Below are 144,179 nucleotides of genomic sequence, written 5' to 3'. Positions count from 1 at the left end.
ATATATATATATATATATGTATATATATAAACAGCCTAATACATATTTGGTTCCATTCTGCTATTATGTGATTGCTAATATGTGAAGGGTTTGAACCATTTACTGTCTGTATACTCATCCAGAGTGATAAAGGCAATTCTTTAAAAAAATAAAATGTTCTATGTCATGATACTCACAAAATGATTCTCTTTTCCATTAAAAAGAGAATCTTTCAAAGGTTTAATGGTTCTTTTGAAAAATAGATGTTCCTGTACTAAATAAATCAACTTTTTATGTGGGTGCTGTTTTTGTTTAAGCCAGTGAGCAGTATTTTCGCTTTAAATTTAAACAGTATTAAGCTTGTGCAACACTGTTCATCAATAATCTTGTGGGTATTTCCCTAATCAGCCAATAAGCTTACAGTATATCACACTGACCAGTGGAACACTTTTTTTTTTAATTCAAAATCAAAATATGCAGCTAAACCATAACTTTTTTTCATGTAAAACAATATTTGTAACTTGTTGAATAGTGTCCTTTAATATTCATGACAAAAAAATTCTTGGGTTCAATGTCTCTGTAAATAAAATTACAAACGTTATTCTTTATTGATGAAAGTGTAATAAATAAAACTAATTTATTGTAAAATAAAATGTAACACTGGAAAATCACAAATCAGCCTTGTACAGTCTAACAGTAAGTACCAAACAAGATCGCCTTTATGTAAATTACAATACTTCTTCATCAACAAGCAGCCAAAGTTGAAACATACATTTCTTCTAGGGCTGCTATAAAGCTGCTTTAAGAGAGGACCCGTGTGAAAAATACATATGTCAGGGTTCTTATAAAGAAACATTTTGAAAGTATTTTTTTAAAAAAGGTCACTGAACAATGTATTTTTCAAAAGGACCCTCCGCTAAAGCCGCAATATGGCAGTCATAATTTCTGCCTATGTGAAACAACATTCTGCTGTTGTGGCCAATTAATGACATATTTTAAGAGTTAAATTACAGCAAAAGCAGACAAAATAATGACATCACACTTCAAAGTTTTTTAATTATTTATAATGAAACATTTTCTGAGGAACAAAAGTTTTAGTTGAATGTGCTTTTAACTTTGGAGAGTTTAACATATTACCACTAGAGTCAAGATTTTTCTTTCATGTTTCTGTTTTAAGAGAATTAAAAAAAATCCTATGTTTTTATATTATGATGGTGTGCGCAGTGTATTTATATGCACACTTTCTGAGGCACCAGCTAATACTGATCATGTGCAAGAGTGCACATCGTATACATATATGAGTCTGTGATTTGCTGGTTGCTGGTCCGTGATACAGGGGGCCAGGAAATTAAAGAGATTTTTAATTTATCAAAAATAAATCTACTGCTCATATGAAACTCAGATTAGAGGCCTGTGGATCAAAACTTCAGAAGTGTTTTGTTTTGGCGACCCTCACAGGGGTTGCCCTCATGGAATTATTGTAAAAAAAGGGTCTATTTCTAAGAGTAGCTAGATGCCTCCAATATAAAGTAAAAGACTTCGCTGAAAAGGGAAATTTCGCTCCATAGAGCGAAGTTAGTAGTGAGCAGAGGACGCACTTTATAAATCAAATCCTGCAGCCAATATGAATCAAATTACGTTGCTTTCTGCGCATAGCATCTTACAATCGCCTATATTTTCCTATGCATGTGTTTTACTATTAGGGTATTAAGGATTTTGTAGATTTGGTCACAACTTCTCCACCTTTTAGTTTGCGAGAAAAAACTGTGAGACCTGTAGAGAGAAAATGTTTAGAGTATTTTGCTGGGATTTGAGAGGTATACACGCCCATGGACCGCAAATTTTCAGTCCATTTTTTCCAAAAAGAACAATTACACTTTGTATTTTGTATTTATTAGTACAAATTTCAATGTACACTCAATGTACTTAAATTACGATTTACGCTGTGCACATTTAATATGATTTATTCCTGTGTAATTTACATACAAATTTTACGTTTTTGATAAAATATGATTTTTGTTGAACAATTTTTTACGATTTTTTTGTAAACAATGATTTTTTTTCCTGTGTATTTTATGTGTGAATGTTTTAATTATTCGTTTTGTATGATTCACTGCGCACTTTTGTAATGTCAGCATCTCCTCCCCATACGAAAATTCAGTATACGCCCCTTAGTGAGACAAACTGTTTTCAGGGTAGAAATTGGCTTTAGATAATTCAACCAGAGAAATAGTACTAGCGATCATTCTTTAAAGGGATAGTTAAGTCCAAATTAAAATTTCATGATTCAGATAGGGCATGTCATTTTAAATGACTTTCTAATTTACTTTTAACATCAAATTTGCTTTGTTCTCTTTGTATTGTTAGTTGAAAGCTAAACCTAGGTAGTCTCATATGCTAATTTCTAAGTCCTTGAAGGACGCCTCTCATCTGAATGCATTTGACAGTTTTTCACTGCTATAGGGCATTAGTTCATGTGTTTCATATGAATAAATAACATTAAGCTCACGCATGTGGAGTTATTTATGAGTCAGAACTAATTGCCTGAAATGCAAATCTGTCAAAAGAACTGAGATAAGGGGGCAGTCTGCAGAAGCTTAGATACAAGGTAACTACAGAGGTAAAAAGTGTTTAAATATAACAGTGTTGGTTGTGCAAAATTTAGGAATGGGTAATAAAGGGATTATCTGTCTTTATAAACAATAACATTTTTGGTGTTTTCTATCCCTTTAATAATCTCCCTGTCCCAGAGACATTTGGATCATCGGCCCTAAGTGTTATTCCACTTCTACTGTATTCAATGACCCTTAAAGGGACACTGAACCCAAATTTTTTCTTTTATGATTCAGATAGAGCAGGCAATTTTTAGCAACTTTCTAATTTACTCCTATAATCAATCTTTCTTCGTTCTCGTGCTATCTTTATTTGAAAAAGAAAGTCCAGAACCTTGGACAGCACTTTATTATTGGTGGATGAATTTATCAACCAATCAGCAAGAACAACCCAGGTGGTTCACCAAAATGGGCCGGCATTTAAACTTACATTCTTGCTTTTCAAATAAAGATACCAAGAGAATTAAGAACATTTGCTAATAGGAGTAAATTAGAAAGTTGCTTAAAATTGCATGCAATTGCATTGAAAGGAAACCCACATTTTAATTTAAAACAACGTTCTAATGTGCTTCTATGATCTAATGTGCTTCATTATCTTGGTATCTTTTGTTGAAGAAGCAGCAATGCACTACTGGGAGCTAGCTAATCATATTGGGTGAACCAATGACATGAGGCATATGTACAGCCACCAATTAACAGCTCCTGAGCCTACCTAGGTATCCTTTTCATCAAAGGATGCCAAGAAAACAAAACAAATTAGATAATTGAAGTAAATTGGAAAGTTGTTTCAAATCTCTATCTGAATAATGAAAGGAAAAAATGGGTTTCATGCCCCTTTAAATGGTATGTGTTCATTGTTTGTTTTGAATCATTTTGAAAGAGCTTGAACTAAGTATCTAAGTTTTATATTAAAACATTTATTTGTAAATACATTTTGTAACAGCCAGACAAATATGCAGCTGCTATTAAACAATGTGTAATTCTGTCATTCTTCAGTCTATTGCACTCATTTTATTTATTGTGAATGATATTTAAATATTTCAATTAAGTTGTGTTTTGTAACTGTCTCTCTTTAATGTTTTTTATAAACAACGTTGTGCTTTGTAACTGTCTCTCTTTAATGTTTTTATAAATAAAGTTGTGTTTTGTAACTGTCTCTCTTTAATGTTTTTTTTTATAAATAAAGTTGTGTTTTGTAACTCTCTCTCTTTAATGTTTGTTATAAATAAAGTTGTGTTTTGTAACTGTCTCTCTTTAATGTTTTTATAAATAAAGTTGAGAAAGTTGAACAGTGTTTTATTTGCTGTTATACACACACAGAGCATCCTTAAAGGGACATGAAGCCCAACATTTTTCTTCCATGATTCAGATAAAAAATAGAATTTTAAAAAAGTTTCTAATTTATTTCTATTATCAAATTTGATTTGTTATTCTTTGTTGACGAGATATCTAGATAGGTAACGTGCACATGTCTGGACAGGAAATAGTGCTGCCATCTAGTGATCTTGCTAATAACAATGTTGCAAAACTGCTGCCAATAGTGCTGCAGACACATGCACACTCCTGAACTTACCTTATTTTCAACAAAGGATAACAAGAAAACAAAGACAATTTGATAACAGAAGGATATTGAAAAGTTGTTTAAATTTGTATGTTCTATCCAAATTATGGAAGAAAACATTTGGGTTTTATGTCCCTTTAAAGGGACATTCTGAAACAAGAAAAATAAAAAAGAAAAACATAATTTATGTAAGAACTTACCTGATAAATTCATTTCTTTCATATTAGCAAGAGTCCATGAGCTAGTGACGTATGGGATATACATTCCTACCAGGAGGGGCAAAGTTTCCCAAACCTCAAAATGCCTATAAATACACCCCTCACCACACCCACAAATCAGTTTAACGAATAGCCAAGAAGTGGGGTGATAAGAAAAAAGTGCGAAAGCATAAAAAATAAGGAATTGGAATAATTGTGCTTTATACAAAAAAATCATAATCACCACAAAAAAGGGTGGGCCTAATGGACTCTTGCTAATATGAAAGAAATGAATTTATCAGGTAAGTTCTTACATAAATTATGTTTTCTTTCATGTAATTAGCAAGAGTCCATGAGCTAGTGACGTATGGGATAATGACTACCCAAGATGTGGATCTTTCCACGCAAGAGTCACTAGAGAGGGAGGGATAAAAAAAAAAGACAGCCAATTCCTGCTGAAAATAATCCACACCCAAAATAAAGTTTAAATGAAAACATAAGCAGAAGATTCAAACTGAAACAGCTGCCTGAAGTACTTTTCTACCAAAAACTGCTTCAGAAGAAGAAAACACATCAAAATGGTAGAATTTAGTAAAAGTATGCAAAGAAGACCAAGTTGCTGCTTTGCAAATCTGATCAACCGAAGCTTCATTCCTAAACGCCCAGGAAGTAGAAACTGACCTAGTAGAATGAGCTGTAATCCTCTGAGGCGGAGTTTTACCCGACTCAACATAGGCATGATGAATTAAAGATTTCAACCAAGATGCCAAAGAAATGGCAGAAGCTTTCTGGCCTTTTCTAGAACCGGAAAAGATGACAAATAGACTAGAAGTCTTTCGGAAAGTCTTAGTAGCTTCAACATAATATTTCAAAGCTCTAACAACATCCAAAGAATGCAATGATTTCTCCTTAGAATTCTTAGGATTAGGGCATAATGAAGGAACTACAATTTCTCTACTAATGTTGTTGGAATTCACAACCTTAGGTAAAAATTCAAAAGAAGTTCGCAACACTGCCTTATCCTGATGAAAAATCAGAAAAGGAGACTCACAAGAAAGAGCAGACAATTCAGAGACTCTTCTGGCAGAAGAGATGGCCAAAAGGAACAAAACTTTCCAAGAAAGTAATTTAATGTCCAATGAATGCATAGGTTCAAACGGAGGAGCTTGAAGAGCCCCCAGAACCAAATTCAAACTCCAAGGAGGAGAAATTGACTTAATGACAGGTTTTATACGAACCAAGGCTTGTACAAAACAATGATTATCAGGAAGATTAGCAATCTTTCTGTGAAAAAGAACAGAAAGAGCAGAGATTTGACCTTTCAAGGAACTTGCGGACAAACCTTTATCTAAACCATCCTGAAGAAACTGTAAAATTCTCGGAATTCTAAAAGAATGCCAGGAAAAATGATGAGAAAGACACCAAGAAATATAAGTCTTTCAGACTCTATAATATATCTCTCTAGATACAGATTTACGAGCCTGTAACATAGTATTAATCACAGAGTCAGAGAAACCTCTTTGACCAAGAATCAAGCGTTCAATCTCCATACCTTTAAATTTAAGGATTTGAGATCCTGATGGAAAAAAGGACCTTGCGACAGAAGGTCTGGTCTTAACGGAAGAGTCCACGGTTGGCAAGAGGCCATCCGGACAAGATCCGCATACCAAAACCTGTGAGGCCATGCTGGAGCTACCAGCAGAACAAACGAGCATTCCTTCAGAATCTTGGAGATTACTCTTGGAAGAAGAACTAGAGGCGGAAAGATATAGGCAGGATGATACTTCCAAAGAAGTGATAATGCATTCACTGCCTCCACCTGAGGATCCCGGGATCTGGACAGATACCTGGGAAGTTTCTTGTTTAGATGAGAAGCCATCAGATCTATTTCTGGAAGTTCCCACATTTGAACAATCTGAAGAAATACCTCTGGGTGAAGAGACCATTCGCCCGGATGCAAAGTTTGGCGACTGAGATAATCCGTTTCCCAATTGTCTATTCCTGGAATATAAACCGCAGAGATTAGACAGGAGCTGGATTCTGCCCAAACCAGAATTCGAGATACTTCTTTCATAGCCAGAGGACTGTGAGTCCCTCCTTGATGATTGATGTATGCCACAGTTGTGACATTGTCTGTCTGAAAACAAATGAACGATTCTCTCTTCAGAAGAGGCCAAGACTGAAGAGCTCTGAAAATTGCACGGAGTTCCAAAATATTGATCGGTAATCTCACCTCCTGAGATTCCCAAACCCCTTGTGCTGTCAGAGACCCCCACACAGCTCCCCAACCTGTAAGACTTGCATCTGTTGAAATTACAGTCCAGGTCGGAAGAACAAAAGAAGCCCCCTGAACTAAACAATGGTGATCTGTCCACCACGTCAGAGAGTGTCGTACAATCGGTTTTAAAGATATTAATTGAGATATCTTTGTGTAATCCCTGCACCATTGGTTCAGCATACAGAGCTGAAGAGGTTGCATGTGAAAACGAGCAAAGGGGATCGCGTCCGATGCAGCAGTCATAAGACCTAGAATTTCCATGCATAAGGCTACCAAAGGGAATGATTGTGACTGAAGGTTTCGACAAGCTGAAATCAATTTTAGACGTCTCTTGTCTGTCAAAGACAGAGTCATGGACACTGAATCTATCTGGAAACCCAAAAAGGTTACCCTTGTCTGAGGAATCAATGAACTTTTTAGTGAATTGATCCTCCAACCATGATTTTGAAGAAACAACAAAAGTCGATTCGTATGAGATTCTGCTAAATGTGAAGACTGAGCAAGTACCAAGATATCGTCCAAATAAGGAAATACCACAATACCCTGTTCTCTGATTACAGATAGAAGGGCACCGAGAACTTTTGTAAAAATTCTTGGAGCTGTTGCTAGGCCAAACGGCAGAGCCACAAACGGGTAATGCTTGTCTAGGAAAGAGAATCTCAGAAACTGATAGTGCGCTGGATGAATCGGAATATGCAGATATGCATCCTGTAAATCTATTGTAGACATATAATGCCCTTGTTGAACAAAAGGCAGGATAGTCCTTACAGTTACCATTTTGAATGTTGGTATCCTTACATAACGATTCAATATTTTTAGATCCAGAACTGGTCTGAAGGAATTCTCCTTCTTTGGTACAATGAAGAGATTCGAATAAAACCCCAGCCCTGTTCCAGAACTGGAACTGGCATAATTACTCCAGCCAACTCTAGATCTGAAACACATTTCAGAAATGCTTGAGCTTTCGCTGGGTTTACTGGGACACGGGAAAGAAAAAATCTCTTTGCAGGAGGTCTTATCTTGAAACCAATTCTGTACCCTTCTGAAATAATGTTCTGAATCCAAAGATTGTGAACAGAATTGATCCAAATTTCTTTGAAAAAACGTAATCTGCCCCCTACCAGCTGAGCTGGAATGAGGGCCGCACCTTCATGTGGACTTAGAAGCTGGCTTTGCTTTTCTAGAAGGCTTGGATTTATTCCAGACTGGAGATGGTTTCCAAACTGAAACTGCTCCTGAGGATGAAGGATCAGGCTTTTGTTCTTTGTTGAAACGAAAGGAACGAAAACGATTATTAGCCCTGTTTTTACCCTTAGATTTTTTATCCTGTGGTAAAAAAGTTCCTTTCCCACCAGTAACAGTTGAGATAATAGAATCCAACTGAGAACCAAATAATTTATTACCCTGGAAAGAAAGGGAAAGTAGAGTCGATTTAGAAGACATATCAGCATTCCAAGTTTTAAGCCATAAAGCTCTTCTTGCTAAAATAGCTAGAGACATAAACCTGACATCAACTCTGATAATATCAAAAATGGCATCACAGATAAAATTATTAGCATGTTGAAGAAGAATAATAATGTTATGAGAATCATGATCTGTTACTTGTTGCGCTAAAGTTTCCAACCAAAAAGTTGAAGCTGCAGCAACATCCGCCAAAGATATAGCAGGTCTAAGAAGATTACCTGAACACAAATAAGCTTTTCTTAGAAAGGATTCAATTTTTCTATCTAAAGGATCCTTAAAGGAAGTACCATCTGCCGTAGGAATAGTAGTACGTTTAGCAAGGGTAGAGATAGCCCCATCAACTTTAGGGATTTTGTCCCAAAACTCTAATCTGTCAGACGGCACAGGATATAATTGCTTAAAACGTTTAGAAGGAGTAAATGAATTACCCAATTTATTCCATTCCCTGGAAATTACTTCAGAAATAGCACCAGGAACAGGAAAAACTTCTGGAATAACTACAGGAGATTTAAAGACCTTATCTAAACGTTTAGATTTAGTATCAAGAGGACCAGAATCCTCAATTTCTAATGCAATTAGGACTTCTTTAAGTAAAGAACGAATAAATTCCATTTTAAATAAATATGAAGATTTATCAGCATCAACCTCTGAAACAGAATGCTCTGAACCAGAAGAATCATTAGAATCAGAATGATGATGTTCATTTAAAAATTCATCTGGATAAACAGAAGTTTTAAAAGACTTTTTATGTTTACTAGAAGGAGGAATAACAGACATAGCCTTCTTAATAGATTCAGAAACAAAATCTCTTATGTTATCAGGAACACTCTGAACATTAGATGTTGATGGAACTGCAACAGGTAATGGTATTTTACTAAAGGAAATATTTTCTGCATTAACAAGTTTGTCATGACATTTAATACAAACAACAGCTGGAGGAACAGCTACCAAAAGTTTACAGCAGATACACTTAGCTTTGGTAGTTCCAGCACCAGGCAGCGATTTTCCTGAAGTATCTTCTGGCTCAGATGCAACATGAGACATCTTGCAATATGTAAGAGAAAAAACAACATATAAAGCAAAATTGATCAAATTCCTTAAATGACAGTTTCAGGAATGGGAAAAAATGCCAAAGAACAAGCTTCTAGCAACCAGAAGCAATGAAAAATGAGACTTAAGTAATGTGGAGACAAAAGCGACGCCCATATTTTTTTAGCGCCAAATAAGACGCCCATATTATTTGGCGCCTAAATGCTTTTGGCGCCAAAAATGACGCCACATCCGGAACGCCGACATTTTTGGCGCAAAAGAACGTCAAAAATGACGCAACTTCCAGCGACACGTATGACGCCGGAAACAGAAAAGATTTTTTGCGCCAAAAAAGTCTGCGCCAAGAATGACGCAATAAAATGAAGCATTTTCAGCCCCCGCGAGCCTAACAGCCCACAGGGAAAAAGTCAAATTTTAAGGTAAGAAAAAATGATTGATTCAAATGCATCATCCCAAATATGAAACTGACTGTCTGAAAATAAGGAATGTTGAACATCCTGAGTCAAGGCAAATAAATGTTTGAATACATATATTTAGAACTTTATAAAAAAAGCGCCCAACCATAGCTTAGAGTGTCACAGAAAATAAGACTTACTTACCCCAGGACACTCGTCTACATGTTGTAGAAAGCCAAACCAGTACTGAAACGAAAATCAGCAGAGGTAATGGTATATATATAAGAGTATATCGTCGATCTGAAAAGGGAGGTAAGAGATGAATCTCTACGACCGATAACAGAGAACCTATGAAATAGACCCCGTAGAAGGAGATCATTGCATTCAAATAGGCAATACTCTCCTCACATCCCTCTGACATTCACTGCACGCTGAGAGGAAAACCAGGCTCCAACCTGTTGCGGAGCGCATATCAACATAGAATCTAGCACAAACTTACTTCACCACCTCCATAGGAGGCAAAGTTTGTAAAACTGATTTGTGGGTGTGGTGAGGGGTGTATTTATAGGCATTTTGAGGTTTGGGAAACTTTGCCCCTCCTGGTAGGAATGTATATCCCATACGTCACTAGCTCATGGACTCTTGCTAATTACATGAAAGAAAAGTATGTGAACCCTTTGGAATGATTTGGATTTCTGCACAAATTGGTCATAAAATGTGATCTGATCATCATCTAAGTCACAACAACAGACAATCACAGTCTGCTTAAACTAATAACACACAAAGAATGAAATGTTGCCATGTTTTTATTGAACACTCTATGTAAACATTCACAGTGCAGGTGGAAAAAGTATGTGAACCCCTATACTAATGACATCTCCAAGAGCTAATTGGAGTGAGATGTCAGCCAACTGGAGTCCAATCAATGAGATGAGATTGGAGGTGTTGGTTACAGCTGCCCTGCCCTATAAAAAACACACACACCAGTTCTGGGTTTGCTTTTCACAAGAAGCATAGCCTGATGTGAATGATGCCTCGCACAAAAGAGCTCTCAGAAGACCTACGATTAAGAATTGTTGACTTGCATAAAGCTGGAAAGGGTTATAAAAGTATCTCCAAAAGCCTTGCTGTTCATCAGTCCACGGTAAGACAAATTGTCTATAAATGGAGAAAGTTCAGCACTGCTGCTACTCTCCATAGAAGTGGCCATCCTGTAAAGAAGACTGCAAGAGCACAGCACAGACTGCTCAATGAGGTGAAGAAGAATCCTAGAGTGTCAGCTAAAGACTTACAAAAGTCACTGGCAAATGCTAACATCCCTGTTAGCGAATCTACAATACGTAAAACACTAAACAAGAATGGATTTCATGGGAGGATACCACAGAGGAAGCCACTGCTGTCCAAACAAAACATTGCTGCACATTTACAGTTTGCACAAGAGCACCTGGATGTTCCACAGCAGTACTGGCAAAATATTCTGTGGACAGATGAAACCAAAGTTGAGTTGTTTGGAAGAAACACACAACACTATGTGTGGTGAAAAAAAGACACAGCACACCAACATCAAAACCTCATCCCAACTGTAAAGTATGGTGGTGGGGGCATCATGGTTTTGGGCTGCTTTGCTGCATCAGGGCCTGGACGGATTGCTATCATCGAAGGAAAAATTAATTCCCAAGTTTATCAAGACATTTTGCAGGAGAACTTAAGGCCATCTGTCTACCAGCTGAAGCTCAACAGAAGATGGGTGTTGCAACAGGACAATGACCCAAAGCATAGAAGTAAATCAACAACAGAATGGCTTAAACAGAAGAAAATACGCCTTCTGAAGTGGTCCAGTCAGAGTCCTGACCTCAACCCGATTGAGATGCTGTGGCATGACCTCAAGAAAGCGATTCACACCAGACATCCCAAGAATATTGCTGAACTGAAACAGTCCTGTAAAGAGGAATGATCAAGAATTACGCCTGGCCGTTGTGCACGTCTGATCTGCAACTACAGGAAACGTTTGGTTGAAGTTATTGCTGCCAAAGGAGGTTCAACCAGATATTAAATCCAAGGGTTCACATACTTTTTCCACCTGCACTGTGAATGTTTACATGGCGTGTTCAATAAAAAAAATGGCAACATTTCATTATTTGTGTGTTATTAGTTTAAGCAGACTGTGATTGTCTAGTGTTGTGACTTAGATGATGATCAGATCACATTTTATGACCAATTTGTGCAGAAATCCATATCATTCCAAAGGGTTCACATACTTTTTCTTGCAACTGTATATGCACTAATTTATTAGACCATGTTATTTTTGCATTACACTTTTATAGATAAATTGGAGCATGCAATTTGCTTTGTTCTCTTGCTATCCTTTGTTAAAAAGCATACCTAGGTAAGCTCAGGAGTAGCAATGCACTAGTTGTTGATTGGTGGCTACACCAGATGTGTACAGTTAGTTCTCGTTAGTGCATTACATAGTTATGTGCAAGCCAAAGTGCCTTTAAACCAGCTGTTGATGTTTGTTCTCTCCAAAGTATTGCAGCAAAAGGTCATTTTCAGTTCCTTCAAATAAAGCCAAAAATTATTATTTGTGCAGCTGATTCAACGTTATACCTCAGTCTCTGGCACAAAGGGGCAAATTGCCATTTACACATAGATTTTAGTATGTGAAACACATTTACAACACCTAAAACACAGATATGCAATAAAATCACATGAATAATTAAGAATTATACTGACTAAAATATTACATATAAAAGGTACCTGTAAATAAAATATACATCAAACACTGAAATATTCTAAAGTGATCATTCATATTTCTCACATGAATTAAAGCGCATGAGTCTAATACAGGTGAAAATTAATCAGTTTAGTATATAATTCCAAATATATTTGCATGTCTATTGCCCCTAAATCAATCACAGGTGAGGGCTTCAAGCAAAAAAAACAATCTTTTGCACCCATGTTTCTCAACTACGGCCCTCAAGTACCCCCAACAGGCCAGGTTTTCATTATAGCAGAACCAGTGCCCAGGTGAATTAATCAGCTGATCAGTAACCATGGTTACTAACATTCTTTTACCCATCAGCTGATTATTTCACCTGTGCACTGGTTCAACTATAATAAAAACCTGGCCTGTTGGAGGTACTTGAGGACCAAGGTTCAGAAACAATGTTTTACACCAGTTTGTGGCAGTTGCTAAGCCACACAATCTGAGACACTAAGGGGCCTATTTATCAAGCTCCGAACAGAGCTTGATGCCCCGTGTTTCTGGCGAGCCTTCAGGCTCCGCAATATTGGATCATGTCCGATCGCATCAAGGTAAATAGGCCCCTCTTTCTCCTCTAAAAATTGTTGAACACCTTAAATTTGTGTGCAGTTATAAAACATAATAATGCAGTTTGCAAACTGGGTGAAAAACTGAAGCCAATGTCATTTTACAGCAGCCGAATAGATTAACACTTTGCATGTCCAAGCTGACACCAACAATGGAAACTATGGTGTTTATTTATCACACGGTGAATGACCCTGTCGGCAGCAGGCTCTCTAATTTGAACCTGCAACTAATATTAATGCAGCAGCAGTTTAAACCTCTGCTTCCAAATACACTCTCCGCCAACCTAGAGTTGGTGGATGAAATTCACCCTGTACTCATTCAACTGGAGCAATTGACAAGCCCTGGTCTTTTGCAACTGGTTGCACAAGAGCAAGAGGGCAGCATTGCACAAGCATTCACTCATCCAATGACACATTTTGGGGACAAATGTGTCCCAAAAATTTGCAGTGAAATGCAAACAGGTTCAATTATCTGTCTGATAATTGATAAATCTAGCCCTGTGTATTGCACACTGTTACATGGTGCGGTTTTTCAGAGGTAGCTGGAGAGAGGAGTGGTCAATCTTTCCGTCAGCGTAGTCTTCTTGGATCCTGAAAAGGATCAGTTTCCAGCAGAAGATGATAAGCCAACCAATAAAAGAAATTTCACTGTAACAATTTCTGATTGGTCAGTAGCAAAAAACAGAATTAATGAATGAGTATGTGCTAACCAATCACAGGAGTGTCTACCTTCTATGAATATGTCCTGGCCGTAGATTCATGTTAATCCCAGGACATAAAACAGCCGCAGGACTTGCTCATCTTGTTGTTTTATTAAATCTGCAGCTATTATCTTCCCTGGTAACATTATATAATGGAGAATACAAAATTCCCTTTCCCATTATGAAGGTATAAGAGAAAATGTCCATTTTATATCAGTATTTAGTATTTAGAAGTGGGGCATCTGTGACAAACATCTACTTAGTTTCTGATCAGGAGCTGTAAGCATTCCAGAGCAGAACACAGTTAGCGATAGCTGCCTACGTGCCACCACTGATCCTGAATGGCTCTCCAGACTTATTATGCTTGCAATCTTGACTCTACTGGGGTTGACAATACAGTTTTTGTTTTTTTTACCAGAGTGGGAGCTACTGGTTTACCTAATGGACTATAGTGGATGTTACTGGTTTATATAATGGACTATAGTGGAGGTTACTGGTATCCAGTTTTTTTTTTTTTTACCAGAGTGGGAGCTACTGGTTTACCTAATGGACTATAGTAGATGTTACTGGTTTATATAATGGACTATAGTGGAGGTTACTGGTTTATGTAATGGACTAGAATGAAAGTTATTGATTTACCTAATGGACTAGAGTAATGGATGCTGGATTATATAATGGGCTAGAGTAAAAACTGCTGTTTTATCTAATGGACTAGAGTGAAGGTTACTGGTTTACTTAATAGACTAGAGTGAAGGCTATTGATTTATTTAATAGACTAGAGTAAAGGTTTTTGGTTTACCTAATAGATTTGAGTAAAGACTTCTGGTTTACAAAATACACTTGAGTAAAGGCTGCTGGTTTACAAAATAGACTAGAGTGAAGGTTACTGGTTTACCTAACAGACTAGAGTGAAGGCTACTGGTTTACCTAATAGATTAGAGTGAAGGCACTTGTTTATTAAATAGATTAGAGTGAATGTTATTGGTTTACCTAATGGACTAGAGTGAAGGCTAGTGGCTTTCATAATGGAATAGAGTGAAGTCTATTAGTTTATTTAACGAACTAGAGTGAAGGTTACTGATTTAACTAATAGATTTGAGTAAAGACTACTGTTTACGAAATATGCTTGAGTAAAGGCTACTGGTTTACAAAATAGACTACAGTGAAGGTTACTGGTTTACCTAATGGACTAGAGTGAAGGCTACTGGTTTACGTAATGCATTAGAGTGAAGGCTACTGGTTTACAAAATAGATTATAGTGAAGGTTACAAGATTGCCAAATGGATTACAGTGAAGGCTACTGGTTTACCTAATAGATTAGAGTGAAGGCACTGGATTATAAAATAGATTAGAGTGATGGTTATTGGTTTACCTAATGGACTAGAGTGAAGGCTAGTGGCTTTCCTAATGGAATAGAGTGAAGGCTATTCGTTTATTTAATGGACTAGAGTGAAGGTTACTGGTTTACCTAATAGATTTGAGTAACAACTACTGTTTACAAAATAGGCTTGAGTAAAAGCTACTGGTTTACAAAATAGACTAGAGTGAAGGTTACTGGTTTATCTAATGGACTAGAGCAAATGCTACTGGTTTATCTAATGGATTATAGTGAACCTTACAATCTTTCCTAATGGATTAGAGTGAAGGCTACTTGTTTACCTAATAGATTAGAGTAAAGGCACAGGTTTATGAAATAGATTAGAGGGAAGGTTATTGGTTTACCTAATGTACTAGAGTGAAGGCTAGTGGCTTTCCAAATGGAATAGAGTGAAGTCTATTAGTTTATTTAATGGACTAGAGTGAAGGTTACTGGTTTACCTAATAGATTTGAGTAAAGACTACTGTTTACAAAATAGGCTTGAGTAAGGGCTACTGGTTTACAAAATAGACTAGAGGTAAGGTTACTGGTTTACCTAATGGACTAGAGCAAAGGCTTCTGGTTTACCTAATGGACTAGAGCGAAGGCTACTGGTTTACCTAATGGATTAGAGTGAAGGCTACTGGTTTACCTAATAGATTAGAGTGAAGGCACTGGTTTATAAAATAGATTAGAGTAAATGTTATTGGTTTACCTAATAGACTAGAGTAAAAGCTAGTAGCTTTCCTAATGGAATAGAGTGAAGGCTATTAGTTTATTTAATTGACTAGAGTGAAGGTTACTGGTTTACCTAATAGATTTGAGTAAAGACTACTGTTTACAAAATAGGCTTGAGTAAAGGCTACTGGTTTACAAGATAGACTAGAGTGAAGGTTACTGGTTTACCTAATGAACTAGAGCGAAAACTTCTGGTTTATCTAATGGACTAGAGCAAAGGCTTCTGGTTTACTTAATAGATTAGAACCTTTCTCCCGAAAGAGACCTCAGCCGAGGAAAGTATCAAATTTGAAACATTTGGAAAAAGTATGCAGAGAGGACCAAGTTGCAGCCTTGCAAATCTTTTCCACAGAAGCTTCTTTTTTGAAAGCCAAAGAAGAGGAGATAGCCCTACTGGAATGAGCTATAATTCTCTCAGGAGGCTGTTGTCCAGCAGTCTCATAAGCAAAACAAATTATACTTCTCAACCAGAGGGAAAGAGAAGTAGCAGTAGCCTTTTGACCCTTACGCTTTCCTGAGAAACAAACAAACAGGGCAGAAGACTGGCGAAAATCCTTAGTCACCTGTAGGAAGAATTTTAGAACATGCACAACATCCAAGTTGTGCAACAGAGACGTTCTTAATGAGAAGGATTGGGACAGAAAGAAGGAACAAGAATTTCCTGATTAATATTTCTATTTGAAACCACTTTAGGAAGAAACCCCAATTTAGTACGAAGAACCGCCCTATCATGAAAGATAAGGTAAGGCGAATCACACTGCAAAGCCGAGAGTTTCAAAACTCTCCGAGCAGAAGAGATAGCAATAAGAAACCAAGGCCTAGATTTGGAGTTCGGCGGTAAAAGGGCTGCTAACGCTCCGCGGGCTTTTTTCTGGCTGCACCATAAATTTAACTCTGGTATCGAGAGTTTAATCAAATGCTGCGTTAGGCTCCAAAAAAGGAGCGTAGAGCATTTTTACCGCAAATGCAACTCTCGATACCAGAGTTGCTTACGGACGCGGCCGGCCTCAAAAACGTGCTCGTGCAAAAAAGCAGCGTTCAGCTCCTAACGCAGCACCATTGTTTCCTATGGGGAAACACTTCCTACGTCTGCACCTAACACTCTAACATGTACCCCGAGTCTAAACACCCCTAACTTTACACTTATTAACCCCTAATCTGCCGCCCCCGCTATCGCTGACCCCTGCATATTTTTTTAAACCCCTAATCTGCCGCTCCGTAAACCGCCGCAACCTACGTTATCCCTATGTACCCCTAATCTGCTGCCCTAACATCGCCGACCCCTATATTATATTTATTAACCCCTAATCTGCCCCCCTCAACGTCGCCGACACCTGCCTACACTTATTAACCCCTAATCTGCCGAGCGGACCTGAGCGCTACTATAATAAAGTTATTAACCCCTAATCCGCCTCACTAACCCTATCATAAATAGTATTAACCCCTAATCTGCCCTCCCTAACATCGCCGACACCTACCTTCAATTATTAACCCCTAATCTGCCGACCGGAGCTCACCGCTATTCTAATAAATGTATTAACCCCTAAAGCTAAGTCTAACCCTAACACTAACACCCCCCTAAGTTAAATATAATTTTTATCTAACGAAATAAATTAACTCTTATTAAATAAATGATTCCTATTTAAAGCTAAATACTTACCTGTAAAATACATCTTAATATAGCTACAATATAAATTATAATTATATTATAGCTATTATAGGATTAATATTTATTTTACAGGTAACTTTGTAATTATTTTAACCAGGTACAATAGCTATTAAATAGTTAAGAACTATTTAATAGTTACCTAGTTAAAATAATAACAAAATTACCTGTAAAATAAGTCCTAACCTAAGATATAATTAAACCTAACACTACCCTATCAATAAAATAATTAAATAAACTACCTACAATTACCTACAATTAACCTAACACTACACTATCAATAAATTAATTAAACACAATTCCTACAAATAAATACAATTAAATAAACTAGCTAAAGTACAAAAAATAAAAAAGATCTAAGTTACAGAAAAAAAAAAAATATTTACAAACATAATAAAAATATTACAACAATTTTAAACTAATTACACCTACTCTAAGCCCCCTAATAAAATAACAAAGCCCCCCAAAATAAAAAATTCCCTACCCTATTCTAAATTAAAAAAGTTACAAGCTCTTTTACCTTACCAGCCCTGAACAGGGCCCTTTGCGGGGCATGCCCCAAGAATTTCAGCTCTTTTGCCTGTAAAAGAATAAATACAATACCCCCCCCCAACATTACAACCCACCACCCACATACCCCTAATCTAACCCAAACCCCCTTAAATAAACCTAACACTAAGCCCCTGAAGATCTTCCTACCTTGTCTTCACCATACCAGGTTCACCGATCCGTCCTGAAGAGCTCCTCCGATGTCCTGATCCAAGCCCAAGCGGGGGCTGAAGAGGTCCATGATCCGGTCAAAGTCTTCATCCAAGCGGGGCAGAAGAGGATCTTCCATCCGATTGAAGTCATCATCCAGGCGGCATCTTCGATCTTCTTCCATCCGGAGCGAAGCGGCAGGATCCTGAAGACATCCAGCGCGGAACATCCATCCGGACCGACGACTGAACGACGAATGACTGTTCCTTTAAGGGACGTCATCCAAGATGGCGTCCCTCGAATTCCGATTGGCTGATAGGATTCTATCAGCCAATCGGAATTAAGGTAGGAATTTTCTGATTGGCTGATGGAATCAGCCAATCAGAATCAAGTTCAATCCGATTGGCTGATCCAATCAGCCAATCAGATTGAGCTCGCATTCTATTGGCTGATCGGAACAGCCAATAGAATGCGAGCTCAATCTGATTGGCTGATTGGATCAGCCAATCGGATTGAACTTGATTCTGATTGGCTGATTCCATCAGCCAATCAGAAAATTCCTACCTTAATTCCGATTGGCTGATAGAATCCTATCAGCCAATCGGAATTCGAGGGACGCCATCTTGGATGACGTCCCTTAAAGGAACAGTCATTCGTCGTTCAGTCGTCGGTCCGGATGGATGTTCCGCGCTGGATGTCTTCAGGATCCTGCCGCTTCGCTCCGGATGGAAGAAGATCGAAGATGCCGCCTGGATGATGACTTCAATCGGATGGAAGATCCTCTTCTGCCCCGCTTGGATGAAGACTTTGACCGGATCATGGACCTCTTCAGCCCCCGCACGGGCTTGGATCAGGACATCGGAGGAGCTCTTCAGGACGGATCGGTGAACCTGGTATGGTGAAGACAAGGTAGGAAGATCTTCAGGGGCTTAGTGTTAGGTTTATTTAAGGGGGGTTTGGGTTAGATTAGGGGTATGTGGGTGGTGGGTTGTAATGTTGGGGGGGGGGTATTGTATTTATTCTTTTACAGGCAAAAGAGCTGAAATTCTTGGGGCATGCCCCGCAAAGGGCCCTGTTCAGGGCTGGTAAGGTAAAAGAGCTTGTAACTTTTTTAATTTAGAATAGGGTAGGGAATTTTTTATTTTGGGGGGCTTTGTTATTTTATTAGGGGGCTTAGAGTAGGTGTAATTAGTTTAAAATTGTTGTAATATTTTTATTATGTTTGTAAATATTTTTTTTTTTCTGTAACTTAGATCTTTTTTATTTTTTGTACTTTAGCTAGTTTATTTAATTGTATTTATTTGTAGGAATTGTGTTTAATTAATTTATTGATAGTGTAGTGTTAGGTTAATTGTAGGTAATTGTAGGTAGTTTATTTAATTATTTTATTGATAGGGTAGTGTTAGGTTTAATTATATCTTAGGTTAGGACTTATTTTACAGGTAATTTTGTTATTATTTTAACTAGGTAACTATTACATAGTTCTTAACTATTTAATAGCTATTGTACCTGGTTAAAATAATTACAAAGTTACCTGTAAAATAAATATTAATCCTAAAATAGCTATAATATAATTATAATTTATATTGTAGCTATATTAGGATTTATTTTACAGGTAAGTATTTAGCTTTAAATAGGAATCATTTATTTAATAAGAGTTAATTTATTTCGTTAGATAAAAATTATATTTAACTTAGGGGGGTGTTAGTGTTAGGGTTAGACTTAGATTTAGGGGTTAATACATTTATTAGAATAGCGGTGAGCTCCGGTCGGCAGATTAGGGGTTAATAATTGAAGGTAGGTGTCGGCGATGTTAGGGAGGGCAGATTAGGGGTTAATACTATTTATGATAGGGTTAGTGAGGCGGGTTAGGGGTTCATAACTTTATTATAGTAGCGCTCAGGTCCGCTCGGCAGATTAGGGGTTAATAAGTGTAGGCAGGTGGAGGCGACGTTGAGGGGGGCAGATTAGGGGTTAATAAATATAATATAGGGGTCGGCGATGTTAGGGGTAGCAGATTAGGGGTACATAGGGATAACGTAGGTGGCGGCGATTTGCGGTCGGAAGATTAGGGGTTAATTATTTTAAGTAGCTTGCGGCGACGTTGTGGAGGGCAAGTTAGGGGTTAAGAAATATAATATAGGGGTCGGCGGGGTTAGGGGCAGCAGATTAGGGGTACATAAGTATAACGTAGGTGGCGGTCGGCAGATTAGGGGTTAAAAATTTAAATCGAGTGGCGGCGATGTGGGGGGACCTCGGTTTAGGGGTACATAGGTAGTTTATGGGTGTTAGTGTACTTTAGGGTACAGTAGTTAAGAGCTTTATAAACCGGCGTTAGCCAGAAAGCTCTTAACTCCTGCTATTTTCAGGCGGCTGGAATTTTGTCGTTAGAGCTCTAACGCTCACTTCAGAAACGACTCTAAATACCGGCGTTAGAAAGATCCCATTGAAAAGATAGGCTACGCAAATGGCGTAGGGGGATCTGCGGTATGGAAAAGTCGCGGCTGAAAAGTGAGCGTTAGACCCTTTAATCACTGACTCCAAATACCAGCGGGCGGCCAAAACCAGCGTTAGGAGCCTCTAACGCTGGTTTTGACGGCTACCGCCGAACTCCAAATCTAGGCCCAAACCTTCCAAGATAGCAACTTAATATCTATGGAATGCATTGGCTCAAACGGAGCCTACTGCAAAACTTTAAGAACAATATTAAGGCTCCAAGGAGGAGCAACAGGTTTAAACACAGGCCTGTTTCTGACCAGGGCCTGACAAAAAGATTGAACATCTGGCACATCCGCCTGACGCTTGTGTAACAAAATAGATCATGCAGAAATCTGACCTTTCAGAGAACTGACTGAAAACCCTTTCTCCAGACCTTCCTGGAGAAAAGACTAAATTCTAGGAACCCTGACCCTACTCCAAGAGTAGCCCTTAGATTCACACCAATAAAGGTATTTACGCCATACCTTATGGCAAATGTTTTGAGTAACAGGCTTGCGAGCCTGGATCATGGTCTCAATGACCGACTCAGAAAAGAACTCAGAACTGAGCGTTCAATCTCAAGCAGTCAGGATGGAGGAATGGACCCTGAGTTAAAAGGTCCTTCCTAAGAGGCAACCTCCAAGGTGCCCCGAGATGACATCTTCACTAGGTTGGCATATCAGATCCTGCAAGGCCATGCAGGAGCTATTAGAATTACTGATGTATCCTGTTTGATATGAGTAATAACTTGTGGAAAGAGCGCAAATGGAGGAAACAGGTAGGCTAGACCGAAATCCCAAGGAACCGCCAGACCTTGAACCTTAACTTGGAAGCTTGGCGTTCTGCCAAAATGCCATCAGAACACCTCTGGGTGGAGACCCCACTCCCCAGGATGAAATATCTGTCTGCTCAGGAAATCCGCTTCCCAGTTGTCCACTCCAGGAATGTGGATGGCAGATAGACAACAATTGTGATAGACAACAATTGTGAGCTTCCGCCCACTGAATAATCCATGCCACTTCCTTCATGGCTAAGGAACTCTGAGTTCCTCCCTGGTGGTTGATGTAAACCACTGAGGTGATGTTGTCCAAATGAAACCTGATAAACCAGGCTAAGGACAATTGAGGCCAAGTCATCAGAGCATTGTAAATCACTCTCAATTCCAAGATGTTTACGGGGAGAGCAGACTCCTCCCGAGTCCATAGTCCCTGCACCTTTAACAAGTTCCAGACTGCTCCCCAGCCTAGCAGGCTGGCGTCCGTGGTCACAATCACCCAGGAAGGTCCCTGGAAGCATGTGCCCTGAGACAGATGGTCCTGAGAAAGCCACCACGGGAGAGAGTCTCTTGTCGACTGGTCTAGATCTATCCTCTGAGACAGATCTGAATGGTATCATGCATAATTGCAGAGCTCTCAAATGGAATCGAGCAAAGGGAATGATGTCTATGGAAGCGACCATCAAACCAATTACCTCCATACATTGAGCCACTGATGGACGAAAAGTAGACTGTAGAGAGAGGCAAGAAGAGAGAAATCTGGATTTTCTGACCTCCGTCAGAACATTTTTCATAGATAGGGAATCTATTATGGTCCCTAAGAAAACCACCCTTGTAGCTGGAACAAGGGAACTCTTTTCCATATTCACTTTCCAACCGTGACAACATAGAAAAGACAACAAGATCTCTGTATGAGTTTTTGCTTGTTGAAAAGATGGCGCCTGAACCAATATGTCATCCAGGTAGGGCACCACTGCAATTCCCTGAGACCTGATCACTGCCAAGAGAGCCCCTAGAACCTTTGAGAAAATTCTGGGAGCTGTGGCATCTCAGGAATTTGTGCTGATCCCTGTGGATGGGAACATGAAGATGCACGTCCTTCAGGTCTATCGTCATCATGAACTGACCCTCTTGGACCAAAGAAAGAATGGAATAAATCATTTCCATTTTAAAGCATGGTACCCTGAGAAACTTGTAGAGGCACTTTAGGTCTATAATGGGTGGAAAATGGGGCAGCACAAACAGATTTGAATAGAATCCTAGACCCTGTTCCCTTACTGGAACTGGAACAATCACTCCCAGGGAGGAAAGGTCCTGAACGCAGTTCAACAATGCCTCTCTTTTTACCTGGTCTGCAATCTTGAGAGGTGGAATCTGCCCCTGGGAGGGAACGTTTTTGAATTCTATTTTGTAACCCTGAGATACTATGTCCACAACCCAAGGATCTGGGACATCTCATCTCCATGCTTGACAAAACAGGGAAAGAACCGCCACCCCCACTTGATCTGATCCCGGACTGGGGGGCCAGCCCTTCATGCTGACTTAGACTCAGCTGAGGGTTTCTTTGATTGCTTCCCTTTATTCCAAGACTGATTGGGCTTCCAAGAAGACTTGGACTGCTCCTGCTTGGAAGAGGGAGAGGAAGATTATTGACCTTTGAAGTTACGAAAGGAATGAAAATTACTTTGACATCCTTTGAATCTATTCTTCTTGTCTTGCGGTAGAAAAGACCCTTTTCCACCCGTAATATCAGAAATTATTTCTGCCAGACCAGGTCCGAACAAGGTCTTACCCTTGTAAGGAAGCACCAGAAGCTTGGAATTAGAGGTAACATCAACTGACCAAGATTTTAGCCACAATGCCCTGCAGGCTAGGACAGTGAAGCCAGAAATCCTGGCTCCCAATATCTTAGGAAATAAATTAAAATGAAATGCAGTAAATGACAGATGTATGTAAAATTCTCTTGCCTGGCTCTTCCTTTTATAAATGTGCAGAGCTCTAATATAAACACCTCATATATGAAATTATTTTAAGAACATTCTGCCTTCAAAAACTCCAGGTAGTTTGAATATCGCCTGATCCTCTCTTTTAACTCATAAAGGTCAAATTGTTCTGCCTTTTATAAATATGCGATAATTTCAAATAGCTGGACTTTTGTGGTTATAAATATTATAAGCTAGATTACAACTGGATCGCTAATTTACGCTCCCGCTCGAACATTAACTGCGCTAGAAGTAAGATTTTTGCGGGGGTTGGGTTACACTCGTATTATGAGTTAAGCTTGCGCATTAACCAGACAAGCACAAAAAGCCGAACATAGAATGCACATTCACGTGTTCCCCCAAAGAAGTCAATGGGGAAAAAACTAACCCAAATATTTCACATTCCAATGTTCTGCACAAAGCAGAATACGTTCTATTTATTCATAAATACATATTTCTACATATATCTGATGTTTTTTTAGTACAATATATATATTTACCTATATATAGATAATTATATATAGGTATGGATATATACAGATCTATATAGGAATATCTATTTACAAATACATAAAACATATTCTGCTATGTGCAGAACTTTGTAATGACAAATATTACAGTAAATACATAGTTAAAACCTTTTTTAAACATGAATATTGTAAAAAAAATAATAATTAAGTTTTATTCTACTTAACTGCAAAGGGCTCCAATGCACTTATATATGTCTTATGTGTGTACATATGTATTTATGTGTTTATATGTGTATATATGTCTATTTATGTATAGATATGTATTTATGTGTTTATATGTGTATATATGTCTGTAAATACATATACACACATATAAATACATATGTACAAATATAAATACATATGTACACATATAAATACATATATACACATATAAATACATATGTACAAATATAAATACATATATACACATATAAATACATATATACACATATAAATACATATATACACATATAAATACATATGTACAAATATAAATACATATATACACATATAAATACATATGTACACATATAAATACATATGTACACATATAAATACATATATGCACATATAAATACATATATACACATATAAATACATATGTACACATATAAATACATATGTACACATATAAATACATATAAAAACATATTTATACATGTATATGTACAGTATGTGTATGTTAAAGCCCTTTGCCTGCCTTTTTTTCTAACACCCAAGATCTCATATCTTTGAGCCATTATAACTTTTGTGTGCAATATTTTTTTTAAATAATTGTTTTTAGATGGTGCTATTATGAATGTAACTATACTTTGTAATGTATTTTCAATGTGTTTTGTTCAACTTTTTGGTTTTGCAAAACAGTTAACCAGAGCTCTGAGGATGCAGTAATCTAGCGTAAATCGTGATTGCACTCAAGCCATAGGGGCCAAATTATCAAGCTCCGAATGGAGCTTGATGCCCCTGTTTCCGTGCGAGCCTACAGGCTCGCCCGAAACAGCAGTTGTGAAGCAGCGGTCTTAAGACCGCTGCTCTATAACAGTCCGTCTGCTCTGAGGCTGCGGACATTAATCCGCCACATTCAATATGATCGGGCTGATTTAAAAAAAAAAACTGCTAGCGCCAATTGGCCGCAAATCTGCAGGGGGTGTCATTGCACAAGCAGTTCACCAGAACTGCTAGTGAAATGATAAATGCCGACATCATATGCTGTCGGCATTCACCCATATCTGTCATACATGAAACACTGAGCGGATCATGTCAGACAGACCGATGATAAATATGCCTCATAGAGTTTACTTTGAACTCGTAATACGAGCTGTAAGCCTGACGAGCGCAACCCCCTGCAATAAATCTGGCCCTATATATTTATTTTGCCGATTCTATCCCAATTATACAAAATTATATGCTGCCTATCAATTCCAGGCAGAGAAATTAATTGATTATGATTGCTTGTGCCTCCTGCAAAATACAATATTGTTAGTTAATTATGATGCTTATTTATGGCAATCCTGCCTCTTTAAATAATAAAGAGCTTATAGTATTATTGTTAAACACAACTCAATAAACATGCTGCCGCTCCTTACCTTATATGTTTCTCAGAATCTATTCGCTGCAAAACATCAGCCTCAGTAATCCATAGGAATAAGGAAAGTATGGCAGAGCTCCTGAACAGATTGTATTTGCCACAATGTCAAACAGAAGGGCCGGATTTAACAAGCAGCGGATGCTACTGTCCCCGATCAAAGTTTTCAACTCGCCGGAAACTTAAATTAAGAAGCAGCGGTCGTAAGAAGGCGGCTCCTTAACCTGTCGGACTGCAATCATCCTCATCCGATATGATCGGGGTGATTGACACCCCCTGCTAGCAGCCGATTAGCCGCGAATGTGCAAGGGGCGGTACACAAGAAATGCTTGTGCAATGTTAAATGGCGACAGCGTATGCTGTCTGCGTTTAGCATTGCCGGACGGACATGATTAGCTACATTGAGTCATGTCCACCGGGCACTTGATAAATTGGTCCTGAGGTGTGGAAACCAGATATAAAAAGCTGCAGAAGTGGCGGCGCCTCACTTTTTGAAAAAGCTTTTAGTAGCAAAACATGTTAATGGAGGGGGGGGGGGGGGGAATGGGGACCCTTCTTTTGTATAATTGCAGTAATAACAAGTACTTAAAGGGACAGTCTAGTCAAAGTTAAACTTTCATGATTCATATAGGTTATGCAATTTTAAACACCTTTCCAAATTACTTTAATCATCAAATTTGCTTTGTTCTCTTGGCATTCTTTGTTAAAAGCTAAACCTGTGAAGGCTCATGTGATAATTTCTAAGCCCTTAAAGGCTGCCTCTTATATCAGTGCATTTTGACAGTTTTTTACAGCTAGACAGCGCTAGTTCTTTCCTGCCACATATATAACATTGTGCTCACTCCCGTGGAGTATTTATGAGTCAGTGCTGTTTGGCTAAAATGCAAGTCTGTTCAAAGAACTGAAAAAAGGGGGCAGACTGCAGAGGCTTAGATACGAGGTAATCACAGATGTAAAAAGTATATTAATATAACATTTTGTTGGTAATGAAAAACTGGGGAATGGGTAATAAAGAGATTATCTATCTTTTTAAACAATAAACATTCTGGTGTAGATAGATGATAGTTTATGAAGCCGGTAGCTTTTGCCTTTAATCAAAGATTTGAATAACCGGATGAGCTAATCCTGTTCACAAGACTGACGGTATGTTTACCAAACTAATTTGTATGATAATTTAATAGTTTTACACAACTATGCTGTATTTATTGCAAGCAGAGTGATTTTTGTGCAGGTGTATATTTGTTTAATTTGCAGAATTTTGCACAAAATATTATGTACAAGAGAAATATACATCAGCAATGCAGCCAGACTTTATAAACAATGTTTCCCTTAATTGTTTCAATAACGTTTGGTAACTAACGGTAGAATAAGAAACAGTTAGGCCTAGATGATGAGCAGAGCGCAAATTGCAATTTCGCGAGTGCGATATTTGCACTCCACTCATAGTACTAGTGTATGCAAATGTGTGCTGGTATTACTAGTTAAGAGCAATGCGAATGTGACCTTGTGAGCCTCATTCTGATGCCAAAAGGCACAGAACCTAGATCAGCGAAGGGGGTACGCCACGCAACGTTGGGCAGCATATTTAAAATATATATGAATATATACATAAATATTTATGTGATTATATTTGTATATACACATATTAACATATAAATATATATGTATATATTCATATACATATATATTTACAGTTTCAATACAGTCCCCATAGACCGCATTTTTTTTTTTTTAACACCCCACATCCCCTCACTTTAACTCCTTATAACTGCTTTGTGCAGTTATTTCAAACAAAAATAAAGATGCTCGTAATTTTTTTGTAACAAAATGAACACTATCATATATTTTGGGGGCGATTGGGGGACATTTTTTTCAATAACCAGAGGTCTGACCGGAACAGAGATTGCCTCACTGAAACATTCCATAGGATTTTATGAGATAGTTGAGTAAAACGTTTGCATGTCAATTAACATTGACATGAACTGACCCTGTTGAATAAGGGGTAGAACTGTCCATATTTGTTCCTGTTTCAAAATAGGAACTCTTAGAAATGTATTTAAAGTCTTTCTTGGTGTCATGAGTTAGCTTGTCTCAGGTGCAGTAATAAAGAGGTCCAGACCAGATATTTATCAAACAAGGGCTCACCTCAGGAGAGGTAATCTTTATTACACTGTTGCAACAGATGTACTGATATATACTTTTTAGGCTAAAAGCAAGTTGTTAAAGATACATCACTTATTAGGTCAGGAGTGAATTGCTGGAAAATACAGAAGTAATATATCTGCAGTTTCAGAGAAGAGTTCAGTAAAAGAAAAGGAAAAGTTTGGTTAAACATATAAAATAATGAAAATAGAATAAGCAGCTCATAACATTCCCCCCTTTGATCGCAAACGTCAAAGTGCCGCGATCACAAAAAGTAAATGCGACTCATGACGGTTTGACAATCACAATACTATTAGTACATGGGTGCTCGCGTCCAAGATGGTTCACAGGACTACAAGAGGGTAAGCAAAAACAAGGTAGGAGTGAAGTTATTAGGTAGTAGACAATTCCGCTATTACCGGACGCTAGTCGCCATCGGGTGGAGTAGACAACTACCTAAACATTCCTATGCTGTAAATGTGTGTGTGGCATGACATATGTGTGTGGCATGACATAGTGCAGAAACATCCCCTCCCAGATTTATTAACAATTAACAATCCCCATCATTTTTGCAGAGTTGATGGCGAATAGTGGGTTGTCAGGCAGTATCATGGCATGTTTGGGAGGTGAAGGAATTCTGCACCTGTGAAGGAAATATAGAGAGTGTAAGTATAAGGTAATGCAATATGAAAGCAAAATCAAACAATACAGAAAGACAATGAAGAAATAGAAAACACTAGGGAGGGGAAAAGGAGTGGGGTATGGGTATACAGGCTACGACCGGGGTGGCCATCAAGGTAGATGATGGTCCATGGTCTGTCCGTGGCCAGTTTCCCAATGTAGGAAAGTACTAGACGATCCTAGGGACGTAGTGCATCCTGCATAGGGATAAGACAGGGAAATTTAGGGCACAGCTGGTGGTTAGACAATAACATTGTAAGATCAAGAGGTCAAAAGAGATATAGAGCAGGAGAGAAGTAGGTGAACTCAGAAGAAATCAGGGTCAAGAGAGATCTCAACATGGTGGGGAGATTCAAAATGGATAGAGGGAAACAAGTATTTGGGAGAAGAATGAGACACAGTGAAAACATTCTTGCATGTAGAGATTAGACCAGGTACACATTGTATACAGCAACACATCAGTATAAGGCATACTATAATAACAATGCCATACAGAAAAAGGGAGTGTAACCATCCCAAATTAGGTAGCCAATCAAAGAGATGGTTAAAAATACCTCCAAGGCCAAATTTGTCATCAATCACATCTTGGACATCCTGGGATAGGGACCTAATAACTGTGAGATGGTGACTCAAATTAAGTGATTGATCAGTAACATAGGTACAACATTCTTTGCTCACAAGACTACACCCCCCTCCCCTCCTTGGGATGCCAGGAGGTAATCAAGGGCCATCCTATTCTGCAATGCTAGTTGTCTAAGCTGTTTCAACTCTTGGGCCACACTCTGAGCAACTCCTGCACTCTCATTCATGAAGGTCTGTAGTATCACAGATAACATGATAATGTCCTAATGATTCAGGTAGACACCAACGGCCGGGAAGATAGCTCGACCAGTTGAATCTCCAGCATACTGTTGGACAAGGGGGAGCAGCGAGCTTCCAGATTCACGTTTATTGCGAATTGGGCCCAAGGGCAGCGTTGGGACAACACGGATGGCAGGGGTTACCACACCCAGGAAGCAGATGGCTGTATAGTTACCAGGGAGGACTGACACCGCTGTCTGTCCACATATCCAATACAACCCAGGGGGTGGTCTGCTGAGGAAAGATTGTACAAGGGATGGGGAAACAAAAGTACAATTGGGGCCCTGGAGGAAACAAAAAAAAGTGCAGTGAGATTATGATTCACAGTCAGGATCATTCCAGAGAAATTTACCAGCTGGAAATGAGTGCCATTACTGGAGATTACATACTCACATAGGGAGGCACCCAACCGCACCATACCTTGGCCAATTTCCCTGCAGATAGTACCATATGAGGTGCCTCCCAAAGAGATAAAATTACCTGATAGGTTGAACAATGGTGTACCTGGAGGAATAAAAGTAGACAAATCAATGGTAAACAAATCAACATTAATACCCATAAGAGGAATACCCCCTTATGATGAGTGGGAATGCGAGCACAAATATAACAATTGCCCTCAGTGTGATGGGCTATAGTTTGGAGTAGGACAACGTGTGAGTTTAGTCCCCATTCACCTAAAGAATAGTTCTCTGTGGACAATTGGGCATTAAGTAAATGGGGAAAGAATCATGGGGGTAAATAGGGGTTGTGGCAGAGGTAGTTACAGGGGAACGCCAAGCAAGAAGGGGTGACTTTCATTTCTCAGATACCCACTTCATCATTTTCAAACCACATTCACTAGTGGGGGCTATGCAAATAGACTGGATAACAAACCCCTTAGGACCTTTAATACGAACTTTGAGTATAATTACTTGTTGGGCAGCTAGTAGTGGGAAGGAAAACTGCCTCAGATACAAGGTTACCAGAACAGGAGTATTTAGTAAAAGGGTTAGAAGAAACACACTGACCAGGAGACACATATTGGGAAATAGAGTAAGAGAGCATGGTCAAAAGTGTGACACAAAACAAAGGAGACATATTGAGGAATGTTACTCAAGATATCAACAGAGGAGTGAGACAATGAAAATAAGAGTAAGGAAGACAAATCTTTCAGTTTCACTCATTCAGATAGTGGGATTGTACTATTTCTGGTTAGTCTGAGTTTCAAACCAGGAAGGGTCTGAATTAATCACTCGTCGTCAGGGGTCTTGGTTACCCCTTCTTCAGAGGCCTTGGTTGCCCCAGCTTCTTCTTTCTTTGCTACATTGCAGGCTGCTTCTTTTTCTGGGCTGTATCTTTTACACCTGGAGTAGGGGATCCAAGAGTCGACCTCAGCAACTTTGATAGCTGTTGGAGTAGTCAGCAAAACCAGGAAGGGACCTTTCCAGAGAGGCTGCAGTGGCTTCTTTTGATAGGTCTTGACTAAAAGGGATGTGCAATCACATCCAATGGCAAAGACTGAGAGAGAGAGAGAGAGAGAGACATGTCTGTGGAGAGAATGTAATTGCTTGCAAAAGATAGGCAGTTATTTATACATCACCTATTGCAAGGTCAGGCAGGTGTAAGGTGTTGGCACTATACAAAGGAGGTGGCCTACCAAACAACAGTTCATATGGTGAGAGCTTGAGGGTCCCCCTATGGTTTGTGCGAGTTCCAAACAGTGCTAGGGGCAAAAAGCATCTTACCATATAAGGCTTGCTTGAGAACAAATTTTAGCAATAGTCTGTTTTAGGGTCTGGTTCTTTCTTTCCACTTGGCCTGATCTTTCTGGATGCCAAGGGGTATGGAGATGCCAAGTAAAGCCTAAGGCTAATGTCAGTTGCTGAATAATATTACTTGTGAAATGTGTTCCTCTGTTAGATTCAATTACTCTGGCAGGCCAAACCTGGGTATGAATTCTTTTAGCATTCACTTGGCAACTTCTTGGACTTTCACAGTTCTTGTAGGAAAGGCCTCAACCCATCCAGTAAGTTGGTCCACTATCACAAGTAAATGTTTGAAACCCCTACAGGGAGGTATGTCAGAAAAGTCAATTTGTAAACATTCAAAAGTTTGAAATGCCCATGGGCATCTGCCTGGTGGGCCTTTAGGTTCCCCCCTTGGATTGAATTGAGCACGTCTCACAATTCAATACAACCCATTTTGCAGCTTGATAGGGGGGGGCAAACCACTGTCTGTTAAGGGTTTCAGCAAGTTGTGTGGTACCTCAGTGTGTTTGGTTATGCAGAAAGGATAGCATATGAGAGAGGTGCGGTTGAGGTAGAGCAGGGCATCCATCTGGAGTGGACCAGATACCAAAAGTCACAGGTAACACCAAGAATAGTCCAGAGGTGAACAGTTTGTTCAGGAAGAGAAGTGTAAAGAGAGACAATGTAGTGTAAATGGCAGAGAAGCTGCATGCTAAGCAATTTGATCAGCATAACTATTACCAAGTGAAATGGGTTCCTGTGAGTGGGTGTGTGCTTTGCAATGCATGACAGAGATGGAAGTGGGTAAATGGATTGAGTCAAGGAATGCAGAAACTTGTGGTGCATTGGCAATTTGGGTACCAGCAGAAGTTAGAAAACCCCGTAATTTCCATAATTGACCAGTGGCATATACAATCCCTAAAGCATATTTACTATCAGTGTAAATGTTTACTGACCTGTCCTTGGAGAGCTGACAAGCAAGTGTGAGTGCATGTAGCTCAGCCGCTTGGGCACTGTAGTGAGATGGGAGGGGCTCGGCCTCTATAACAGAATCTGTCATGACTACAGCAGAAACATTCACCATCCTCAAACTTCCATCACAGAACAGTGTCCAATCCAGGTTAGATAAAGGCACATCAGAGAGGTCATCCCTTAGTTTGGAGGAAAAGAGAGATACAGATAAACAGTCATAGTGTGGGGTACTATCATCAGGCAGAGGTAAGGTAACAAAGTTGCTGGGTTGAGAGAGGTACAGTGGATGCTAGTGATATTAGAAGGTACAAGAAGCAATGTCTCATACCTAGTGAGACGTTGTTTTAAAAAAAATGTTGTGTATTTGTCTGTCTGAGTAAGAGGTGTACTGCTTGTGGCATATAAATGTGTAAAGGATGTCCCTGTACAAGCTCATTTGCCCTTTATTTTGGCATTTGAAATAGCTGATTTAGTCTGTGGTATACCCACCTATAGTAAAAGTTTTATACTGGAGTCTCATCTATCAATCAGCCTAAGTAAACAAGCCAGTAATAAGAAACCACACTCACAGGGGTACAGGATAGTTAAAGGGACAGTTTACCCAAATTAAGAATAATTTTTAATTGAAACTGCTTGACATAGTTAAATATACTAGTGCTGAGCATACAATAAACCTTATTTTCTTTCTCTGTAAATATTTTTTTTGAAATCTCAGATTTTATATCAGTTTGCCAGTACCCCTTTAAAAAAAAATAATAATTTTTTTGGTTTCCCTGCCTTCTGTGCATAGCACTTGCTCCACCCCCTGACTCCGTGGTGAGCAGTTTTTCTTAGAGCTTGAATACATTCAGGTCAGTGATATCTCTCAGTTTGCAACTTAAAAAAACAAAACAAAATAAAACGTTTGCAACATGCAATTCCACTCCTGTATTAGAACAGACTTTTACACAGACCTGTATGTATTCAACTCAGAAGTCAAATCCACATTGGCATGAAGCCTCAATCAGCTGGAAAGCAAATGTAACTCTTTTTTTTTTTTTTTTTTTTTCACTGCTAGTCGCACAGATTTTATATTATATATATATACAAGGAAAGGTCTGCACAAGGTGATTATGTAAGCAAACTATTGTAAAACAAACTAAAGTAAAAATATAGAAAATCATCCAGGTCTTATGCAATTATTATGCTCCCAGAGACAGGACCAGTAAACACAGCAGATTTGCATAATCAACAAATGCAAGATAACAAGACAATACAATAGCATTTAGTCTGAATTTCAAATGAGTAGTAGATTCTTTATTAACACATTTCTAAGTTATGTATATTTCCACTCCCCCTGTACTATGTTATGGCAATCAGCCAATCACAAATGCATATACGTATAGTCTGAGTTCTTGCACATGCTCAGTAGGAGCTGGTGACTCAAAAAAAAAAAAATGTAAATCTAAAAGACTGTGCACATTATTTTTAATGGAAGTAAATTGGAAAGTTGTTTAAAATGACATGCTGTATCTGAATCATGAAAATTTTATAAAACCTGAGTGTACCTTTAAATGTAAAGTGTGGGGAGTGATATTTAAATTTATTTTGTTAGCTGCTGATTGTGTGTGCACATTGGAGGTTTACTGCCTTTAGCATATCATTTACTAAAGCACTTTGATTGGCCATGGGGCGGGGTAATAGAGCATTGCAGCACTGCCCTTTTATCAGGGCATTCCAGGGACATTTAGCTGAACTGCAAAGAAGAAGATAAAAAATGTAAAAAAAACATAGTTTATGTAAGAACTTACCTGATAAATTCATTTCTTTCATATTAGCAAGAGTCCATGAGCTAGTGACGTATGGGATATACAATCCTACCAGGAGGGGCAAAGTTTCCCAAACCTTAAAATGCCTATAAATACACCACACCCACAATTCAGTTTAACGAATAGCCAAGAAGTGGGGTGATAAGAAAAGAGCGAAAGCATCAAAAAATAAGGAATTGGAATAATTGTGCTTTATACCAAAAAAAAATCATAACCACCACAAAAAGGGTGGGCCTCATGGACTCTTGCTAATATGAAAGAAATGAATTTATCAGGTAAGTTCTTACATAAATTATGTTTTCTTTCATGTAATTAGCAAGAGTCCATGAGCTAGTGGCGTATGGGATAGCAGATACCCAAGATGTGGAACTTCCACGCAAGAGTCACTAGAGAGGGAGGGATAAAATAAAGACAGCCAATTCCGCTGAAAAAAATAATCCACAACCCAAATCAAAAGTTTTAATCTTTATAATGAAAAAAACTGAAATTATAAGCAGACGAATCAAACAGAAACAGCTGCCTGAAGTACTTTTCTACCAAAAACTGCTTCAGAAGAAGAAAACACATCAAAATGGTAGAATTTAGTAAAAGTATGCAAAGAAGACCAAGTTGCTTCTTTGCAAATCTGATCCACAGAAGCTTCATTCCTAAAAGCCCAGGAAGTAGAAACTGACCTAGTAGAATGAGCCGTAATCCTTTGAGGCAGGGACTTACCCGACTCCACATAAGCATGATGAATCAAAGACTTTAACCAAAACGCCAAAGAAATGGCAGAAGCCTTCTGACCTTTCTTGGAACCAGAAAAGATAACAAATAAACTGGAAGTCTTCTTAAAATCTTTAGTAGCTTCAACATAGTATTTCAAAGCTCTAACTACATCCAAAGAATATAACAATCTTTCCTTAGAATTCTTAGGATTAGGACATAATGAAGGGACAACAATTTCTCTACTAATGTTGTTAGAATTCACAACCTTAGGTAAAAATTGAAATGAAGTCCGCAACACCGCCTTATCCTGATGAAAAATCAGAAAAGGAGAATCACAAGAAAGAGCAGATAACTCAGAAACTCTTCTAGCAGAAGAGATAGCCAAAAGGAACAATACTTTCCAAGAAAGTAATTTAATGTCTAGAGAATGCATAGGCTCAAAAGGAGGAGCATGCAAAGCTTTCAAAACCAAATTAAGACTCCAAGGAGGAGTGATTGACTTAATGACAGGTTTGATACGGACCAAAGCCTGTGCAAAACAATGAATATCAGGAAGATTAGCAATCTTTCTGTGAAAAAGAACAGAAAGAGCAGAGATTTGTCCTTTCAAAGAACTTGCAGACAAACCCTTATCCAAACCATCCTGAAGAAATTGTAAAATTCTAGGATCTCTGAAAGAATGCCAAGAGAATTTATGAGAAGAACACCAAGAAATGTAAGTCTTCCAAACTTGATAATAAATCTTTCTAGAGACAGATTTACGAGCCTGTAACATAGTATTAATCACTGAGTCAGAGAAACCTCTATGACTAAGAATCAAGCGTTCAATCTCCATACCTTCAAATTTAATGATTTGAGATCCTGATGGAAAAATGGGCCTTGAGATAGAAGGTCTAGCCTTAACGGAAGTGTCCAAGGTTGGCAACTGGTCATCCAAACAAGATCCGCAAACCAAAACCTGTGTGGCCATGCTGGAGCCACCAGCAGTACAAATGAACGCTCCATTAGAATTTTGGAAATCACTTTTGGAAGAAGAACTAGAGGCGGAAAGATATAAGCAGGATTATAATTCCAAGGAAGTGACAACGCATCCACTGCTTCCGCCTGAGGATCCCTGGATCTGGATAGATACCTGGGAAGTTTCTTGTTTAGATGAAAAGCCATCAGATCTATTTCTGGAAGTCCCCAGATTTGAACAATCTGAAGAAATACCTCTGGATGAAGAGACCATTCGCCCGGATGTAATGTCTGGCGACTGAGATAATCCGCTTCCCAATTGTCTACACCTGGGATGGGAACCGCAGAAATTAGACAGAAGCTGGATTCTGCCCATACAAGTATCCGAGATACTTCTTTCATTGCTTGAGGACTGTGAGTCCCACCTTGATGATTGACATATGCCACGGTTTTGACATTGTCTGTCTGAAAACAAATAAACAATTCTTTCTTCAGAAGAGGCCAGAACTGAAGAACTCTTAAAATTGCACGGAGTTCCAAAATGTTGATTGGTAATCTCGCCTCCTGAGATTCCCAAACCCCCTGCGCTGTCAGAGATCCCCATACAGCTCCCCAACCTGAAAGAATCGCATCTGTTGAGATCACAGTCCAGGTTGGACGAACAAAAGAGGCCCCTTGAATTAAACGATGGTGATCCATCCACCAAGTTAGAGATGATCGAACATTGGGATTTAAGGATATTAATTGTGATATCCTTGTATAATCCCTGCACCACTGGTTCAGCATACAAACGAGCAAAAGGGATCGCGTCCGATGCAGCAGTCATGAGACCTAGAATTTCCATGCATAATGCTACCGAAGGGAACAATTGAGACTGAAGGTTTCGACAGGCTGAAACCAATTTCAGACGTCTCTTCTCTGTCAGGGACAAAGTCATGGATACTGAATCTATTTGGAAACCTAAAAAGGTTACTCTTGTCTGAGGAATCAAGGAACTCTTTGGTAAATTGATCCTCCAACCATGTCTTTGAAGAAACAACACAAGTTGATTCGTATGAGATTCTGCAGAATGTGAAGACTGAGCAAGTACCAAGATATCGTCCAAATAAGGAAATACCGCAATACCCTGTTCTCTGATTACAGAGAGAAGGGCACCGAGAACCTTCGAAAAGATCCTTGGCACTGTTGCAAGGCCAAACGGAAGAGCAATAAACTGGTAATGCTTGTCTAGAAAAGAGAATCTCAGAAACTGATAGTGATCTGGATGAATTGGAATATGAAGATATGCAACCTGTAAGTCTATTGTAGACATATAATGCCCTTGCCGAACAAAAGGCAGAATAGTCCTTATAGTCACCATTTTGAATGTTGGTATCCTTATATAACGATTCAATATTTTTAGATCCAGAACTGGTCTGAAAGAATTCTTTTTCTTTGGCACAATGAATAGATTTGAATAAAACCCCAGACCCTGTTCCAGAACTGGAACTGGCATAATTACCCCAGCTAACTCTAGGTCTGAAACACATTTCAGAAACGCCTGAGCCTTTACTGGATTTACCGGAATGTGTGAGAGGAAAAATCTTCTCACAGGCGGTTTTACCTTGAAACCTATTCTGTACCCTTGTGAAACAATATTCTGAATCCAAAGATTGTGAATCGAATTGATCCAAACATCTTTGAAAAATCGTAACCTGCCCCCTACCAGCTGCGCTGGAATGAGGGCCGCACCTTCATGCGGATTTAGGAGCTGGTTTTGACTTTCTAAAAGGCTTGGATTTATTCCAGACTGGAGAAGGTTTCCAAACAGAAACTGTTACTTTAGGGGAAGGGTCAGGCTTCTGCTCCTTACTCTGACGAAAGGAACAAAAACGATTAACAGCCCTATATTTTCCTTTAGATTTTTTGCCCTGGGGCAAAAAGGCTCCCTTCCCCCCAGTAACAGTTGAAATTATTGAATCCAACTGAGAACCAAACAACTTATTACCTTGGAAAGAGAGAGAAAGCAAAGTTGACTTAGAAGTCATATCTACATTCCAAGATTTAAGCCATAAAGCTCTTCTAGCTAAAATAGCTAAAGACATATACTGGACATCAACTCTAATGATATAAAAAATGGCATCACAAACAAAGTTATTAGCATGTTGAAGAAGTTTAACAATGCTATAAGCATTATGATCTGTCACTTGTTGCGCTAAAGCCTCCAACCAGAAAGTTGAAGCTGCAGCAACATCAGCCAAAGAGATAGCAGGTCTAAGAAGGTTACCTGAACATAAATAAGCTTTTCTTAGAAAAGATTAAATTTTCCTATCTAAAGGATCCTTAAACAAAGTATTATCTGCCGTAGGAATAGCAGTATGTTTAGCAATAGTAGAGATAGCCCCATCAACTTTAGGGATTTTTTCCCAAAATTCTAATCTATCAGATGGCACAGGGTACAATTTCTTAAACCTTGGAGAAGGAGTAAATGAAGTACCCAGACTATCCCATTCCCTGGCAATCACATCAGAGATAGCATCAGGAACTGGAAAAACTTCTGGAATTAACACATGAGGTTTATAAACCGAATTTAAACGTTTGGCAGTTTTAGTATCAAGAGGACTAGACTCCTCCATATCTAAAGCAATCAAAACTTCTTTAAGTAATGAACGAATAAACTCCATTTTAAATAAATATGAAGATTTATTAGTATCAATATCTGGGGAAGAATCCTCTGAACCAGAAAAATCCTCATCAGAAACAGATAAGTCAGAATGATGGCGGTTACTTAAAAATTCATCTGAAATGTGAGAAGTTTTAAAAGACCTTTTACGTTTACTGGAAGGGGGAATAACAGACAGAGCCTTCCTAATAGAATTAGAAACAAATTCTTTAACATTAACAGGGCCATCCTGAACAATAGATGTTGAAGGAACAACAACAGGTAAAGGATTGTTACTAATGCATTGGAAAGTTTATCATGACAACTCACACAAACTACAGCTGGAGGAACAGTTACCACAAGTTTACAACATATGCACTTAACTTTGGTAGAACCAGCATCAGGCAGCGTCTTTCCACTAGTGGATTCTGATCCAGGGTCAGGATGAGACATCTTGCAATATGTAATAGAAAAAACAACATATAAAGCAAAATTATCAAATTCCTTAAAAGGCAGTTTCAGGAATGGGAAAGAATGCAAAATAATAAGCTTCTAGAAACCAGAAGCAATGAAAAAGAGAGGTTTAAATAATGTGAGGAAAAAAGTGAGACAAAAAAGACGCCCACATTTTTGGCGCCAAGTATGACGCCCACATTATTGGCGCCAAATACAACGCCCATATTTTTGGCGCCAAAAATGACGCCACATCCTCTGACGACGAAAACGACGCCCACATTTTTTGGCACCAAAAAATGTCTGAATACGCATGCGTCAAAAAAGACGCTAGACAGAATACAACTTCCGGCGTCAACTACGGCGCCGGAAGAGACAAATTTTTGTGCCAAAAAAGTCAGCGCCAAGAATGACGCAATAAAAAGAAACATTTTCTGCCCCCGCGAGCCTAACAGCACGCAGGAAAAAATTGGTCAAATAAAAATTTCAAGGTAAGAAAAAATAATTGAAATGCATTATCCCAATAATGAAACTGACAGTCTGTATTGTAAAGGAATACTGATTATCCTGAATCAAGGCAAATATAAGTTTATAGACATATATTTAGAACTTTACATATAAAGTGCTCAACCATAGCTTAGAGTGTCACAAAAAAATAAGACTTACTTACCCCAGGACACTCATCTACATGTAGTAGATAGCCAAACCAGTACTGAAACGAGAATCAGTAGAGGTAATGGTATATAAGAGTATATCGTCGATCTGAAAAGGGAGGTAGGAGAAGAAATCTCTAAGACCGATAACAGAGAACCTATGAAAAAGATCCCCTAGAGGTAGACCATTGATTTCAAATAGGCAATACTCTCTCATATCCCTCTGACATTCGCTGCACTCTGAGAGGAAAACCGGGCTTCAACCTGTTGCGAAGCGCATATCAACGTAGAATCTAGCACAAACTTACTTTACCACCTCCACGGGAGGCAAAGTTTGTAAAACTGAATTGTGGGTGTGGTGAGGGGTGTATTTATAGGCATTTTAAGGTTTGGGAAACTTTGCCCCTCCTGGTAGGAATGTATATCCCATACGTCACTAGCTCATGGACTCTTGCTAATTACATGAAAGAAATAATATATTTTACAAACTACTACATTTTATGTATTATCTTCTTTTCTTGTTAATCCAGTGTTATTGCTACTCATGAACCCCTTTCCCATGAGTGAACTGGTCCTTTAAGTAATGAAATGACAATTTTCCATTGCTCTGTCTAAGCACTGAGCTCCGATTTTACAGACAAATATAACACAATGAGATATTCTTATTATCTAAAATTCAACCCATTGCAATCAACTGTGTTTTGAAAGCATAAAACCAGCTACTTCATATATATATATACAAATAAACTTGCAAATGCAATTTCTCCTATATTTTATACTATGCAGCTTGCATAACAAGTCATTGAAAATACATTAATATAAAAACAATTTTACAGTGTACTGTCCCCATAAGGGCTGACCATTTATCATGTATATTACATATTCAACCTTATTGTTTTATTTACCATCAAAACTCCACCTCCCCACTGCATCACAACCTGCATATACTTAAATATTTATTGCAAAAGAAACAGACCCAAATACTTTAGATACATCTAATGAAACACAGTCCATAATACAGCAAAGAAGCAGAACTCCATTGGCAAACAAGACACCTTTTTTTTTTTTATCTTTTCTTGCAAATACAACATACTTAACCCATCATATACCAGAAAAACTCTCATATTTACTAGAGCGTGACAAAAATCACACACACCATCGCACTTTCAAAGTCCTTAGTTACTTCACTTGCATATATTTTATATGCCTCAAACAGATGGAAACACATTAAATCTCTTATCAGCCCATACATAAAACAAATGTCACTTAAAACTAAAAAAAAAATGCTAATATTGGCGCACAAAATTAAGAACATACATATGACTTTAAAACCAAGTTACAGCAATAACAAGCAAATCATTACGTCATCAAATTTGTTAGCTAAGAATCCCTGATACACACACACAGCTCTAGCCTGCATCAGACATCAAAGCCAGCTTTCTTTTGCAGCGATTGTACACAAAAATTCATATCATCTCACATACCTCAAATATTTCACTCCCAGCATTTATTCTAAATCAATGTTAACATACATCAAACTTTTAGTAATACAGAAAACACATTTTCATTTGGGTTTTGATGTCCGCAACCCTACTATTCTCAAACAGATAATAGTAGTCTATCTGGTCAGGGCATATATCAACCAGAAGATTGCGGAGGGCAATTAATTTAGGGAGCTCAAAGGACCCAAATCTCGTCCACCTTAATTCAGGATCAAGGCTGAGAGTATAGGAAACTCAGAGCTCTGTGCACAAAGTATAAATTCTATTTTTTTTATAACCAAGCAGTACTGAGTTTTCCCTAATGTGCATATACTTTAGCAAGGGGAGAGTCTTTGTCTACTTTAGACAACCGGGATCCCATTATTATATCCCTGTTCCTTAAAGTAAATGTGAATTTTGATGACAAAGTGCCCAGTCTACAAAAATTAGACCAAAAACAGGGGCACTTTAACTCCTCAAAATCCACACCTCACTTTAATCCCTAATCAAGTCCCTGCAGTTACCGGACAGACACTACCTCAACGTCCCTGCTTAGCGGGAGAGATTAGCACTATAGTCTCAAGTCACAATATGTATTGGATCACTATTTCTGCCTCTGTAAAATCCCTACCACCTGAAACTTTATTTTATAGTGGGCTGGCACCCTAATGGTGTTTAACTGCCAGACAGATGTCCCACTGAATTTAATAGTGATCCAGTATATAAAACAACAACAGGGTAAAAGACCCACAACATATATTACACGTACATGAACACAAAAGACAAGAAGACACTCACAGACTGGTCCAAGGGGTAGATTGTGTCCGTTGTTTGTGGTCTGTTCCTCAGGACGTACTCCCTTATCGCCCCCCGGGACTCCCTGGCCAACAAGACAAAACCTCCCACAGGTAAGCTATAGACCTGAATCAGATGGATGCGCACAGATGTTGGTTCCCAGCCAGGGAGGCACGGAAAGGTCGACTTGAAGCATGTCCCACCAGAGTCGCCAAGTTACTGTCATGAGTGAGCTCGTCTCAGGTGCAGTAATAAAGAGGTCCAGACCAGATATTTATCAAACAAGGGCTCACCTCAGGAGAGGTAATCTTTATTACACTGTTGCAACAGTGTCCCAGCACAAAAAAACAGTAACGCAAGACTAACACATTTTCATATACATGCATTTTTATACTATTACAGTAACTTACAAAGCAGAGAGCTAATTGGCTGATAATGATTGGCCAATAAATCTCACGTGATTAGTGGTTACTAGTACGTAGGATAGCCTTATGCTTATCTCAGGCATTAATTAGTACATAGGATAGCCTTATGCTTATGCTAGGCATTAATTAGTATATAGGATAGCATTATGTTTATCTCAGGCATTAATTAGTTGGTAGGATAGCCTTATGCTTATCCCAGGCATTAATTAGTATGTAGGATAGCCTTATGCTTATCACAGGCCAGGCATTAATTAGTTGGTAGGATAGTCTTATGCTCATTCCAGGCATTAATTAGTATGTAGGATAGCCTTATGCTTACCTCAGGCACTGATTAGTACATATGATAGCCATATGCTTATCCCAGGCATTAATTAATATGTAGGATAGCATTTTGCTTATCCCAGGCATTAATTAGTATGTAGGATAGCCGTATTCTTATCCCAGGCATTAATAAGTATGTAGGATAGCATTTTGCTTATCTCAGGCATTAATTAGTTGGTAGGATAACCTTATGCTTATACCAGGCATTAATTAGTTGGTAGGATAGTCTTATGCTTATACCAGGCATTAATTAGTTGGTAGGATAGTCTTATGCTTATACCAGGCATTAATTAGTTGGTAGGATAACCTTATGCTTATACCAGGCATTAATTAGTATGTAGGATAGCATTATGCTTATCTCAAGCATTAATTAGTACGTATGATAGCCGTATGCTTATCCCAGTCATTAATTAGTACACAGGATAGTCGTATGCTTATCCCAGGCATTAATTAGTATGTAGGATAGCCTTATGCTTATCCCAGACATTAATTAGTACGTAGGATAGCCTTATGCTTATCCCTGGCATTAATTAGTACATTGGATAGCCTTATGCTTATCCAATGCATTATTAAAGTCCCTGCAGTGCTTGTCCTTACCCCCTTTTCTGTAAAGAAATGCTTTTGTAAATGCCTCCTGAACCTTCAACATGATATCCTGACCCCTTGTTCTGGTGTTGCTCTTTTTGTGGGAAATACTTTCCGACTCAACTTTATTATGCCCCTGTATATATGTCTATCACATTGTCTCCCTCTCTTCTCTTCTATATGCTATACATATTTAGGTCATTCAGTCTTTCTTTGTAAGTTTTTTTTAGACCATTTACCATTTAGCAGCCCTCATTTGAACAGATTCCAGTTTATTTATATCTGTAGTGATTTGTAAAGTAGTACCTAAGAACCTAATTATTCCTGCTGTAGATACAACTATCAATACAAGCATTATAACAGCTTTACTTGCTGCTACATTGTTTACCTAATTTCAAATCCTCTGAAATAATAATAATTCCCAAGTCCAGTTCCTCTTTTTTTAAGTCAGTAAAGTGTCATTGAGTCTGTAATTAACCTTTAGATATTTATTTCCTAAATGCAAAATGTTGCCCTCTGTGATGTTAAACTGTAGATACCAGCTATTTTTCCAATCCTCCAATTTCTTTGATATTGCTTTTCAAATTTGATCCACAGCCCTTCATCCTAGAAGATCCTTACCCCTATACATTTGCCTTCTGAGAGCCCATATATATATATATATATATATATATATATATATATGTATTTGGGGTGGTTTTTGTAGCAGAAGGGTTTGGTGTTGGCCAATTGCAATGGGGAGGGAATTGAATAGATGGGAGAGTATAGATATTGGGGTCGATTTATCAAACCCTTTGCCCCACTACGGCTGCATGTTCTCACAAGAAAACCTACAGTCCGTATTAAACAAGCAGCAATCATCAGAACGCTGCTTCCCTAACCTTTTGCCACCTCTTAAGTGGCGAATTTCAATTTCCCCGGTATCGTCCGACTGGAGAGATTGACAGCCCCTGCCCGTGCATTGCCAATCACGCTGTGGGCGGGAAGGATTGCACGCGAGTGCAAAATAGCGCTCGTATGTAATGCTGATTTCCGGCAGTGGAATTCACCCCGTCAGAGGCGAGCTGCTTGATAAATCGACCCCATTGGGTATTGTTACTATGGGGTAGATTTACTGGCAAGATCAGAAGCTGTGTCAGCAATTAGTTTTAAATGTATTCAGGTACCAGTTAGGGTTAATTGGTTATAGCAGAGGGTGAGAAGTTCCTTGGCAGCTGATCACTATTATTTAGTGACTCATATATAGCAACCAGTCATTAAATATCAGTGCTTTCAGTTTGATCAAGTCACTAAAATAGAGTTGCTATATATAAAACAAAAAAGATACCTCTTATAACAAGTTGCATAAGATCTTAATCGTAACCTGCTTAAAATAAAACTCTGTCACCTTTCTCAGGACTTTCACAACATCCTCAGGCATTTGGAAATCACCGAAAGGGAAAAAAAAGAAAGTTATACAATTGATTTAAAGATTAAGCAAGTGGGAACTAGCATAGTGTTCTGTAAGTTATTTATTATTTAAAATAGTAATATATATATATATATATATATATATATATATATATATATATATAAACTATATTTACACATACATACACAAGTGAAAAAATATAACTATAGTTTAATAGTCAGGGGTTAAAAGTTATTAGCCCAAAGGAAAAAAGTTACTAGTCAACTTAATGTTAAAGATAGGAAAAAGTTCAATTTTGTTCTCGTTCGCTGCAATTTCTTACCCCTTTAGTGGAAATTTCAATTCCTGTATGCATGTATGTCTGATGAAGGGGTGAGATCGCCGTAACGTCACTGAACTTGTTTTCTGTGCACAATAAAGCACAATTTTAAAAAGAAATGTTTTGCTCCTGTGTTAAGCTGATAACAATTTCTGATCTGTGGACGGTATTGTCAGTGCATTTTTTTGTAGCAATCACAAACCCAAAATGCTTCTTCTGTTATTAACCAAAAATGTTACCTTCCAAAAGCAACACAAAATCTTTATCTGTGTCATGAGTTTGTAATCGAAAAGCGACAGAAACAAAGGATTTATAGCCATAATGTATGTCTGTCTGTGTGTGCAATAAGGATTGGGGACCCTGCCCCAAAATATCTCTTGTGACCCAATGAGGTCTAGTTATGCCCCTGGTGGTACTGCATACTAGGTAGTGCTTGGTAGGAGAATGAAATGATATCTACTATTGTGCATCTATATCAAGCTGTCTTTTCATTGTTGTGTGTGTGTTTGAATGAGTCTGTCTGTGTGAGTGTTTGAGTTTATCAGTATGTATGTGTTGTCTGTATGTGTTTGAGTAAGTCTGTGTGTCTTTGTATGTGTGTTTGAGTGAGTCTGTCTGTGTGAGTGTTTGAGTTTATCAGTCTGTATGTGTTGTCTGTATGTGTTTGAGTAAGTCTGTGTGTCTTTGTATGTGTGTTTGAGTGAGTCTGTCTGTGTGAGTGTTTGAGTTTATCAGTCTGTATGTGTTGTCTGTATGTGTTGTCTGTATGTGTTTGAGTAAGTCTGTGTGTCTTTGTATGTGTGTTTGAGTGAGTCTGTCTGTGTGAGTGTTTGAGTTTATCAGTCTGTATGTGTTGTCTGTATGTGTTTGAGTAAGTCTGTGTGTCTTTGTATGTGTGTTTGAGTGAGTCTGTCTGTGTGAGTGTTTGAGTTAATCAGTCTGTATGACATATGTGTTGTCTGTATGTGTATGAGTAAGTCTGTGTGTCTGTATGTGTGTTTGAGTGAGTCTGTCTGTGTGAGTGTTTGAGTTTATCAGTCTGTATGTGTTGTCTGTATGTGTTGTCTGTATGTGTTTGAGTAAGTCTGTGTGTCTTTGTATGTGTGTTTGAGTGAGTCTGTCTGTGTGAGTGTTGAGTTTATCAGTCTGTATGTGTTGTCTGTATGTGTTTGAGTAAGTCTGTGTGTCTTTGTATGTGTGTTTGAGTGAGTCTGTCTGTGTGAGTGTTTGAGTTTATCAGTCTGTATGTGTTGTCTGTATGTGTTTGAGTAAGTCTGTGTGTCTTTGTATGTGTGTTTGAGTGAGTCTGTCTGTGTGTTTTGACTGGCTATTTCTGTCTCTGTGTGTGAGAGTCTGTGTCTGTGTGTTTTGACTGGGTCTGTCTGTGTGTGTGAGAGTCTGTGTATGTATGTATAAATCTTTGTATGTTTGTGTATATATGAGTGGGGGCGGGGGGCAATTTCAGTGTGGCTGATTATTTTAAAAGATTGGACACCCCTGAGGAAATACTGTGTATATCACGTTTCCCTATTACTTTACGTATTATGTTACATCTCACTATCTCTTTAACCTCTTCTTGTCTGTTCACTTGCATGAACTTTTACTGTGATGTTTTCAGAATACATCTCATGATGAGTGTGCAAAATATGCAGAATATGTAACATTTTTCCCATGAGTCTGCACAGTAAATAGTGCGTCTTTCCTGGTTACCGTTTCAGGTAAGCACATTGCTCTATGTTATCTTCAGCTCCTCCCACAGACACTTGATATTTATCTCTTGTGCTTGTGACAGATGACAGACAAATTGTCAGGTGCGACCAGCCCTTATACACTGAAGCCGGAGCTGATTATTAGAGAAGTTTAGACACCATGGTGTGATTAATAATTAAAGGTAAGTGATGGCTTTATTTATATTCTTATTGTTAAAGACCCTTATTTATAGGGTGACCATATTGCTGCTTTAAAAGGGGACACATATGAAAAATACATATGTCAGGGTTCTTACAAAACATTTCTTTAAACAGCCCTGACATATGTATTTTTCATATGTGTCCCTTTTTAAAGGGGCAATATGGTCACTCAACTTATTTAACACCTTCTGCTTTGTGTGTAAAATAAAATGTGCTTGTCCCTCTATAGAGGACAAAAAGCAGATTCTGTACATGCTGCAAATTAAATTTGCAGCATTTTGAAAGCCCTGGTTACAGAATTTGCTTCATGGCCAGTCTAGGGAGCGTGGCACAAGCACCATTTTTTACACAAAAGCAGTTAATTCTGGCCATTTTATGAAATTCAGCTCTAGTTCTAGTTTTATGTTTTAGCAGAACTTGCTAAGACATTTACTCCTCATAAAGGGACATCCTAAAACAAAAAGTTAATGCTCTAATTCTTCACAATAGGTCATAATTATACTAAAACGCTCCATATCTATGTGTTTAACTTCCATAATGGGGTTAAACATATAGTTAAAGTCCTGCTTGGGAGCCGCAGAGAACTGCTGATCCCTAGCTACTTGCCAATCACCAGCTGTTTTCAGCCTGGGAGTTGCAGTAGTTGCGAATATGAGTGTTTAACCTCTTTGTAGGAATTTGAGCTTCGTATTATTGCACTAAAATGCCCCTTTAAGTAAACTTTATTTACAATTCTGAAACTAACATTCTTTCTAGAATAACTGAAAACATTGTAGAAATCTTTGATGTCAAAGGGTTAATAGGGTTGCCAGTTGCCCTCTAAAAAATAAAAATATGCAGCAGCCAGTGGATGTTTGGGAGAAAAGGCTTGAGGGGGTCATTATCAGCTCTCAGACCAGGCGCCACAGCCCTGCAGCTCCCGACATTCATGAGACCAGATCTGACCTCATTGCCTGCAGCCCCTGTCTGCTTTATATGCCCACATCTGACATCATATCACACCCAATCAGATAAAGGGACACAAAAACTAATTCTGAATTTCTTTTATTTGCAAAGATGTCCCTGTAACAAAACAAAATGTGAGGCACAATATCATAGCTCCCAGCTGCCCCGTATCCTGCGGGAATTGTCGGTATTGGCTTGGTATTACTAATGCTCACTGGATGGCATCTGATTTACTGGTGGGGATGTGCAAGAAAACTGATTTATTCAGAACAGAAACACAAGATTTAAAGAAAAAATACAAAACAAAATGACTGCAATGTCCCTTTAAATCCTGGGTACCTGAGGAGTTAAGCTCTTTATGCGTTTACAACGTATCACCTTATCAGATACGAAACCTTTGATTCCTGATTATAAATATTTTCTTTTTTTCCTACACTTCTGTTCAAATTTCCGTAAAAAATAAATAAAAAATCTTTGGTTTAAAGCAGGGGTGTCCAAACTTTGCTCTCCAGAGGTTTTGGAACTACATTTCCGATGATGCTCAGCCAGCATTTTATCTAGCTGAGCATCATGGGAAATGTAGTTCCAAAACCTCTGGAGAGCAAAGTTTGGACACCCCTGGTTTAAAGGTACGTAATCCTCAAAAAACAAAGATTCTGTGTTCCATCTAAAAATAGATGTTCCTGTGCTAAATATAGAAACTTTTTTTTTTTTTTTTCAGTGGGAGCGGTCCCTGTTAGCCAGTAAGCAATAGTCCTATGCAAATCAAACACTTCCTGTTTGTTTCACTTTAAATTAAAGGGACACAAAACCCAAAATGTTCCTTTCATGATATGGATAGACAGAGCATACCATTTTAAATTACTTTCCAATGTACTTCTATTATACAATTTGCGTTGTTCTCTTGATATCCTTTGTTGAAAAGCATACCTAGGTAGGCTCAGGTGCAGCGATTTGATACAGGGAGCAAGCTGGTGATTGGTGACTGTAGGTAGTGTATTGCCGCAATATTTAAAAAAGAGAACAGTGCGCCAGCAGAACAATTATGAATGACAGTGTTTGAAATTATTCGCAAAGGTGTTAGTCACACATAATAAACATAGACAAATAATAATGGTAAATGTCAGAGGTAACATAAAGTCCCAAAAATTGAACCAAAATACTCAGTAACTTAGCTGGTACTGGTGTATGGGTATTCCCCAATAGAACAGAATGTCAATCAGAAAGGTGTACTCTCAATTCACGGAAAGAGGTGGCTAGCAACTTCTTCAAAACTTTTGTTGGTGTCCCAAAAGGAAGGAATCTGCAGAAATGTAGAATAAAAAAGAAGGCGCTACCATAGTGCACGATCAGTGGAACAAACAAGCCCAAAATGTGCAAGTATAGCTGGTACTTACAAGCTCCCCGACACTTGAGAAGTGTCACAAACGCCTTCTGGAACCTTTTAGAGTCGTCCAGCTGACTCACACTCTCGCAGAGGTCGATCCCCTCTTTTGGATATCAGTTTAGATACCGGCTGTGTTACTCTCCCAACAGGACCACAGGTCGCAGGTCTGGTCTTAACTTTTGCAGCCTCTTATCCTGTGTTGGAGGTGGCCTAACCCGGTAGGCTGGATTACACAGTTGTACGGGTGCTTATAGCACACTGTGTATCAAAAGTTTCCAAGGCGTACTAAGAATATGTATACAATATTGGTATTGTTTAAATTAAGTTCGTGGAAACAAAGTCTTATAAAAGTTAAAATGACTTTATTTAACAACACAACGTTTCTCAGTCTTAGATGACCGTTTCATCAGGTGCATATGTATTGCCGCTCCTTCAGCAAACAAAGCAAATTTGATCATAGAAGTAAATTAGAAAGTTGTTTACAACAGTGTATACTCTATATATGTGTGTGCAGCCACCTATCACTATGTAGTTCCTAATAGTGCACTGGGGCTCTGGCTAACTATATCTATGTAGCCACCAATCAGCAAGCGCTACCCTGGTGCTGAACCAAAAATGGGCCGGCTCCTAAGCTTACATTTTTGCTTTTTCAAATAAATATACTAAGAGAACGAAGAAAATTGATAATAGGGGGCCGAATTATCAAGCTCTAAAGACCGCCGCTCCATAACTTGTTCGCCTGATCTGAGGGCGCGGATAGAAATAAACCAGATCGAATACGATCGGGTTGATTGACACCCCCTGCTCTGCAGGGGGCGGTATTGCACTCACACTTTGATAAATATGCCCCTAGGAGTAAATTAGAAAGTTGCTTAAAATTGCTGCTCTATTTGAATCATGAGAGAAAAAATTGGGGTTTAGTGTCCCTTTAAAGCAACATGTTTGTTTCTTAAAGGGACACTGAACCCAATTTTTGATATTATAAGCAACTTTCTAATTTACTCCTATTATCAAATTTTCCTCATTCTCTTGGTATCTTTATTTGAAATTCAAGAATGTAAATTTAGATGCCGGCCCATTTTTGGTGAACAACCTGGGTTGTTCTTGCTGATTGGTGGATACATTCATCCACCAATAAAAAAGTGTTGTCCAGAGGTCTGAACTAATAAAAAAAGCTTAGATGCCTTCTTTTTCAAATAAAGATATCAAGAGAACAAAGAAAAATTGATAATTGGAGTAAATGAGAAAGTTGCTTAAAATTTCATGCTCTATCTGAATCACGATAGAAAAAAATTGGGTTCAGTGTCCCTTTAAATGAATTTTAGTGAGTCTTGGATATTGTTTATGATTTGTAAGGAGCAAGGACTGCGCATATAATGAGCATATAACGTGCAATGCGTGGCTAACAAGTAGTATGTTCTGTTTAGCCTGCAGCTATGTTGCAGAAAAGATCGGAGGTCTGTGCAGAAAAGCAGAGGAGGAGGAAGCACCTGCGCCCATCGCCTGTACTGCAGATCTAAAGCAGAGACCAAGTGAGTACCCGGGGAGCAGAAATTATTTAAAGGGACGGTAACATTATTTTTATACCTACACAGTACATATCAGTTATTAAAGGGACATTAATAATTCAGACAGAACATGCAATTTTAGGCAACTTTCTAATTTACTCCTATTATTAATTTTTCTTCGCTCTCTTGCTATCTTTATTTAAAAAGCAGGAATGTAAAGCTTAGGAGCCAGCCCATTTTTGGTTCAGAACCTGGGTTATGCTTGCTTATTAGTTAGCCAAATGTAGATGCCAATAAGCAAGCCCTATCCAGGGTTCTCAACCTAAAATGAGCCAGCTCCCAAGCTTTACATTCCTGCTTTTTAAATAAAGATAGCAAGAGAACAAAGAAACATTGATAATAGGAGTGAATTAGAAAGTTGCTTAAAATTGCTGCTTTGAATCTGAATCATGAGAGGACAAATTTGGGTTTAGTGTCCCTTTAAGTAGCTGCATTATAAATGGAGCCCACTGCCTATATTTTCATATGTAAATGTTTTTATTTTAATTTGACGCATAAAAAGTGAGATTAAGGCCAACTTGTACGTTTTAAAATAGCGAGGTGAAATGGTGAGAAGGACGGACATTGGCAGGAGATTTTTAGATTTGCGTGTTGCCTTACAAAAAAAATAAATCAAGAACCCACCACCAACCCAATGCCCTTTTCCCCACCTTCTCTCACATTCTTAATAAATGGCTGCCAATATTGGTGCTTTTCAACAAAAGATACCAAAAGAACAAAGAAAATGTGATAATAGAAGTAAATTACGCAGTTTAAAGTCACATGCTCTATATGAATCATAAAAGGAAAAAAAATGTGTTTCATTATAATTTTGCTGATCAGCTGAGAAACAGTAAACACCTACACACAAACTGCTTTCTTTTCAATGGAATTTTTATTGAATTCTGGACAGGCAAGTCTCTTACAATACGCAACTCACAATCATTTAGAAGAGCTGTTCAAATTATTAAGTTGTCCCTTTAAAGTAATTGTAAACATTACTCAATTACTGCCCAGTATATAAAAGTAATCTTAAAAAACCAGGGCACTTTAATTCATTAAATTTTTTAAAGACGCCTCAATTTTAATATATTTACCACTGAGTGATGGTAAACAGACCACCGGTTCCTCCACCCGCATCTCATACTTTATTCAGCAGATCAATCACGAATCTGGCTTCCTCCAATCATTGTATGCCCCATCTGGCATCCAGCTCGTGGGGCACGCAACGATTGGAGGAAGCCGAATTCGTCATTGATCTGCTAAATAAAGTTTGAGATGCGGGCGGAGGAACCGGTGGTCTGTTTACCATCACTCAATAGTAAATATTTTAAAAATGCAGTGTCTTTAAAAATTGTAATGAATTAAAGTGCCCCTGTTTTTAAGATTAATTTTATATACTGGGCAGTAATTGATTAAAGTTTACAATCACAGGCTTGGGCTTTATGAGTTTGGCCCATTGACAATAAGTGACCTAGTAACCAGACCAAGCCCGCAATAAAACATCAGGACTATACTATAGTACAAAACTCTTGACCAAGATTGTTGTTTAATAATTGATGCTCTGATGAACATTTTGCAATGTAATATTTATATATATATATATATATATATATATATCAAAAAGAAGAAGGCGGTGCCACCATAGTGCACAATCAGTGTTTCAGATGTATGCCAGCGCACAATATCATGTACTTACAGGATTTAAGGCACTTGAGAAGTGCTACAAAGGCCTCCTGGACTCTTAAAGTCGTCCAGACAACTTTCCCCGTATCCTCCAGACAGCTTATGTCTCTGATCGACTGCCCAACACCGGATGCAGGAAGGATCCTTCTGGATCTGGATTGTTTTGTATTATTCTAAAATACGTGGAGTTGCCGATATACAATGATCCCAGCTCTCCTAGAGCCTCCACAATCATATTTAAAAAAAATGTGGTGATCGGAATAGATGAAGTAAATTCAAATTTGAATTTGATAAATGCTTGTGGAAATAGTCTGATATATTAAAAAGACTTTAATCTTAAAAACACGTTTCCCGATCTAGCATGACCGTTTCATCAGGTGTACATAAATGATTAAAATTCCCACGGCTTAAAATACTCTTTTCGGTGTCCTAAAAATCTTCATACACCTGCGCGAAGGTCTCCCATGCGTGTTATCCAAAACAGTCTAACATTGCCTAATCATCCAATTGGTGTACTTCTCTCCAATCGGGTTCAATAATTTCTATCACACCCCTCTCTAAATTCTATTGGAAGATTTCTATGGGCTGGTGGAGATTCCGTGTTCCATTAGGAAACACAGAAACATAACACACCCACCCCCTTCAGTATAAGGTATTCCCATGTTAATTCTCAGATACAGAAACCTTTGCACAAGATGTATACAAACCAAATAATTATGTATCCCTAGCTCATCTAAACATCCCACAAATGGTAAAATCTTTATCTTTAGAAAATGATGATATGTTTATCTTTAGAAAACACAGTCCATACAATACATACTCGTATACATGCTTATTCAGATAAACTCCTTACTTGTTGCTAACAACAATTATTGCTCAGACAGATCGTAGATTCAAATACATGTTACTACTCTAGGAATCTAAGATATCCTCATATTGTTAACCGTTAAAATTACATCATATCCTCATCCTCATAGCTACCATATATTGTAATTTGTTAAAATTACATAATATCCTCTTAGCTACCGCATCCTGCCATAAATGAAGCAATATGATGATGTAACAGGCAAAATAGGGTGTCTATGACTAAATGGCTCACTCTTATTCATAACACTCAGATTAAGCATGTATAGAAAAAACATAATTTATTCTTACCTGATAATTTTATTTATTTCTTGACACGGTGAGTCCACGGATTATGTTAATTACTGTTGGGAATATCACTCCTGACCAGCAGGAGGAGGCAAAGAGCACCACAGCAAAAGCTGTTAAATACTACTCCCCCTACCCACGATCCCCAGTCATTCGACCAAAGGGAAAGGAGAAAGGAAGTTATCTAAGGTGCAGAGGTGCCTGAAGTTTATAGAAAAGCAAACTGTCTGAAAAACAGGGCGGGCCGTGGACTCACTGTGTCAAGAAAACATAATTTATGTAAGAACTTACCTGATAAATTCATTTCTTTCATATTAGCAAGAGTCCATGAGCTAGTGACGTATGGGATATACATTCCTACCAGGAGGGGCAAAGTTTCCCAAACCTCAAAATGCCTATAAATACACCCCTCACCACACCCACAATTCAGTTTAACGAATAGCCAAGAAATGGGGTGATAAAAAAGGAGCGAAAGCATCAAAATAAGGAATTGGAATAATTGTGCTTTATACAAAAAAATCATAACCACCACAAAAAAAGGGGTGGGCCTCATGGACTCTTGCTAATATGAAAGAAATGAATTTATCAGGTAAGTTCTTACATAAATTATGTTTTCTTTCATGTAATTAGCAAGAGTCCATGAGCTAGTGACGTATGGGATAATAAATACCCAAGATGTGGAACTTCCACGCAAGAGTCACTAGAGAGGGAGGGATAAAATAAAGACAGCCAATTCCGCTGAAAAATAATAATCCACAACCCAAAACAAAAGTTTTAATAAAAACTGAAATTATAAGCAGAAGAATCAAACTGAAACAGCTGCCTGAAGTACTTTTCTACCAAAAACTGCTTCAGAAGAAGAAAACACATCAAAATGGTAGAATTTAGTAAAAGTATGCAAAGAAGACCAAGTTGCTGCTTTGCAAATCTGATCAACAGAAGCTTCATTCCTAAACGCCCAGGAAGTAGAAACTGACCTAGTAGAATGAGCCGTAATTCTTTGAGGCAGGGATTTACCCGACTCCACATAAGCATGATGAATCAAAGATTTAACCAAGACGCCAAAGAAATGGCGGAGGCCTTCTGACCTCTTCTGGACCCAGAAAAGATAACAAATAGACTAGAAGTCTTTCTAAAATCTTTAGTAGCTTCAACATAATATTTCAAAGCTCTTACTACATCCAAAGAATGTAAAGATCTCTCCTTAGAATTCGTAGGATAAGGACACAAAGAAAGAACAACAATTTCTCTACTAATGTTGTTAGAATTCACAACCTTAGGTAAAAATTTAAATGAAGTCCGCAACACTGCCTTATCCTGATGAAAAATCAGAAAAGGAGATTCACAAGAAAGAGCAGATAACTCAGAAACTCTTCTAGCAGAAGAGATGGCCAAAAGGAACAGAACTTTCCAAGAAAGTAATTTAATGTCCAGAGAATGCATAGGTTCAAACGGAGGGGCTTGAAAAGCCCTCAGAACCAAATTAAGACTCCAAGGAGGAGAGATTGATTTAATGACAGGTTTGATACGAACCAAAGCCTGTACAAAACAATGAATATCAGGAAGATTAGCAATCTTTCTGTGAAAAAGAACAGAAAGAGCAGAGATTTGTCCTTTCAAGGAACTTGCAGACAAACCTTTATCCAAACCATCCTGAAGAAACTGTAAAATTCTAGGAATTCTAAAAGAATGCCAGGAGAATTTATGAGAAGAACACCAAGAAATGTAAGTCTTCCAGACTCGATAATAAATCCTCCTAGACACAGATTTATGAGCCTGTAACATAGTATTAATTACTGAGTCAGAGAAACCTCTATGACTAAGAATCAAGCGTTCAATTTCCATACCTTCAAATTTAATGATTTGAGATCCTGATGGAAAAAAGGGCCTTGAGATAGAAGGTCCAAGGTTGGCAACTGGACATCCGAATGAGATCCGCATACCAAAACCTGTGAGGCCATGCTGGAGCCACCAGCAGTACAAACGAACGTTCCATTAGAATTTTGGAAATCACTTTTGGAAGAAGAACTAGAGGCGGAAAGATATAGGCAGGATGATAATTCCAAGGAAGCGACAATGCGTCCACTGCCTCCGCCTGAGGATCCCTGGATCTGGACAGATACCTGGGAAGTTTCTTGTTTAGATGAGAGGCCATCAGATCTATTTCTGGAAGTCCCCAGATTTGAACAATCTGAAGAAATACCTCTGGGTGAAGGGACCATTTGCCCGGATGTAACGTCTGGCGACTGAGATAATCCGCTTCCCAATTGTCTACACCTGGGATGTGAACCGCAGAGATTAGACAGGAGCTGGATTCCGCCCATACAAGTATCCGAGATACTTCTTTCATAGCCTGAGGACTGTGAGTCCCACCCTGATGATTGACATATGCCACGGTTGTGACATTGTCTGTCTGAAAACAAATAAACGATTCTCTCTTCAGAAGAGACCAGAACTGAAGAGCTCTGAAAATCGCACGGAGTTCCAAAATGTTGATTGGTAATCTCGCCTCCTGAGATTCCCAAACCCCCTGCGCTGTCAGAGATCCCCATACAGCTCCCCAACCTGAAAGACTCACATCTGTTGAGATCACAGTCCAGGTTAGACGAACAAAAGAAGCCCCTTGGACTAAATGATGGTGATCTATCCACCACGTCAGAGAGTGTCGTACATTGGGATTTAAGGATATTAATTGTGATATCTTTGTATAATCCCTGCACCATTGGTTCAGCATACAAAGCTGAAGAGGTCGCATGTGAAAATGAGCAAAGGGGATCGTGTCCGATGCAGCAGTCATGAGACCTAGAATTTCCATGCATAAAGCTACCGAAGGGAATGATTGAGACTGAAGGTTTCGACAGGCTGAAACCAATTTCAGACGTCTCTTTTCTGTTAGAGACAAGGTCATGGACACTGAATCTATTTGAAAACCCAAAAAGGTTACCTTTGTCTGAGGAATCAAAGAACTCTTTGGTAAATTTATCCTCCAACCATGTCTTTGAAGAAACGACACAAGTTGATTCGTATGAGATTCTGCAGAATGTGAAGACTGAGCAAGTACCAAGATATCGTCCAAATAAGGAAATACCGCAATACCCTGTTCTCTGATTACAGAGAGAAGGGCACCGAGAACCTTTGAAAAGATCCTTGGAGCTGTTGCTAGGCCAAACGGAAGGGCCACAAACTGGTAATGCTTGTCTAGAAAAGAGAATCTCAGAAACTGAAAGTGATCTGGATGAATCGGAATATGAAGATATGCATCCTGTAAATCTATTGTGGACATATAATGCCCTTGCTGAACAAAAGGCAGAATAGTCCTTATAGTTACCATTTTGAATGTTGGTATCCTTACATAACGATTCAATATCTTTAAATCCAGAACTGGTCTGAAGGAATTCTCCTTCTTTGGTACAATGAATAGATTTGAGTAAAACCCCAGACACTGCTCCAGAACTGGAACTGGCACAATTACTCCAGCCAACTCGAGATCTGAAACACATTTCAGAAATGCCTGAGCCTTCACTGGATTTATTGGAATGCGAGAGAGAAAAAATCTCTTTGCAGGCGGCCTTACCTTGAAACCTATTCTGTACCCTTGTGAAACAATGCTCTGAATCCAAAGACTGTGAATCGAATTGATCCAAATGTCTTTGAAAAAACGTAACCTGCCCCCTACCAGCTGTGCTGGAATGAGGGCCGCACCTTCATGTGGACTTGGGAGCTGGTTTTGACTTTCTAAAAGGCTTGGATTTATTCCAGATTGGAGAAGGTTTCCAAACAGAAACCGTTCCTTTAGGGGAAGGGTCAGGCTTCTGTTCCTTATTCTGACGAAAGGAACGAAAACGATTAGCAGCCCTATATTTACCTTTAGATTTTTTGTCCTTAAGCCATAAAGCTCTTCTAGCTAAAATAGCTAAAGACATATACCTGACATCAACTCTAATGATATCAAAGATGGCATCACAAATAAAGTTATTAGCATGTTGAAGAAGTTTAACAATGCTATGAGCATTATGGTCTGATACTTGTTGTGCTAAAGCCTCCAACCAAAAAGTGGAAGCGGCAGCAACATCAGCCAAAGAAATAGCAGGCCTAAGAAGATTACCTGAACATAAATAAGCTTTCCTTAGAAAGGATTCAATCTTCCTATCTAAAGGATCCTTAAAGGAAGTACTATCTGCTGTAGGAATAGTAGTACGTTTAGCAAGAGTAGAGATAGCCCCATCAACTTTAGGGATTTTGTCCCAAAACTCTAATCTGTCAGATGGCACAGGATACAATTTCTTAAACCTTTGAGAAGGAGTAAATGAAGTACCCAGATTATTCCATTACCTAGAAATGACTTCAGAAATAGCATCAGGAACAGGAAAAACTTCTGGAATAACTATAGGAGGTTTAAAAACCGAATTTAAACGCTTAGTAGATTTAGTATCAAGAGGACTAGAATCCTCCATCTCTAATGCGATTAAAACTTCTTTAACCCCTTAATGACCACAATGTACCCTGTATGTCACTGGTCGTTAAGGGTTTTTTCAGGACATAATAGCCAAAGTCTAGCAAAAACACGCCATTAATGCCCTCCCTCCAGCAGGCTTTGTGTAAATAGAGCAGTCTCAACGCTGGTGGCCAGACCGCGCTATAAAACAATCAAGTCCCAAAAAAAGGCCAGCGACATACAGGGTACGTCGCTGGTCCTTAAGGGGTTAAGTAAAGAGCGAATAAATTCCATTTTAAATAAATATGAAGATTTATCAGTGTCAATATCTGAGACAGAATCCTCTGAACCAGAAATATCCTCATCAGAAACAGACAAATCAGAAAGATGACGGTCATTTAAAAATTCATCTGAAAAATGAGAAGTTTTAAAAGACCTTTTACGTTTACTGGAAGGAGGAATAACAGACATAGCCTTCCTAATAGATTTAGAAACAAATTCTTTTATATTAACAGGAACATCCTGAGTATTAGATGTTGAAGGAACAGCAACAGGTAATGGTATATTACTAATGGAAATACTATCTGCATTAGCAAGCTTATCATGACATTCATCACAAACTACAGCCGGAGGAACAGTTACCACAAGTTTACAACAAATGCACTTAACTTTGGTAGAACCAGCATCAAGCAGCGTCTTTCCAGAAGTAGATTCTGATCCAGGGTCAATGTGAGACATCTTGCAATATGTAAAAGAAAAAACAACATATAAAGCAAAATTTATCAAATTCCTTAAATTACAGTTTCAGGAATGGGAAAAAATGCCAATGAACAAGCCTCTAGCAACCAGAAGCAATGAAAAATGAGACTGAAATAATGTGAAAAAAGAGACAAGAATGAGGCCCACATTTTTTAGCGCCAAAAAAGACGCCCACATTATTGGCGCCTTAAAATTTTTGGAGCCAAGAATGACGCCACATCCGGTGACGCCGACATTTTTGGCGCAAAACGTCAAAAAAATGACGCAAACATGAACAACTTCCGGCTTCAAGTTTGACGCTGGAAATGACAAACAGAATTTTTTGCGCCAAAAAAGTCTGCGCCAAGAATGACGCAATAAATTGAAGCATTTTCAGCCCCTGCGAGCCTAACAGCCCACAGGGAAAAAAGTAATTTGAAACAATTTTTAAGGTAAGAAAAAAATTATTATTCATATGCATTATCCCAAATAATGAAACTGACTGTCTGAAATAAGGAATATTGATCATCCTGAATCATGGCAAATATAAGTTTAAAGACATATATTTAGAACTTTATAAATAAAGTGCCCAACCATAGCTTAGAGTGTCACAAAAAATAAGACTTACTTACCCCAGGACACTCCTCTACATATAGTAGATAGCCAAACCAGTACTGAAACGAGAATCAGTAGAGGTAATGGTACATAAGAGTATATCGTCGATCTGAAAAGGGAGGTAAGAGATGAATCTCTACGACCAATAACAGAGAACCTATGAAATAGATCCCGTAGAAGGAGACCATTGAATTCAAATAGGCAATACTCTCTTCACATCCCTCTGACATTCACTGCACACTGAGAGGAAAACCGGGCTCCAGCCTGCTGCGAAGCGCATATCAACGTAGAATCTAGCACAAACTTACTTCACCACCTCCACGGGAGGCAAAGTTTGTAAAACTGAATTGTGGGTGTGGTGAGGGGTGTATTTATAGGCATTTTGAGGTTTGGGAAACTTTGCCCCTCCTGGTAGGAATGTATATCCCATACGTCACTAGCTCATGGACTCTTGCTAATTACATGAAAGAAATAAATAAATTTATCAGGTAAGTATAAATTATGTTTTCTTTCTTATGACACGGTGAGTCCACAGATCATCTTAATTACTGTTGGGAACCAATGCAAGACAGTTAATATAAACAGAAGGCACCACTGCTTGAAGAACCTTTCTCCCAAAAGAAGCCTCTGCTGAAGCAAAAGTATAAAATTTGTAAAATTTAGAAAAAGTATGCAAAGATGACCAAGTCGCAGCCTTGCAAAGCAAGTTGTATGGACGACTTTAAGAGTCCAGGAGGCCTTTGTAACACTTCTCAAGTGCCTTAAATCCTGTAAGTACATGATATTGTGCACTGGCATACATCTGAAACACTGATTATGCACTATGGTGGTGCCTTCTTCTTCTTATTTTTGATATATTACAGAGCACGAATTTGAATACCAACAGATTTTGGAAGGAGCAGCCTGCCGACTATTTTTGGAATATTCCTTTGGAAACTTTGGGTCAAATCCACACTTTTGCTGAATAGTGCATTTGAACTTATATTATTATATGAACTTTGCACATTCATCATAGTACTACATTAGATTTGTATTTTATAAGATGATGCATTGTCACTTATTTTTGTTTTAGAGATACTTGCTATTTGTCAATATTTTGAGCACTATTGGTATCATATTGAGCACTATCGTTGATATTGCAACACATATCACTGTATCTTGTTTAGTAGTTACCACAAATCCAGAATAATATACCACTTATTTTAGTTGATGATACTAAACGTTCTTATCGTATATACCAATATTTATTGTTTAATATATGGTTTAGAAATATTTATTCATAGTGCTTTGGTATCAGTACTCGACACCTCATTGGTGGATACACTCACCAATCAGAAAAAGAGCTACATCTGGTAGAATAGTCACCACTAGCACGCCACATTTATAGCTATATACGTAGCTGTATATTTTTTTATATATATTTATATCATTATATTGTATAGAAACATATCACATTAGTATTCCAACAATAGCACTTGATACTATATTATATTTTAGTACCTTGTTTATCTATAAGAAATCGATAAACATTTTGCGCATCCAATTTACTATTTATTGTTTTTCACTAATATATATATATTTGTTAACTGATATATGTCCTTGTAGATGGAATTCCAGCTGAGCCTGAGATCTTCAAGCAAAAAATACCAAGTGGTGATGTCCCAGCCCGCCCCTGTCGATCCTGAGGGTAGTTTACCCCAGGCAATGCCCTGGGATTAAACGGAGTGCCATCTTTCTTCCAAAGTACATTTCCCATCATGCTCAGATTATTGTGTATACCAGGGGTTGACAAATCTGCCAGGCAAAGATATTTGTATATCAATATATGGAGAATAAACCCAAAAATTTGGAGCCAGTGGTAAAATTGTAGGAGTTAGTGGCTTCCTGGCTCCTGGGTTTGTCGAGCCCTGGTGTATACACTCACTTTTTCCTTTATCTAATACAGCTGTAGGAGATTTACTCAGTGGGGAAATTATCAAAAAAACAACCACTTCGCATGCACAAACCTATTAGACTTGTTAAAGCATTACTTTTGTGGGAGAACATCAGAGGTTATGTTGTTTTACATTCATTAAGTATTTAACCCCCCCAAGTGAAATTGAGTTGGTATATATGACTTAAAGGGACCTAAAAATGTAAAAATGTATTCTATCGTGGAACAAATTCTCTTTTTATCCAGTGCAAAGGGCTTAAACACATAGTTAAAGGGACATGAAACCTAATTTTCTTCTTGTGTGAGTCAGATAGACCATACAGTTTTAAGCAACTTTCAAATTTACTTCTATTATGAAATTTGCTTAATTCTTTTGGTATCCTTTGTTGACAGGTATACCTAGGTAGGCTCAGGAACTGTGAGCTAGCTGCTGATTGGTAGCTGGACATATATGTCTGTTATTGGTTAACCGATGCATTCAGCTAGCTCCCAGAAGTGCATTTCTGCTCCCTCGAGAAAGGATAGCAAGAGAATGAAGCAAAATTGATAATAGAAGTAAATTGGAAATTTATGCTCTATCTGAATCATTAACAAAAACAATTTTTGGTTTCATGTCCCTTTAAAGTTGTGCACCCAGGTTCAATGAATTGCTACTCATGGAAGGATATGGGCAGTGAACCAGGAACGTCTAATGTATGTACCACCAATTAAACTATTTGTGCCTTGCTCCCTGGGTGAATGACTTTAAATATGTGTTTAACTCCACTTCTAAGAACAACACAGCTGGTAGGCCAATCAAGATGCAGCATATGTACATATCTGCCAATCAGCAGTCATGTACTTTTTAAAAAATAACATGAAAGCATGCTGGGTAAACAAGTTTATCTGTTTAATTCATTTGCAGGACTTTAACACATAGTGAAAAAAGAGAACTTGTATATAAAAATGCTTTAAAGGGATAGTAAAATAAAAATTAAACTTGCCTGATTCAGATAGAGCAGATCATTTTAAGACACTTTTAAATTAACTTCTATTTTTAAATGCGCTTTTGTTCTCTTGTTTTCCCTTATTGAAAATGAATAAGCACATATCCTACACTAGTGGGAGCTGCTGCTGATTGGTGCCTGCACACATTTGTGTCATGTGATTGGCTAACTAGATTTTTTTCAGCTTCCTGTCAGTAGTGCAATGCTGTTCCTTCAGCAAATGATAACAAGAGAATGAAGCAAATTTGATAATAGAAGAAAAGTTGAAAGTTGTTTAAAATTGTATGTTCTATCCAAATCATGAAAGAAAAGTTTGGTGTTTCCGGTCCCTTTAATGACCTAGAAAATATTATTTTTACACTTTTACCTTATTTCAAAGAAACAGATGGGGTAGTTCATTTAACACTTGGAAAACTTATCACAAAATGTATCTACAAAAGTAGGCTGACCATATTGCTGCTTTTAAAAGGGACACATATGAAAAATACATATGTCAGGGCTGTTTTCAGAGCTGTTTAAAGAAATGTTTTGTATAAGAACCCTGACATATGTATTTTTCATATGTGTCCCTTTTTAAAGCGGCAATATGGTCATCCTATACAAAAGTACCCATACGCTTTTCTATTGAAAAGGAAACTACCACTTGATCATTATCAAACAAATCAGCGCAGTTAACAATACAACCTGGTGAAAAAATACTATTACTTTCATCTCATATATGGCATTAGTTTGACATTCTCAAATAGATCTCCTTTGTATTTTATGACTACATAAAAACTCCTCCGGTTTGGAAAGCAAAAGTATTATTAGATAAATTTACTACAACGTTCAGCCTTTACTGGAAATCCAGATCTTATCGTGGGGATCTTATACAAGAATCAATCCGGTTACGAAAATATCCGAAGGGCATGAGCCGTTGCTCACGAAAGATCTGCATGCGCATTCCTAATGAATGTTTTTTTGTGCTAAACCAATAAATGACCAGACAATTTAAAGGGACATTAAACACTTTGAGATGGTAATATAAAATGCTAAATCATATATATAAAAACAGTCTGCAATATACTTTCATTATTTACTTTGTCCCCTTTTCCTGTAATTCCATTCTGAAATTGTGAGCTTTTTAGTTCTTGTTAGAAATGGAAGTGCAGAACACTGTAATATTCCACACAGCTATTGGCTGCACACTCTAGTGACCTATTTATAACTGCCCCTAATTGGCCACAGCAGAGAAAGTAACCTAAGTTACAACATGGCAGCTCCCATTGTTTTATAGACACTAAAGCTTTACACTTATTTTGTCAATACTTAAACAGCTAATGAATCTTTACAAACTACATCTATAAGTTATTCTCTTTTCTTTGAATGCATAATTCTATCTAGCATTTATTTAGTGTTTAATGTCCCTTTAAGGAGAATTACATTGTATATGAAACATAAATTTGCCAGCTGTTACCGAGACAGTTATGTTCATTTACAATAATTAAGGTATGTTCTAACCATCTCCCTTTTATTGTAAAAGTCTTATGGTATTTTTAACAATTGATGTCTGAGATGCATTTCAATGTATTGCAGTTCTCCTAGGTAGGAAAAGGGTTAAAGCTGAGTAAAATACATATGGAAGAAGGATCCTACTTCTCCAAATTGCTTTAGATCTTACTGTTGTGGAAGACGTAGGAAGAAGCAGATGCAGTGTTGAATGACAGCGCTCTCACAAACCTCCTCCATAGGGGGAAGAGACTGCTTGATAAAGAAAAACTGTTTTGCCAACGTCAACAAAACAGAAAAAAATACCAAAACCTTGTATGTAGGCAAGGTCATCAATAAATAAGTGTCTGACCAATTATTGGTGTCTTTTTTTTTATATTTGTTTGTATAATATTCTTGGTTTTGTGAGAGGCCAAAAAGCAAATCTGTAATTTAGGTTTTCAAAATGCTACAAACTGCCTATTTGGGGCGCGATCACATATGTTGAGTAGTTTTCAGCGCAACTGATGAAACCCACGTCGCCCATAAGTTCACCTTGCACATCGGGTGAATCACATAACACACACCACCATATGATATACTGGCATATGTAGGCCAAAGTTTAAAAATATGCGCAACTACACATTTCTGGCATTGCCAGTAATTTATGTCAGTATATTGTGCGCGTAAGTTAAAAATAAAGAGTATTTTTTTTCATGTTAAATTCACATGTAAAAATCGAAACCAAAAGAAAGGAATAAGCTGAAACGCAAACCGACTGCAAGGGAAACATGGTGGGTAATCAGGGTGTGCATTGTCTGTCAGGTGTTTTAAGGCTGCAGGTGAGAGGTTGTGCTGTTTGTGATTGGTTTGACACACTTGCAGAGAGCGGATACTGGTTTGATTAATTAAGTGTCCAGGAAAGGTTTAACATGCACTAGTCACACCTATCCTCAAAAAAACCTTCCCTTGATCCTACCTCCCGATCCAACTACCGCCCTATTTCCCTCCTCCCTCTTGCATCAAAGCTTCTCGAAAAACTAGCTTATGCACGCTTATCCCATTTCCTTACAATAAACTCCCTCCTTGACCCATTGCAATCTGGATTTCGTCCCCATCACTCCACAGAGACAGCAATTGTTAAGGTTACCAACGACCTACTTACAGCAAAATCAAAAGGCCACTTCTCTCTGCTTATCCTCCTTGATCTGTCCGCAGCTTTTGACACTGGTGACCATCCTCTTTTGCTCCAAACCCTCCAATCCTTCGGCATCTGTGACATAGCCCTCTTGTGGCTCTCTTCCTACTTGTATAACCGTATGTTTAGTGTAGCCTTCTCTGGGGGTCTCCTCTGCCCCGTCACCACTTTCTGTCGGAGTACCGCAAGGCTCTGTCCTCGGTCCCCTTCTCTTCTCAATCTACACGTCATCACTAGGTTCCCTAATAAAGTCCCACGGTTTACAATATCATTTGTATGCCGACGACACCCAAATCTACTTCTCTGCACCAGACCTATCTCCTTCCTTGCTAACCCGTGTCACTAACTGTCTTTCTCCCATCTCTAACTGGATGTCCTCTCACTACCTCAAGCTAAATCTCTCCAAAACTGAGCTCCTTATTTTCCCCCCTTCTTCTAAACTCTCCACCCCCAATCTCTCTATAACTGTCGACAACTCATCATTACCCCTACCCCGCACGCCTGATGTCTCGGGGTCACATTTGACTCAGATCTTTCCTTCACTCCTCACATTCAGTCCTTGGCACAGCCTGCCGCTTCCACCTTAAAAACATCTTTAAAATTAGACACTTCCTTACACAAGACACAACTAAGATTTTAATCCAGTCTCTCATTCTTTCCCGCCTCGATTACTGCAACTCTGTCCTCTCTGGTCTCCCCACCTGCTGCCTAGCTCCTTTACAATCCATAATGAAAGCCTCAGCCAGACTCATCTTCCTTACACGTCGCTCTTCATCTGCTGCCCCTCTCTGCCATTCCCTTTACTGGCTTCCTCTGGCCTCTAGGATAAAACACAAAATTTTCATTCTGACATACAAAGCCCTCAACTGCACTGCTCCCCCCTATATCTCAGACCTTGTCTCCAGATGCTCTCCCTCCCGTCCCCTTCGCTCTGCTCATGATCTCCTACTCTCCTCCTCTCTTGTCACCTCATCACACTCCCGTTTACAGGACTTCTCCAGACTGGCTCCCATCTTGTGGAACTCTCTGCCTCGCTTCACAAGACTCTCTTCTAGTTTTAAAAGCTTCAAGTGCTCCCTAAAGACTCTACTGTTCAGGGATGCATACAACCTACGCTAACCAGTTCCTCTCCTCCATTGCTATCCCCTGAACCCCCTTAGCATGTAAGCCTAAGAGTCCAGCTGTTTGTAGATCACCTTCTTAAGAGCTGACTACAAAACTGCAACTCTTGGCAGGGCCCTCTACCCATTTGATCCCTATAATTGTTTTGTTGTACTCCGCATTTGTTTATAGCGCTGCGGAATCTGTTGGCGCTCTACAAATAACTGATAATAATAATAATAATAACTGTTTGATATGTGTGGCTGAAATGTATGTTGAGTGCGCATGCGTTAGGTGTTTGTTAAGCCTTCCAGGGACTTACACTGTTTTTTTACTGTGCGCAAGGGTTGCTGCACCTGCCTATGTGTGGCCAGCTGAAAATGGAGTAAAATATATCCATTCTGCGTGTGTAATTCCATGCGCTGCCTTTGTGATACCGACTGCCGACACCAGTTCTATTTCAGTCTATGGGAGTAAAAAATAACAATCCAAGCACTTTCCTGTTAAACAAAACTTATTTGGCAATGGGTCTGACACTTTGGGGTCAATTTATTAAATTCTGACGGACATGATACGTTGTAGCGTATCATGTCCGCCAGACATCGCTTAAAAAGCAAGAATTAAAGGTTAGATGCCGGCCCATTTTTGGTGAACAACCTGGGCTGTTCTTGCTCATTGGCGGATAAATTCACCCACGAATAAACAAGTGCTGTTCAGGGTACTGAACCAAAAATGTGTTGGCTCCTTAGCGTAGATGCCTTCTTTTTCAAATAAAGATAGCAAGAGAATGAAGGAAAATTGATAATAGGAGTAAATTAGAAAGTTGCTTAAAATTGCATGCTATCTGAATCACGAAAAAATTTGGGTTCAGTGTCCCTTTAATTACATGTGAGCACAGATAGGTAAACATTGAAACCTCCTCTTTTCTCTTTTTAAGTTTTGGTTTCATAAACTGAAAGCAGAGACCCTGCTACGTGTGATGATTGTCGCTACTTAACCACGTCCAAACTGCACATTCCACGACGATTGGATACCCAATGCCACAACCACCCTGTCCCAAGACCATGGGGCCTATTTATCAAGCTCTGAAAGGAGCTTGACGGCCCGTGTTTCTGGCGAGTCTTCAGACTCACCAGAAACAGCAGTTATGAAGCAGCGGTCACAAAGACGAGTACGATCGGGTTGATTGACACCTCCCTGCTGGCGGCCCATTGGCCGCGAGTCTGCAGGGGGCGGCGTTGCACCAGCAGCTATTGTGAGCTGCTGGTGCAATGATGAATACGGCGAGTGTATTGCTCTCCGCATTCAGCGAGGTCTTGCGGACCTGATCCGCACTGTCGGATCAGGACCGCAAGACCTTTGTTAAATAGGGGCCCATAAATCTATGTTTTTGTTACAAAGTCTCCAGAACAAAATGTTGAGATGTTTGTTTAAAAGGACATAAAACCCAAAATGTCTCTTTCATTATTCAGATACAGCATATAACTTAAAAAAAGATTCTTCTATTAATTATTGTAGCAAATTGAATTTGTTCTCTTGGTATCCTTTGTTGAAAAGCAGGTGGGTAGGCACAGGAGCATCCACATGCTTGAAACACTGCTGCTATCTAGTGTTTAAAAAGCTGATGCTATATACTGCAGTTCTCCAGACACGTGCACACTTCCTACCTAGATATTCTCTTCAGCAAAGGATACAATGAGAACAAAGTATGTTTGATAATAAAGGTAAATGTGAAACTTTTATAACATTGTACGTTCTGTCTGAATCACAAAATACATTTGGGGTTTCCCTTTTATATCAAAAGCCAAATATAAGACCTGCTTAAAGGGGCAGTAAAGTCCAAATTAAAAAAGCTTGGCTCAGGAGCAATATTGTACTACGGGGAGCTCGCTACTGATTGGTGGCTGCACATATATGTCTCCTGTCATTGGCTCACCTGATGTGCTCAGCTAGCTCACAGTAGTGCATTTCTGCTCAGCAAAGGATACCAAAAAGAATGAAGTAAATTTGATGACGTAAGTAAACTGGAAAGTTGTATAAAATTGCCACCTGAATCACCATCCTATAGACAAACAGGAAGAGTGGAAAAAACGTCTATGAAACTGTAACTTGTGTGATGTTTCTAATGTAACATTTCTTTTAACATTGGATCGAAATGGTCTGTCTTGTTAGCTCGGTTGGATTTCACTTTTTGGCTCCTATATATGAATATCTGGGAACCTTTAGCATGAGCTAACACTGAGCCTAAAAACTTCTGTCAGTAAATCCTTTTTGCTCCAACGCTTTCTGTGACACTTGTAAGTGCCTGTTTCATGCATAAAATATATCAAGCCAATTTCCTTCAGGTGCCAGTATGATACTGAGACGTGAGCTCAGATTAAAACAGTCAAAATCTAGGGCCTTGCCACACCTTACAGCTGCATGACACCAGACCCATGTCCATCATGTGGATATATCAGCCACATACCTACATCAGACCCCTGGCCCTGCAGCACCTCTAACAGCCACATACAGTACCTGCATCAGACCCCTGGCCCTGCAGCCCCTCTATCAGCCAAATACCTGTATCAGACCCCTGCATCTACAGCCCCTCTATCAGCCAAATACCTGCATCAGACCCCTGCATCTGCAGCCCCTCTATCAGACACATACCTGCATCAGACCCCTGGCCCTGCAGCACCTCTATCAGCCAAATACCTGCATCAGACCCCTGCAGCTGCAGCCCCTCTATCAGCCAAATACCTGCATCAGACCCCCTGCATCTGCAGCACCTCTATCAGCCACATACCTGCATCAGACCCCTAGCCCTGCAGCACCTCTATCATTCACATACCTGCATCAGACCCCTGGCCCTGCAGCACCTCTATCAGTCACATACCTGCATCAGACCCCTGGCCCTGCAGCACCTCTATCAGTCAAATACCTGCATCAGACCCCCTGCATCTGCAGCACCTCTATCAGCCACATACCTGCATCAGACCCCTAGCCCTGCAGCACCTCTATCATTCACATACCTGCATCAGACCCCTGGCCCTGCAGCACCTCTATCAGTCACATACCTGCATCAGACCCCTGGCCCTGCAGCACCTCTATCAGTCACATACCTGCATCAGTCCCCTGGCCCTGCAGCACCTCTATCAGCCACATACCTGCATCAGACCCCTGGCCCTGCAGCCCCTCTATCAGTCACATACCTGCATCAAACCCCTGGCTCTGCAGCCCCTATATCAGCCACATACCTGTATCAGACCCCTGGCCAATCAGCACCTCTATCAGTCACATACCTGCATCAGACCCCTGGCCCTGCAGCCCCTCTATCAGTCACATACCTGCATCAAACCCCTGGCTCTGCAGCCCCTATATCAGCCACATACCTGTATCAGACCCCTGCATCTACAGCCCCTCTATCAGCCACATACCTGCATCAGACCCCTGCAACTACAGCCCCTCTATCAGCCACATACTTGCATCAGACCCCTGGCTCTGCAGTCCCTCTATCAGCCACATACCTGTATCAGACCCCTGCCTGTGCAGCCCCTCTATCAGCCACATACCTGCATCAGACCCCTGCATTTGCAGCCCCTCTATCAGACACATACCTGCATTAGACCCCTGGCCCTGCAGCACCTCTATCAGCCAAATACCTGCATCAGACCCCTGCAGCTGCAGCCCCTCTATCAGCCAAATACCTGCATCAGACCCCCTGCATCTGCAGCACCTCTATCAGCCACATACCTGCATCAGACCCCTAGCCCTGCAGCACCTCTATCATTCACATACCTGCATCAGACCCCTGGCCCTGCAGCACCTCTATCAGTCACATACCTGCATCAGACCCCTGGCCCTGCAGCACCTCTATCAGTCAAATACCTGCATCAGACCCCCTGCATCTGCAGCACCTCTATCAGCCACATACCTGCATCAGACCCCTGGACCTGCAGCACCTCTATCATTCACATACCTGCATCAGACCACTGGCCCTGCAGCACCTCTTCAGTCACATACCTGCATCAGACCCCTGGCCCTGCAGCCCCTCTATCAGCCACATACCTGCATCAGACCCCTGGCCCTGCAGCACCTCTATCAGCCACATACCTGCATCAGACCCCTGCAGCTGAAGCCCCTCTATCAGTCACATACCTGCATCAAACCCCTGGCTCTGCAGCCCCTATATCAGCCACATACCTGTATCAGACCCCTGGCCAATCAGCACCTCTATCAGTCACATACCTGCATCAGACCCCTGGCCCTGCAGCCCCTCTATCAGTCACATACCTGCATCAAACCCCTGGCTCTGCAGCCCCTATATCAGCCACATACCTGTATCAGACCCCTGCATCTACAGCCCCTCTATCAGCCACATACCTGCATCAGACCCCTGCAACTACAGCCCCTCTATCAGCCACATACTTGCATCAGACCCCTGGCTCTGCAGTCCCTCTATCAGCCACATACCTGCATCAGACCCCTGCCTGTGCAGCCCCTCTATCAGCCACATACCTGAATCAGACCCCTGCATCTGCAGCCCCTCTATCAGCCACATAGCTGCATCAGACCCCTGCATCTGCAGCACCTCTATTAGCCACATACCTGCATCAGACCCCTGCATCTGCAGCCCCTCTATCACTGTCATACCTGCATTATACCCCTGGCTCTACAGCCCCTTTATCAGCCACATACCTGCATCAGACCTCAGATCAGACTCCTGGCTCTGCAGCCACTCTATTAGCCACTAACCTGCATCAAACCTCAGATCAGACCTCTGGCTCTGCAGCCTCTCTATCAGCCACATACCTGCATCAGACTTCAGATCAGACACCTGGCTCTGCAGCACCCTCTATCAGCCACACACCTGCATAAGACCTCATAGTAGACCCCTGGCTCTGCATCCTCTCTATCAGCCACGTATCTGCATCAGACCTCATATCAAACCCCTGGCTCTGCAGCCCCTTTGTCAGCCACATACTTACATCAGACCTAAGATCAGAAACCTGGCCATGCACTCCTCTATCAGCCACATACCTGCATCAGGCCTCAGATCAGACTCCTGTCTCTGCAGCCCCTCTATCAGCCACATACCTGCATAAGACCTCAGCTCAGATCCTTTGCTCTGCAGCCCCTCTATCAACCACATACCTGCATCAGACCTCAGATCAGACCCCTGGCTCTGCAGCCCCTCTATCAGCAACATACCTTCATCAGACCTCAGATCAGACCCCTGGCTGCTCTGTAGCCCCTTTATCAGCCACATACCTGCATCAGACCTCATATCAGACTCATGGCTCTGCTGCCCCTCTATTAGCCACATACCTGCACCAGACCTCAGCTTAGACCCATGGTTCTGCAGCCCCTCTATCAGCCACATACCTGCATCAGACTTCAGATCAGACCCCTGTCTCTGCAGCCCCTCTATCAGCAACATACCTACATCCGACCTCATATCAGACCCCTGGCTCTGCAGACCCTTTATCAGCCACATACCTGCATCAGACCTCAGATCAGACCCCTGGCTGCTCTGTAGCCCCTTTATCAGCCACATACCTGCATCAGACCTCATATCAGACCCATGGTTCTGCAGCCTCCCTATTAGCCACATACCTGCACCAGACCTCAGATCAGACCCCTGGCTCTGCAGCCCCTCTATCAGCAACATACCTACATCCGACCTCATATCAGACCCCTGGCTCTGCAGACCCTTTATCAGCCACATACCTGCATCAGACCTCAGATCAGACCAATGGTTCTTCAGCCCTCTGTCAGCCATGTACCCATATCAGACCCTTAGTTCTGCAGCCCTCTGTCAGCAAAATACCCATATCAGACCCTTAGTACTGCAGCCCTCTGTCAGCCATATAAACCATATCAGACCCTTAGTTCTGCAGCCCTCTGTCAGCCATATACCCATATCAGACCCTTAGTACTGCAGCCCTCTGTCAGTCACATACCCATATCAGACCTCTGATTCTGCAGCCCTCTATCAGCCATATACCCATACCAGACCCTTAGTTCTGCAGCCCTCTGTCAGTCATATACCCATATCAGACCCTTAGTACTGCAGCCCTCTGTCACTCATATACCCATATCAGACCTTTAGTTCTACAGCCCTCTGTCACTCATATACCCATATCAGACCCTTAGTTCTGCAGCCCTCTGTCAGTCATATACCCATATCAGACTCTTAGTACTGCAGCCCTCTGTCAGTCATATACCCATATCAGACCCTTAGTACTGCAGCCCTCTGTCAGCCATATACCCATATCAGACCCTTAGTTCTACAGCCCTCTGTCAGCCATATACCCATATCAGACCTTTAGTTCTACAGCCCTCTGTCACTCATATACCCATATCAGACCCTTAGTTCTACAGCCCTCTGTCAGTCATATACCCATATCAGACCCTTAGTTCTACAGCCCTCTGTCAGTCATATACCCATATCAGACCCTTAGTTCTGCAGCCCTCTGTCAGCCATATACCCATATCAGACCCTTAGTTCTACAGCCCTCTGTCAGTCATATACCCATATCAGACCTTTAGTTCTGAAGCCCTCTGTCAGTCATATACCCATATCAGACCCTTAGATCTGCAGCCCTCTGTCAGTCATATACCCATATCAGACCCTTAGTTCTGCAGCCCTCTGTCAGTCATATACCCATATCAGACCCTTAGTTCTGCAGCCCTCTGTCAGTCATATACCCATATCAGACCTTTAGTTCTGCAGCCCTCTGTCAGTCATATACCCATATCAGACCTTTAGTTCTACAGCCCTCTGTCACTCATATACCCATATCAGACCCTTAGATCTGCAGCCCTCTGTCAGTCATATACCCATATCAGTCCCTTAGATCTGCAGCCCTCTGTCAGTCATATACCCATATCAGACCCTTAGTTCTGCAGCCCTCTATCACTCATATACCCATATCAGACCCTTAGTTCTACAGCCCTCTGTCAGTCATATACCCATATCAGACCTTTAGTTCTGCAGCCCTCTGTCAGTCATATACCCATATCAGACCTTTAGTTCTACAGCCCTCTGTCACTCATTTACCCATATCAGACCCTTAGATCTGCAGCCCTCTGTCAGCCATATACCCATATCAGACCCTTAGATCTGCAGCCCTCTGTCAGTCATATACCCATATCAGACCCCTGGTTCTGCAGCCCTCTGTCAGCCATATACCCATATCAGACCCTTAGTTCTGCAGCCCTCTGTCAGTCATATACCCATATCAGACCTTTAGTTCTGCAGCCCTCTGTCACTCATATACCCATATCAGACCTTTAGTTCTACAGCCCTCTGTCACTCATTTACCCATATCAGACCCTTAGATCTGCAGCCCTCTGTCAGCCATATACCCATATCAGACCCTTAGATCTGCAGCCCTCTGTCAGTCATATACCCATATCAGACCCTTAGTACTGCAGCCCTCTGTCAGTCATATACCCATATCAGACCTTTAGTTCTGTAGCCCTCTGTCAGTCATATACCCATATCAGACCCCTGGTTCTGCAGCCCTCTGTCAGCCATATACCCATATCAGACCTTTAGTTCTGTAGCCCTCTGTCAGTCATATACCCATATCAGACCCCTGGTTCTGCAGCCCTCTGTCAGCCATATACCCATATCAGACCCCTGGATCTGCAGCCCTCTGTCAGTCATATACCCATATCAGACCCTTAGTTCTGCAGCTCTCTGTCAGTCATATACCCATATCAGACCTTTAGTTCTGCAGCCCTCTGTCAGTCATATACCCATATCAGACCTTTAGTTCTACAGCCCTCTGTCCGTCATATACCCATATCAGACCCTTAGTACTGCAGCCATCTGTCACTCATATACCCATATCAGACCCTTAGTACTGCAACCCTCTGTCAGTCATATACCCATATCAGACCCTTAGTTCTGCAGCCCTCTGTCAGCCATATACCCATATCAGACCCTTAGTACTGCAGCCCTCTGTCAGCCATATACCCATATCAGACCTTTAGTTCTGCAGCCCTCTGTCAGCCATATACCCATATCAGACCCTTAGTACTGCAGCCCTCTGTCAGCCATATACCCATATCAGACCTTTAGTTATGCATCCCTCTGTCAGCCATATACCCATATCAGACCCTTAGTACTGCAGCCCTCTGTCAGCCATATACCCATATCAGACCTTTAGTTCTGCAGCCCTCTGTCAGCCATATACCCATATCAGACCCTTAGTTCTGCAGCCCTCTGTCAGTCATATACCCATATCAGACCCTTAGTTCTGCAGCCCTCTGTCAGCCACATACCCATATCAGACCTTTAGTTCTGCAGCCCTCTGTCAGTCATATACCCATATCAGACCTTTAGTTCTACAGCCCTCTGTCACTCATATACCCATATAAGACCCTTAGTTCTGCAGCCCTCTGTCAGTCATATACCCATATCAGACCCTTAGTTCTACAGCCCTCTGTCAGCCATATACCCATATCAGACCCTTAGTTCTGCAGCCCTCTGTCAGTCATATACCCATATCAGACCCTTAGTTCTGCAGCCCTATGTCAGCCATATACCCATATCAGACCCTTAGTTCTGCAGCCCTCTGTCAGTCATATACCCATATCAGACCCTTAGTTCTGCAGCCCTCTGTCAGTCAAATACCCATATCAGACCCTTAGTTCTGCAGCCCTCTGTCAGTCATATACCCATATCAGACCCTTAGTTCTACAGCCCTCTGTCAGCCATATACCCATATCAGACCATTAGTTCTGCAGCCCTCTGTCAGCCATATACCCATATCAGACCCTTAGTTCTACAGCCCTCTGTCACTCATATACCCATATCAGACCCCTGGTTCTGCAGCCCTCTGTCAGCCATATACCCATATCAGACCCTTAGTACTGCAGCCCTCTGTCAGTCATATACCCATATCAGACCCTTAGTACTGCAGCCCTCTGTCAGTCATATACCCATATCAGACCCTTAGTACTGCAGCCCTCTGTCAGCCATATACCCATATCAGACCCTTAGTACTGCAGCCCTCTGTCAGTCATATACCCATATCAGACCCTTAGTTCTACAGCCCTCTGTCAGCCATATACCCATATCAGACCCTTAGTTCTGCTGCCCTCTGTCAGCCATATACCCATATCAGACCCTTAGTTCTGCAGCCCTCTGTCACTCATATACCCATATCAGACCCATGGTTCTGCAGCCCTCTGTCAGTCATATACCCATATCAGACCCTTAGTTCTGCAGCCCTCTGTCAGTCATATACCCATATCAGACCCTTAGTACTGCAGCCCTCTGTCAGTCATATACCCATATCAGACCCTTAGTTCTGCAGCCCTCTGTCACTCATATACCCATATCAGACCCTTAGTTCTACAGCCCTCTGTCAGCCATATACCCATATCAGACCCTTAGTTCTACAGCCCTCTGTCACTCATATACCCATATCAGACCCTTAGTTCTGCAGCCCTCTGTCACTCATATACCCATATCAGACCTCTGGTTCTGCAGCCCTGTGTCACTCATATACCCATATTAGACCTTTAGTACTGCAGCCCTCTGTCAGTCATATCCCCATATCAGACCCTTAGTACTGCAGCCCTCTGTCAGTCATATACCCATATCAGACCCTTAGTTCTGCAGCCCTCTGTCAGCCATATACCCATATCAGAGCCTTAGTACTGCAGCCCTCTGTCACTCATATACCCATATCAGACCCTTAGATCTGCAGCCCTCTGTCAGTCATATACCCATATCAGTCCCTTAGATCTGCAGCCCTCTGTCAGTCATATACCCATATCAGACCCTTAGTTCTGCAGCCCTCTATCACTCATATACCCATATCAGACCCTTAGTTCTACAGCCCTCTGTCAGTCATATACCCATATCAGACCTTTAGTTCTGCAGCCCTCTGTCAGTCATATACCCATATCAGACCTTTAGTTCTACAGCCCTCTGTCACTCATTTACCCATATCAGACCCTTAGATCTGCAGCCCTCTGTCAGCCATATACCCATATCAGACCCTTAGTTCTGCAGCCCTCTGTCAGTCATATACCCATATCAGACCCCTGGTTCTGCAGCCCTCTGTCAGCCATATACCCATATCAGACCCTTAGTTCTGCAGCCCTCTGTCAGTCATATACCCATATCAGACCTTTAGTTCTGCAGCCCTCTGTCACTCATATACCCATATCAGACCTTTAGTTCTACAGCCCTCTGTCACTCATTTACCCATATCAGACCCTTAGATCTGCAGCCCTCTGTCAGCCATATACCCATATCAGACCCTTAGATCTGCAGCCCTCTGTCAGTCATATACCCATATCAGACCCTTAGTACTGCAGCCCTCTGTCAGTCATATACCCATATCAGACCTTTAGTTCTGTAGCCCTCTGTCAGTCATATACCCATATCAGACCCCTGGTTCTGCAGCCCTCTGTCAGCCATATACCCATATCAGACCTTTAGTTCTGTAGCCCTCTGTCAGTCATATACCCATATCAGACCCCTGGTTCTGCAGCCCTCTGTCAGCCATATACCCATATCAGACCCCTGGATCTGCAGCCCTCTGTCAGTCATATACCCATATCAGACCCTTAGTTCTGCAGCCCTCTGTCAGTCATATACCCATATCAGACCTTTAGTTCTGCAGCCCTCTGTCAGTCATATACCCATATCAGACCTTTAGTTCTACAGCCCTCTGTCAGTCATATACCCATATCAGACCCTTAGTACTGCAGCCATCTGTCACTCATATACCCATATCAGACCCTTAGTACTGCAGCCCTCTGTCAGTCATATACCCATATCAGACCCTTAGTTCTGCAGCCCTCTGTCAGCCATATACCCATATCAGACCCTTAGTACTGCAGCCCTCTGTCAGCCATATACCCATATCAGACCTTTAGTTCTGCAGCCCTCTGTCAGCCATATACCCATATCAGACCCTTAGTACTGCAGCCCTCTGTCAGCCATATACCCATATCAGACCTTTAGTTATGCAGCCCTCTGTCAGCCATATACCCATATCAGACCCTTAGTACTGTAGCCCTCTGTCAGCCATATACCCATATCAGACCTTTAGTTCTGCAGCCCTCTGTCAGCCATATACCCATATCAGACCCTTAGTTCTGCAGCCCTCTGTCAGTCATATACCCATATCAGACCCTTAGTTCTGCAGCCCTCTGTCAGCCACATACCCATATCAGACCTTTAGTTCTGCAGCCCTCTGTCAGTCATATACCCATATCAGACCTTTAGTTCTACAGCCCTCTGTCACTCATATACCCATATAAGACCCTTAGTTCTGCAGCCCTCTGTCAGTCATATACCCATATCAGACCCTTAGTTCTACAGCCCTCTGTCAGCCATATACCCATATCAGACCCTTAGTTCTGCAGCCCTCTGTCAGTCATATACCCATATCAGACCCTTAGTTCTGCAGCCCTATGTCAGCCATATACCCATATCAGACCCTTAGTTCTGCAGCCCTCTGTCAGTCATATACCCATATCAGACCCTTAGTTCTGCAGCCCTCTGTCAGTCAAATACCCATATCAGACCCTTAGTTCTGCAGCCCTCTGTCAGTCATATACCCATATCAGACCCTTAGTTCTACAGCCCTCTGTCAGCCATATACCCATATCAGACCCTTAGTTCTGCAGCCCTCTGTCAGCCATATACCCATATCAGACCCTTAGTTCTACAGCCCTCTGTCACTCATATACCCATATCAGACCCCTGGTTCTGCAGCCCTCTGTCAGCCATATACCCATATCAGACCCTTAGTACTGCAGCCCTCTGTCAGTCATATACCCATATCAGACCCTTAGTACTGCAGCCCTCTGTCAGTCATATACCCATATCAGACCCTTAGTACTGCAGCCCTCTGTCAGCCATATACCCATATCAGACCCTTAGTACTGCAGCCCTCTGTCAGTCATATACCCATATCAGACCCTTAGTTCTACAGCCCTCTGTCAGCCATATACCCATATCAGACCCTTAGTTCTGCTGCCCTCTGTCAGCCATATACCCATATCAGACCCTTAGTTCTGCAGCCCTCTGTCACTCATATACCCATATCAGACCCATGGTTTTGCAGCCCTCTGTCAGTCATATACCCATATCAGACCCTTAGTTCTGCAGCCCTCTGTCAGTCATATACCCATATCAGACCCTTAGTACTGCAGCCCTCTGTCAGTCATATACCCATATCAGACCCTTAGTTCTGCAGCCCTCTGTCACTCATATACCCATATCAGACCCTTAGTTCTACAGCCCTCTGTCAGCCATATACCCATATCAGACCCTTAGTTCTACAGCCCTCTGTCACTCATATACCCATATCAGACCCTTAGTTCTGCAGCCCTCTGTCACTCATATACCCATATCAGACCTCTGGTTCTGCAGCCCTGTGTCACTCATATACCCATATTAGACCTTTAGTACTGCAGCCCTCTGTCAGTCATATCCCCATATCAGACCCTTAGTACTGCAGCCCTCTGTCAGTCATATACCCATATCAGACCCTTAGTTCTGCAGCCCTCTGTCAGCCATATACCCATATCAGAGCCTTAGTACTGCAGCCCTCTGTCACTCATATACCCATATCAGACCCTTTGTTCTGCAGCCCTCTGTCACTCATATACCCATATCAGACCCTTAGTACTGCAGCCCTCTGTCAGCCATATACCCCTATCAGACCTTTAGTTCTGCAGCCCTCTGTCAGCCATATACCCATATCAAACTCTTAGTTCTGCAGCCCTCTGTCAGTCATATAAACCATATCAGAACCTTAGTTCTGCAGCCCTCTGTCAGTCACATACCCACATCAGACCCTTAGTTCTGCAGCCCTCTGTCAGCCACATACCCACATCAGACCCTTAGTTCTGCAGCCCTCTGTCAGTCATATACCCACATCAGACCCTTAGTTCTGCAGCCCTCTGTCAGTCATATACCCACATCAGACCCTTAGTTCTGCAGCCCTCTGTCAGTCATATACCCATATCAGACCCTTAGTTCTACAGCCCTCTGTCAGTCATATACCCATATCAGACCCTTAGTTCTACAGCCCTCTGTCAGTCATATACCCATATCAGACCCTTAGTACTGCAGCCCTCTGTCAGTCATATACCCATATCAGACCCTTAGTTCTACAGCCCTCTGTCAGTCATATACCCATATCAGACCCTTAGTTATACAGCCCTCTGTCAGTCATATACCCATATCAGACCCTTAGTACTGCAGCCCTCTGTCAGTCATATACCCATATCAGACCCTTAGAACTGCAGCCCTCTGTCAGTCATATACCCATATCAGACCCTTAGTACTGCAGCCCTCTGTCAGCCATATACCCATATCAGACCCTTAGTTCTACAGCCCTCTGTCAGCCACATACCCACATCAGACCCTTAGTTCTGCAGCCCTCTGTCAGTCATATACCCATATCAGACCCTTAGTTCTACAGCCCTCTGTCAGTCATATACCCATATCAGACCCTTAGTTCTACAGCCCTCTGTCAGTCATATACCCATATCAGACCCTTAGTACTGCAGCCCTCTGTCACTCATATACCCATATCAGACCCTTAGTACTGCAGCCCTCTGTCAGTCGATATACCCATGGTGAACACAGAGGTATAGCGCTAATAGCTAAAAGAGAACTAGGCCACTCTAAAACAGTCACCCCAGGACTGTCACGAAAAAGACAAATGTTAGGAAAAAAGAGGGCGCTAAAAGCTAAGTTCCCACCACACTTAGTCAAATAACAGGAAATACAAAAATACAAAAATATTAAAATGGATACCTTTACTTCACAGTAAAATACAATTAATTACAACAATAAACATTAAAATATGTATAATATGATAGAAGGGACGTCTCCCTTAAAAAACTGGATTACCACCTTAAAATGTGTGAATAAAATTCCTAATAAATGTTTTGTATGAGCGTTATAATAAGATACAGCAAAAGTGTTACAATGTTAATATCGATCTTGAGTGAATTGTTCACAATCTTTGTAACAGAGTTTCTTATGTTGGCTGATCGAAAAAATGTTACAGTTCATCAGATAGTGTCAGCGTGAAGTAAGTATAATTAGGTTGTTCATAAGAGTTAAACGATCATGTTAAACACCTTAAAATCAGGTTTCCTTTGTACTCACACTTTTCCAAATGACTGTGATAACGGTTTGTTGGCTCACACTGTTGGAGATTATTATAAGTAAACGATATCTCCAAAGTGTTAGTAACCTTTCTTACTTGCTTGAGTCGGCTGAACCAGGTCAGCGTGATTGGATACTGCTTTTTTTACTCCAAAATCCTATGCTTGAGTCGGCTGAACCCGGTCAGCGTGATTGGAGACAGCTTGTTTTTCCAAACTTCTTATGCGCCAGATATTGCAGGATTCCAAGGGGAGAACGGAAATCCACAGACCCGCACTTAGCGTGGATCACTCAAGATCGATATTAACATTGTAACACTTTTGCTGTATCTTATTATAACGCTCATACAAAACATTTATTAGGAATTTTATTCACACATTTTAAGGTGGTAATCCAGTTTTTTAAGGGAGACGTCCCTTCTATCATATTATACATATTTTAATGTTTATTGTTGTAATTAATTGTATTTTACTGTGAAGTAAAGGTATCCATTTTAATATTTTTGTATTTCCTGTTATTTGACTAAGTGTGGTGGGAACTTAGCTTTTAGCGCCCTCTTTTTTCCTAACATTTGTCTTTTTCGTGACAGTCCTGGGGTGACTGTTTTAGAGTGGCCTAGTTCTCTTTTAGCTATTAGCGCTATACCTCTGTGTTCACCTTGTTTTCATTTCCCCTTTGTATAGCAGCTTTTGCACATATTTATAGTCATTTAACTAATATAATTAATTTTAATTTTGAGTAACCTCACATTACACCTGTCTTTTAGCACTTATTACTTATTTTTTCTTCACTATGGACTCTGAACTTTTTTCATTCAGAGATAATTTATTATCTGAATTAAGCAATGCACATATCACTGAGGAACGCCCACAAGGCAATTTTTTAGACTTTCACCAACTAGTCAATGAACTAGATAAATTAATGGTGAAAGAAATTAAACAAAAAATGGAATTGGTCTTTTTAGAAAAATACACTAATTTAAATTTAATTCCTAGAGGCTTGAAATTGAAGAAAGCCTGCACGTTCACTTTAAAACAAACACACCAAAAAGAATGGGATTTGGCACTAAAAGAAACTTCACTAAAACTGATTGAAATCATAAAAAAATCACGTAATGAAACTTTAGAAGAAATTAATACTAAAATCACAGATTTAAAAAACCAATTAGAAAACAAGAGGGAACACCCTAACTTTAAAGAAAGGCAGAATATTTTAGTAAACAAATTGATAGAACTAAAACATGGCCTACTAGATACCAAATGGAAAAAATTAGAAAGAGATAGGAATGATTTATTGGAACAAACTAAAGAATTGAAAGACAAAATTGAGAATGCTAACAAAGAAACTACACAATCAGATGATTGGGATAAACATAAACACATTAATAGACAACATTCTAGAGGTCATATACCACCTAATATACCAAAAAATAAAAATTTTGAGATATATGGGAATAGAAACATACAAAGTGGTCAGCATGAGAATGCCTATGATACACAATACCCTGAACAATATCAATCCAATACCAACTGGAGAGATCGTTCTAATTATGGGACACATAGATATAAGGTTCCTCTGAAAATTATTATGGTAACAGAATGCCACAAAACTCTAGGGATACATATAGGAATGGGTATAGATCTCAATATTATGAGAATAGAAATCACAATAATCATAATTATTGGCAAAATACAAGACAACCAAGAAATTCATACTATGACTCAAATGATGAATATTATGACAATAGGAGAAATAGATCTAGGATGGACAGTTGGCATCTAGAAACCAACAATAGATTTGCAATCTTAGATAACAAATGTGAGATCGGGATGATCAATAATGAGAAAGATTTTTTAGGCAACAGCCCTCCGAGGGAGGGCACCTCAAAGAACCTTGCAGCTCTAGAAAAAAAGAGAAAAAACTTACACCCCATCAAATCTAAGAAAAAGACAATTAGAGGACAAAGAGGAGGAAAGAATAGAAGGAGAGGCAAATAGAGTGAGATAACTATTGGTAACACAGGTATTTTCAACTTGAGCAATAAAGAATTGAATAATGATGAAAAAAGGATATTATCATTAGGTTTATCATTTGCGCCAACTACTACTTTGAACAAATTCAATACCCATGTTCATGTAAAACAATTCATCAGAAAGTTAACACTGAAACGTTATTTTTTGAGGAATCCCATAGAAAGACAGGTAAATCCATCAAAATTCCCTAAAATTGTAACAGATAATGACGATAAAAGAACCCATACTAACCTTAGACCCATATCCAAATTCTATCCTTCATATGCTAAAGGATCTAACATAGAAACCTTTGAAAAGATGGTCCTAAAAGATTTAAAAGAATTCAACCCTAAAAAATTGAGGCCCAATTTTAATTTATCAAAAAAAGATAAAGAAATTGTAGATAAACTACAGAAAGATAAAGATGTAATTATAAAGCCAGCAGACAAGGGTGGGGGGTTGTTATTATGAACAAAACTAATTATATAACAGAAGCGAACAGAATATTGAGTGATCCCAAAACATACAAAATATTAGAACTAAACCCGATCAATAAGATTAAGAAAAGTTTACTTTGCATTTTGGAGGAGGGAAAGGATGGGGGTACTATTAATGATAATGAATTCAGTTATTTGTATCCTGAATTCCCAAGAACCCCCATCTTTTACTTCCTCCCAAAAATTCATAAGGATCTTACAAACCCTCCGGGGAGACCCATCATATCTGGAATAGGCTCTATAACATCTAACCTTTCCAGATATGTGGATATATTTCTTCAGAAATACGTTAAAAACCTTAACACTTATTTAAAAGACTCCACTCAAGTATTACAATTAGTTGAAAAAATTAAATGGGAAGATAATTATTTCCTTGCAACTAGTGACGTTACATCCCTTTATACGATCATTGATCATGAACAGGGCCTAAGGGCCATTGAAAACACTCTGGAATCAGATAAAGATATGGATACTCATCTTAGAAAGTTTATTTTAAAAGGAATAAAATTTATATTAGAAAATAATTACTTTGAATTCAATGGTAGATATTATCTCCAATTAGAGGGTACTGCGATGGGCACGAGGTTCGCGCCAAGTTACGCTAATATATTCATGGGAGACTGGGAGGATCACTTCCTTAGGTCACATGAATTTGGCGCGGACCTCGTGCTCTTCAAGAGGTATATAGACGATATACTAATTATATGGAAAGGCTCGGAAGAAAACCTTAAATTGTTCTTTCAAGCTATGAATACCAATGATAAGGGTCTTCATTTTACCTACCAATATAGTAAAACTTCCATTTCTTTTTTGGATTTAGAATTATTCGTTGATGAGGGTAGTTTAGCTACCAAAACATTCTTTAAACAAGTAGACTGTAATGGGTATGTACATAAGAAGAGTTGCCACCATGAAAGATGGAAAGGCAATATACCCATAGGTCAGTATCTTAGAATTAAGAAAAACTGTTCAAGGTATACAGACTTTGAGACCCAAGTGAATGTCCTCCAACAGAGATTCTATGAAAGAGGGTATAGCGAGCAAGAACTAGAAGGAGCCATGATTAGAGCTAAAACAACTGAACGAAGTTCTCTCTTACAGTATAAAGAGAAAAACACATCAGCCATTAGAGAGAACAAAAATGAGTATGATGTAGCACTAATAACAAATTATAATGACGATCACCAAACATTACGTAAAATAATTACGAAACACTGGCATATAGTTAAAAAAGATCCCTTGATAGGAGATCTTTTAGCATACAAACCGAAAATCATTTTTAGAAAAGCCAGAAATTTAAAGCAAATTCTAGCTCCTAGTGTTTTCAAGATCTCAGAGGGAATAATTTAAAGGGTTTTTTCCCCTGCCTTTCATGTAGGGCTTGTAGGTACAGTAGCAAAATCAGCTCTATCCACATAACAGGGACAAATACAGATTTTAAAATTAAAGATATCATAAGATGTTCTCACAAAGGTATCACATATCTTTTAAAATGTTCATGTGATTTATTTTATATTGGAGAGACCACCAGACTTTTACGTGACAGGATCAGAGAACATCTCTGTAATATTGAAAAAGGGAATCTAGACACCCACCTATACAAACACTTTAGAGAGATCCACAAAAATAATCTACAGCATCTAAAATATTGGGGAATATGTAAGGTCAGAGGAGAGTGGAGAGGAGGGGATTTCGAGAGTAAATTACTTAAAAAAGAAGCCGAACTAATCTATAAATTTGACACCCTTTTCCCCCGAGGCCTTAATTCAGAGATAGACCTATCCCCTTTTCTAGGAATCAAGATATAATGAACTTACAATTAACATACAGACAATATATGAAAATACCTTAAACCCTATATGAAGAACTGATAACATCAACTCTAGAATGATTTTAAGAATGTATGAAAGATAAATAATCTTTTAGAATTTTAGAAATTAAAAGGAAAAAGAATTTTATAACATTTAGGAATCTCTAAAAGGTTTTACAGTTTGATTAATTTATTATAAGGTTGTATTAAATATAATGTAAATCATTCTCTACTCTCTAGAACAACTCAGTATATAAGCTAATGGTGATAAGCTGATGTCTAATGAATTTTTAAAAAATAATTCCTATGATGATTTTTTATGTAACAGTTGATTAAACTATCCATTTTAATAGATATGAAACTTATAACTTTAAATCGTAAAAATCTTTTTTAATATGAAATACCACCTCTGGTTTTACCACCTTAACTGAGTATTCAAACACATATCAGTATATCTCTAAGTTTGAGCGCAATAAATTTCCATAAATAATATGTGATTCAGCTTTCTACTGAACGAATGAATGACCCATTGAAAATGAACATAATATACCACCTTAAGTATAAACAAGCCTGATCAAATTCCACCTTTAATTGGAAAGACTCACAACCAATGAACACATTCCAATGAACATTTAAATCTTGCCCCGGGAACTAACCAGTATCTTGAAAAAGCCCTACCGGGTGAAACGCGTAGACTTACTTTGTGTTGTTCCCAGCAAAGGACTTTACTCTGTTTTCAAATCTAGGTACCTAGTTTTACTTTGTAGCCTGCGCGTGATCCACGCTAAGTGCGGGTCTGTGGATTTCCGTTCTCCCCTTGGAATCCTGCAATATCTGGCGCATAAGAAGTTTGGAAAAACAAGCTGTCTCCAATCACGCTGACCGGGTTCAGCCGACTCAAGCATAGGATTTTGGAGTAAAAAAAGCAGTATCCAATCACGCTGACCTGGTTCAGCCGACTCAAGCAAGTAAGAAAGGTTACTAACACTTTGGAGATATCGTTTACTTATAATAATCTCCAACAGTGTGAGCCAACAAACCGTTATCACAGTCATTTGGAAAAGTGTGAGTACAAAGGAAACCTGATTTTAAGGTGTTTAACATGATCGTTTAACTCTTATGAACAATCTAATTATACTTACTTCACGCTGACACTATCTGATGAACTGTAACATTTTTTCGATCAGCCAACATAAGAAACTCTGTTACAAAGATTGTGAACAATTCACTCAAGATCGATATTAACATTGTAACACTTTTGCTGTATCTTATTATAACGCTCATACAAAACATTTATTAGGAATTTTATTCACACATTTTAAGGTGGTAATCCAGTTTTTTAAGGGAGACGTCCCTTCTATCATATTATACATATTTTAATGTTTATTGTTGTAATTAATTGTATTTTACTGTGAAGTAAAGGTATCCATTTTAATATTTTTGTATTTTTGTATTTCCTGTTATTTGACTAAGTGTGGTGGGAACTTAGCTTTTAGCGCCCTCTTTTTTCCTAACATTAGTCATATACCCATATCAGACCCTTAGTTCTACAGCCCTCTGTCAGCCACATACCCATATCAGACCCTTAGTTCTGCAGCCCTCTGTCAGTCATATACCCATATCAGAACCTTAGATCTACAGCCCTCTGTCAGTCATATACCCATATCAGACCCTTAGTTCTACAGCCCTCTGTCAGTCATATACCCATATCAGACCTTTAGTTCTGCAGCCCTCTGTCAGTCATATACCCATATCAGACCCTTAGTACTGCAGCCCTCTGTCACTCATATACCCATATCAGACCCTTAGTTCTTAAGCCCTCTGTCAGCCATATACCCATATCAGACCCTTAGTTCTGCAGCCCTCTGTCACTCATATACCCATATCAGACCCTTAGTTCTACAGCCCTCTGTCACTCATATACCCATATCAGACCCTTAGTACTGCAGCCATCTGTCACTCATATACCCATATCAGACCCTTAGTACTGCAGCCCTCTGTCACTCATATACCCATATCAGACCTTTAGTTCTGCAGCCCTCTGTCACTCATATACCCATATCAGACCCTTAGTACTGCAGCCCTCTGTCACTCATATACCCATATCAGACCTTTAGTTCTGCAGCCCTCTGTCACTCACATACCCATATCAGACCTTTAGTTCTGCAGCCCTCTGTCACTCACATACCCATATCAGACCCTTAGTTCTGCAGCCCTCTGTCAGTCATATACCCATATCAGACCCTTAGTTCTGCAGCCCTCTGTCAGTCATATACCCATATCAGACCTTTAGTTCTGCAGCCCTCTGTCACTCATATACCCATATCAGACCTTTAGTTCTGCAGCCCTCTGTCACTCATATACCCATATCAGACCCTTAGTACTGCAGCCCTCTGTCACTCATATACCCATATCAGACCTTTAGTTCTGCAGCCCTCTGTCACTCACATACCCATATCAGACCTTTAGTTCTGCAGCCCTCTGTCACTCACATACCCATATCAGACCTTTAGTTCTGCAGCCCTCTGTCACTCATATACCCATATCAGACCCTTAGGGGCCCAATGCCGCTGTTTCCGCGTGAGCCTGCAGGCTTGCTGGAAACAGCAATTATAAAGCAGCGGTCTAAAGACCGCTGCTCCATAACTTGTCCGCCTGCTCTGAGGCTGCGGACATCAATCCACCCGATCCTATACGATTGGGCTGATTGACACCTCCTTCTAGTACAATGAACTTCTTGTACAATGATAAATGCGTATGCTGTCGGCATTTATCAATGAGTGGCGCACATAATACGCTACATCGTATCATGTCTGCTCGCACTTACATAAATCAGCCCCTTAATTCTGCAGTCCTCTGTCAGTCATATACCCATATCAGATACTTAGTTCTGCAGCCTTCAGTCAGCCACATACCCATATCAGACCCCTGGTTCTGCAGCCCTCTGTCAGCCATATACCCATATCAGACCCCTGGTTCTGCAGCCCTCTGTCAGCCATATACCCATATCAGACCCCTGGTTCTGCAGCCCTCTGTCAGTCATATACCCATATCAAGTAAGAAGATATACAGAGGGCGACTCCTAGTGTGGAATTAGTAAGCAGAGTGTGAACCCACCAGCTTTACCCTTCAGAGATATACTCACAAAGTATAGAGCACACTGTAGTGCTAATGAAGCAAGCTGGGTATATTAAAAGTGGCCCAGCGCACATACCACTCCGGAGTGGTATGTGCGCTGGGCCACTTTTAATATACCCAGCTTGCTTCATTAGCACTACAGTGTGCTCTATACTTTGTGAGTATATCTCTGAAGGGTAAAGCTGGTGGGTTCACACTCTGCTTACTAATTCCACACTAGGAGTCGCCCTCTGTATATCTTCTTACTTTTCAGATGATTTTGGAAATCTACTAAGAGGAGCTGCCCTAGCATTCTAATGCACAGTCAACTGGGACACTGATAAGTTTCCAGACTGCTTATCTAGGCATTATCTTTGCCTTCACTACATGTGAGTACAAAATCTATATCTCATTCTATTTATCCTTATATATACTGGCTACACTAGGAGGCGCCCTTTCTTTTTTTGTTTCATATACCCATATCAGACCCTTAGTTCTGCAGCCCTCTGTCAGCCATATACCCATATCACACCCCTGGTTCTGCAGCCGTCTGTCAACCATATACCCATATCAGACCCCTGGTTCTGCAGCCCTCTGTCAGCCATATACCCATATCAGACCCTTAGTACTGCAGCCCTCTGTCAGCCATATACCCATATCAGACCCTTAGTTCTGCAGCCCTCTGTCAGCCATATACCCATATCAGACCCTTAGATCTGCAGCCCTCTGTCAGCCATATACCCATATCAGACCCTTAGTTCTGCAGCCCTCTGTCACTCATATACCCATATCAGACCCCTGGTTCTGCAGCCCTCTGTCAGCCATATATCCATATCAGACCCTTAGTTCTGCAGCCCTCTGTCAGCCATATACCCATATCAGACCCTTAGTACTGCAGCCCTCTGTCAGCCATATACCCATATCAGACCCTTAGTACTGCAGCCCTCTGTCAGCCATATACCCATATCAGACCCCTGGTTCTGCAGCCCTCTGTCAGCCATATACCCATATCAGACCCCTGGATCTGCAGCCCTCTGTCAGCCATATACCCATACCAGACCCTTAGTTCTGCAGCCCTCTGTCAGCCATATACCCATATCAGACCCCTGGTTCTGCAGCCCTCTGTCAGTCATATACCCATATCAGACCCTTAGTCCTACAGCCCTCTGTCAGTCATATACCCATATCAGACCTTTAGTTCTGCAGCCCTCTGTCAGTCATATACCCATATCAGACCCTTAGTACTGCAGCCCTCTGTCACTCATATACCCATATCAGACCCTTAGTTCTTAAGCCCTCTGTCAGCCATATACCCATATCAGACCCTTAGTTCTGCAGCCCTCTGTCACTCATATACCCATATCAGACCCTTAGTTCTACAGCCCTCTGTCACTCATATACCCATATCAGACCCTTAGTACTGCAGCCATCTGTCACTCATATACCCATATCAGACCCTTAGTACTGCAGCCCTCTGTCACTCATATACCCATATCAGACCTTTAGTTCTGCAGCCCTCTGTCACTCATATACCCATATCAGACCCTTAGTACTGCAGCCCTCTGTCACTCATATACCCATATCAGACCTTTAGTTCTGCAGCCCTCTGTCACTCACATACCCATATCAGACCTTTAGTTCTGCAGCCCTCTGTCACTCACATACCCATATCAGACCCTTAGTTCTGCAGCCCTCTGTCAGTCATATACCCATATCAGACCCTTAGTTCTGCAGCCCTCTGTCAGTCATATACCCATATCAGACCCTTAGTTCTGCAGCCCTCTGTCACTCATATACCCATATCAGACCTTTAGTTCTGCAGCCCTCTGTCACTCATATACCCATATCAGACCCTTAGTACTGCAGCCCTCTGTCACTCATATACCCATATCAGACCTTTAGTTCTGCAGCCCTCTGTCACTCACATACCCATATCAGACCTTTAGTTCTGCAGCCCTCTGTCACTCACATACCCATATCAGACCTTTAGTTCTGCAGCCCTCTGTCACTCATATACCCATATCAGACCCTTAGGGGCCCAATGCCGCTGTTTCCGCGTGAGCCTGCAGGCTTGCTGGAAACAGCAATTATAAAGCAGCGGTCTAAAGACCGCTGCTCCATAACTTGTCCGCCTGCTCTGAGGCTGCGGACATCAATCCACCCGATCCTATACGATTGGGCTGATTGACACCTCCTGCTAGTACAATGAACTTCTTGTACAATGATAAATGCGTATGCTGTCGGCATTTATCAATGAGTGGCGCACATAATACGCTACATCGTATCATGTCTGCTCGCACTTACATAAATCAGCCCCTTAATTCTGCAGTCCTCTGTCAGTCATATACCCATATCAGATACTTAGTTCTGCAGCCTTCAGTCAGCCACATACCCATATCAGACCCCTGGTTCTGCAGCCCTCTGTCAGCCATATACCCATATCAGACCCCTGGTTCTGCAGCCCTCTGTCAGCCATATACCCATATCAGACCCCTGGTTCTGCAGCCCTCTGTCAGTCATATACCCATATCAGACCCTTAGTTCTGCAGCCCTCTGTCAGCCATATACCCATATCACACCCCTGGTTCTGCAGCCGTCTGTCAACCATATACCCATATCAGACCCCTGGTTCTGCAGCCCTCTGTCAGCCATATACCCATATCAGACCCTTAGTACTGCAGCCCTCTGTCAGCCATATACCCATATCAGACCCTTAGTTCTGCAGCCCTCTGTCAGCCATATACCCATATCAGACCCTTAGATCTGCAGCCCTCTGTCAGCCATATACCCATATCAGACCCTTAGTTCTGCAGCCCTCTGTCACTCATATACCCATATCAGACCCCTGGTTCTGCAGCCCTCTGTCAGCCATATATCCATATCAGACCCTTAGTTCTGCAGCCCTCTGTCAGCCATATACCCATATCAGACCCTTAGTACTGCAGCCCTCTGTCAGCCATATACCCATATCAGACCCTTAGTACTGCAGCCCTCTGTCAGCCATATACCCATATCAGACCCCTGGTTCTGCAGCCCTCTGTCAGCCATATACCCATATCAGACCCCTGGATCTGCAGCCCTCTGTCAGCCATATACCCATACCAGACCCTTAGTTCTGCAGCCCTCTGTCAGCCATATACCCATATCAGACCCCTGGTTCTGCAGCCCTCTGTCAGTCATATACCCATATCAGACCCTTAGTCCTACAGCCCTCTGTCAGCCATATACCCATATCAGACCCTTAGTACTGCAGCCCTCTGTCAGCCATATACCCATATCAGACCCTTAGTACTGCAGCCCTCTGTCAGCCATATACCCATATCAGACCCCTGGTTCTGCAGCCCTCTGTCAGCCATATACCCATATCAGACCCCTGGATCTGCAGCCCTCTGTCAGCCATATACCCATACCAGACCCTTAGTTCTGCAGCCCTCTGTCAGCCATATACCCATATCAGACCCCTGGTTCTGCAGCCCTCTGTCAGTCATATACCCATATCAGACCCTTAGTCCTACAGCCCTCTGTCAGCCATATACCCATATCAGACCCTTAGTACTGCAGCCCTCTGTCAGCCATATACCCATATCAGACCCTTAGTTCTGCAGCCCTCTGTCAGCCATATACCCATATCAGACCCTTAGTACTGCAGCCCTCAGTCAGCCATATACCCATATCAGACCCTTAGTACTGCAGCCCTCAGTCAGCCATATACCCATATCAGACCCTTAGTACTGCAGCCCTCAGTCAGCCATATACCCATATCAGACCCCTGGTTCTGCAGCCCTCTGTCAGCCAAATACCCATATCAGACCCTTAGATCTGCAGCACTCTGTCAGCCATATACCCATATCAGACCCTTAGATCTGCAGCCCTCAGTCAGCCATATACCCATATCAGACCCTTAGATCTGCAGCCCTCTGTCAGCCATATACCCATATCAGACCCTTAGTACTGCAGCCCTCTGTCAGTCATATACCCATATCAGACCCTTAGTACTGCAGCCCTCTGTCAGCCATATACCCATATCAGACCCTTAGATCTGCAGCACTCTGTCAGTCATATACCCATATCAGACCCTTAGATCTGCAGCCCTCTGTCAGTCATATACCCATATCAGACCCCTGGTTCTGCAGTTTAAATCAGTCAGATATTTGTCCATTAAATTGGGTCTATGGAGAACACTGCTATTGAGAAATGTCAGAATATATTTACAGTGATACATTCTATCCTACATTTCTTTGCATAGTCACAATGAGAAGGATTAGCACAGGTAACCAATACAAAGGTTAAGTGTAATATAGATAGCTCAGATAAACTGGGAGATACAAAAGTCATCTTAACCCTTAACGGGACATAAAACTTAAAATTATACTTTCACCGTTTAGACAGAGCACACAATTGTATACAATTTTACCATTTCTTCTATAATCACCCACACACACATAACGACAAGCACACACATAATGACAAGCACACACATAATGACAAGCACACACATAACGACAAGCACACACATAATGACAAGCACACACATAATGACAAGCACACACATAACGACAAGCACACACATAATGACAAGCACACACATAACGACAAGCACACACATAATGACAAGCACACACATAAGCACACACAGACACACACATAATGACAATAACATACAGACACACACATAACGACAAGCACACAGACACACACATAACGACAAGCACACACAGACACAATACACATAACGACAAGCACACACAGACACAACACACATAACGACAAGCACACACAGACACACACATAATGACAATAACATACAGACACACACATAACGAGAAGCACACACAGACACACACATAATGACAATAACATACAGACACACACATAACGACAAGCACACACAGACACACACACATAACGACAAGCACACAGAGACACACAAATAACGACAAGCACACACAGACACACACACAATGACAAGCACACACAGACACACACACAACGACAAGCACACACATACACACACATAATGACAAGATCACACAGACACACATAACACACACATAATGATAAGCACACAGAGACATACAAATAATCTCACACACATAATGACAAGAACACACATAATAACACACACATAATGACAAGCACACAGACACACAAATAATCACACACACACATAATGACAAGCACACACAGAGACACACACATAATTACACATAGATGACAAGCACACACATAATGACAAGCACATACACACACACATAATGACAAGAACACACATAATCACACACACATAATGACAAGCACACAGAGACACACACATAATGACAAGCACACACCGACACACATAATCACACACACATAATGACAAGCACACACAGACACACACAGACACACACATAATCACACACACATAATGACAAGCATACACAGACACACACATAATCACACACACAGACACACACATAATCACACACACATAAGGACAAGCACAAACGAACATACACATAATCACACACCCAGAAACATATAAAATCGCACACATATAACAAGCACACACAGACACACACATAATTGCACAAACATACACACACATAATGATAAGCACACACAGAGACATACAAATAATCACACACACATTAAGACAAGCACACACAGAGACATACAAATAATCACACACACAAAATGACAAGCAAACACAGACACACACATAATCACATAAGCACACACAGACACACATAATCACACACACATGATGACAAGCACAAACAGGCATGAACATAATCACACACACATAATGACAAGCACACACAGACACACACCCATAATGACAAGAACACACATAATCACACACACATAATGACAACCACACACAGACACACACATAATCACACACACATAATGACAAGCACACACAGACACACACATAATTACACACACATAATGACAAGCACACACTGACACACACATAATCACACACACATAATGACAAGCACACACAGACACGCACATAATCACACACACATAATGACAAGCACACACATAATGACAAGCACACACAGACACACACATAATGACAAGCACACACAGACACACACATAATTACACACACATAATGACAAGCACACACTGACACACACATAATCACACACACATAATCACACACACATAATGACAAGCACACACAGACACACACATAATCACACTCCACACACATAGTGACAAGCACAAACATACACACACATAATCACACACACATAATGACAAGCACAAACGGACATACACATAATCACACACCCAGAAACACATAAAATCGCACACATATAACAAGCACACACAGACACACACATAATTGCACAAACATACACACACATAATGATAAGCACACACAGAGACATACAAATAATCTCACACACAAAATGACAAGCAAACACAGACACACACATAATCACACAAGCACACACAGACACACATAATCGCACACACATAATGACAAGCACAAGCAGGCATGAACATAATCACACAAACATAATGACAAGCACACACATAATGACAAGCACACACACACCCATAATGACAAGAACACACAGACACACACATAATCACACACACACATACACATAATCACACACACATAATGACAAGCACACACAGACACACATAATGACAAGAACACACATAATCACACACACATAATGGCAAGCACACACATAATGACAAGCACACACAGACACACATACTGACAAGAACACACATAATGACAAGCACACACAGACACACACATAATCACACACACACATAATGACAAGCACACACAGACACACATGACAAGAACACACATAATTACACACACATAATGACAAGCACACACAGACACACACATAATCATACACACATAATGACAAGCACACACAGACACACATATAATCACACACACACACATAATGACAAGCACACACAGACAGAGACAAAATTACACACACATAATGGCAAGTACACACCAACACACACACACACACACACATAATGACAAGCACACACAGACATAATCACACACACATAATGGCAAGTACACACCGACACACACACACACATAATAACAAGCACACACAGACACACAAAATCACACACACATAATGACAAGCACACACACACATAATGACAAGCACACACACACACAAAATCACACACACACACACACATAATGACAAGCACACACACACATAATGACAAGCACACACAGACATAATCACACACACATAATGGCAAGCAAACACAGACACACACACACACACACATGATGACAAGCACACACAGACACACAAAATCACACACACACACAGACATAATGACAAGCATACACAGACACACACAAAATCACACACAGGCACATAAAATCACACACACATATATAATGACAAGCACACACAGACACACACATAATCACCAGCACATACATAATTGCAAGCACACACAGACACACACACATAATGACAAGAACACACATAATCACACACACATAATGACAAGCACACACAGACACACACATAATCACACACACATAATGACAAGCACACACAGACACACACATACATAATGACAAGCACAAACGGACATACACATAATCACACACACAGAAACACATTAAATCACACACATATAACAACAAGCACACACAGACACACACATAATGATAAGCACACACAGAGACATACAAATAATCACACACACATTAAGACAAGCACACACAGAGACATACAAATAATCTCACACACATAATCACAAGCAAACACAGACACACACATAATCACACAAGCACACACAGTCACACACATATTCACACACACATAATAACAAGCACACACAGACACACAAATAATTACACACACATAATGACAAGCACACACAGAGACACACATAATCACACACACATAATGACAAGCACAAACAGGCACAAACATAATCACACAAACATAATGACAAGCACACACATAATGACAAGCACACACAGACACGCACACATAATGACAAAAACACACATAATCACACACACATAATGACAAGCACACACAGACACACACATAATGACAAGCACACACATAATAACAAGCACACACAGACACACAAATAATTACACACACTTATAATGACAAGCACACACATAGACACACATAATCACACACACATAATGACAAGCACAAACAGGCACAAACATAATCACACACACATAATGACAAGAACACATATAATCACACACACATAATGACAAGCACACACAGACACTCACATAATCACACACACATAATGACAAGCACACACAGACACACATATAATCACACACACACATAATGACAAGCACACACAGACACACACATAATGACAAGAACACACAATCACACACACATGACAAGAACACACAATCACACACATAATCACACACACATAATGACAAGCACACACAGACACACACATAATCACACACACATAATGACAAGCACACACAGACACACACATAATGACAAGAATACACAGACACACACATACATAATGACAAGCACACACAGACACTCACATAATCACACACACATAATGACAAGCACACACAGACACACACATAATCACACACACATAATGACAAGCACACACAGACACACACATAATGACAAAAATACACAGACACACACATACATAATGACAAGCACAAACGGACATACACATTAATCACACACACAGAAACACATTAAATCGCACACATATAACAAGCACACACAGAGGCCTATTTAAAAAAGGTCTGATCCGACAGTGTGGATCAGGTCCGACAGACCTCGCTGAATGCGGAGAGCAATGCGCTCTCCGTATTCAGCATTGCACCAGCAGCTCTTGTGAGCTGCTGGTGCAACGCCAACCCCTGCAGACTTGGGGTTGTCAATCAACCCGATCGTACTCAATCGGGTTGAATTGTAGCGATCTCTGTCCGCCTCCTCAAAGCAGGCGGACAGGTTATAGGGCAGCAGTCTTTAGACCGCTGCTCCATAACTTGCGTTTCTGGCGAGTCTGAAGACTCGTCAGAAACACGGGCCCTCAAGCTCCATTCGGAGCTTGATAAATGGGCCTCACAGCCTCATACTCATAATTGCACAAACAGACACACACATAATGATAAGCACAAACAGAGACATACAAATAATCTCACTCACAAAATGACAAGCAAACACAGACACACACACACATAATCACACAAGGACACACAGACACACACATAATCACACACACACATAATGATAAGCACACAGAGACATACAAATAATCTCACTCACAAAATGACAAGCAAACACAGACACACACACACATAATCACACAAGGACACACAGACACACACATAATGATAAGCACACAGAGACATACAAATAATCTCACTCACAAAATGACAAGCAAACACAGACACACACACACATAATCACACAAGGACACACAGACACACACATAATCACACACACACATAATGATAAGCACAAACAGAGACATACAAATAATCTCACTCACAAAATGACAAGCAAACACAGACACACACACACATAATCACACAAGGACACACAGACACACACATAATCACACACACACATAATGATAAGCACACAGAGACATACAAATAATCTCACTCACAAAATGACAAGCAAACACAGACACACACACACATAATCACACAAGGACACACAGACACACACATAATCTCACATACACATAATGACAAACACACACAGAGGCACACATAATCACACACACATAATGACAAGCACACACAGACAGAGACATAATCACACACACATAATGGCAAGCACACACCAACACACACACATAATGACAAGCACACACAGACAGAGACATAATCACACACACATAATGACAAGCACACACAGACACACATAATAACAAGCACACACAGACACACAAAATCACACACGCAGACATAATGACAAGCACACACAGACGCACACAAAATCACACACAGAGACATAATGACAAGCACACACAGACGCACACAAAATCACACACAAACACACATAATGACAAGCACACACACATAATGATAAGCACACACACACAAAATGACAAGCACACAGACACACACATAATCTTATCACAAACACACACACACACAATGACAAGCACACACAGACACACAAAATCACACACACACACACACACACACACACACATAATGACAAGCACACACAGACACACACATAATCACACTCATAATGACAAGCACACATAATGGCCTCTATTTATCAAGGTCTGACAGACATCACTGAATACGGCGAGCAATACGCTCACCGTATTCAGCATTGCACCAGCAGCTCACAAGAGCTGCTGGTGCAACGCCGCCCCTTGCAGACTCGCGGTCAATAGGCTGCCAGCAGGGGGTGTCAATCAACCCGATCGTACTCAATCAGTTTGATTTCCGGCGATGTCTGTCCGCCTGCTCAGAGCAGGTGAACAGGTTATGGAGCAGCGGTCTTTGTGACCGCTGCTTCATAACTGCTGTTTCTGGCAGTTATTTTGTGATTCAGACAGAACGTACAATGTTATAAAAGTTTCACATTTACCTTTATTAGCAAACGTACTTTGTCCTCATTGTATCCTTTGCTAAAGAGAATATCTAGGTAGGAAGTGTGCACGTGTCTGAAGAACTGCAGCATATAGCATCAGCTTTTTAAACACTAGATAGCAGCAGTGTTTCAAGCATGTGGATGCTCCTATGCCTACCCACCTGCTTTTCAACAAAGTATACCAAGAGAGCGGATCAGGTCCGCAAGACCTCCCTGAATGCGGAGAGCAATACGCTCGCCGTATTCAGCATTGCACCAGCAGCTCACAAGAGCTGCTGGTGCAACGCCGCCCCCTGCAGACTCGCGGCCAATAGGCTGCCAGCAGGGGGGTGTCAATCAACCCGATCGTACTCGATCAGTTTGATTTCCGGGGATGTCTGTCCACCTGCTCAGAGCAGGTGAACAGGTTATGGAGCAGCGGTCTTTGTGACCGCTCCGTCATAACTGCTGTTTCTGGCGAGCCTGTAGGCTCGCCAGAAACACGGGGCATCAAGCTCCATTCGGAGCTTGATAAATATGCCCCAATGGCACACATAATGACACACATAATGACAAGCACACATAGACACACACATAACGACAAGCACACATAGACACACACATAATCACACATCATGACAAGCACACATAATGACACACATAATGACAAGCACACATAGACACACACATAATGACAAGCACACATAGACACACACATAACGACAAGCACACATAGACACACACATAATCACACATCATGACAAGCACACATAATGACACACATAATGACAAGCACACATAGACACACACATCATGACAAGCACACATAGACACACACATAATGACAAGCACACATAGACACACACATAATGACAAGCACACATAGACACACACATAATCACACATCATGACAAGCACACATAATCACACACATAATGACAAGCACACATAGACACACACATAATGACAAGCACACATAGACACACACATAATCACACATCATGACAAGCACACATAATCACACACATAATGACAAGCACACATAGACACACACATAATGACAAGCACACATAGACACACACATAATCACACATCATGACAAGCACACATAATGACACACATAATGACAAGCACACATAGACACACACATAATGACAAGCACACATAGACACACACATAATCACACATCATGACAAGCACACATAATGACACACATAATGACAAGCACACATAGACACACACATCATGACAAGCACACATAATCACACACATAATGACAAGCACACATAGACACACACATAATGACAAGCACACATAGACACACACATAATCACACATCATGACAAGCACACATAATGACACACATAATGACAAGCACACATAGACACACACATCATGACAAGCACACATAATGGCACACATAATGACACACATAATAACAAGCACACATAATGACAAGCACACATAGACACACACATAATCACACACATAATGGAAAGCACAAACACACATAATCACACACACAAACACACACAGATAAATACACATATATTTAAAGGGATATTCTAGTCAAAAGTAAAAATTAAAGTTAAATGTGTTGGATAGAGCACAACATTTGAAGCAACTTTCCAATTTACTTCTATTACCAATTTTGCTTAGTTCTATTCGTATCGTTTGTTAAAGAGTAATCAAAAGTGAGCTTAGGAGCGTGCATGTGTCATTAGTCATCTTGCAGCGTTTGTGCAACAATGTTATACATGGTTGCTAACACAGCTGCCATATAATGCTACAGACACTCTTAGGGAAAGATTACAAGTAGCGTGTTATGACCACGATGTGGTCTTTTCGCAAACATTTTCCATTGCTCAGGTATTACAAGTCTTCAAAAAAGGGGATTGCACATGCACATTCGCCTTTTACAGGGGGGGAGCACCTTAAGTGGTCACAATATTGGACCTGGGAGCAGACTGATGTTAAACCACCAAATATCAGTAGATATTTTACCCATCCAACGTCAAAACTTTGTATTTAGGAGACAAAGCTGTGTTGACTGATACAAAACTTGTTGGGGTTCTGCATCTTGTTTCTGATCCGGAGCGTTGAGGCTTGCGGTGGCCCTGAAATGGAGAGGCTTTCAACACCCTCTCCCAGTAAATTGGGTACAACAGTGCGGTGACAGTGATATTAAATTGCTAATCACGCAATGGAGAACACACAAATTCTTATGACTGAGCTAATATCGATCTCAGAGGAACATAGAATTCAGCTTTTCAATGCCATAGAGAAGGCATTCATGACCCACGCGACAGTAACAAAATGTAGGAGCAACCGCAGGCAGAAATCTGATTTCCCTCAGGAGTTTTATGCAGAAGCAGAGGTGACTATTACATCTAGCAACCGCAACCCTGATCTCTGACCCACATAGGAAGATAGAGCAGTCTGCCGTTCCGGTTAATACCTTCCCTGTTGGTGAAACTACCACCTACAATTACGGAGACGTTGCTATGATGGAGCATTACCCAAATTTGCCGCCTCATGAGAATACCCCCCCTTCCCAACAACGGAGAGAACTCAGCTGCCAGTCCCACCTGATTACGAAAGAAACCGCAGGAGAGGACAGGCTGTTCGGGCTTGCAGAAAGCCATCAGAGGGTATCACAATGTACACCCCATGAGATGCTGATGTAGGGACAGTGACTCCAGTTGGGAAGTCAGATCATAGCCAGGGAAACCAAAGCTTTACCGAGACCGTAAAAATTCCCATATCTGGATTAAGGAGTCCACATTCTGACCTTATCCACTTAATATATGATGGAACTAGTGACTGGAATCCGGATGTCTTCTGTTTGTTAGACCCCTTTCAGGGTTAACAATTCTGAGGCAGGTGGGTCATACTTGGTGTGGGCTGATGTCCATTTTAGTGGCTACAGAATCATCAGCCCAGCAATTTATATGGCTAATTTGCAGTTACAGCAGAGTCAATAATTAAAATTATAGCTTTCATTCCTGCCTTAAAGGGACACTGAACCCAAATCTTTTTGGTATAGCTATAGAGTATGCAATTTTAAGCAACTTTCTAATTTACTCCTATTATCAATTTTTCTTCGTTCTCTTGCTATCTTTATTTAAAAAAGAAGGCATCTAAGCTAAAGAGCCAGTCAATTTTTGATTCAGACACTGGACAGCACTAGTTTATTGGTGCTGTCCAATCAGCAAGGACAACCCAGGTTGTTCACCAAAAATGGGCCGGCATCTAAACTGACATTCTTTCTTTTCTAATAAAGATACCAAGAGAATGAAGAAAATGTAATAATAGGAGTAAATTAGAAAGTTGCTTAAAATTGCATGATGAGCCACTTGAGCTAAACTGTAAATATTGTATTTCAAACACTAAATGATATTTGGTTAATTTATACTGAGGATCTGGTTAACAAATACGGGACTGAATGACTTATGATAAAGACCCCACCTCCATATTTTCAGTAAAGCGTTCCTTTTGTTTTGGGATAAGGGCTAAACAGTTAGCAAAGTTAAATAAGTGTAATATAGCTTTAACATGTTTGCATATTAGCTTAGTTTGTATGAACCATTTGTGATTTATTTTTTATGTTTTTCATAATATAGAGGAGGTTGTGATTTAATGGTTTAATTCTGCCCTATGCAAATTAAAGGGACACTGAACGAAAAAAAATTCTTTCGTGATTTAGATAGAGCATGATATTTTAAGCAACTTTCTAATTTACTCCTATTATCAAATTATCTTCATTCTCTTGGTATCTTTATTTGAAAAGCAATAATGTAAGTTTAGATGCTGGCCCATTTTTGGTGAACAATAGGGATGGGCGAATGTGTAAATTTTCGAATTTCGAATGTAGAACAAATGTTATTACCGAAATCCGAATGTCGATAAGAACGAATATTCTTAAAAATTCGAAAATCGAATGTTATTTACAGTTTTTGAATGTCCCTTTCGAATTCGAATGTTTATAATTATATCGAATGTCCACATTCGACATTTCGAATTTAACATTCTATTTAACAAATACTATTCAGAAGTTCAATAGTTCATGTGGAAGGGCGGGAATCTAGTAAATTGACACATAATAGATACAAATATATAATTTCGAATGTTTCCATATAGAATATTGCATAATTCGAATATTACATTTAAAGAAAGCATTAGAAATACTATTACAAACATATAAATTCAAATTTTTCGAATTCGAATATAAATTCAAATTTTTCGAATTCGAATATTGCATAATTCGAATATTACATTTAAAGAAAAAGCATTAGAAATACTATTACAATCTAAATTCGAATTTTTCGAATTCGAATACACGTATTGCATAGTTCGAATATTACATTTAAAGAAAAAGCATTAGAAATACTATTACAATCTAAATTCGAATTTTTCGAATTCGAATATTGCATAATTCGAATATTACATTTAAAGAAAAAGCATTAGAAATACTATTACAATCTAAATTCAAATTTTTCGAAAAGAATATTTTCGAATGTAATCATAAAATTCAAAACCGAACATTTGAAAATCGAATGTTAGAATGTTATGTAAACATTCGAAATACGATTCGAACGAACGAATGTGTTAAAATTTGTGCCGTTTTTCGAATGTTGCGAAACATTCGCCCATCCCTAGTGAACAACCTGGGTTGTTCTTGCTGATTGGTGGATACATTCACCCACCAATAAACAAGTGCTGTCCAGGGTACTGAGCCAAAAAATAGCTTAGATGCCTTCTTTTTCAAATAAAGATAGCAAGAGAACGAACTAAAATTTATAATAAGAGAAAATTAGAAAATTGCTTAAAATTGCATGCTCTATCTAAATCACAAAATAAAAAATCTGGGTTCAGTGTCCCATCAAGCTGAGCTTTAGAAGGGAGTCCTTCTTGTAAACTGTCTATAGCTCCCAACATATACTAAAGACATTGTGTGTATTAATTATAGCCTGCGCTACTATATATGATATTTTACATGTGACATGACATTTCTTTATGTCCTAAATGTGAACTATTACTCAGGATTCATTTTCTGGCATGCTCTTCCACAATGACCTATTGTGTTAACCCCTTAGTCATGCCTACATTCAACATCCCATTATATGTGAACCCTGCTACTACATATTCTCCTAAGTTTAGACACCTTGATTTTAAGTCTATTGCTAACGTGAAGGAGGGGGATGTGAGCTAGACAACATAGTTAATGTACACAGTCTTGCAAAAATATATGTATTAGAATGCTCAGTTTTAACTGATACCTCTACTTTTATAAACACAACTTGTACTCTTAATGTCCTTCAAGCCCAGTTCCAATTTGGCTCATTCAGGTTTTAGTCCTATGATACAATGCTAAAGCGATGACTATTACCTGACTGTTAACATCCCCATTATATTGATAAGTATTTTATTGGCTGAATGCCCTTCTAGGAGTAATTATTGTTTTATGCTTTTTATGCTTTTGTTTTATTTAATTCATAGAGCTTGTCTATATTAGATGGAATTAGGACACCTAGATATTTAAAGGCCTCTGACACTATCTTAAAGGGTATGTCTGATGGTGATTTCTTATTTTTTCTCAGCCATAGCATTTCTGATTTTGAAGTGTTGACTTTGTAGCCTGAAAAAGAACCAAATTGTTTGATAAGGAGTATTAACTTTGGCAAGTTGTCTTTGATATTTGCTATGTAGAGAAGAATGTCGTCTGCATATAATGCAATTTTAAGCTCCTTATTTCGTATTTTTATGCCTTCTAATTGATGTCTTACCATCATAGCTAAGGGCTCTATTGAAATGTCGAAAAGCAGGGGGGAGAGAGGACACCCCTGGCGGGTCCCCCTCTCCAGTATAATCTCTGGGGTAAGGGAGCCGTTAACCAGCAGTCTTGTAGATGGTTTGTTGTATAGATTTTTAATCAGTTGACAGAATTTACCTTCAAACCCAAATTTAAGTAAAGACTCTGTTATATGATCATAATGAACCGAGTCAAATGCTTTTTCCGCATCTATAGAAATGACTGCCTGGTCAGGGATGTCCTCCCCCCCCTCCCTGGCCACCTCTGTCTTTACTGTCCTTTTAAACGTTCATGATTCAGATAGGGCATGCCATTTTAAACAACTTTCCAATTTACGTTTATCATCAAATTTGCTTTGTTCTCTTGGTATTCTTTGTTGAAAGCAAAACCTAGGTAGGCTCATATGCTAATTTCTAAGTCATTGAAGGCTGCCTCTTATCTCATGTGTGCCATATAGATAACATTATGAGTCAGCACTGATTGGCTAAAATGCAAGTCTGTCAAAAGAACTGAGATAAGGGGGCAGTCTGCAGAGGCTTAGACACAAGATAATCACAGAGGTAAAAAATGTATTAATATAACCGTGTTGATTATGCAAAACTGGGGAATGGGTAATAAAGGGATTATCTATTATTTTAAACAATAACAATTCTGGAGTAGACGGTCCCTTTAATCACATATATATATATATATATATATATATATATATATATATATATATATGAAACAGCACTTAGTGAACCAGTTGGTTAAAGGAAACTTCATGGGGTCTTCTGCAACATAATAAACATCCTACAGGTCATATTCCTATGTGCTGTAAGTTAGTTATAAAATCCTGTATATTATCTGTAATGTGCTTGAGATGTATTTTTAAATGTCAGTTTTCATTTTACTTCAGTGGGATTTATATGGCAGCTATGTGTTCCAAGAGCAGACTATATTACTACATTACTGCATTACTATATTACTATATTACTGCATTACTGCATTACTATATTACTATATTACTACATTACTGCATTACTATATTACTATATTACTGCATTACTGTATTACTATATTACTATATTACTACATTACTGCATTACTGCATTACTGCATTACTATATTACTACATTACTACATTACTACATTACTATATTACTACATTACTGCATTACTATATTACTACATTACTACATTACTATATTACTACATTACTATATTGCTGCATTACTACAATAATACATTACTACATTACTGCATTACTGCATTACTATATTACTATATTACTACATTACTACATTACTTTATTACTGCATTACTACATTACTATATTACTATATTACTATATTACTATATTACTACATTACTGCATTACTGCAATACTACATCACTGCATTACTACATTACTACATTACTGCATTACTGCATTACTACATTACTATATTACTATATTACTACATTACTGCATTACAGCATTACTATATTACTACATTACTACATTACTGCATTACTACATTACTATATTACTGCATTACTGCATTACTACATTACTATATTACTGCATTACTGCATTACTATATTACTATATTACTACATTACTATATTACTATATTACTACATTACTATATTACTGCATTACTACAATACTACATTACTACATTACTATATTACTGCATTAATATATTACTACATTACTATATTACTGCATTACTACAATACTACATTACTACATTACTGCATTACTACATTACTGCATTACTGCATTACTGCAATACTACATCACTACATTACTGCATTACTACATTACTGCATTACTGCATTACTACATTACTACATTACTGCATTACTGCATTACTATATTACTATATTACTACATTACTATATTACTGCATTACTACATTACTATATTACTACATTACTATATTACTACATTACTACATTACTGCATTACTACATTACTATATTACTACATTACTACATTACTACATTACTACATTACTATATTACTACATTACTGCATTACTACATTACTGCATTACTACATCACTGCATTACTACATTACTGCATTACTATATTAATACATTACTACAATACTACATTACTACATAATTACATTACTATCGCCTAGAGTTAGAGTTCTGCGGCTAAAGGGGTGCGTTAGCTACGCATGCTTTTTTCCCCCCGTACCGTTTAAATACCACTGGTATTTAGAGTTCACAGAAGGGCTGCGTTAGGCTCCAAAAAGGGAGCGTAGAGCATAATTTACCGCCACTGCAACTCTCAATACCAGCGATGCTTACGGACGCGGCCAGCTTAAAAAACGTGCTCGTGCACGATTCCCCCATAGGAAACAATGGGGCATTTTGAGCTGAAAAAAAACCTAACACCTGCAAAAAAGCAGCGTTCAGCTCCTAATGCAGCCCCATTGTTTCCTACATTACTTTATTACTGCATTACTACATTACTATATTACTATATTACTATATTACTATATTACTATATTACTACATTACTGCAATACTACATCACTGCATTACTACATTACTACATTACTGCATTACTGCATTACTACATTACTATATTACTATATTACTACATTACTGCATTACAGCATTACTATATTACTACATTACTATATTACTGCATTACTACATTACTACATTACTATATTACTGCATTACTGCATTACTACATTACTATATTACTGCATTACTGCATTACTACATTACTATATTACTGCATTACTGCATTACTGCATTACTATATTACTATATTACTACATTACTATATTACTATATTACTACATTACTATATTACTGCATTACTACAATACTACATTACTATATTACTGCATTAATATATTACTACATTACTATATTACTGCATTACTACAATACTACATTACTACATTACTGCATTACTACATTACTGCATTACTGCATTACTGCAATACTACATCACTACATTACTGCATTACTACATTACTGCATTACTGCATTACTACATTACTACATTACTGCATTACTGCATTACTATATTACTATATTACTACATTACTATATTACTGCATTACTACATTACTATATTACTACATTACTATATTACTACATTACTACATTACTGCATTACTACATTACTATATTACTACATTACTACATTACTATATTACTACATTACTGCATTACTACATTACTGCATTACTACATCACTGCATTACTACATTACTACATTACTGCATTACTATATTAATACATTACTACAATACTACATTACTACATAATTACATTACTCTAGCCTAGAGTTAGAGTTCTGCGGCTAAAGGGGTGCGTTAGCTACGCGTGCTTTTTTCCCCCTGCACCGTTTAAATACCACTGGTATTTAGAGTTCACAGAAGGGCTGCGTTAGGCTCCAAAAAGGGAGCGTAGAGCATAATTTACCGCCACTGCAACTCTCAATACCAGCGATGCTTACGGACGCGGCCAGCTTAAAAAACGTGCTCGTGCACGATTCCCCTATAGGAAACAATGGGGCATTTTGAGCTGAAAAAAAACCTAACACCTGCAAAAAAGCAGCGTTCAGCTCCTAATGCAGCCCCATTGTTTCCTATGGGGAAACACTTCCTAAGTCTGCACCTAACACCCTAACATGTACCCCGAGTCTAAATACCCCTAACCTTACACTTATTAACCCCTAATCTGCCGCCCCCACTATCGCTGACACTTGCATATTTTTTTTAACACCTAATCTGCCGCCCCGTACACCGCCGCAACCTATGTTATCCCTATGTAGCCCTAATCTGCTGCCCCTAACACCGCCAACCCCTATATTATATTTATTAACCCCTAATCTGCCGCCCCCAATGTCACCGCCACCTACCTACAATTATTAACCCCTAATCTGCCGACCGGACCTCACCGCTACTATAATAAATGTATTAACCCCTAATCCGCCTCACTCCCGACCTCAAAAACCCTATAATAAATTGTATTAACCCCTAATCTGCCCTCCCTAACATCGCCGACACCTAACTTCAAGTATTAACCCCTAATCTGCCGACCGGACCTCGCCGCTACTCTAATAAATGTATTAACCCCTAAAGCTAAGTCTAACCCTAACCCTAACAGCCCCCTAAGTTAAATATAATTTTATTCTAACAAAATAAAATAATTCTTATTAAATAAATTATTCCTATTTAAAGCTAAATACTTACCTGTAAAATAAACCCTAATATAGCTACAATATAACGAATAATTATATTGTAGCTATTTTAGGATTTATATTTATTTTACAGGCAACTTTGTATTTATTTTAACCAGGTACAATAGCTATTAAATAGTTAATAACTATTTAATAGCTACCTAGTTAAAATAATTAAAAAATTACCTGTAAAATAAATCCTAACCTTTTTGAGGCGGGAGTGAGGTGGATTAGGGGTTAATACATTTATTATAGTAGGGGTGAGGTCCGGTCGGCAGATTAGGGGTTAATAATTGTAGGTAGGTAGCGGCGACATTGGGGGGGGCAGATTAGGGGTTAATAAATATTATGTAGGGGTCGGCGATGTTAGGGGCAGCAGATTAGGGGTACATAGGGATAATGTAGGTGGCGGCGGTGTGCGGTCGGCAGATTAGGGGTTACATTTTTTTATTAGAGTGGCGGCGATGTGGGGGGACCTCGGTTTAGGGGTGCATAGGTAGTTTATGGGTGTTAGTGTACTTTAGAGCACAGTAGTTAAGAGCTTTATGAACCGGCGTTAGCCCAGAAAGCTCTTAACTCCTGGCTTTTTTCTGCGGCTGCAGTCTTGTCGTTAGATTTCTAACACTCACTTCAGCTAAGACTCTAAATACCAGCGTTAGAAAGATCCCATTGAAAAGATAGGATACGCAATTGGCGTAGGGGGATCCGCGGTATGGAAAAGTCGGGGCTGGAAAGTGAGCGTTAGACCCTTTCCTGACTGACTCCAAATACCAGCGGGCGGTAAAAACCAGCGTTAGGACCCCCTAACGCTGGTTTGGACGGGTAACGCAGAACTCTAAATCTAGGCGTATATTACTACATTACTGCATTACTGCATTACTACATGACTGCATTACTGCATTACTACATGACTGCATTACTGCATTACTGCATTACTACAATATTACATTACTATATTACTGCATTACTGCATTACTGCATGACTTCATTACTACATTACTACAATACTACATTACTGCATTACTGCATTACTACATTACTGCATTACTACATTACTGCATTACTGCAATACTGATTTGGATAGAATATATATGGACTCTGAAAAGAGACCACAAAATTCAATAAACACAGGCGCTAAAACAGCTTAAAATAGGCAATAAAAACGTGATTTTTAAAACATATAGTGCAATATATATATACTTGCAAATAACAACACCCAGTGCGGACTGGAACAACAAAAGATGTGTGAACAAAGAAAAGTGTATAAAATATATGTTTAATTACATAAGTGAAATGAAAATATTAAAATATTTATACATACAAAGGCGCTGATCAGGCGCAATATTGAAGTGTAGCATACATTTTAGCGATAATGTGATACAAAAAAAAATGATAATAGAACAACGTGAGAGGTTTAGTTTTTCCCAGTATGAGATTCGATGCGATGATTATTCCAGATAGCCCAGACTTTGAAGAAAGATATGTGTCTTCAATGGGAGCTGGAACGAGATGAGGAAGACCAATAAACGACAGAAAAGGCAACAAAATAAGGTTTTCACTTTTACTTACACCGGAGGTCGGTGGTTGAATCCTGCAAGTTCCTTTTCGTGGCGTTATACTCCAAACCTAGAGCTTGAAAAAGACCCGGTTTACGGGTTGAAACGCGTTGCTCTTTTGTGCTCTGTTTTTTGTCTCTTTCCGGCCTCCGTAGGTGCATCTTTTCCAGCTACCTGTGCAAAGGTGTTTGCATACTGCTGGATTGACTTTTGCTGCCCGCTGCGGTTTGGAGTCTAACGCCACGAAAAGGAACTTGCAGGATTCAACCACCGACCTCCGGTGTAAGTAAAAGTGAAAACCTTATTTTGTTGCCTTTTCTGTCGTTTATTGGTCTTCCTCATCTCGTTCCAGCTCCCATTGAAGACACATATCTTTCTTCAAAGTCTGGGCTATCTGGAATAATCATCGCATCGAATCTCATACTGGGAAAAACGAAACCTCTCACGTTGTTCTATTATCATTTTTTTTTGTATCACATTATCGCTAAAATGTATGCTACACTTCAATATTGCGCCTGATCAGCGCCTTTGTATGTATAAATATTTTAATATTTTCATTTCACTTATGTAATTAAACATATATTTTATACACTTTTCTTTGTTCACACATCTTTTGTTGTTCCAGTCCGCACTGGGTGTTGTTATTTGCAAGTATATATATATTGCACTATATGTTTTAAAAATCACGTTTTTATTGCCTATTTTAAGCTGTTTTAGCGCCTGTGTTTTTTTAATTTTGTGGTCTCTTTTCAGAGTCCATATATATTCTATCCAAATCACTATAGCAATTGAGGTTGGGAGTTTCCTCTTTATTATCACAGTCTCCTTTTTTGCGCAGTTAACCCTTTCACTTTTTGTCATTACTGCAATACTGCATTACTACATTACTGCACTACTGCATTACTATATTACTACATTACTATAATACTACATTACTGCATTACTGCATTACTGCATTACTATATTACTGCATTACTACAATACTACATTACTACATTATTACATTACTATATTACTGCATTACTGCATTACTGCATTACTACATGACTGCATTACTGCATAACTACATTACTGCATTACTACAATACTACATTACTATATTACTACAATACTACATTACTGCATTACTGTATTACTGCATTACTACATTACTACATTACTATATTACTACATTACTGCATTACTGCATGACTACATGACTACATTACTGCATTGCTACATTACTACATTACTACATTACTGCATTACTGCATTACTATATTACTGCATTACTACATTACTACATTACTACATTACTACATTACTGCATTACTTTATTACGGCATTACTGCAGTACTGCATTACTGCATCACTACATTGCTGTATTACTACATTACTACATTACTGCATGACTACATTACTGCATTACTGCATTACTACATTACTATATTACTACATTACTACATTACTATATTACTGCATTACTACATTACTACATTACTACATTTCTGCATTACTACATGACTACATTACTGCATTACTGCATTACTACATTACTATATTATTACATTACTGCATTACTACATTACTATATTACTGCATTACTATATTACTGCATTACTACATTACTGCATGACTACATTACTGCATGACTACATGACTACATTACTGCATTACTGCATTACTATATTACTGCATTACTACATTACTGCATTACTACATTACTATATTACTGCATTACGGCATTACTGCATTACTACATTACTACATTACTACCTTACTGCATTACTATATTACTGCATTACTACATTACTACATTACTACATTTCTGCATTACTACATGACTACATTACTGCATTACTGCATTACTACATTACTATATTATTACATTACTGCATTACTACATTACTATATTACTGCATTACTATATTACTGCATTACTACATTACTGCATGACTACATTACTGCATGACTACATGACTACATTACTGCATTACTGCATTACTATATTACTGCATTACTACATTACTGCATTACTACATTACTATATTACTGCATTACGGCATTACTGCATTACTACATTACTACATTACTACCTTACTGCATTACTACATTACTGCATTACTACATTACTACATTACTGCATTACTATATTACTGCATTACTGCATTACTACATTACTATACTACTTCATTACTGCATTACTGCATTACTGCATTACTGCATTACTACATTACTGCATTACTGCATTACTACATTACTGCATTACTGCATTACTATATTACTACATTACTATATTAAAAATGTCAACACAGATTTTCACATCAAAAATACAACGTAATGATTCTTCCTCTATTTTTAGCACCTCTATGGTTAGTACGCACTCATAAACACACCACACAGTTTTAGGAACCTGCATTGCATGGCATTGCAAACCACATCATTTTCCAAACACTGTTAAAGGAACAGATTAGTAAAAATTAAATGTTTCACGATTCAGATAGGGCATGCAATTTTAAACAACTTGCCAATTCACTTTTATCATCAAATTTGCTTTGTTCTCTTGGTATTCTTAGTTGAAAGCTAAACCTAGGTAGGCTCACATGCTAATTTCTAAGCCCATGAAGGATGCCTCTTATCTCAGGGCTTTTGACAGTTTTTTACAGTTAGAGGTCATTAGTTCATGTGTGCCATATAGACAACATTGTGCTTACGCCCTTGAAGCTGCTTAGGAGTCAGCACTGATTGGCTAAAATGTAAGTCTGTCAAAGGAACTGAAATAAGGGGGCAGTCTGCAGAGGCTTAGATACAATGTAATAGCAGAGGTATAAAGTGTATTAATATAACAGTGTTGGTTATGTAATGCTTTTAGGGCATTGAAAATTAACTTCATAATTAAAATAAACAAAAACTAAATCCAATTCTAGAATACACAGAATCATTATGAGTCAAACCAAAGGTACGCCTACATTAAAGGGATATGAAACCCAAATTTTATTCTTTAATGATTCAGATAGCGCAGCAATTTTATGCAACTTTCTAATTTACTCCTATTATCAATTTTTCTTCATTATCTTGGTATCTTTATTTGAAAATGCAGGTATATAAGCTTAGGAGCTAAATGTAGCCACCAATCAGCCAGCGCTTCCCAGGGTGCTGAATAAAAAAAGGTCCAGCTCCTAAGCTTACATTCCTGCTTTTTTCAAAAAAGGTTACCAAGAGAACCAAGAAAAATTGGTAACAGGAGTCAATTAGAAAGTTGCTTAAAATCATATGCTCTATCCAAATCATGAAAGAAAAAAAGAAAGAAAATGAGTTTCATATCCCTTTAACCCCTTAGTTACCAGACCATTTATTTAATGTAAGTGGCAAGAGTCCATGAGCTAGTGACTTATGGGATATACATTCCTACCAGGAGGGGCAAAGTTTCCCAAACCTCAAATGCCTATAAATACACCTCCCACCTCACTCATACTTCAGTTTTACAAACTTTGCCTCCTGTGGAGGCGATGAAGCAAGTCGTGCTTTATTTCTTCTGTGAAAGGCGCTTCTAAGCATTTTGAAGCCCAAATTCCTCTCAAAGTACAGTGTTTGTCTGAGGGATGTGAAGGGAATATTGCCTGATAACACCATGTTTTCACCTATGGGAAATCTATTCTAGGGCTCTCTGTAAATCGACCGCAGGGATTCATCTGCTGCCTCCTTTTATAGATCAACATTATACTCCTCTACCATTACCTCTGCTGATATGTTTCAGTACTGGTTTGGCTGTCTGCTATATATGGATGGGTGTCCTGGTAAGTATATATCTTTTTTTAAGACACTCTCAGCTATGTTTGGCACTTTACATTATAAAGTTTCTAATGTATATTGCATATATTTGCCATGAGTCAGTTCTGTGTATTTCCCTTTGCAGTCTAATTATGCTTATGGGAGATTTTAGGTATTTTTTTCTTACCTGGGGTTCCAGTTAGTTATAACTTGGAGTCTGTTTTTCAAAATTTTCGTGGGCTAACAAGGCTCGTGATGACACAAAATGCTACTTTTTATTGTGTTATTTCTGGCGCTAATTTTTGTTAGCTCAATTTTGTGGCACTTGTTTATTAAATGTTGATAATGTTTCTATGAGTACAAATACATCTACTGTTATTTTTTCTCAGTTTAATGTACCTGATATTCCTGCAGATATGAAAATTTTTATTTCTGCAGCCATAAGAAGGCTATGACTGCTATTTTGTCTTCAATTAAATGTAAAAGGTCTTTCCAAACTTGTCATAGATTTAATTAATTTTGTACTAACTGAAAGTATACTAAAGTATTCTCTACTAATGAGGGTTCCTCTGACTCAGAGGATCCTGCATCAGAGACAGAAATGGACAAATCTTCTTTTTTTATTTTTATTTTGAACATATTTGTTCTCTATTAAGAAAGTATTGTTTACTTTAGGTATTAAGGACACTAGTCCTCCTAATAGCTAAGCTAATAATCGTTTAAAATTCTGTGTTTAAGACTTTTGCGGTGGCTCCCGAAGTTTTTTTTCTTATTCCAGATGCTATCGGTATTATGATTGCTTAATCTGGTACCTTTTTTTCCTTCTTCTAGATTTAAGAAGTTGCATCTTTTACTTATGGCTAGTTTAGAGTTTTGGGAACGTACTATTATTTCAATGGAAGATAGTGCTTCTTTTCAGGATTCTTTAAGGAAGCCTGAATCTTTCCTTAAAAGAGCATATTTTCATACTGGTTATATTCTTGGTCCGGCTATTTCTATGGCTGAGGTTGCCGCTGCTTCAACTTTCTAGTTGGACATTCGCAGCAGGTATTAGATCCTGAAGTATATAACATTGTTCTTTTATTTCAACATACAATCTTTTTATTTATGTTGCTATTATTTGATGTAATTTAAATTTAATGCCAAATCTATATTTTTAGCTATTCTGACTTGAATAGCTTTATGGCTTAAATCTTGAAATATTGACATACTGTCCTAATCTTAATTATGATTTCTATCAGGGAAATTTTTTGTTTGGTTCCTCTATAACTGGGGGTAAGGGAGTTTTTTTTGGCCCTAGACAAGACATTTAAGGATAAATTTAAAGCTCTCTCTTATTCCCCTATGGCCTCTGGAGACCATCTCCGAATTGGAATAAATCCAAGACTTATAAGGAACCAAATCCGGCTCCTAAGTCTGCATGAAAGTGCGGCCCTCAATCCAGTTCTTCTGGTGAGGGGCAGATTAAGTTATTTCAAGACATTTGGACAGATTCAGTCCAAAATCAATAGAATAGTTTTTCTCAAGGGTATTGAATAGGTTTTTTTAGATTAAGACCTTCCATGGGAAGATTCATTTTTTACTAATGTTTCCACAAACCCTGTGAAGACTCAGGCTTTTCTGAAGTGTGTTTCAGACCTAGAGTTTTCAGGGGTGTTTGTACCAGTTTCTCAGCAGAAACAGGGATTGAGTTTCTATTCAAATCTATTCATTGTCCCAGAGAAGGATGACTTTTTCAGACTAATCCTGGATCTGAAAATATTTTAAGATGGTGACTATAAGGACTATTTTGCTTTTGTTCAGTAAGGTCATTTTATGTCCACAATAGACTTACAGGATGTTCATCTTCACATTTTTATTCATCCAGACCGCTATCGTTTTCTGAGATTCTCTTTTTTAGACAAACATTACCATTTTGTTGCTCTTCCTTTTGGTCTAGCAACTGCACCAAGAATTTTCTCAAAGGTTCTCGGTGCTCTATCGGAGAGCAAGGTATTGTGGTATTTTGGACAATATTTTAGTACTAGCGTAGCAGAATCTCACACAAAACAACAAAATGTTGTTTCTTCTAGACATGGGTGGAGGATCAATTTACCAAAGAGTTTCTTTATTCTTTTGACATAGGTTACCTTCTTAGGTTTCCAGATAGATTCAGTGTCCATTAATTTTTCTCTTACAAACAAGAGACGAATGAAGTTGGTCTTAGCTTGTCTAAACATTCAGTCTCTATCATTCTCTTCAGTGGCTATGTGCATGGAAGTTTTAGGTCTCATGGTTGCAGCATCAGACACAATCTCCTTTGCTCATTTTCATATGAGACCTCTACAGCTTTGAATGTTGCACCTGTGGTGCAGGGATTATACTCAGATATCACAGTTGATATACTTAAATCCCAACACTTAACTCTCTCTGTTTTTGGTGTTTAAACCATCATCTTATTGTTCAAGGGGCCTCCTTCGTTCGTCCTTCCTGGACTGTGATCACAACAGATGCAAGTCTTACAGGTTGGGGAGCTGTCTGGGGATCTCTGACAGCACAAGGGGTTTGGAATCCTCAAAAGGCGAGGATACCAATCATTATTTCCATCAGGATTTCAAATCTCTGAATTTGAAGGCATGGAAATTGAACGCTTAGTTCTTAAGTCATAGAGGTTTCTGTGATTCAGTAATAAATTCTATGATACAGGCTCGTAAGTCTGTTTCAAGGAAGATTTATCATAGGGTTTGGAATCCCATATTTCATGGTGCTCTTGATTATTCTTGACATTCTTTTGAATTCCTAGGATTTTACAGTTTCTTCAGGATAGTTTGGATAATAGTTTGGATAAAAGGTTTTGTCTGCAAATACTTTGAATGACAAATATCTGCTCTTTCTGCCTTATTTAATAGAACGATTGCTAAGCTTCCTGATATTCACTGTTTTGTTCAGGTTTTGATTCATATCAAGCTTGTTATTAAATCAATTTCTCCTTCTTGGAGTCTCAATTAGTTTTTTAATATTTTGCAGGCTCTTCTTTGTTTTATTTATCTACTTTCTTAGAAAGTGTTATTTATTTTGGCTATCTATTCTGCTAGAAGAGTTTTCTGACTTGTCTGCTCTCTATTGTGAGTCTCCTTATCTGAATTTCCATCAAGATAAGCTCTGTTTTGCGGACTTTATTTTTATTTTTTTGCTTTAAGTTGTGAATTCTAACAACATCTTTAGGGAGATTATTGTTTCTTCCTTGTGTCCTAATCCTAAAAATACTTCTAAAAGGTATTTTCATTCTATGGATGTGGTAAGAGCTTTTAAATATACAGTAATAAAAATATTCACCACATGTAGAAATAGCCATTAGTGCCACACCATTTTGCTGAAAGTTGTTTGTTGCTGCCACTTCCATGCTATCCTGTTTTTATTGGAGTGTCACTTTGAATGATGGAAAAATAAAGTTTGGATTTTATTTCTACATGTGGTGAATATTTTCATTCCTGTATATTTACATGCTTGCCAGTCTATTCACCACATTCTACAGTGTCGGGGAGGGTGTGAGCAGGTGCTGTAGTGCCATTGGACGAGAGGAACGGAAGACGTCATTGGGCAGTACCTTGAGCAACGTGGATACCTACGAGAACGCTAAGCCGAACTGGTGAAGAAGCGAGTGCATTTTGAATAGGTAATTTGAGATACCGATACCCGCTGCAAGAGTCCGGTAAGCAAGGCTATAAAGCTAGTGGGGTTACCCGTTTGCCTGTTGTATTCAAATTTATATCTGTGTTCCCATACTAACTACTTACCCCTGTGTTTCGACAGATCCAGGCTGAGTAAACATCCTTGTACGTGCACTACACACCTTCACCTATATTGGATTTGACATGGACCTTGTCTTTATGTCCTAATAGTCTGTATTACAGTATTGCATTTAACGGACTGCCATTATCCAGAGTTTTGCTTTTGTTTACTAATTGTGGTAAGAGCTTTGAAATATTATGTTGAGGCTACTATAGATTTCAGAAAGACTTCTAGTCTATTTGATATTTTTATTGTTATTTTTTCTGGTTCCAGAAAAGGTCAGAAAGCCTTTGCCATTTCTTTGGCATCTTGGTTGAAGTTTTAGATTCACAAGGCTTATTTGAAGGCGGGGCAGTCTCAGATTCAGCGTATTACAGCTCATTCTACTAGTTCAGTCTTAATATCTTGGGTTTTCAAGAATGAAGCTTCAGTTGAATAACTTTGCAAAGCAGTAACTTGGTCTTCTTTGCATTCATTTACTTATTTTTACCATTTTGATGTGTTTGTTTCTTTGGAAACAGTCTTTGGTAGAAAGGTTTTCAGGCAGCTGTCTCAGTTTGATTCTAGTGCCTATGATTTGATTTTTTTTTTTTTTTTTTAAGAAAACAATTATTTTTGGGGATTTAATTTCTCAGCTGTTTTTATTTTATCCCTCCCTCTCTAGTGACTCGTGGACTTCCACATCTTGGGTATTATATCCCATACATCACTAGCTCATGGACTCTTGCCACTTACATGAAAGGAAACATAATTTATGTAATAACTTACCTGATAAATTAATTTATTTCATATTAGCAAGAGTCCATGAGACCCACCCTATTTTTGTGGTTATGATTTTTTTGTATAAAGCACATTGTTTTTCCAGTTCCTCTATTTAATGCTTTTTACACCTCACTACTTGGCTATACGTTAAACTGAGGTATGAGTGAGGTGGGAGGTGTATTTATAGGCATTTGAGGTTTGGGAAACTTTGTCCCTCCTGATAGGAATGTATATCCCATACGTCCCTAGCTCATGGACTCTTGCCACTATGAAAGAAATTAATTTATCAGGTAGGTTCTTGAATAAATTAGATTTTTTCAATTTTCTTACCCTTAAGGACCAGGGCTATTTTTACATTTCTGCGGTGTTTGTGTTTAGCTGTAATTTTCCTCTTACTCATTTACTGTATCTACACATATTATATACCTTTTTTCTCGCCATTAAACGGACTTTCTAAAGATACAATTAATTTCATCATATCTTATATTTTACTATAAAAAAATATATAATATGATGAAAAAATGGAAAAACACACACTTTTTCTAACTTTGACCTCCAAAATCTGTTACACTTCTACAACCACCACAAAACACCAATGCTAAATAGTTTCTAAATTTTGTCCTGAGTTTAGAAATACCCAATGTTTACATGTTCTTTGCTTTTTTTGCAAGTTATAGGGCAATAAGTACACGTAGCACTTTGCTATTTCCAAACCATTTTTTTTCAAAATTAGCGCTAGTTACATTGGAACACTGATATCTGTCAGGAATCCCTGAATATCCCTTCACATGTATATATATTTTTTTAGTAGACAACCCAAAGTATTGATCTAGGCCCATTTTGGTATATTTCATGCCACCATTTCCCCGCAAAATGAGATCAAATAAAAACAAAAACGTTAACGTTTTTACTAACTTTTTCACAAACTTTAGGTTTCTCACTGAAATTATTTACAAACAGCTTGTGCAATTATGGCACAAACGGTTGTAAATGCTTCTCTGGGATCCCTTTTGTTCAGAAATAACAGACTTATATGGCTTTGGCATTACTTTTTGGTAATAAGAAGGCCACTAAATGCTGCTGCGCACCACACGTGTATTATGCCCAGCAGTGAAGGGGTTAATTAGGGAGCTTGTAGAGAGCTTATAGGGTTAATTTTAGCTTTAGTGTAATGTAGTAGACAACCAAAAGTATTGATCTACGCCCATTTTGGTGTATTTCATGCCACCATTTCATCGCCAAATGCGATCAAATAAAAAAAATGGTTAACTTTTTCACTAACTTTAGGTTTCTCACTGAAATTATTTACAAACAACTTGTGCAATTATGGCACAACCAGATGTAAATGCTGCTCTGGGATCCCCTTTGTTCAGAAATAGCAGACATATATGGCTTTGTCATTGCTTTTTGGTAATTAGAAGGCCGCTTAATGCCGCTGCGCAACACACTTGTATTATGCCCAGCAGTTAGGCGGTTAATTAGGTAGCTTGTAGGGAGCTTGAAGGGTTACTTTTAGCTTTAGAGGCCTATTTATCATATGTCTGTCGGACCAAATCCAACAGTGCGGATCAGGTCCGACAGACATCGCTGAATACGGAGAGCAATACGCTCTCCGTATTCAGCATTGCACTAGCAGCTCACAAGAGCTGCTGGTGCAATGCTGCCCCCTGCAGACTCGCGGCCAATCGGCCGCCAGCAGGGGGTGTCAATCAACCCGATCGTACTCGATCAGGTTGAATTCCGGCGATTCCTGTCTGCCTCATCAGAGCAGGCGGACAGGGTTATTGGAGCAGCGGTCTTTAGACCGCTGCTTCATAACTGCTGTTTCTGGCGAGCCTGCAGGCTCGCCAGAAACACGGGGCATCAAGCTCCGTACGGAGCTTGATAGATAGGCCCCTTAGTGTAGAGATCAGCCTCCCACCTGACACATTCCACCCCCTGGTTCCTCCCTGACCCCTCTCAAACAGCTCTCTTCCCTCCCCCACCTCACTATTGTCACTGCCATCTTTAGTACTGGCAGAAAGTCTTCCAGTATAAAAATAAAAGTTTTTTTATTTTTATTTATTTATTTGTTTTAATTATATATTTTCTGCAGTGTAGGATCCCCCTTACCACCCAACCTCCCTAAGCCCCCCAAACAGCTCTCTAACCCTCCCCTCTCTAACTATTTGCTGCCATTTTGGGTACTGGCAGCTGTCTGCCAGTACCCACTTTGCAATAAAATTTGTATTTTTTTTATTTTTTTATAAATCCCACTTTTTCTGTATTGTAGCTGCTCCCCCTCAATACCCTACCCCCTCCCCGTTCCAGATCCCTTTCCCAACATTATTCCCCCCCCCTCCCTCTCCCACCACTTCCTGTTTAGTGGTCGCGCGCGGTCCGTTCTTGTTTAGCGGTCGCGTGCTTCCAGCCCTTGAAAACCCTGAGGACGTACAGGGTACGTCCTTGGTCATTAAGTGACAGTTTTGTAGGACGTACCCTGTACGTCCTTGGTCCTTAAGGGGTTAATGATTCAGGTACATTTAACCAACTTTCCAATTTACTTCTCTTATCTAAGTTGCTTCATTCTCTTGTTGTTGTTTATTAAAAAGGGATATGTACATATCCTCAGCAGCAGCAATGCACTACTGGGAGCTAGCTGGTGATTGGTTGCTGCGAATTTATGACTCTTGTCATTGGCTCACATGATGTGTTCAGCTAGCTCAACAAAACATACCAATAGAATAAAGCAAATTTGATGATAGGAGTAAATTGAAAAGTTGATTAAAATGATATGTTCTATCTGAATCTATCTGAATCATGCAAGAATCAATTTGAGTTTCATGACCTTTTAGCGGAACATGAAACTCAGAATTTTTCTTACATGATTCAGACAGAGCATGCAATTTTAAACAACTTTCTAATTTACCACTTATCAAATTTTCTTTATTCTCTTGGTATCGTTTGTTGAAAAGCAGGAAGGTAAGCTTAGGAGAGTGCACGTGTCTAAATTGCAGCAATTTTACAAGAATGTTATCCATTTCCAAGAACACTATTTCCTGAAATGCACCTAGTTAGGCTCATATGCTATATTCTAAGCCTTTGAAGGCCGCCTCTTATCTCAGTGCATTATGCCAGTTTTTCACAGCTAGACTGCGTTAGTTCATGTGTGCCATATAGATAATATTGTGCTCACTCCTGTGGAGTTATTTATGAATCAGCACTAATTGGCTAAAATACAAGTATGTCTAAAAAAACTGAAATAAGGGGGCGGTCTGCCGAGGCTTAGATACAAGGTAATCACAGAGGTAAAAAGTGTATTAATATAACTGAGATAAGGAGCAGTCTGCAGAGGCTTAGATACAAGGTAATCACAGAGGTAAAAAGTGTATTAATATAACTGAGATAAGGAGCAGTCTGCAGAGGCTTAGATACAAGGTAATCACAGAGGTAAAAAGTATATTAACATAACTGAGATAAGGAGCAGTCTGACTCTGCAGAGGCTTAGATACAAGGTAATCACAGAGGTAAAAAGTGTATTAATAGAACAGTGTTGGTTATGCAAAACTGGGGAATGGGTAATAAATTATCTATCTTCATTTCCAAGTAGACTGTCCCTATAAATGCCCCCATAAAAAGCTAACATTGGCAAACTAAGATACTCTGACCTCTCTATACGCAGAATGCAGAACAGACGCCAACTCTCTCTGTCTGACTGTGAGAGGAAACACCTCTGTGATGGAGAAATGAAAACACTGTTGAGTGGGAGAGAGGGATTTTACACTGCAAGTGGAGAGCTCTGAAAAAGAGGAACGTACGTGGTATTTTGAAAAACATTGGTGTTTTCTTTTAAGAAATGGGACTGCCCCTCCTAGAGATTGAATGTTGAAAAGCATAAAATAAGCAAAATTTTAAACTATATAAGTGCAGTTTCAAAAAGGAACTATAAAGATTAAAGAGACAGCATACTCTATTTTTTTCCTTCTCCTTAATGTATTCACATTTATCCATTTTACCTGCTGGAGTGTATTAAATTGTTTACAAATATATCCTTAACCTTTATTTCTGCATTTGAAATATCTGATTTTGCAGATGATATCCCCACCTATACTGAAAGTTTCTATACTTAAAGGATTATAAAAGTTACCAAAAATGTATATTCAAATAATACTCTGTAAATTCCACTTACTGTATCTTGTAAATGAAGCTGCATTAATAATAAAAACGTATATTTTATTTTCCACATTGACGTCATAAACTTATAAATTGGTTGTGGCTTTCTTATTATAGTTTGGCCAATCACGGCACTTGAAATTTGCATATTAAAGGGACAGTCTACACCAGAATTGTTAATGTTTTAAAAGATAGATCTAAATCCCTTTATTTACCATTCCCCAGTTTTGCATAACCAACACAGTTATAATAATACACTTTTTACCTATGTGATTATCTTGTATCTAAGCCTCTGCAAACTGCCCCCTTATTTCAGTTCTTTTGACAGACTTGTATTTTAGCCAATTAGTGCTGACTCATAAATAACTCCACAGGAATGAGCACAATATTATCTATATGTCACACATGAACTAGCGCAGTCTAGCTGTGAAAAACTGACATAATGCACTGAGATAAGAGGCGGCCTTCAAGGGTTTAGAATTTAACATATGAGCCTACCTAGCTAATCAGTGCAATTGCACGGGTGTGAGCACAATGTTATCTATATGGCACACATGAACTAACGCCCTCTAGTTGGGAGAAAAAGATAAGAGGCCACCTTCAAGGGCTAAGAAATTAGCATATGAGCCTAACTAGGTTTAGCTTTCAACTAAGAATACCAAGAGAACAAAGCAACATTGAAGATAAAAGTAAACTGGAAAGTCGTTTAAAATTACATGCCCTATCTGAATCACGAAAGTTTATTTTGGCTAAACTGTCCCTTTAATGAGCATTTTGCTCGTCCTCCATCGCATGCACATTTCTATTAAATAAATCGCATGCTCATTAGCCCTGTATACGGACCGCCATATTGAGGAACACACCTGTGCAAGAGAATCAATGTTATCATGTATATAATATATGCAGCCTTTTAAAATACAAAATAAATATGCTTGTTTGTCTAGGGGTGACCGGGAAGTATTTACTATCACACACTGCGCTCCGTCACTCCCTGTGCTCTATTTCAGTCCGGTCACATGTGCGCAAGTAGCGTGACGTAGGCGGTTAAGTCTGCAAGCACTGCGCCTGTGCAGAATTACTACCTTTAACTGTGTATGCGTTGCTCCATACTCGTTCACAGGAATTAGCATAAAGAAGAGAACCCAGGTTGCCCACCATGATTGGTCTATGCAAATTAGACCTGCGGTGGGTTTGGAAAAGGGTTGGATTTAATGCGCAAATTGCAGCTAAACTACAGGATAGAAAAAGTGGAAGTTTTTTAGTCATATTAATTGTTTATATTGACCTGTGGAATGCTGAAATATCATTTAAAATGTTTTATATCCCTTTAAAAAGGACATGAAACTCTTAAATTATATATAACATCCTTTTAAACAACTTTTTAAAATTACTTCTATTACCAAATTTTCTTTGTTTTCTTGATATCTTTTGTTGAAAGCAAGAGTGAGCACGTGTCTGGAGCACTATATTGCAGCAGTTTTGCAAGAATGTTATCAATTTGCAAGAACACTATTTCCTGCCATGTAGAGCTCTAGATGCCTACCAGGTATCTTTTCAACAAAGAATACCATAGGAACAAAGCAAATTTGTTAATCAAAGTAAATTGGAACCTTTTTTTATATATTGTATGCTCTGTCTGAATCACAAAAGAAAATTTAGTTTCATATCCCTTTAAGTATTGGCTATAGAAATGCTGTGCAAACATAGCCAACAGAAGAAAGTACACTCTCAGTGGGGGCTAAGGGAGATTAAAATGTTAATTTGTATTTATTCTCTCTAAGTATTGGGCTTTAATAAACAGACAGAGATAATATAAAGAAGCATGTGTCTGTACAGAAAGTGATAAAATAAGGAGGTCTAAATAGGGGGGAGAACTGGGGAAGAAAGAGAGGAATATATATATATATATATATGCATTTGTACTCTAAGTCTGTCTTTTTGTATGTGTCTATAGTCTGTGATATAAGTTATGTATTTACTTAGTTGATATCTTGTCTTCAGCTATGTGATGTTCAAACCTTGTCAATACTAAATTTATAAGTTCACTAATGGTTTAACCTCAGCCTCCTCCAAATTCTATTGTCTGTTATTTTAATTTATCTCACCCTGAATCAAACTTTCCCAATTGGCCTTTGACTGACTTTGATCAGGTCATTAAATAATTTATTGGAATCAGCTGAATGCTCTGTTCTATAAACGTAACACTTCTATGGGAAGCATTGCTGGTTTAGTTAGCATTATTGTAACATCATCTGCTCACATCTCTTAAGTGAACATTTATAAGTGAGGCATTAAGAATTGTAAAAAGGAAAGTGGAGGGCTGACTAAGCATGCAGCAACTTAAGGGTTAACGTTTTGTCTGAACTGCTAGGTGTTTTTGTTTGTGTATTAGCTGATTCTGCAGCTAGAGGGGGGTGTTGCAGAACCTATATTAGTGTCTCCAGGCAAGAAGTAGGGTCACTAACCTGTTCTTGTCTTGCAGCTAGAGGGAGATGTTGCAGAGCCTATATTAGTGTCTCCAGGCAAGAAGTAGGGTCACTAACCTGTTCTTGTCTTGCAGCTAGAGGGAGATGTTGCAGAACCTATATTGGTGTCTCCAGGCAAGAAGTAAGGTCACTAACCTGTTCTTGTCTTGCAGCTAGAGGGAGATGTTGCAGAACCTATATTAGTGTCTCGAGGCAAGAAGTAGGGTCACTAACCTGTTATTGTCTTGCAGCTAGAGGGAGATGTTGCAGAACCTATATTAGTGTCTCCAGGCAAGAAGTAGGGTCACTAACCTGTTCTTGTCTTGCAGCTAGAGGGTGATGTTGCAGAGCCTATATTAGTGTATCGAGGCAAGAAGTAGGGTCACTAACATGTTCTTGTCTTGCAGCTAGAGGGAGATGTTGCAGAACCTATATTAGTGTCTCCAGGCAAGAAGTAGGGTCACTAACCTGTTCTTGTCTTGCAGCTAGAAGGAGATGTTGCAGAACCTATATTAGTGTCTCCAGGCAAGAAGTAGGGTCACTAACCTGTTCTTGTCTTGCAGCTATAGGGAGATGTTGCAGAACCTATATTAGTGTCTCTAGGCAAGAAATAGGGTCACTAACCTGTTCTTGTCTTGCAGCTATAGGGAGATGTTGCAGAACCTATATTAGTGTCTCCAGGCAAGAAGTAAGGTCACTAACCTGTTCTTGTCTTGCAGCTAGAGGGAGATGTTGCAGAACCTATATTAGTGTCTGCAGGCAGGAAGTAGGGTCACTAACCTGTTCTTGTCTTGCAGCTATAGGGAGATGTTGCAGAACCTATATTAGTGTCTCCAGGCAAGAAGTAGGGTCACTAACCTGTTCTTGTCTTGCAGCTAGAGGGTGATGTTGCAGAGCCTATATTAGTGTCTCGAGGCAAGAAGTAGGGTCACTAACCTGTTATTGTCTTGCAGCTAGAGGGAGATGTTGCAGAACCTATATTAGTGTCTCCAGGCAAGAAGTAGGGTCACTAACCTGTTCTTGTCTTGCAGCTAGAGGGAGATGTTGCAGAACCTATATTAGTGTCTCCAGGCAAGAAGTAGGGTCACTAACCTGTTCTTGTCTTGCAGCTAGAGGGGGGTGTTGCAGAGCCTATATTAGTGTCTCCAGGCAAGAAGTAGGGTCACTAACCTGTTCTTGTCTTGCAGCTAGAGGGTGATGTTGCAGAGCCTATATTAGTGTCTCGAGGCAAGAAGTAGGGTCACTAACCTGTTATTGTCTTGCAGCTAGAGGGAGATGTTGCAGAACCTATATTAGTGTCTCCAGGCAAGAAGTAGGGTCACTAACCTGTTCTTGTCTTGCAGCTAGAGGGAGATGTTGCAGAACCTATATTAGTGTCTCCGGGCAAGAAGTAGGGTCACTAACCTGTTCTTGTCTTGCAGCTAGAAGGAGATGTTGCAGAGCCTATATTAGTGTCTCCAGGCAAGAATTAGGGTCACTAACCTGTTCTTGTCTTGCAGCTAGAGGGAGATGTTGCAGAACCTATATTAGTGTCTCCAGGCAAGAAGTAGGGTCACTAACCTGTTCTTGTCTTGCAGCTAGAGGGAGATGTTGCAGAACCTATATTAGTGTCTCCAGGCAAGAAGTAAGGTCACTAACCTGTTCTTGTCTTGCAGCTAGAGGGAGATGTTGCAGAACCTATATTAGTGTCTCCAGGCTAGAAGTAGGGTCACTAACCTGTTCTTGTCTTGCAGCTAGAGGGAGATGTTGCAGAGCCTATATTAGTGTCTCCAGGCAAGAAGTAGGGTCACTAACCTGTTCTTGTCTTGCAGCTAGAGGGAGATGTTGCAGAACCTATATTAGTGTCTCCAGGCAAGAAGTAGGGTCACTAACCTGTTCTTGTCTTGCAGCTATAGGGAGATGTTGCAGAACCTATATTAGTGTCTCCAGGCAAGAAGTAGGGTCACTAACCTGTTCTTGTCTTGCAGCTATAGGGTGATGTTGCAGAACCTATATTAGTGGCTCCAGGCAAGAAGTAAGGTCACTAACCTGTTCTTGTCTTGCAGCTAGAGGGAGATGTTGCAGAACCTATATTAGTGTCTGCAGGCAGGAAGTAGGGTCACTAACCTGTTCTTGTCTTGCAGCTATAGGGAGATGTTGCAGAACCTATATTAGTGTCTCCAGGCAAGAAGTAGGGTCACTAACCTGTTCTTGTCTTGCAGCTAGAGGGTGATGTTGCAGAGCCTATATTAGTGTATCGAGGCAAGAAGTAGGGTCACTAACATGTTCTTGTCTTGCAGCTAGAGGGAGATGTTGCAGAACCTATATTAGTGTCTCCAGGCAAGAAGTAGGGTCACTAACCTGTTCTTGTCTTGCAGCTAGAAGGAGATGTTGCAGAACCTATATTAGTGTCTCCAGGCAAGAAGTAGGGTCACTAACCTGTTCTTGTCTTGCAGCTATAGGGAGATGTTGCAGAACCTATATTAGTGTCTCTAGGCAAGAAATAGGGTCACTAACCTGTTCTTGTCTTGCAGCTATAGGGAGATGTTGCAGAACCTATATTAGTGTCTCCAGGCAAGAAGTAAGGTCACTAACCTGTTCTTGTCTTGCAGCTAGAGGGAGATGTTGCAGAACCTATATTAGTGTCTGCAGGCAGGAAGTAGGGTCACTAACCTGTTCTTGTCTTGCAGCTATAGGGAGATGTTGCAGAACCTATATTAGTGTCTCCAGGCAAGAAGTAGGGTCACTAACCTGTTCTTGTCTTGCAGCTAGAGGGTGATGTTGCAGAGCCTATATTAGTGTCTCGAGGCAAGAAGTAGGGTCACTAACCTGTTATTGTCTTGCAGCTAGAGGGAGATGTTGCAGAACCTATATTAGTGTCTCCAGGCAAGAAGTAGGGTCACTAACCTGTTCTTGTCTTGCAGCTAGAGGGAGATGTTGCAGAACCTATATTAGTGTCTCCAGGCAAGAAGTAGGGTCACTAACCTGTTCTTGTCTTGCAGCTAGAGGGGGGTGTTGCAGAGCCTATATTAGTGTCTCCAGGCAAGAAGTAGGGTCACTAACCTGTTCTTGTCTTGCAGCTAGAGGGTGATGTTGCAGAGCCTATATTAGTGTCTCGAGGCAAGAAGTAGGGTCACTAACCTGTTATTGTCTTGCAGCTAGAGGGAGATGTTGCAGAACCTATATTAGTGTCTCCAGGCAAGAAGTAGGGTCACTAACCTGTTCTTGTCTTGCAGCTAGAGGGAGATGTTGCAGAACCTATATTAGTGTCTCCGGGCAAGAAGTAGGGTCACTAACCTGTTCTTGTCTTGCAGCTAGAAGGAGATGTTGCAGAGCCTATATTAGTGTCTCCAGGCAAGAATTAGGGTCACTAACCTGTTCTTGTCTTGCAGCTAGAGGGAGATGTTGCAGAACCTATATTAGTGTCTCCAGGCAAGAAGTAGGGTCACTAACCTGTTCTTGTCTTGCAGCTAGAGGGAGATGTTGCAGAACCTATATTAGTGTCTCCAGGCAAGAAGTAAGGTCACTAACCTGTTCTTGTCTTGCAGCTAGAGGGAGATGTTGCAGAACCTATATTAGTGTCTCCAGGCTAGAAGTAGGGTCACTAACCTGTTCTTGTCTTGCAGCTAGAGGGAGATGTTGCAGAGCCTATATTAGTGTCTCCAGGCAAGAAGTAGGGTCACTAACCTGTTCTTGTCTTGCAGCTAGAGGGAGATGTTGCAGAACCTATATTAGTGTCTCCAGGCAAGAAGTAGGGTCACTAACCTGTTCTTGTCTTGCAGCTATAGGGAGATGTTGCAGAACCTATATTAGTGTCTCCAGGCAAGAAGTAGGGTCACTAACCTGTTCTTGTCTTGCAGCTATAGGGTGATGTTGCAGAACCTATATTAGTGTCTCCAGGCAAGAAGTAAGGTCACTAACCTGTTCTTGTCTTGCAGCTAGAGGGAGATGTTGCAGAACCTATATTAGTGTCTGCAGGCAGGAAGTAGGGTCACTAACCTGTTCTTGTCTTGCAGCTATAGGGAGATGTTGCAGAACCTATATTAGTGTCTCCAGGCAAGAAGTAGGGTCACTAACCTGTTCTTGTCTTGCAGGTTGGAACAATGGAGAGGTCTCGGCGCTCTTCAAAGGAGGTTTGTGAACGAACAAGAATCACCTGCAATGAAGAAAAAAGCAGCAGTTACTAGTATGGGTGATGTTATCCCTCCTTCTCCCTCTGTACCTTCATCTAAGCCCTTTCCCGTTGCCACTTATTCTCTTTTGTCTTCCTCTGCTGCTTCTTCTCCTTTTCTTCCTGCCTATTCTATATCCCTGCCCTCTACCTCTTCTTTTTCTGCTCCCCCTACTCTAACTTCTGTTTCTTTTTCTCGCTCTATTTCTGTCCCTGTCTTCTCTTCGTTTCCTTCCATCCCTCCTCAGCCCCTTTCTTACCCCGCCTGGCATCATCCACTGCCCAAGGTAGCATCCCTTCTCCTTATGTCCCCCCTTCAACGTTCCCCCAAAATCCAGGAATGTGGGTGGCCCCCATGTCCCCACTCTTACTCAATGACATGGGTGTGTCTGAGAGATCTGCCTCCCCCCTCTAACTCCCGGACAGCGTGGGGATGGTAGGGGTGAGGAGGATCAGTATGGCAACTCCGGATCTGATCAGAAGGTTGTGGAGATGGAGGCCGCTACCGGCACCATCTCTGTCCCACATTTATGTGCTCCAGCATTAGCTCTGCCCACTTCTGGGTCACATGGTCGGCCGCGCATCTCAGCGCCACTTCGCGCTGGCGGCAACAGACCTGACGGACGGAGGCAGCAGGCAGCAGCAGAATTGGATGGAGGTCATCAACACAGACTCCCACATTAGTAAGTGGGGTGTCCGGAACCTGGGGTGACCTCCGCAAGGGGGCAGGTACTAATCTGAAAGGGCAGGGTGGCAGTAGAAAAGGGAAATCAAGGCCCAAAGAGAGCCGGTAGAAAAAATATGGGTAATAGGATCACAGGTACAAAAAAAAAAACAGTAAGACTTTAGAATTAACCCCTAATGGCATAGGCTTAGGGAATAGGGGAGGATATATGAACATCATGTCAAGTTTGATAAAAAGGTTGCTAGCAAGGGGTGCATATAGCAATCAAGGCATTAGTGGTTTGATGGGGCAGGATCAGGGTGTTAAGGGCCTCATCCCTGATTCCAGTGATACCCCCACTTGCAATTTTATTCCGCAGGTACCCATGGTGTCATCGGCAGCAACATCCAGTGGGGTTACTTCTACTCAACCCCAGGTTCAGTCTACAGCGGAAGCAGCTTCAGCAGACCCTGTAACAATGCAGGCCCTCAAGCCTACCCTGTTAGTGGCGATTCCCGCATCATCTGGAGTCGGAGCGGTGACTGGAGCTGGTGAGTTATTGCCTGCACCACACATTAGGGATGATGATAATTATTCCACGGGGGATTCAGACAGTTCAACTGGGTTCAAAGATAAGGGCCAGTGCAAGGTATTTAGATACATAAGGAAAATAGTGGATGTGAAAGGGGCTAGTGCAGTGGGCTCAGTTACTTTAGGGATACCAGTAGGAGGTCAGGGGGTAGCAGGGTCAAGCTCGCAGTCAGGTAGACAAGCCAGTTCTGGTAGGTCCTTCATAGCAAGCACGTCAGACACGTACCCATGTATAGTGCACTCGCTGCACTCACACCTTAAGCCGCGTATTGCTAAAAGGATTAAAGAAGGGAGGTATGTTAAAATATTTGAACTCTCTAGGGTAGTGCACCACTTAAAAGAAATGGTGGAAGATGGGACAGGAGACAAAAAGGCTAAAAGGCCTGAGACATATGAGGAGTGGATGCTAGCTTCATGCTACTTGTAAGCTAACTCTCAGCATAATCTTAATATCCTCAAGTATGTGGAAGTCATAGATGACATTCATACTAGAGGAAAAGGGTCAGCCTGACATTAATATGATGCAGAGTTTAGGCGGAGATTAGAATCAAATCCGGTACTCAATTTTGGGATGAAGGAGATGGACCTTTTTCCGGTCTGGAGTTATCGGATAGTGTAGCCATCGTTCTGTTAAGGCCCGCAGCAACAGGCATGCAAAACAGGTAGGGAATGTTGGCGCTTCCAGGAAAAGCAGTGTGATAAGGGTCTACAGTGTCTTTTTTGGAACATCTGCATCTATTGCGGTGGGCCTCATGCAGGGGCAGACTGTCCCAGGCATCGGGAGTCAGGTGGGGGGAGGGCACCATTCAGACCGGCGGCTGCAGGAAAGGGCCCATACACCCCTGAACCTAGGGGAAATATGTAACTTGCTCAGGGCCTACCCCAGTAGGAATGTGGTGGAGTTCCTTAGATCGGGGTTATCATTTGGTTTCTGCATCCCTGTTAGGCGTCCCGTGTTCCCTACCCCTGCGGTTCGTAACCTTAAATCGGCAATTCAACACCACCAAGCTAATGAAGACAAGTTAGCAAAAGAAGTAGCCTCCCCTTAGAGAATCTAGTGATCTCCCCACTTGGAGTAGTGTCCAAGAAAAACCCAGGGAAGTTTAGGCTGATTCAACATCTGTCTCATCCAGAGGGAGCATCAGTAAATGACGCTCTCGATGAAAGGGACACGTCACGCTTGTATCAGTCATTTAAATCTGCCCTAGAAGTCATTCAGAGTCTAGGTCTGGAAGCAGAGATGGCGAAGGTGGACATTGAATCAGCCTTTTGCCTCCTCCCCATTCACCTGGAAATCTTCTACCTGATGGGGTGCATGTTTCAGGGCCGGTACTACATGGACCATTGCTTGCCAGTGGGTTGTGCAATATCATGTGCATACTTTGAACTGTTAGTTATTTCCTGCATTGGGCAGTGGTTCATGAGTCTGGGCTAGTCCATGTGGCTCATTATTTAGATGATTTCCTTTTCTTGGGGAGGGCGGGATTCAGAGATTGTACTAGGCTTCTGGGAACCATGCAGCACCTGTCCTCATGCTTAGGAGTTCCACTAGCTGCAGAAAAGATGGAAGGGCCATGCACAGCACAAAAAGTCAAATCTGCCTTGTCAGCTATCCAGGCTATCCTGGATACGGGCAGGTCTATTTTAAGGGACTTTCAGTCTTTGCTAGGTCTATTGAACTTCGCGTCTAGTGTGATCTCCATGGGTAAGATATTCAATAGGTGGATGGAAGCAGCAACTAGGGGCCTTAGGTTACCAAGGGCTCCGGTGAGGGTTCCCCAAGATATTAAAAAGGACATAGCAGTATGGCTTTTTTTCTTGCGAGAATGCAATGGTGTGAGGATCTGGTTGCCCAAGTCAGTCAGCAGCCAACAATTGCACTTGTTCACCGATGCGGCAGGGAGTCATGGATTAGGGGCTTACTTTGAGGGATCTTGGTGCGTAGCCACCTGGCCCGCAGAATGGATCGGTACAGGTTGGTTAAAGAATCTGTCTTTACTTGAGCTCTTCCCCATTTTAGTGGCTGTGGAACTATGGTGCGAGCATTTGCAGAACCGGGGGGGGTAAATTTTTGGTGTGACAATTTGAGTGTGGTTCACGCCATCAATCGGCTGTCTGCTTCTCCACCCTCCCAGTAGTCAATGTTTTACGGCAATTAGTTTTGCTTCATAATATCTCATTCACAGCGAAGCACGTCCCCAGGACTAGCAATGTTATCGCGATGCACTGTCTAGGAGTCAGTGGGGCAGGTTTAGGGAAGTATCGCCTGCTGCTTTAGCTCAGGGTGATGAGTGTCCTGCTTATCTCTGGCAGGTGGTGAGTTCTGGGGAATTTGGCTAAGGCTACTACAGGGGTTGCTGACTGCCAAGACCTGGCAATCGTACTGCAGGTACTGGGGTGATTGGGAAGACTTTTTGCACAAAAGGGGGCTTTCATGGAAGTCCCAGGACACGCACAGTTTTTTGCAGTGGGTCGCATGCTTGCATGAAAGAGGCCTGGCGCCATTGGCAGCCGAGCTGCTGCAATTTCTTTCTTTTCTAAATTGTAGACGTATCCAAATTCTTCCTAGCTAGGGCCACTATTAAAGGAGCGCATAGATTGAGGGGCGCCACAAAGGACATTAGGGAGCCAGTCACTAGGAAAAGGTTAGGTATTATGATTCAGGTCCTCCCGACAATTTGTAGCTCAGAGTACGAAGTCGCCCTCTTTGCTGCTGCGTTTTCCTTAGCATATTCCGCTGCGCTGTGTATTATCGAGTTGGTAGCTCCATCTAAAAGATCATCAGGGTCAGTGCTGCTTGTGAAGATCTGGTTGCCCAAGTTAGTCAGCAGCCAGCAATTGCACTTGTTCACTGATGCGTCAGGGAGTCATGGATTAGGGGCTTACTTTGAGGGAACTTGGTGCGCAGCCACCTGGCCGGCCGAATGGATCGGTACAGGTTGGTTAAAGAATCTGTCTTTACTTGAGCTCTTCCCCATTTTAGTGGCTGTGGAACTATGGTGCGAGCATTTGCAGAACCGGGGGGGTCAATTTTTGGTGTGACAATTTGTGTGTGGTTCACGCCATCAATCGGCTGTCTGCTTCCCCCTCCCAGTAGTCAATGTTTTACGGCAATTAGTTTTGCTTCATAATATCTCATTCACAGCGAAGCACGTCCCTGGGGCTAGCAATGTTATCGCGATGCACTGTCTAGGGGTCAGTGGGGCAGGTTTAGGGAAGTAGCGGCCGCTGCTTTAGCTCAGGGTGACGAGTGTCATGCTTATCTCTGGCAGGTGGTGAGTTCTGGGTTGCCCTCTTTGCTGCTGCGTTTTCCTTAGCATATTTCACTGTGCTGTGTATTAGCGAGTTGGTAGCTCCATCTAAAAGATCATCAGGGTCAGCGCTGCTTAGAGATCATGTTAGGCTAGAAGGGGAAGCAGTTTTAGTATTGGTAGCATGTGCCAAGACCGATCAGACGGGTAAGGGTAAATGGCTCAATTTGCTCTCGCAGGTGGAGTCATCTATTTGCCCAGTTAGGTTGTGCAGAAGGTTCTTAGACCTCAGGCCTGGGGTTGAAGGGGTGTTCCTCGTTCATCAAGAAAAAGGTGGTTACGAGCTTAAGGTGGGATCCCTCTGTAGTGGCTCCACATTCTTTTAGGATTGGCACTGCCACAGATGCGTCTTTGGCAGGTTCTTCTGAGGGCGAAATTAAGGCTTTAGGGAGGTGGGCATCACCGTTGAAGCAAGGGGATATTTAAAGTGGTTTAGTCTTGTAATTCTGGTTTGATTTGTTGTTGTTTTGGGGAAGCCAGGTGTTTATTTCTTATGTTATTGCAGGTACAAGGCTACTCTGCAAGAGAGTATGGATTTTGGGACATTCGTATGTCCATTGGGCTGAGCTCCAAGCGGCATCAAGTTCAGGAGGTTTGCAGTTGGGTTTGCTGTCACAGAGACTGTGCATTCGTTGACGGGAAAGGCGTGGAATGATGTGGTCAGATTTGCCGACTCAAGTGGCAGAGGCCAAAAGGAGGTGGGACTGTCCCAAAGTGATTGTGTTACATCTAGGAGGCAATTATGTTGGGACTATGCCCATGGGTGATTTAGCTAGTGTCATGCTAGCGGACATTAGATGGTTTGCAGCGCAGTTTACAGGAGTTAAGATTATATGGTCGAACATTATTTCCAGAAATGTGTGGAGACATATGAGTTCCCGCAAAGCAGGATTCAGGGTGAAAAGGAAGCTGAATAGGGATGTCGGCAGGGCATTGTTAGCTGAAGGAGGAGAGGTTATCACCCATGAGAACATCAGGATCGATTGCCCTGGATTCTTCCGCTGGGACGAGTTCCACCTGTCAGATAGGGGTACTGTTTTTTTTTTTTTACAGAATATTCATTATTCCCTGGCTTCCCTTTATGTTTGATGGCAGCAAGAGTCCCTTGTCCTCTGTGGGTGGCAGCAGCGGGGTGCAACATATCTGCGGTAGCCTCAGCCTGGCGGGGTGAAAGAGGAGGTGGACACGTGAGCACATTCAACGTCAGCCGCAAGGGCTGATGCTCGGTGGGCTCCCTGCACGATCCCTCCTAAAAAGCCCTCCTGGCTGACGGAATGGGGGCACCCCCATTCCTTTAGTGCAGTAGCACACCTTTCTTAGGAGTTGTAGGACAGGGAAGATCTTGCCGGCTAACGTTAAGTTATTAAGTTCTTTAAGTTAAGATTAAGTTATTGTTTTAAATAAATACAACCGTTGTCCAAGTTTTACCAGTAAGAATTATACAAGAATTGGACAAGAGTTGAACAAAGGACAAGGCACTAGGCAAGTGCTGCTGTAATACTGAATTTTATGTGTTTCATTGGTTCCCTTGTTTGTATAAATGCTCAATATCTTCAAATTCCTTTTTGCTACCACTTGTCTCTATAACAAACTACTCAATTACTCCTTCCCCCTCACCACCTGCACTGTTCATTAGCTCATCTCTCCTAACTTCATCTTACTTTTGTACTCATGAACTTACACATTCCTAAACACCCTCTCTTCTCCCTGCACCACATCCCATAAACAGCCTCATTACTGCAAATCTGCATCTCATCTCATGTCACCATGGGCGTCCGCAGGCACGGACAAGAGGGGGCAACTGCCCCCTACTAGAATTTTACTGTCTCCTCCTGTGTCCCTGCAGATCAATGTGATTATTTTCAGCACAAACATAAAGCAATCACCACTGATCAGCTTGCAGACCGGCAAAGCAACTTTGAATCTCTTCCTCAGTGCAGTGTGTTCTGGAGCACTAAAATCCCCTTCTAGGTGGCACAGCAAATTCAAAGTTGCTCTCTCTGCATCTGATCAGCACAGAGGTGATGTTGCACTGTGGCTCTGAAGTCAGCACTCAGCTGTCTGCTCCGTGTGAGCAAGGGATAAGATTACACCCAACCAGCCAGCCATGCTGCTCTTGGTGATGGGTCCCATTCCCTGCTCCTGCTACAGAATGTATGTTTTGCTTGTTTTTATGTGTGTGTTTTTAACCCCTTAATGACCAGCATCATACCATGCACGACGCTGGTCGTTATGCCCTTAAGGACCAGCGACCTACCCTATACGTTGCTGCTGTACTGGGCTTCTCTCTGCTGCGATCTCGCTTAAAATAGCGAGATTGCACTATTTCTGCATGCCCCACTACTGACTTATCTTCTGGTTATCTCCTAATTACTGTTAACTGCTGCTGTCCTCCAGGTGTCAACTCAGGACTTGTACCTGGTCCGGATCTGCAGCGCATCTTCTGCAGAACTGGTTCCAGATAACCAAGGATACTACATTTTTACCTTATAATAGCCCAGGCAGTACCTATTATGCCAGTTATGTTCCTGAGTGGAAACTCAGATGCATAGCCTAGGTAATACCTATTATATCAGCTATGCTCCTTTGTGGGACCTTAGATGCGTGTCTACCTTGTACCATTATACAAGCTATGTTCCTGAGTGGGACCGCAGATAAGAACAGGTAGTATCCATTATGCCAGCAATGCTCTTGGTGTGACCTCCGAAGAATGACCTAAGAATGACCTAGGTGGTACCTATCATATCAGAAATGGTCCCAAATGCATGGCCCAGGTAGTACCCATAATCCCAGCAATGCTCCTTAGTGGGACCTCAGACGAATCACCTAGATAGTACCTATTATTGTAGCAATGCTTCTAGATACACAACCCAGTTAACACCTATTATGCCAGTTATGTGACTTTGAATACATGGCACAGGTAGTGCCCATTATGTTAGCTATGCTCCTAAGTGAGACTTCACACGGATACACTGAGATCAAAGGTCATCTGGATACACACAATAGACCAAACAAATAAACTGCAGGAAAGTGCAAACTGAATATATCGCTCCACCCTTAGTGTAAATGACAAGCAGAGAAAGTAACAGTCCGCCTAGAGATCAAGCTCACTGGAACAAATGTAAGTAAACGCCACTCACCGCCTCCAGCTGACAAACATAAGTCCTCCACTGCTCACCTAATTAACCCAGTCACGGGCCATGAGCGAGGTGCTGCATTCTATTGAGAACTCCAATTCATCAAAAACTCCAATCTGACGTCACTTCCGGTGATTTCATACATCTGATTGGTTTGAGTCTCAGTGAGTGACAGGATTCACAACCAATCAGATGGGCACTGTAATCGCCTATCTTCATTATCTATTTTGTCTCCACCTGGAGGGTTCAATGGCCTTGTAAGCCTCATTCCCCAAGGTTTACTTGGGGTGTATGCCAGAGGATCGGCGGGGCGCCCCTCAAGACATGCAAAACAGATAGTGAAAATAGAAGAGTCACCGGAAGTGACGTCAGACTGGAGTTTTCGAGGAATTGGAGTTCTCCACAGAACACCGTCAACCAGCCATGTGTAAAAACATCTAGACGTGTTTCACTCCTTAGCATTTGTACAGGGCTTCCTCAGGCATGATTAGTCGATAGCCATACAATCCATCTTTCACTATTTATATCAGACATCCTCAAACTTGGCCTGACCCTCCAGAGGTTTTGGAACTACATTTCCCATGATGCTCAGTCAGCATATCAGCTGGCTGAGCATCATGGAAAATGTAGTTCCAAAACCTCTGGAGGGCCATGTTTGAGAGTTTGAGAATGTCTGATTTATACCTTTGCCCAGGTGAATTCACCAGTTAATAATTCTTGACTATTGGAAATACGAACAAACAGGTAAATATCTTGTTAGTAGCTTATATAATTTAAAGCCTAGTCTTGAGAAAAATATTTATTACAAATATACAGTCAGCAGAAGACTTATCTACACCACATTAACATATATGTTTCATGCATAGGCATCAACGTGAAAATAAACCTTACAACCTTAAAAGCTGACCAAAATATGCATTTGATCGGATTCAATAATTCAAAGAATAAACACATACTGTATATTATGACATATCAGACAGTATATCTGATCAGAACTATATACAGAGTTGTATATAATCTTACAGTTAACCTAGTTAACTCTGCTTGTCCCGTATCTTTACACTAAGGGAGGAGAAATATATTCAGTTTGCACTTTCCTGCAGTTTATTTGGTTGGTCTATTGTGTGTATCCAGATAGCCTTTGATCTCAGTGTATCCATGTGACGGCTGAGACATAGGGGCCTATTTATTATGTGATCATGTCCGACAGACATCGCTGAATGCAGAGAGCAATACGCTCTCCGCATTCAGCATTGCACCTGCAGCTCTTGTGAACTGCTGGTGCAACACTGCCCCCTGCAGATTCGCAGCCAATCAGCCACTAGCAGGGGGTGTCAATCAACCCGATCGTATTCGATCGGGTTGAATTGCAGCGATGTCTGTCCGCCTCCTCAGAGCAGGCAGACAGGTTATGGAGCAGCGTTCTTTAGAACGCTGCTTCGTAACTGGTGTTTCTGAGGACTCGCCAGAAACACGGGCCCTCCATATAGAGCTTGATAAATGGGCCCCTTTAAGCCAACTATTCCTTTCGTATACAATGTCTCACGTCACTTTTTGCTTGAATACGACTGTATCTATTGGATCGGCAAGTTAACTATTATCGTGGTCATTTTTTATATTTGGCTTCTATCTACATTTGGATGTTACCTTTTACTAGCAGGGATCCCTGTTTTAGGCTCCTTAGTTTTGTATTCTTGTTTTTGATGTTTCTTTCTTATTATTTGCCCTTATAAATTGCTGTTTCAAGTGCATATTATGTTACACTGTGCTTTTGGAAACTGATATTCTCTTGCCTTCATTATTGGGCTTTATTTGGGGTTGCTGGGTAAGGTTTCCTTGTGTTTATTCTTGCTGTTATATAAAAGATCCAAAAATTGCACTCTCTGGATTTAAATCACAGCAACCTTTTAATGTGTGACATATTGGGGCATTCACACCTTCCTGGTCTGAGGACAGCGCTAGTTCATGTGTGCCATATGGATAATGTTGTGCTCACACCCATGGACTTACTTATGAGAGGGCACTGATTGGCTAAAATTCAAGTCTGTCAAAAGAACTGAGAAAAAGGGGGCAGCCTGCAGAGGCTTAAATATAAGGTAATCACAGAGGTAAAAAGTGTATTAATATAACAGTGTTGGTTATGCAAAACTGGGGAATGGGTGATAAAAGGATTAACTATCTTTATAAACAATAACAATTCTGGAGTAGACTGTCTCTTTAAATTAGACTCTATCTGAATTGTGCCCCTTTAATGTTATTATCCAATATTTAGAAAGTACCAATATTATACACAGTTCTTCAAGGCAGCATGTATATTTGATGTGACTCTCTACAGACCAGAAGTGATGCACTAAACGTAACAACACATTTTTATGTCCCTTTAAAGAAACACAAAAGCCCATATTTTTCTTTCATGATTCAGACAGAGCAGCAATTTTAAATAACTTTCCAATTTATTTCTATTATCTAATTTGTTATGTTCCCTATGTATCCTTTTTTGAAAAGTATACCTAGGTAGGCTCAGAAGCTGCTGATTGGTGGCTGTGTATATATGCCTCTTGTCATTGGCTTAAAGCTAGATCCCATTAGTGCATTACTATTCCTTTCAACAAAGGATACAACAAGAATAAAGCAAATTAAACAGTCCCTTTAACACTTGTTGAAGAAATGGGGTTTGAATCCTCACATGGCTAAACATTTAACACAGACAAGTTCCACGTGTTCTTGGGTAGGAGAGACATAAAACACAAGACTAAAACACATATGACTGCAACGTCATTTCAGTATACGGTGCTTTTACTATACACTTGTTTTATAAAACCTTATGACTGTGCACATATGTAAACATGTCTCGTGCACCTGTGTTCAGTGCTGTGGGTTGCATGTATTTAATCAGAGATGATACCAACTGAGTCACTGTTGATGCAATATGTTCTGAGTTATGAATGTAGGCGCACAAGAAATCTGTGCATATGAGTTGTGCACAGTAAAAGATATAAATGAAACAGTACTCATTTTTAATAATACATATCTTAATTCTTTCTATTCAAGACGATTTGGAGTATTATATTTCTTCAATTAATCTAATAGTATAGCACAGAACTGCTTGATGAACTCCCCCACGTGTGCAACATGGATTTGTCAGTGGTGTAACTAATGAATAATGGGTCCTGGTGCTAAACACCGCTCAGATTACTAGTTGTGCGTTATTTGTTGCTCTCGAATAACAGCCCTAAAAAGTAAGCGCAACTGAAGACCTCTCCTGAGGCTTTTATTTGAGCTTCGCTGCTGACCCAGGGAGCAGAACTTTGAATTATTCTTCTGTCTCACTCTTTTGCTGTGATGTTTGGCATTAAACCCTTACCTGACTACTGACTTATCTTCTGGTTATCTCCTAATTACTGTTAACTGCTGCTGTCCTCCAGGTGTCAACTCAGGACTTATACCTGGTCCAGATCTGCAGCGCATCTTCTGCAGAACTGGTTCCAGATAACCAAGGATACTACGTTTTTACCTTATAATAGCCCAGGCAGTACCTATTATGCCAGTTATGTTGCTGAGTGGAAACTCAGATACATAGCCTAGCTAATGCCTATTATATCAGCTATGCTCCTTTGTGGGACCTTAGATGCGTGTCTAGCTTGTACCATTATACAAGCTATCTTCCTGAGTGGGACCTCAGATAGATAGACCAGGTAGTATCCATTATGCCAGCAATGCTCTTGGTGTGACCTCAGAAGAATGACCTAAGAATGACCTAGGTGGTACCTATCATATCAGAAATGGTCCCAAATGCATGGCCCAGGTAGTACCCATAATCCCAGCAATGCTCCTTAGTGGGACCTCAGATGAATCACCTAGATAGTACCTATTATTGTAGCAATGTTTCTAGATACACAACCCAGTTAACACCTATTATGCCAGTTATGTGACTTTGAATACATGGCACAGGTAGTGCCCATTATGTTAGCTATGCTCCTAAGTGAGACTTCTGATGCATGTCCAGTGCATCCTGATTATGCCAGCTGTATGCCCAAGTGAAGCTTCAGATCAGACGTAAGGTACCTGCTTTCAGGAAGGCGCTCTTATGCCAGCAAAATACAAAACTGACACCACATATCAGATGAATTATCCCTGCAGCTCCCATCATTCCAGCTATATGCGAAATGAGACCTCAGATCAGATATATAGCCCCTGTGCCCTGCATGCTGCCACCTATATGATCAAGTCAGACCCCATTTTAAATGCTGGACTCCCATAGCTCCAATCATGACAACTACTGTGTGTATGTGTGTATGTGTGTATGTATGTATATATATATATATATATATATATATGTATACAGTCATGGCCAAACTAATTGGCACCCCGGCATTTCTGTCAGATAATGCACCACTTTACCCAGAAAATTGTTGCAATTACAAATGTTTTTGGCATTCACAAATTGTTTGTGTTGGTATGACACAAAAAAGTGGAGAAAAAAAGCCAAATCTGACATATTCCACACAAAACTCTAAAAATGGACTGGACAAAATTATTAGCACCTTCAATGTAATATTGGGTAGCACACCGCTTGGAAAAAATAAGTGAAATCAGTTGCTTCCTGTAACCATCAATGAGTTTCTTACACCTCTCTACTGGAATTTTGGACCACTCTTCTTTCACCAACTGCTCGAGGTATCTCAGATTAGAAGGGTTCCTTTCCCCAACTGCTGTTTTGAGATCTCTCCAGAGGTGCTCTATGGGATTGAGATCTGGACTCATTGCTGGCCAGTTTAGTACTCTCCAGCGCTTTGTTTTAAACCAAATATGGGTGCTTTTGACGTGTGCTTTGGGTCATTGTCCTGCTTTAAACCCATGACATTATTGTCCATGCTTTTCCACAATTTTTGTTCTCAAATTCTCAGACAATTCTTTACTGCTCTTTCTCTTCTCCATGCTGAGTGTGGCACACAAAGACACACAACAGAAAGGTTGAGTCTATTTTCACCATTTTAACTGGTTGCCGGTGTGATTTTTTTATATTGTCAGCACCGGTAAATTGAGACAGGTGAGTTTAATTACAAATTACAGGAGCATCACAAACTTGGAATGCAATTATTTCATACAATTTTAAGAAGGTGTCAATAATTTTGTCCAGTCCATTTTTTAAATTTTGCATGGAATGTATCAGATTTGGCTTTTTTTCTACACTTCTTTGTGTCATGCCAATACAAACAAAAGAAATAAACAAGAGAATGCCTAAACATTTGTAATTGCAACAATTTTCTGGGCACATTGGTGCATTATCTGACAGAACTGCAGGGGTGCCAATAATTTTGTCCATGACTGTGTTTATGTATATATATATATATATATATATATATATATATATATATATATATATATACATACACACACACACATGTCCTTAAAATCATAGAAACCAGTTTGATTTAATTAGTAATACTTCTGTTAAACCATACTGATTTTATTTTTTATCATGATTATGATTTGTTCCATAGTAACCCCTCTAAAAGATTCCCCACTTGTGTTGTGTCAGGCTTGCTGGTCAGTAATTCCAAGGTTAAACTACTGTTCCCTTTTTAAATCACAAAACCACATCTGCTTTCTTTTCCAATGTGTGGTTTTCGTATGGAGGAGAAAGAGTGAAAATCTACAAGTCTGGCTATCAAGTTCCCTATAAGTCTTTCATGAATGCTATCAAACACAAGTGCCTTGTTTTTCTTATTTTCTTATAATTGTATTTCAACAAAGTGTATATTATAGCTATGCAAAATATTAGTGAACTAGGAAATGTGAACACCCTTTAAAAGGACAGTGAACTAGTAATTTTATATAAAAAATTTATTTGCAATTATTAAATCTTTGCAATATTTTTTTATTATTTATTTTGCCCCATTTCATGTCATTTAGTTCTTAAAATTGTGGATTTTCTAATTTTCAAAACTTGACATGCATCTGTTGGGTTCTCAAGGCTAACCCTGATACAAATTTGTCAACAGCTACAAAAAAATACATTTTAGACTAACATTGTCACCATGGCTCGTCTTGTCGTCTGCAGAGACCAAGCCGAGATTGGCTCTTGTCAAAAAAGCAAATTGTGGAGTTTGTCTATAGAAAAAAAATACAGTAAAAACTATGTTAAAGGGATAGTCTACTTATTTTTTTTTTTATGTTTAAAAAAAGATAACGTCTTTACTACCCATTTCCCAGCTTTGCACAACCAACCAAACAATAAAATTATATATTGAGATTTTATGGCTATTCTTGTTTCATCAGTGAGGACTATCAAGTTGTATTTGTACTGTTTAATCTTGTTTCCTGTATCTATATTATCATTGTTGTGTAACTGGAAAAATATGCACCTTATCAGATCTGAGGTTAAATACTAAAACTGATTCTACTAATGCTTTCTGTCATTATGCTGCTTGTTATTAGACTTATTCATACATTTATTCCACCTGTTATATGATATATATAAATATATATATGATATATATAAATATTGAACATTTTTAATATTAGCTAATTACCCCCCCAAAAAAGTGACAAGACACCAGAAACTGAACAGGAGTTTCAAAGGGATTTCCACATTTCCTACAAATCCCTTAGCCATAATATCTTGGAGAGCTGGTGCCTATTAGAGGTCATCTGTAGTTGATTCCTAAATATAGCACCCCCCCCTGAGGAACTATGGGTAAGCAGATTTAATCAAAAGCTTCCATTTCTCTTTCTTATAGGCTACACTACTGTGGGAGTTTGACATAAGCAATTATTGTCCCTTACTTCTCTATCTGTCATGACTGCAGTGGAGAGGTGGGGACTAGCATTGCAGTGTCTCTTGCAACAGTAATTGATAGAGCTTAAAGGAATGTGAAACCCAAATTGTTTAGTTCATGATTCAGATGGAACATAACATTTTATTTCTATTATATAATTTGTATATAATTTGTTTTATTCTCTCAGTTTTTTGAATAAAGATTTTTATTGAGAAAGTTAGGTACAGACATAACAGTTAATCATATCTTCATAAAAAATAAAGATACAGAAAAAACTGTGCATTATGTGCATATCATAGGGCCTTGAACCAGAAGCCATAACAATGAAGAGATAGACAGTGAACAAACTAAATATATTTTAAAAAGACAGTGCCACCTAAATAATCATAGTTCTATTACAGCTGGTAAATTATGAAGTGGGGAAATGGCTGTCTGTAGGGTAGGTAACCCAAAAGACTGGGGCTCGTGGTTGGAGAATTGTTTCTCTTTTTAAATAATGTTATAACTTGTGGAATTTGATACTCGTAGCATAGCTAAGTCTAGTTAAAAGTGGGTAAAAAGTTATACGGGAGAGGGTGGCAGAGTTAGAGAGAGAAAAAAAAAGTTGTGGGAAGAGGGGGGGGGGAGGGATTTCAGTTAAAGGGACAGTATACACTCATTTTCATATAACTGCATGTAATAGACACTACTATAAAGAATAAGATGCACAGATACTGATATAAAAATCCAGTATAAAACTGTTTAAAAACTTACTTAGAAGCTGTCAGTTTGGCTCTGTTGAAAAGGTAGCTGGAAATCCCACTGCAAGTGGTAAATAAGACACTCCCCCCCTCCCCCTTCTTTTGCATATGAAAAGACCCTTTACACAAACAGGAGCAAGCTGGAGAAGGTAGCTGACGGTATTCACATAAAACTTTGGGGTTTGGTTAGGAGTCTGAAAATCAGAGCAATGTTATTTAAAAATAAGCAAAACTATACATTTATTTAAAAAAAAAAAACTTTATGGGCTATATAAATAGATCATCTACAAAACATTTATGCAAAGAAAAAATGAGTGTATAATGTCCCTTTAAGGAGGGGCATAGAACTAAGCAGTTTAAGGGAGGATCGGCAAGCTTTGAGCTTTTATGCTATTGGTCAGGTTGTCTCAAACAGGGAATTTTTTTCAGTCCAGGGAAGCCAAGATTCTGTATAAAAATCTATTTGATCTAGGACCAAGCTAGGATAAAATTCCATCTTTTTAATATAGTTGATAGTGGCAATATTTTGATTTAAAGTGGGTGGAGTTTTTGTTTCCATGCTCTAGCAATTTCCAACTTAGTGGACACTGGACATCAGAAGGTAAATTGCTAGGGTTTTATGTGCCGGTGCAATGTCTAACTAGCAGTAGCTAATTAACTTGCCTTGAATAATATAGTATAAATGTGTAGCTGAGTGGTTAACAGCAGTTAAATGAAATGTAAATCTGTTTATGACTTAGCAAGTTCTGTAGCTTTAAATTTGTAACTTGGTTGTTACAAATTTAAAGCATG

At 39.8% G+C, this 144,179-nt stretch overlaps 2 long non-coding RNA genes across 3 annotated transcripts; one reads left to right on the top strand and one right to left on the bottom strand.

The window, feature by feature from the left end:
* Positions 1-29,499: 29,499 nt before the first annotated feature.
* On the bottom strand, positions 29,500-135,968 carry LOC128643025 (uncharacterized). Its single transcript, XR_008399763.1, has 3 exons — positions 135,907-135,968; positions 128,069-128,147; positions 29,500-30,540 (listed from the first exon to the last, which is right to left on the bottom strand). It is a non-coding gene; the product is annotated as an uncharacterized LOC128643025 (long non-coding RNA).
* Positions 46,000-63,476, top strand: LOC128643024 (uncharacterized). 2 transcript variants are annotated; one of them, XR_008399762.1, is made up of 4 exons: positions 46,000-46,017; positions 46,092-46,190; positions 49,969-50,073; positions 60,320-63,476. It is a non-coding gene; the product is annotated as an uncharacterized LOC128643024 (long non-coding RNA). The 2 variants fall into 2 exon arrangements; XR_008399761.1 differs by lacking the exon at positions 46,000-46,017 and having other exon boundaries at positions 46,074-46,190.
* Positions 135,969-144,179: the final 8,211 nt, after the last annotated feature.

The sequence above is a fragment of the Bombina bombina genome, chromosome 12 (genome assembly GCF_027579735.1).
Source record: "Bombina bombina isolate aBomBom1 chromosome 12, aBomBom1.pri, whole genome shotgun sequence".
Classification (NCBI taxonomy): domain Eukaryota; kingdom Metazoa; phylum Chordata; class Amphibia; order Anura; family Bombinatoridae; genus Bombina; species Bombina bombina.
The sequence above is the reverse complement of the archived record's forward strand: the minus strand, read 5'-3'. Positions and strand labels throughout refer to the sequence as shown.